General features: G+C 35.2%; 6 protein-coding genes, 1 long non-coding RNA gene and 2 pseudogenes across 8 annotated transcripts; 4 read left to right on the top strand and 5 right to left on the bottom strand.

Moving 5' to 3' along the window:
- The first annotated feature begins 14635 nt into the window (after positions 1 to 14635).
- Positions 14636 to 17911, top strand: LOC117928440 (annotated as a pseudogene).
- A 4587-nt stretch (positions 17912 to 22498) lies between these two features.
- LOC117928731 lies at positions 22499 to 23237 on the top strand (annotated as a pseudogene).
- Positions 23238 to 26690: 3453 nt separating this feature from the next.
- On the top strand, positions 26691 to 32897 carry LOC117928730 (probable ubiquitin-conjugating enzyme E2 C). The gene is made up of 6 exons (XM_034848725.1): positions 26691 to 27286; positions 28196 to 28223; positions 31443 to 31673; positions 32042 to 32105; positions 32200 to 32259; positions 32501 to 32897. Exons 1-6 carry the CDS (start codon positions 27153 to 27155, stop codon positions 32554 to 32556), a joined length of 573 nt encoding a protein of 190 aa, XP_034704616.1. The 5' UTR covers positions 26691 to 27152; the 3' UTR covers positions 32557 to 32897.
- Positions 32898 to 36209: 3312 nt separating this feature from the next.
- LOC117929350 lies at positions 36210 to 79923 on the bottom strand. Its single transcript, XM_034849641.1, has 7 exons — positions 79807 to 79923; positions 48155 to 48294; positions 46483 to 47223; positions 46000 to 46406; positions 37425 to 37523; positions 37203 to 37340; positions 36210 to 36601 (listed from the first exon to the last, which is right to left on the bottom strand). The coding sequence occupies exons 2-7, from the start codon at positions 48252 to 48254 to the stop codon at positions 36464 to 36466; spliced, it is 1623 nt and encodes a 540-aa protein (XP_034705532.1). The 5' UTR covers positions 48255 to 48294; positions 79807 to 79923; the 3' UTR covers positions 36210 to 36463.
- On the bottom strand, positions 74301 to 79800 carry LOC117929351. Of its 2 annotated transcripts, XR_004653742.1 has the most exons (3): positions 75039 to 79800; positions 74706 to 74768; positions 74301 to 74536 (listed from the first exon to the last, which is right to left on the bottom strand). It is a non-coding gene; the product is annotated as an uncharacterized LOC117929351 (long non-coding RNA). The 2 variants fall into 2 exon arrangements; XR_004653741.1 differs by lacking the exon at positions 74706 to 74768 and having other exon boundaries at positions 75039 to 79458.
- Positions 79924 to 80792: 869 nt separating the features above from the next.
- Positions 80793 to 85850, bottom strand: LOC117929319 (rhomboid-like protein 19). The gene is made up of 8 exons (XM_034849604.1): positions 85697 to 85850; positions 85059 to 85183; positions 83418 to 83478; positions 83136 to 83302; positions 82201 to 82315; positions 81867 to 82069; positions 81633 to 81770; positions 80793 to 81201 (listed from the first exon to the last, which is right to left on the bottom strand). The coding sequence occupies exons 1-8, from the start codon at positions 85718 to 85720 to the stop codon at positions 81099 to 81101; spliced, it is 936 nt and encodes a 311-aa protein (XP_034705495.1). The 5' UTR covers positions 85721 to 85850; the 3' UTR covers positions 80793 to 81098.
- Positions 85851 to 87185: 1335 nt separating this feature from the next.
- Positions 87186 to 100225, bottom strand: LOC117928710 (uncharacterized protein slr1919). The gene is made up of 16 exons (XM_034848700.1): positions 99799 to 100225; positions 95575 to 95750; positions 93932 to 94097; positions 93689 to 93741; positions 93176 to 93319; positions 92931 to 93035; positions 92723 to 92848; positions 91856 to 92056; positions 91207 to 91313; positions 90909 to 91071; positions 90623 to 90688; positions 90329 to 90422; positions 89797 to 89909; positions 89444 to 89514; positions 88558 to 88711; positions 87186 to 88005 (listed from the first exon to the last, which is right to left on the bottom strand). Exons 1-16 carry the CDS (start codon positions 100091 to 100093, stop codon positions 87565 to 87567), a joined length of 2475 nt encoding a protein of 824 aa, XP_034704591.1. The 5' UTR covers positions 100094 to 100225; the 3' UTR covers positions 87186 to 87564.
- A 9062-nt stretch (positions 100226 to 109287) lies between these two features.
- LOC117927537 (chlorophyll a-b binding protein 6, chloroplastic) lies at positions 109288 to 110823 on the top strand. Its single transcript, XM_034847083.1, has 4 exons — positions 109288 to 109534; positions 109634 to 109736; positions 109927 to 110215; positions 110318 to 110823. Exons 1-4 carry the CDS (start codon positions 109344 to 109346, stop codon positions 110467 to 110469), a joined length of 735 nt encoding a protein of 244 aa, XP_034702974.1. The 5' UTR covers positions 109288 to 109343; the 3' UTR covers positions 110470 to 110823.
- Positions 110824 to 112479: 1656 nt separating this feature from the next.
- Positions 112480 to 115087, bottom strand: LOC117927951 (serine/threonine-protein kinase-like protein CCR2). The gene has a single exon (XM_034847686.1). It carries the CDS (start codon positions 114915 to 114917, stop codon positions 112620 to 112622), a length of 2298 nt encoding a protein of 765 aa, XP_034703577.1. The 5' UTR covers positions 114918 to 115087; the 3' UTR covers positions 112480 to 112619.
- Positions 115088 to 132962: the final 17875 nt, after the last annotated feature.

Raw genomic sequence — 132962 nt, 5'->3', positions numbered from 1 at the left:
ATATCAAATCAACCATGGAACTTGTTAAACTATTTTTCTTTTATGGTATAATATTGTGATATTTGATTAAAATGGACGAAATAATTTTTAAATTGTAAATCTAACATTGGAATTCTTTTAATTTAAAAAATAACCCATTCTTGATGAAAATATTCTTCTACCCATTTCTAACCCTTTAGCCCATTGTAGATAAACGGTTTTTCATTTCAAAGGTTGTGAAAAAGAGCACGAAACCAACATTAGAGAAAACACAGAGCAAGGTTTCATGGTATCCTTCATTTTAGATAACTTTTATGAGCTTTAGCCTATTTCTTTTTGTTCTATAAAGGTTTCAAAATAGAGCGAAAAGAACCTTAAGCCATGTTTTAGTTTCATATTTTTTATAATCAAACCCTACTTTTCCATTTTACTAATATTGTGAGTTGGCTCGGTTTATGAAAATGGGGCAAGAATGAGATTCTTTGATGAAGATCAAAGCGGTATAAAACACAAGCAAGAAAACCAAGTGAGAGGAAACAAGGCTTAATTTGAAAACCTTTTATCATCATCAAAAGATGATAACAAATCAATTGGAACAATCAACATTAATTTTCTATTTGAAAATTTGAAATTTGAAATTTCTTTTTTATGAATTTATTTATTATGAATTAATAATATAATTGAATAAAAAATTTATGGATTTATTTTATCTAAATTTTTGGAATTTTGATTTAAAAACATTAAATACTCGATGTTTGATTAAGGCTAAGTTTCCTACTTGACATGCAAAAAGTTTTAGAATTAGAGATTTTTTATTTAGTAAGATTATCTAATTTATTTGGATTGGTATATCGTTAGAACTTTGAAGATTTACTTGAATTAAAATTTTGTTGGAGTACTTTAATATTGTTAGGTTTACTAATTGCTTTTGATTTAAATATGTAAAGAATTTAGGGATTAAAATATGTTGACTTATATATAATTATATTTTATTAAATTAAATGATAAACAATATTAGTTATGATAATTTATATAAATTTTTTATGCTTATAAAATTATAATAAGTGACAAATAATTTATATATGAAGGTACAATTTAGGAATATAAAATCATGGGTTATAATTGCTAATTTCTAACATGAGATAATGGATTCAACATAGTTGGACAAGTTTGTTAATATACTATTACACAATTCATATTGATATTTTTATGAATTTCGATTCTCTTGCATATTAACATTCATCCTCCCATCACCATCTTTTTCTACTATAAATATAATACAAAAGAGGAGTACTTTCTGGGAAAAATGCGTACTTATCCCACTTAGTACTAGTTGAGAGGAAGTGGATGGACCAAGATAGACATGAGAGGGTGGAGATGGAGATGAAGTAGAAGAAAGGGTGGAAGAAGGAAAGGAAGTTGGATATATAAGGAAGAAAGGAGTATGGAAGGGAAAATATAAAGGGAGCAGTAGAATCAGAAAATAGAAGTAGTTTTAAATGGCAAAGTAGATTTATTGAAAACCACATTCCTATGTACAGGTGACCAGTAAGTGGATGGACATGAGAGGGTGGAGGTGGAGACGAAGTAGAAGAAAGGGTGGAGGAAGGAACGGCAGTTGGATAAGGAAAAAAAAAAGTATGGAAGAGAATATATATATATATATAGAAGTAGATCTAGGGAGCAGTAGAATTAGAAATAGAAGTTTTAAATGGCAAAGCAAATTCATTGAAAATCACATGCCCTGATATATATATCAAGGCATTATTACTTAGAAAGGGAAAATAGGTACAACAAGATACTCATAGAGATCGAGGAATATGAAGGAGGCCTTTGATAGAGGGTTAAGATCATTTATGATCAAGGACAAAAGTAGGAAGATTGTTTATAATGTAAGTGGTGATATAAATGGCATATGGCTAATAAGAAAATGACATAGCACCATGTGTGAACATGGTCCACCTAACATCAACCACATAGCGATTTTTACGCCATTTTGTTGTGGTGTGTAAGGACATAAGAATTTGTGATGAATACCATGAGAAGAGAGAAAAGTAGAAAAAATATGAAACTCACCACGCCACTTTGTTTGAAGGGATTTGGTTTTAGTTTTAAATTAAGTATCAACAATACTTCTAAACTTTAAGAAGGTCAGATAAATCTCATTTTTAGTCTTGAGAAGATAGAGCTAAGTAAAGCAAGGAAAATCATTAATAAATGACAAGAAATAACACATTCTATTCACAACGGGAATAGGTGTTGGACCCCATAAATCAAAGTGAACTAATTCAAAAGGTTTCATTAATTTAGATTCTAAAAGAACAAAAGGTGATCTAAGACTTTGGATATTTGGCATGAAGAACAAAATTTTGAAACTGATTATAGTGCTTTTAACACATCAAAATAAGTTAAGACACCATTCGCTATGTGGGAGGCTAGATAACCAAGGTGATTGTGCCAAAAATTATTCTTATTAGAGGAGATAAAAGAGTTGAGGTTAGAGTTGATGCAATAGTAAGAGATTAAGGTGTTGTTGAGATAAGAGAGAATGAAATAGGTTGAACGCAATTGAGGCCATGATCAAGTTGACCTTGAAGAGGGACTTTCTTTATGACTTCTTTAACAAGGAAATAATTAGGATAAAATTCAACAAATACTCTATTATCATAATGGAGTTTGGTAGCACAAAGTAAGTTGTTAGAGAGAGTTAGAGTAAAGTTGACTTAACTTCCAATTACAAAGAGTCAATTGCACTTCAATGTTCTATAATATTAAATCGAGATACAAAGCTCAAGTCTGTGACTTACTAACGACTACATTTAAGCTTTCCATGAACTAGTATTTGTAATCTAACAAGATAGATGTTATCAACCTCTCAAGATTATTTTTATGATCCTTGAGTCTCAGATCCTTCTATTATATAATCAATTGACATACTCTAACTTTAAAAAAGTATGCCAAATCCTAATTAAGGAATTATTACAACCATAGTTTTTATGATCATATTCTTAGAATAACCCAAGGGGATACATTATCTCAAACCCACGAGATATCAGTGTCTATTTTGAGAATACATGTTACCCATCTTTCTTAAGTAATAGTGGCCCAATACAAAGGAAATGTGTGACCATCTTAGGGTCTTATTCGGAGGTCAAAGTCATTGAAAACCTTAACATTAGCTCAATATCCTCTTAGGTTAAGAGCCTTTATAATATAGTAGCTTGGTGAGATTATGACTACTTGATAGCTAATGTTATGTCTCACTATAGGTCATGCCCAATGTGTAATCATATACACTAATACACTAACTATGAGAATCTTATCGTAATGACTAAGATAAGTCATCCTTTCAATTAGAAGGTAGTGCACTACAATATTAAATAGATTGTCTAAGTTTATGAACCAATTGTGAACAACTCTTCTATTTTCAAGGAACCCATAACATGAATTTTCCGTACAACTCCAAAATGCACTTAAGTCATGTCCAATTTAAGTGATGCAAGGCCTAAATGCTCAATATAAATAATGCATGAAAATGATAGTAAATGGAAAATTGAAATCATAATATAAAATTAATTAAAATTATTTATTGTTACATTATATTATACTTTTAAGGGCTCTATCCTAACAATCTCTCACTAGCCCTTAAAGCATCCTTGGAATACATCTAACACCTATATTATCCCTATGACCATCAAAGACTTTGCTCGATAAAGTCTTGATGAAAGGATCCATCAAATTCTTCACATAAAGTATCTTCTCTATAGCTATATCAACTTTTTGCACTATCTCACAAATAAGGTGGTACTTTCTCTCAATATACTTACCTTTCCAGTGGTTCTTTAGTTTTTAAAAATATGTCACTACCCCATTATTATCACAAAATAATGTCATAAATTGTACAATTAAGGGAACTATCTAAGTCCCATGAGAACTTCTTAAGCCTAATGACTTTCTTTGTAGTTTTAAAAGCCATAACATAGTTGCCTTCCATAGTGGAGTTAGCAATGCAAAATTACTTCACATTTTTCCAACTAATAGTTGCACCACCTAGAATGAACACAAAAACAGAAATAGATCTAATTGAAATCTAAATTTGTGTACTCGATGGGTACCAACTCATCGCTATGGAACACAAACATAAAATCTCTCATTCTCCTAAGATACTTAAGTACATGTTTGATTGTTGTCCAATGCTCTAGTTCTAGATTATAAAGCACATGTAATTAATTATTGTAAAACATAAGTCTAATATTTATTTGGATGCCCTAATATCAAGAACAAAAATATGGGGATGTATTGTTGATATATCGTCAATCAAGGATTGAAATTTTAGATTTTATCGGTGATATTTCGGATATCAGATCATTTTGAAATGATTTTGAGTACCAATTATCGAACAAGAGAAATTTCGGGAAAATATTGAAAATATTACCAAAATATCGGCGATATATCGGTTTGGAATCAATAAATTGGTGATTAAATTGGTCGTGGAGCGACGTGCGGAACAACAGGGATAAATGGAAAAAATCGACGATTTTTCAAGTTTTTTTTGAAAAATTTGAAAATTCATCCGACGATCAGATGTGAATTTTTAATGATCCAATGACTCAGATTTCACCCATGTTTTTATATCATCATTTCATTTTATATTATCTTTTTATTTTTTAACACTTTTCATATTTATCTCATTAATCCTATTTTTAAAAATTATTATCACTTCACTCTTACATTTTTTTTTATATTTATCATTTCAATTTTATTTAATTTTAAATGTTTTTATTTTAAAATATTAAAAATATAATTTACCCAAAAAATTGCTATAATATAAAGAATTAAGAAAGTTCTAATATTTTATAAATTAAAATTAATTTGATAAGATAAATTATTAATAATTTTAATTATTTAAATAAATTAATGTTAATGGAAAAAGTTGTTACCACATATTTTAAATAAAATTTTAGAAATTAAATATCAAATAAAATATTTTATATAAATTAATTTAATTTTTCATTTAAAATGTAATAAATATTTTAAATAAATATTGTTTTCAACAAGATGGACTCCATTTATTTAATAATATGATGGAACCACATCGATCTTCATTTTGGTACTAAAGACTATTACAATATCATATGTATTATGTTTATGTATAAATTGTTTTTATTCAATAAAATCAAATATTTCTTAACTCAATTATAACTTTATACACTTCCAAAATTCATATTTATTATTCTTAAAATCCAAGAATTGAATCTACTGATATATCTTTGCCTACCAATGTTTTTTTTTCTTGACCATATCTACGTCAATTACACTTACAAAATAACTTTAAAATGTGTATTCTGACTTGTTTTATCATTTTTTTTTGGAGTTTTTCGAAGTATTCCTATGAATTTTGAATAATTTTCGCTCCACTGATATTTGTGAAAAAATATCCACCTCCGATATTTCCGATATATCCGTAAAATCAAAATATCGATATATTTATGATTACTGATATTTTCATCCTTATTGTCAATATATCGTGTATTGAAGAAGATGAAAATGATATATTGGTAAGATATATCGATTGACGAAAATATCATAATTTATCGTGAAAAATCAATGACATAAGCGAAAAATTGGCACTAGATGCAAAAAATCGCCAAATTTTTTATGATATTTTGACAAAAAATCGTTGATTAATTCATGGATATTTCTACTGCAATACGCTTGATCTGATGGCCCAGATCACGCATGTGTTGATCCAACGACCTAGATCATGCCCGTGTTGATCTAATAACCCAAATCCTGCTTGTGTTTTTTAAACCTAATGCAATAGTCAAATGGGTGATCCAAGGGCCAAGATTAAATTTGAGAGATGATCCAATTGTTGGGAAGTGATCCCAACGAATATTTGATGATCAAACAGTCAGATTTTGCCTAAATTTTGATCCAACAACCATAAATGATTTCTAATGTTAAAATCACTTTCCAATAATTATTTTGACCAAATTTTTTTCTATAAATAGCTTATTCTCAACCCATTTCATCCACAATTCATTCCAAAGTGTATTGATATCTTTTTACTCATTTTTTTTTGTGATTATTCTCACAATCTTATAAATTTGGGAATTTAGTGCTCAAGTTTGTGGATTAACTTCAAACCAAGGTTGCTTAATTATTGTAAGGTATGTTTGTTTAAATTTAAATTATTTTTACGTTAAATTTAAATTATTTAATCAATAGAATTTAAGTTATTTATTTAATTTTAATAATAGTTTAATGTTATTTTTTTAATACATTAGTACATCTTCAATAGATATATGTAAATTAACTTAGGATAGTTATACATAAGTTAGTTTTAAATTTATGATTTAATTTTATTTTGATATTCAAATGTAATAATAGCCCATCAATAATAAATTAACTTAGTACATTTTTAAATTAGTATAACATTGAATTAAAATTAGTACATTTTTACAATTAATTAGTATATTTTCAATAAATTTAAGTAAATTAACTTAGCATAGTCATACATTTGAATCACATAATTATTACATTTGCAATAAGTTAGTTTTAAATTAATGATTTAATTTTATTTTGATATTCAAGTGTAATAAACTTTGTACATTTTTAAATTAGTATAGCATTGAATTTAAATTAGTACATTTTTACAATTAATTATTATATTTTCAATAGATTTATATAAATTAACTTAATATATATAGTGATACATTTGAATCACATAATTAGTACATTTGCAATAATTTAGTTTTAAATTAATGATTTAATTTTATTTTGATATTCAAGTGTAATAAACTTTGTACATTTTTAAATTAGTATAGCATTGAATTTAAATTAGTACATTTTTACAATTAATTATTATATTTTCAATAGATTTATATAAATTAACTTAATATATATAGTGATACATTTGAATCACATAATTAGTACATTTGTAATAATTTAGTTTTAAATTAATGATTTAATTTTATTTTGATATTCAAGTGTAATAATAACCATTGTTTTAAAAATCGGACCTTCCGACTGGTCGAACCGTCGACTGGTGAACTTTCCGATTTGGTTTATCTCAATGAACCGTTTCATAGTCAAACCGACATTGAACCATTCAAACCGATTATTGAACCGTTGAACCGGACAAATCATTCGGTTTTTTACAAACCGACCAAACCTTAATTGTTACAAATATTTGTTTACTATTAAGAGGCCTATTATCCCTCAAACCCATTTCATGCCCAATGCTTTTAAAACCGAAACTAATTATAAGCCTATACTTGGTCTAAGCCATTAGGCCCAATCCAATAACAAAAAGGCTTATAAAACTTATATTTGGGTCATGCCTCTAGGCCCAATTTGCTAGCATGTTTGGCTTACAAGGGATGTTGAAGGTATTTATAGAGCACATAGAATTCATGTGCTTCCGATGTGGAACTGGGACTGAGACTAATTAGAGGTAAAACATTGCTTCTTGGAGGGCTGGACGGATCTCTTAAAAATTAAAGTTCGAAGTCTTTGAACCATTGAGCATTGCACCATATTTATTAAATGATGTTGTTAAAAAATATATATAATAAGAATCTAATATTAATGTTTTTATTTAAATTTTTTATCATATAAAATCTTTAAAGAAATGTAAATATTTAAATTCTTGTTTATTTTTATAATAATAATATAATAATTATTATAAAAAATAATATAAATTAATTAATAGAATAATTTTAAAAAAATAAAATACAAAGACAAAAAGATAAAATTAAATATTATAACTTTTTCATCTTAAATATATCTTCATTCTTAAATATTACATATTTCTATTTAATAAAATTTAAAATATTAAACTTTATCATTTAATTTAATATACCAAATATAAAAATCAAACATCATTAAAAATTGTAATTTTATATATTTTTAATTTTTTTATAATTATTTTTAATTTATATAATATATAAATAATATATTTATTACAGCACTGGTTCAACCGTGGTTCAACTGCTTGTCCTACTAGTGAACCGTGAACTGGTAATTTTTTTGGTTCGATGACCGGTTTAGTTCTAAAAACATGGATAATAACCTACTGAAAATAAATTAACTTAATACATTTTTAAATTAGTAGAACATTAAATTTAAATTAGTATATTTTTACAATTAATTATTGTATTTTTAATAGATTTAAGTAAATTAACTTAGCATAGTTATATATTTGAATCACATAATTAGTACATTTGTAATAATTTAGTTTTAAATTTATGATTTAATTTTATTTTGATATTTAAGTGTAATAATAGCCTATTGAGAATAAATTAACTTAGTACTTTTTTAAATTAGTATATCATTGAATTTAAATTAGTACATTTTTATAATCAATTAGTATATTTTCAATAGATTTAAGTAAATTAACTTAACATAGTTCTAAGTTTGAATCACATAATTAGTAAATTTCCAATAAGTGGATGAAATTAATGATTTAATTTTAGTATTTTGTATTATTAATAGCATTAAACTTAAATTACTTCAATTTGATGTTATGGATAGTTCACTTTCAATTGCAATTGAATTTAATATTAGTTTTATATTCAAGTTAAATTATAGTCAATTGTATACTCAATTTCTTTTATTTTTAAATCACATAATTAGTTCATTTAAGTTCATTAAATTAATGGTATAATGTTTCAAGTTGAAGAGAATGACTAGCGAAAGTGGAAATGTAGGTGAGGTGGCATAGCAGGATGAGATCTAGCTTGGAAGCATTGTACATCGGTGGAAGGAAACATAAATGAGACAATTTGTAACTACTATGAACTGTTGATGAAGAGTGGAGGCATTACTCAATTCAAGTTCCATTTATCACATACAAGCCCATATTCGAACACCAAAAAGTGTCTTAGAGTGCCCCCCAAAGTGAAAAAAGAGGTATGAGATCTTTTGCATAAAAAAACCAAAGCAAAGAAATCTATAGATATAAAAACATTCGTGCTCAATTATGTAACACAATGAGGGGTAGCCATAAACATGTCATAGACAAGGATGATGATAATGATGGTGATGAAGATGTGTAAATGTATTTGACAGTATACACCCTGATGAACGAGATGCTTATTGAGTTGCAATTCATGCCTTGAAAGCGACAAAATGAGATCGATAACAACATGAAATGTTTGTGGGAAGCAAACGTAAAATAAGGGAATCATCACATCCTAGTGATGCACCAAGGCCGATGTGGAAATCACATAGTATGTGACATTCGAAACCATCACCACCTATTACCCCCTCGCTATATGAGTCTTCTACAACAAGACAAAGAAATATCAAAGATTTATTTAAATGTGGTTTCATTAAAGAGATGATGGGATACTTAATAAGCAAATTCTTCATTTATGAGAGCATCACACCCTACAAAGCAAACTCTCACCACTTTAAGAATATGATTATCGATGTACAACAAGCAGGTAATTGTTAATTACTCTATTTTTATATCATTTAAGTAAGTGTACTATTTTGTGACATGTTTTAAATATTTCTTACATATGAATTGCAAGAATATGAATCAAACCTCCATTTCCATATGAAATAAAGAACAAGTACTTCAAAATGGAGTATAGCGAAATGGAAGCTTATGTGAACCAACAAAGAGAAAAATGGAAAACTTATGGGTGCACAATAATGTTTGATAGATGGGCAGAGTCAACAAAATTAAGTATAATTAATTTCATGACTTATTCAAAAGGGACTAAAGTCTTTTTTAAATTAGTCGATGCATCCAACAATATCAAAGACCACAAATATATATATATATATATATATATATATATGAGTTGTTGAAGAGTGTTATCAAATATGTTGGGGAAGAAAACATAGTCCAACTTGTCACAGATAATGGGTTGATGTTCGTGAAAGCAGGGAAGCTATTTATAAAAAAGTTTTACATATACTAAACTTCATATGCAACACACTGCATTGACTTAATGTTTGAAGACATCGACAAAAGACCAAATGTTGTAAAAGTGATAGGCAATGCCTGTAAGATAACCAACTTCATTTACAATTATGATTGGTTACTTGCATAAATGAGAAAGTTTTGTGGTAGAAGCATTTTTCGACCTGGAGCTATGAGGTTTGCCACCAATTATATTGCTCTTGACAACCTTCTGAAAAAAAAGGTTAATTTGAAAAAATTGTTTATGAGTGATGAATAAACACAACACAAGCTTAGTCAGAAAAAAAATCAGACAAGAAATGAAGAAATTAATGTTCGACCATCCATATTGGGACAAAATGGCAAAAGTAGTTTCATTATATGAGCCATTGTATGTTGTACTTTGACTCATAGATTTAAAAGTTGTTTCCACCATGCCTTTTATGTATGAGCTGATGCAAGTGATGAAATAGAATCTCATTTGTCTACATGTTAGAGAATGGATGTTCTAAATAATCAAAGGTCGTTGGAAAAAACACTCAAACATCCACTTTATGTAGCAAGTAATTAAGTACTATTTATCTTCATAAGTTATTAGTTTTGATTTATATAATTTTCTCTTACAAAATACTAACTCTACTAATTTTGTTGTAGTATTCTTCTTAAATTCAAGGTTTTAATACAGGAGTGGAGTTGGTAGCGATCCCAAGCTACTTTAAGCGGTCCATGAAGTTTTTGCTAAATTAGTCCCAATAGCTGAAACGTTTGGTCAATTTGGAAATGAGGTAAACTAAAAACTGTTATATTACCTAATTTAATTAAACAATAATTTTATTCATCAATCCATTTCAATATTTACTAAAAATATGATATTGATATATTGAATATTGAATACATAACTTGTATTTTTTCGAGATGCAAAGAGAGGATTCAATGATTGAGCGACGATTGCAGCAAAGTCAACTATAGTCCCCGGTGAGTACTATTTCTTAACAGAAAACTAAATTGATTATCATTATCGTAAATTTACAACATAAGTATTTATATAATTATGGATTTGGTTATAGCCGAATGGTGGTTTATATATGGAAACAATACGCCTATATTGAGGAAGTTAGTCATCAAAGTTCTTTTCACAAACTACATCATCTTCTGCCTGGAGAGAAATTGGAGCATATTTGCTCTCATCCACATGATTGCAACAATTAGTTTTTTTTTATTATTATAACATAAAACTAAAGCTACGCGATATGGAGATAGAAAATGATAAAGTTGTTAAGAAAGATTACCTTGAACTTCTTCACATTTCAGTCAAGGTAAGTGAAGAAGAGGATAATAAACTATTCCAATGAGTCAAATCTCTATACTTAGATTATGACGACGAAAATCCCGATCCCCGAATTGCCACTTATGCTCGAGAATTTGGTGTTAATGTTGAATGAGTGTTTTTTTGAAGAAGTTTATAGTGAGAGTTTAGTAAAGACATTAAGGATTCATTTGAGGCAACATTGAATTCCCAACATTCGATTGACTCCATAAGTGTTGGGGAAAGTAGTAGACTTAGCGTTGTTGGTATTTATGCTTTTGACTACAATGGTTCAAGAGGTGAAACTGATGATGAAAGTGATAATGTGAGAAATGATGGAGGAGATTTTGTGAAACAACAACAAAGTCAATATCCAATGAGCCAATTCACTTGTTAAAATGATTTCATGTACTACACACAAGATGAAGACCATGACTCTAGAAGAATTGGACTAGACATATAAGCTATTAGGAAGTTGTACATAGGAAGAGAATGAATGATGACACCATTTAACAAGGAGTTATTTTCAGCCAATTTTGAGTCTATGAGTATAGAGACTCAATTTAGTGACTCATCAAATGAAGCTAACATTTACCTTCCTAATGTGAAGGGTTATGGTCAATCTTCTCAAAATTATGTGATGGGCTCAAGTTCAACCGATGAAAAGTATGGTATGTTTAGCTATTCTCCTTCTACACAAATGTCATACCACGTTCCATATCAGATACAAGAACAATTTGACACGAGCACATGGATGAACCTTGAATATCCTATCCATGTAGAGGCAATGGGTAGGACTCAAGATATCTATGCGTGGTATGTTTGGATTTTTAATCAATAATATTGAGGTTCAGTGAGTTAGTACAATATTGTCTCCAATAACAAGATGAGATTCCTTCATCTACCAATTCCATTGAACCACATCGATTATCATTGGGGTACTAAAAGGGTCATTACAATGTAATATGTACAAATTATCGATATTTAATGAAATCAAATCTTTCATGTAGCTTCATAACGAGTGTATACTTACAAAATTCACATTTCTTATTGATTGATACGATATAATTAAATTTAATATAGCAAATCATATCATACATATATTAATTTCTCCAACAAAACAACTTTAAAATGTCAATTATACTTCTAATTTCATTTCTATAAGTTTTTTTTTTTACATTACCATGAGTTTTGATCAATTTTTAGCCCACCAATATTTTGTTTCAAAATATCCATCGATATATCCCGATATGACTCCATTAAGCTTGGGGCCAAACCTGTAATTTGGGCAACCTCATATTGACATCAAGAACAAGTGATTGAGCACTATGGTAGGCCATTGGTTCTGTTTTATTTGAAAGGTCACAAACTATTGGATGAAGGAAGTTTTTTCCTTGCATCCAAAAGATGCTAATTAAGTCTCTCAAGTCTTAATAGTTAGGTATGGCCATAGACCTTATTATATGAAACTTCTACAATGATTGATTAGTTCTCACATGAATAAACTTTTAAGGTATCAAATCAGTATTTACCAAACATTTAATTTGGATCATTTAAAGTGTATAGGTGAAGCTTTGGATTCATATAGAGAGGATAGGTGAAAGCATAACAGCGTGTCAACTTTGATCATGATTATGATGGGAAATGTGGGGTTAAAGTGATACGTAGAAACGTCCAATAATTCAGCTTATGCATACTCCAGCCTCCGGGGACCACAACAAGATGGTTGGATGTGTACATGTGACGAGTTCACTCCCCTACAAAATTAAAATCTCATTCAATTTTTCCTTCCACTACCCAAGTCGTTTTCTGCCCTACTTTACTAAACTTTTAAGGTATCAAATCAGTATTTACCAAAAATATTATAAATGATTTTTTAATTTTTAAAAGTATTTTTAAAATTTTTTTAAATACATAATTTATAATTTTTTTTTTAAAAAAATTAAAAAGTCTTTCTAAAATTACTTTGAAACGAGATATAATTCACATATAAACTACCTTTTTCCTTCTATGCGTGCAACTAGCCTAATCCTCCTTCAAAATTGGTGGTCTTTCGTGACTACGTTGAGAAAATTCTCTCTTCCGCTGTAGTCAAGATGGTACCCCCCCAACACGCGTCGATTTTGCCTTTTCTGATAGGCTACACAGTCCCACCAGAAAGCTGTGTAGTGGCATTGAAGAGGTCAACTTGCTTGATATTCGTCTCCTTCCTATATTCTACCTTCCCCTTGGGGAAATAAAGAAGCCTCTCTCTATTTCCCTTTCTCTTTTGTCGACATTTTGTATAAGTCGAGGCAGTGGTGAGAGGTTTCTGCAGACACTCTGTGGTGAATTTGCGGTGAGTTGTGTTCATTGATCATCACTCAGCATCCCTCAACTGGACGCTAGTGTTGTAATTCGGAGTTTTTTGGAGGTATTTTGAGAGCTGAGCACCAGCAGAAAAGGGACTTCGATCCATGGCTGAAGAACTTAAAGATCGTAGTTTGACGGAAACGCCTATTTGGGCTGTTGCAGTGGTCTGTTTTGTGTTGCTTGCTGTTTCGATCTTCATCGAACATATTATTCATCATATTGGATCGGTAAGGCTGCTTAATTAGTAGTTTGCTTTGTTGGAGAACTCCATGGATGCTGCTCATCATTCATCAAATACTTTTCTTGGTGATGATATCCATGGAAGCATTGTCTCTTTCATGGTTTTAAAAACTGGACCGGACTGGCCGGTCTGACCGGTTGAACCGTCGACCGGTGACCTTTCCGATTTGATCCGCTTCAATGAACCGTTTATGGTCAAATCGGCATTGAACCGTTCAAACCGACGGTTGAACCGGACAAACCGTCCGGTTTTTTGCAAACCGGTTACACCTTAAAAACAATTTTTTGTTTACCATGTAAAAGGCCCAACCTAAGGTTTTCTTTTTTCCCGGTCCCTAGGCCTAGTCCAAAGATAAAATTAACACTTTTATACATGGTTTTAAAAATCGGACCGAACTGGCCACCGGTTGAACCGTCAATCGGTAACCTCCTTTCCGGTTTGGTCTGCTTCAATGAACCGTTTGTGGACAAACCGGCATTGAACCGTTCAAACCGACAGTTGAACCGTCGAAATATGCATTAAAAAAACTCAAAAAATAAGCACTTAATTTTCAAAAAAATTAGTAGAGATAAAAGAGTAGGTGGATAGAGTAAGAGAAATTAAATTTTCATATTCATGAGTGGATTTGATTCTGATCAGTTCTTACTTCAATTGCAGTGGTTAGCAAGAAGAAACAAGCGAGCCCTTTGTGAAGCTCTGGAAAAGATCAAAGCAGGTGACTCTTTTGGCTTCTTCTCATTGAGATAGTTCTTCCATAATATCACTGTATATATATATATTATTCAAGGTCTAACATTTTCTATCTTGGTTGTGGTGTGAGAGTTATGCTGTGGGATTCATGTCTTGCTGTTACAGTATTACAAAATCCCATTTAAAGATTGCATTTCTGAGAGTGTTGATCCACTTGGTACCCTTGTGATGTTGATAAGAAAAATTTAAAAAACATGCCGCACTGAAGTAAATTCATAAAATTCTATCTACATATATGAATCTTCTGAATTCCAGAATATTGACTGAAAGGTGTTTCCCACCCTCTTTTTCAGTTAGGAAAGTCCATTTGTGTCTTACTATGGGATCCATCAGCTCCATATATTTATTTTGTGCTGCTCTCTTTCATGTGATCTACTGCGTGGCCACCTTGGCTTTGGGAAATACAAGGTATACAACAATATATACACACATATCAGCATATTAGTTTGTCAATTTCTCAGTTTGTTTGTGTATATGGTTATTGGATGCTTGTTTTTGGATTGCAGATGAGAACATGGAAGACTTGGGAGGATGAAACTAGGACAGCTGAATATCAATACTCTCATGGTAATTAAGTCTCCAGCTGTCCTGGGACCCTTATCTTATCTATGGTTAGCCAACTCGTATGGTTCCACTTGGTCTGAAGTCATCATCAATTCCACATCCTTAATATAACATATTTTAGAGACACTTGGAAGTCTTTTATTGAAAAAATGGACTGACTTTTGTGCTAACGTACACATTTTGAAGAGGTTATATAGAAATTATTATGTTTTCAAATAAGAAAACATCACATACTTTTTTTTGTACTTTATTTTATGGCCCATGTGACACTTTGATTACGTTGTGTTGTTGCAGATCCAGAGAGGTTTAGTATGCAAGGGAAACATCCTTTGGGCGCAGGCATTTGAATTTCTGGAGCAGATCTCCTGTTCTCTATGGATTGTAAGATTTTTCTCCATTTCTCGGGAAATGAAATTCAATTGGCAATTGTTATTGAAAATATAACACCTTCTATATACTTCTTTTTTTCTTTTCTTTTCCATTCCATCAGGTGTGCTTCTTTAGACATTCTACGGATCGGTTCACAGAGATGACTATCTTGCTTTAAGACATGGATTATCGTGGTAAGTTGAACATCTGAATATATAAACCAAGTTGAGCACACTCAAGAAAGAATCCAACCCAAATTGATCTACCAATTGATTCTCAGGCACATTTGCCACCGAAGCGAAAGAAAATTTGATTTCCGGAAGTACATCCACAGATCACTTGAAGAGGACTTCAAGCTGTAGTGGGCATCAGGTTGGTCCTCTCTATATACACTTGGAATTTTAAGTCCCGTTTGCTAACTATTTTTTAAAACACTCCTTATTTCTTTAGGAGAAAAAAAAAAATTGAAAAACCACATTCCAACTAGAAACAAAAGAAGATTTTTGTTCTTAAAAAAAAAGAAAAAAAAAAGAGTATTTAGAAAAAACATTTTTTTTTTATAGTTATTTTCATTTGTTTTGTAAGCATTATTAAAAATTATTTTTAAAATATAGAAAATAAGTTAGAAATATTTTAGGCTTTCAAAAGTTCTTGTCTAATAAAACATAAAATAGCTTTCAAAAAATATTTTTTAGAACCATTTTTCAGAACACTTTTCAAAGAGAGCCTTGTTTCCTTGTTTAGATCTCTTATCTTACCACCATGGGGCATATGCCCTTTATCTTTTGTGCAGCCCAGTAATATGGTTCTGTGCAATATTGTTCCTACTCACCAACACACATGGTAAGCTTAATCCTCGTACCATTCTTTGGTAGCTAGTTACAGTTGGTCGTGACTTTGAGGCCATGAGACTGAGAAATTTTCTGTTGTTTTTGGGCAGGGTGGTATTCTTACTTTTGGCTTCCATTCATCCCCTTAATTGTAAGCACAATTTCATTACAATACTTCATTTCTCCAGAATTGGTTTTCAGTTTTCACATATATGATTTTGGGTTGAGGGCAATAAGGATGACAAGTTTGGTTGAATCAATGTGAATGTTGCAGATACTGCTCTTGGTGGGAACAAAGCTACAAGTGATAATAACCGAATTGGGATTGAGGATTGCAGACAGAGGTGTTGTGGTGAAGGGTACACCAATAGTTGAGCCAGGCGACCACCTCTTTTGGTTCAATCGCCCCAGCCTCATGCTCTTTCTGATCAACTTCGTTCTCTTTCTGGTATTTCTCAGTTACATCCACTCTATTTACCTTTCTTTGATCCCATGGTGGCTCACATAATACTATGGTACATTCTAACTATTTCTATGCTACTTGTGTCTTGTTTCTTAAATCACAGAATGCATTTCAGCTGGCTTTCTTTGCATGGAGCATGGTGAGCAAAGCAATCGACTCAAACCTCTCTTTTCTTCCCCCTCCTCTTTGCAGTGTCTCATGGCTTTTGTTTTTCTTTTCTGATCTTTCAGTATGGGTTGAAATCTTGCTATCATGACACTACTGAAGATTATGTCATCAGAATCACAATGGGGTGAGTTTCATCAGAACGATACAACCTGCATATACTAAGGAGCAATTTCTGATTCTGTGTGTTGTTGATTTGTTCAGGGTCATGACACAGGTACTGTGCAGTTATGTGACACTCCCACTCTATGCCTTAGTGACACAGGTAAGAAATGATCCAAATGAAAATTCTGGCTTAATCACATATAGTTTTTGAAGATTAAATAAGAAATAATGAGATTTTTCTTGATATATACAGATGGGCACCACCATGAGATCGACTGTTTTTAATGAAAAAGTAGCCGTGGCTCTAAGAGACTGGCACGAGACGGCCAGAAAGCACACAAGACACGGGCACTCGGATGGTGTGTCCCCACAGTCAAGTAGGCCATCGACCCCATCATATGGGATGTCCCCAGTTCATCTGTTGCAAAGCTACGACAACAACACTCCTGCTATGTCTCCAGTGGCATCAAACTACGACAACGAACGGTGGTATGGAGAAGGATCAGGGTCTCTAGGGAAGAAGGATGATGATGAGCAAAGGCCAGAGAATTTTGAATCGAGAGAGCCGGGACGAGGGACTCAAGACTCAAGCTCAGCCCAATTGGCCCTGGGACCCCTCCCCATTCAAACTCAACATGAGATCAACATCACTTCATCAGAGTCCTCATTTCGTAGGAGCCCAAGGAGCCCAAGGCCATGACTTCGATGATGCGAAGGATGATTAATTGAGGACAAAACTCCGCGAATTGATTTGGTATTTTGTTTTTCCTTTCTGCAGTTTGTATTTTGCATGTACGTTTGTTACACTTGTAATTCAATTTATGCTTCTTCAATTCAGCATTTGTCTAAGGTGGTGTTTGTTTTCTTACTTAATTCTAAATAGAACCTTAATACTTAATAGTGTTAAATATTAAGTTGTTCGTTTTTGTAGTATTAAGTATTAAAAAGTAAAGAAAAACTAATATGTTATTTTTACTATTTAGAAAAAGTTATATATTTTGGTTTTTCTATTTAGTAAAAAATTTATAATAAATCATAAAAAAAATAGAAAAACAAATAACCTAAATTTTAAAAACAAATTACTTTCAGCAAAAAGCAAAAAAAAAAACAAACACCACCTAAAAAGATGGATATCCATTAAAAGCAAGGTTTTGCTTAAAAACCTAGTCCTTCAAACGCTTGAAGTTGTATAATAAGCACTCTTTAAATAAAACTTTAGGATGCCTAACTTATAAATTTGATGTAATTGAGTTCAAATATACAACTTCGTTGTAAATTTAAGACATCAAATCAACCAGGGAACTTGTTAAACTATTTTTCTTTTACGGTATAATATTGGGATATTTGATTAAAATGAACGAAATAATTTTTAAATTGTAAATCTAACACTGGAATTCTTTTAATTTAAAAAATAACCCATTCCTGACAAAAATATTCTTCTACCCATTTCTAACCCTTTAGCCCATTGTAGATAAAAGGTTTTTCATTTCAAAGGTTGTGAAAGAGAGCACAAAACCAACATTAGAGAAAACACAAAGCAAGGTTTCATGGTATCCTTCATTTTAGATAACTTTCATGAGCTTTAGCCTATTTCTTTTTGTTCTATAAAGGTTTCAAAATAGAGCGAAAAGAACCTTAAGCCATGTTTTAGTTTCATATTTTTTATAATCAAACCCTACTTTTCCATTTTACTAATATTGTGAATTGGCTCGGTTTATGAAAATGGGGCAAGAATGAGATTCTTTGATGAAGATCAAAGCGGTATAAAACACAAGCAAGAAAACCAAGTGAGAAGAAACAAGGCTTAATTTGAAAACCTTTTATCATCATCAAAAGATGATAACAAATCAATTGGAACAATCAACATTAATTTTCTATTTGAAATTTTGAAAATTTAAATTTCTTTTTTATGAATTTATTTATTATGAATTAATAATATAATTGAATAAAAAAATTTATGGATTTATTTTATCTAAATTTTTGGAATTTTGATTTAAATACATTAAATACTCTATATTTGATTAGGGCTAAGTTTCCTACTTGACATGCAAAAAGTTTTAGAATTAGAGATTTTTTATGTACTAAGATTATCTAATTTATTTGGATTGGTATATCGTTAGAACTTTGAAGATTTACTTGAATTAAATTTTGTTGGAGTACTTTAATATTGTTAGGTTTACTAATTGCTTTTTATTTAAATATGTAAAGAATTTAGGGATTAAAATATGTTGACTTATATATAATTATATTTTATTAAATTAAATGATAAACAATATTATTTATGATAATTTGTCTAAATTTTTTATGCTTATAAAATTATAATAAGTAACAAATAATTTATATATGAAGGTACAATTTAGGAATATAAAATCATGGGTTATAATTGCTAATTTCTAACATGAGATAATGGATTCAACATAGTTGGACAAGTTTGTTAATATACTATTACACAATTCATATTGATATTTTTATGAATTTCGATTCTCTTGCATATTAACATTCATCCTCCCATCACCATCTTTGTCTACTATAATACAAAAGAGGAGTACTTTCTGGGAAAAATGTGTACTTATCCCACTTAGTAGTAGTTGAGAGGAAGTGGATGGACCAAGATAGACATGAGAGGGTGGAGATGGAGATGAAGTAGAAGAAAGGGTGGAAGAAGGAAAGGAAGTTGGATATGTAAGGAAGAAAGGAGTATGGAAGGGAAAATGTAGAGGGAGCAGTAGAATCAGAAAATAGAAGTAGTTATTATTGGCAAAGTAGATTTATTGAAAACCACATGCCTATGTACAGGTGACCAGTAAGTGGATGGACATGAGAGGGTGGAGGTGGAGACGAAGTAGAAGAAAGGGTGGAGGAAGGAACGACAGTTGGATAAGGAAAAAAAAAAGTATGGAAGAGAATATATATATATATATATATATATAGAAGTAGATCTAGGGAGCAGTAGAATTAGAAATAGAAGTTTTAAATGGCAAAGCAAATTCAATGAAAATCACATGCCTTGATATATATATCAAGGCATTATTACTTAGAAAGGGAAAATAGGCACAACAAGATACTCATAGAGAGGAATATGAAGGAGGCCTTTGATAGAGGGTTAAGATCATTTATGATCAAGGACAAAAGTAGGAAGATTGTTTATAATGTAAGTGGTGATATAAATGGCATATGGCTAATAAGAAAATGACATAGCACCATGTGTGAACATGGTCCACCTAACATCAACCACATCGCGATTTTTATGCCATTTTGTTGTGGTGTGTAAGGACATAAGAATTTGTGATGAATACCATGAGAAGAGAGAAAAGTAGAAAAATGACGAAACTCACCACGCCACTTTGTTTGAAGGGATTTAGTTTTAGTTTCAAATTAAGTATCAACAACATTTTTAAATTTTAAGAAGGTTAAGTAAATCTCATTTTTAGTCTTGAGAAGATAGAGCCAAGTAAAGTAAGGAAATTCATTAATAAACGACAAGAAATAACACATTCTATTCACGACAAGAATAGGTGTTGGACCCCACAAATCAAAATGAACTAATTTAAAAGGTTTCATTAATTTATATTCTAAAAGAATGAAAGGTGATCTATGACTTTGGCTATTTGGCATGAAGAACAAAATTTTGAAATTGATTATAGTGCTTTTAACACATCAAAATAAGTTAAGACACCATTCGCTATATGGGAAGCTAGATAACCAAGGTGATTGTGCCAAAAATTATTCTTGTTAGAGGAGATAAAAAGAGTTGAGGTTAGAGTTGATGCAATAGTAAGAGATTAAGGTGTTGTTGAGACAATAGAGAATGAAACAGGTTGAACGCGATTGAGGCCATGATCAAGTTGACCTTGAAGACGGACTTTCTTTATGACTTCTTTAACAAGGAAATAATTAAGATAAAATTCAACAAATACTCTATTATCATAATATAGTTTTGTAACACTAAGTAAGTTGTTAGAGAGAGTAAGAGTATGAAAAATGTATTTCAATGTGAATGGGGAACTAAAGAAAGGCAATAGGACATTACCAACATGAGATATGAAAACTTTCTCACCAATACCAACCATCACTTGGTCTTTGCCTTGGAACAATATTGGATTCTATAGCATAGTAAGATTAGGAGTGAAATGGTGGGTTACTCCTGAGTTCATGTACCAAGGACCAATTCCAGCATAATCTGTCGAATGTTGAACAGATGCCACAATGTTGAGGTCTTGTTGAGATGGTTGGGTCATGGTAAGGGGTGTTATCATGGTATTAAGGTTTTTAGGTAGCATGTGAGGTTGATAATTGAGGTTGGCACTATGGTAGCACACTAGGGTGGTATGTCCAATCTTCCTACAAATTAGGGATTATAGTTTGGTGCCATTGCCTTGGAAATTTTCTTTTGGATTTTGTTGACCATGAAATGGAGGTACTTGAGGCTTACCTAGAATGTCATGTTGTGAGTTTATGTGGACTAAAGGAAGAATGAGGTTGGTTGTTGTGCAAAAATGGAGACTAAGGAAAAGACTTATTATGGTAAGATTGAAGGATGGGAGGCTTATGAAATTCCTATTATGATTAAATGTTACAACATTAGCCTATAAGGGAATGTGTTGAGTTGTAGAACGTGGTTACTCCAAACGAAACTCATAGTTCAAGAACAAACTATGCACTTCTTCTATGGTGGCTAGGCAAGTATGATGATCTATTGTTGATGGATGTAACAAAAGCATAATATTCTTAGACCGCCAACCATATGGATCAATCAAATGATCATTTTGTGAAACAAGCTCACCAATGGCTGCCAAACTATTGCATACTCCTAATTTAAGGTTTAGGATATAATCCAACTAGACATCCCATTTTTAAGTGTTTGAAATTGAGTTTTTAGTTCTATCAATCTTGTCATCAAAATAGTCGAGTAGACCTAGCCCAATGCACATCAGATCTCAAGTGTAGTAGTATATCCTATAATTTGGGATATAATTCGCTTCGTCAATAAAGTATAGAACTAGTTCATAATCAAATGTTTATATTTATGCCACATAGTGTATTTTGGATTGAGAGTGAGTTGTTAAAAATTTAGACTTTTTTGTGGTGAATGATGCGCTAATTTTAAACCGAGAACATTAAAGTGAAATTTCTTAAATGACTTTGAAATATGATTCCAACTAGTTTTGAATTTTTATTTTAAAAAGATAAAAATAAATTAAGTTTGAATATATTTTATTTTTTATTATTGCAAAGTCACATATAAAAATGAATTATTAAATTTAAATTCATTTTAAGTTTTTAAAATTTTTTTATTTCTTTTTAAGTTTTTCGTAACCACACTCAGCCTTGCAAAATATTGAGATGGTTGAAAATGAAATTTGGAAGTAAAGAGGATCATTCAATTCCATTCCAGAAATAGGGTGAAAGCCGGTGAAAGAGCCGTTATAAAACCTTCACGGTAGCCTGAAATTCCGTTAGTGTGACGTGGCGCTCCCACGTAGCCTGTCAGAACTATAATATCATCGCTTCTTGTCGGCCGGCCGCTTTAAATCACAGTAGGGGACACAAACTCCCTGTGCAAACCCAAATCATCCTCTCTGTCTCTACAATGGTGAGAGGTTCGTCGCAGTCTCAGGCCTCATCGTCCGTTACCTCCCGTCCGTCCACCGTCGGCATGGCCCGCGCGGCTCTGCTGCAGCTACCGCGGGCATGCGTCGCCGCCGCCTCGGAACGGGGAGCGCTGGTGGTGGCTCCGGCGGGTTTGGCAGTGGCAGCAGCGGAAGCAACATGCTCCGGTTCTACACCGATGACGCTCCGGGCTTGAAGATTACTCCGACGGTGGTTCTCGTGATGAGCCTTTGCTTTATCGGCTTCGTCACCGCTCTTCATGTCTTCGGTAAGATCTATCGCCATAGATCTGGTGGAGTGGCTTGATCAAGGATCTCTTCAATATCTTCTCTAACACTGTGACACGTCTTAGTGTTTTGATTCTGTTCTCCTACCGTGGTCTATAGGCTTGTATTGATTTTTGCGCCTCTAGTGTTTCTCATTTCTCCAAATCGCATTGTATGGAAAATTTTGGAAGGTTTTATGATCGATTACGTTTCAGATGTCAAAGCGGAAAATTGCTCCAATTTCGAGTTCTGCATTCTACAGTACTTGGATATATCATTCTTGAATCAGAAACTCATGACTGGTTTTTTGGTTTTGCACACATGGCCTCCGTCAGATGGATAGCTAGAGTACAATTTAGGAATAACATGCACCTCCCTGCTAAATTGTTGGGAGATTTGTTCAATAAACTCATTAGAAATCTAAGATAAAGCTTTTCTTCAGCCAGTTATGTAGTGGAATCTCGTTAATAGCTTAAACCATAGCAATTAATTTGCGATAAACATATATGAAATTTGGCGGACACATATGTACACAACATAGAAGCACTTTAATAAACATATGCAGCGGCACACATATATATATATATGCTTCGTTGTTTGATTTTTGAATTGCCAAGGCTCTGCCATAGTTTTTGCCTACAAATGTAACTTTTTTTTCCCCTGTTGCTGACATTGTTTGAAAACTAAAATTCTCCTGCAAGCGATCATCTTGGTTTTTTGGGTGCCAATCTATCTTTGGTGTTTTTGGGTGGGGAGGAGTCATCATGCTGTTAGTACTTGAGACCACAAGTGAGAGTGTTCTCTCCTTATTCTTCCTCTTCATTAGCTCATGGAGCTGCCATAACTTAGAAAACAAAGCAACAAAGCTTTAGGAGGAAACAAAATGACATAAGCATGAAGTTAAAGATTTGTAATCCTTACACTTTATATTGCTATTTGTTTCCCCCTTCCCCACCACACCCCCCCCCACCCCCCCCCCCCCCCCCCCCCCCCATCTTTTCTTATTGAGTGTTCGCTGAGGTACTTTTCAAGTAATGGGCTCCATCCTGTTGGACCTTTGCGCACAGGTCGGTGGACTATACAAACCCTCTTTCTCATGATTGTTCTTTGGATTTACCCGAGCCGTTCCTTTCGTTATGAATTTTAACCCACTTAACTATTGTGAATAGCATATACACTTCTACTCTTTTTTTTTTATTTTTTATTTCCCACATCATTTATCATAGAATAAAAATATGAGAAAAATCGTGGTGTGAAATGTGGGCATAGCAATGGGTTTTGCAGTCTACATTGATTCAAAGTAGTTTTAGTGGCAACAAGATGAAATGTTAAATTTTGGAAGCATATGTGGTGTAAAGATGTCCTATTTTCATTAGATTTTTCCCCTTGCAGTTAATTTGGATGCTGGATAGATAGTTGAAATTTGCTTAGGGTATCCTTTATGAATACATGTGTGGCATTTGTTTCTCATGGATACTGAGCAATAAATTGAAGTTTTGACAGATGAGCAGTGGTTCTGCTGGCAGCTCAGTTGTTGGAACAGGTCTTGAATGCTATGGGGTATCTTCTAAGTCATTTCTAAGTTATTTGGTATCATGAATAACCATGCATCTTACACGGATTATATTAATTGAATGAACTTGAGATACGAATTGACAACTTGAAAAAGAGATCTACGGGATATTTTGAAAAGATTTGTTGCTCTTCAGAGTGGTTGATTTCTGGGACCAGAGCAATCTCATACAGGTGCACATCATCTCTGCATTCATTATTAGACCCCCCACCCCCTTCCTCCCTCTCTAATATGTCTTTAGAAATATCATAAATGTGTCTTTAGAAAGATGATAAATGTTGGACATCATATACTGTGTAGAAAGATAATGAGGCTCTTTCCCTCAGACCAATGTCCTCAAACATTCCTGTTATTCCTGTTCTAGCACCTTTGACTATCATCATCTGGCATTTTACATCCCACTGTTGCCATTAATTGCATTTCCCTGTTTCCCCAAGTTGGGTTGCTAGATTTCCTAATTCTCTTAGTCTTTGACATTTGCCTTCCTTACTCATCTATGATTATTTCATCTCAATTTTCATGACCATGTTTCTTGGTTGTCCAACATCCCACCTTGAAAACAGTGCTACTTTCATCTCCCCAGTTAAATTTTCTAGTGCCTTATCTATCTGGAAAGCACACATTCTTTTGCCACTAAGCGTTAAACTATGGTCAATTTTTTCTCTAGTGTCTCTCAGGCATCAATCTTTCCCATCTTCCCACCTTGATGTTGGGTCTTGCTTTCAAAAAAGTTACTGCTGTTCTGTTACTTGAGGCAAGACTATGACTACTGTAATTTTTTTTCTTTAGTTTTAATTTAATGCAGGGTGGTCTCAAGCTAGTATGCTTTATTCTCTGCCTTTTCTATTCCTGATAATGATAATCCTTCTGTGTATATCTTTTTCTGGCTGTGCTCCACTTTCTTGTAGCTTTCATTCCACACTGAGTAATAATTCATTTTTTAAACGTTAATCAAGCTGCTGAGCTTGCTTAGGGGCTTGGGCCACAAAGTTTGATGAAGAAATGATTTGATGTGTGGTTTTCCTTCAAGATTCCATAATTATCTTTTTGATATTTATTGTGATGGAAATATTTTCATAAGATTTAATGTGACATCTTACATCGGGTAGATGGAAAGTTTCTAACACTATATAAGTATGGACTTCTCTTAGCTTTATAGATGCGTTTTAAAGCTATGAGGGTTTCTTTGAGTTCAAAGTGGATAATATTTACACGGTTGGGAGCAGGTCATTTATAAATGGTATCAAAGCCGATCTCCGAATTCTATAGGGGTTTGTTTAGTCCCGTAAGGATGTTTGTCTGTTTGGTCTTGCAATTCCGTGGGACTGCATGGGGGTGTTTGTGACATCCTACATTGGATAGAGAGATCTCTTAACTTTGTAGATGACTTTTAAAGTCGTGAAGATCCTTTTGGATTTAAAGTGGACAAAATCTACACGATTGGAAGAAGGGTCGTTACATTTACAGTTTTTTATTGAAGGTATTCCTTGATGCCAGTGAGGGCAATAAAGAAGTGGCCTCAAAGTGGATACCCCACACGGATTTGTATTATTGTATAGACTAAGATAATGAATATTTATTTACATAATATTTAGATATTCAATGAATAAAATCTGGAAAACAAGGGAATTTTGTTGACTAGGCACTTCATTCATCCACCATAGTAGTGGACTCGTTACTTTAATTTTGATTATTGCAGGGGCCCAGTTTGAACTGCGATGCAGAGAGCCTGATAGGGTTCTTATCACTTATCGGTTATCACCCACCCACCGTCAATCTTGATTAAGAAACCTTACCTGCAAGAGCTTTCCAAACTCCAATCAAGTAAGGAAAGGTTTTTGCCCATCATCGCCACCTTACCCATGGGACAGTATCATTGGGAATGAGTGGAAACACGCATTATAGAGGCTTTGGATTGGCAATTGACATGGAGGGAATCTGGTGGCGGTTATAACAAACCATGGTGGGGTTTAGTTTCAGACCTTTAATTTACTCCTACCTGTTGTTGAATCATGATTAAAATCTTGTGTTATACGTGTGCTTAGGAAACATTTGACACAAATACAGATGGTTGCTTATTCCACCTCTTGTACTAAAAGAAATTAAAGAAACATTAAGAAGGTGATGAAAATTTCAAATTATTTTATAATATTTTTTTATTATTTTTTTAATCATTTAAAATTTTTATTTTGGTAAAAAATAAATTAAATTATTTTAATTATAGGTGTAGGAAACGGGCAACTGGATATTGGGTGATGATCATTAAAACTTGCTTAGATAACATTATCTCAAATTCATTCGCTGTCGACAGTGACTCCTCAGAATCACTTTATTATTTATTTATTATATGTTAGGAGGATAGTTTGGTAATTAAAACCGATGCCCATCTACGAAGTCTCTCGTTCAACAAACCTCCGCTGTCGAGAGTCGAGAGAGAATAAAAATAAAGAATAAGCAGAGAGAGGAGAAACAGATAGGAGTTACAGGATTTGTGAATTTGCTTTTCAAAAACACTTTATAAAAACGTTTCCTACTTTTCGCTTCTCTGATTTTGTTTCGTTTCCGCAAAATCACGCTGAGATCAGTTCATCGCTTAATCCATTTTGATTGCTTGATCGTTCTTTTGATCCAACGGATTCAATCTTCATCTTGTGAAAACCATGGAGGTCCGGCCCAATCCGGTGGATGACAACTCCTCAATTCCGCAGCAGCATCAGCACCATGCGCACGCAGCTCCATCCAAGCAGCTCAAAGCTGCGCCCAACCCCGTCGACACCAGTTCCGTTTCTCAGAGGTCAATTTCGTATTCATTCTCCCCTTTTCTTCTACTTTCTGTTTGGTTGTCGAGAAAGTTAAGGGAAGTCCAAGATTTTGAATCTGATGCTTTATATTTTGGTTTTACCACTTTCTTTTTCTTGAATTTTCTATTCGGTTGTGGAGAAAACTGGGGGTCAATAGAAGAAAGAGGAAAAGGACGGAAAATTTGAATATGATGTTTTGTATTCCTTTCTCGGATTTTTCTTTTTCTTTCCTTTTCTTTTTCTTTTTATTTCACTTGCGGAAAAGGTAGAGAAGAAAATTTTGGATGAGCGCGTTTTACTTTATGTCAATTTTCGGGAAAGTGAACGACTATCTAAGTTTATTAGCTGGGCCAAATAGTTGGATTAGGGTTAGGGTGGTTTTTAGTTTTCTTGGGATCAAAAATGAGAAATCTGGGACTGGTATTTGAGTTTTTTGTCTTTTCTTTCGTCCACTTTCTGAGCGCCCAAACAGAAAGTTTAGTACCTGTTTGGAACCAAATCTTTGAGAAAAAGGAATTGACTTAATGATTATGAAGACAAGGAAAGGAATTTCCATCGCAAAAAATTGGAACATGAACGCATGTTTTATCGGACACTTTTGGCCCTTACTATTGAAAAGCTAAGTGCTAAAATCAACCTCCAAATTCCACCATCTCTGGGTGGAATTAAAAAATGTATACAGTGGTGGAATTTAAAAATGTATGCAAAATTCATCTTAATCCCCTTCTAATTAATTTCCATTCAAAAAGCATTGGTTCCAGAATTAAAATTTTTTTAAGCCAATTCTTTACCTTCTCCTCAAGTCCCACACTCCAAGGTTTGCTCGGTTAATTCTATGTTATCTGGTCATGTTTTATGTCCTTTTCATGGCCTGTTCTTATGTTATCTATTTTTAATTTCAGGCTTCAAAAAGAGTTGATGGCCCTCATGGTATATTCATCTTTTCCTTTTTTCTTTCTCCTTTACCATATTTGATTTCTTATATAGTATTCTATTTCTTATTTGAATCTGGGTTTTGTTGATTTCTGGTATTGCATTGATCTTGATATCAAGGATCTTTCTTTTCAAATTTCTTGTCCTTGAGTTCTTTGATGTTTAAGCTAGTGATGTTGGTTTAGGTAATTCTATATATTTTGGTGTCATAGGCTAGTCATTTTTGTTGTACCGTCTTTTCTGGGTGTCAAAGTAGTGAATTGGTTGAGATAAAGATAGAAAAGATGATAAAAAAATGGCTCCTAAGTAATGTTTCCCCAACTGTAGATGATTTCACCTTTTTTTCCTCTCAAAAAAAGCGGTGTTCATTTATGCAATTGGCTATTTCATTGTATTTGGTGAATAGTGTAACTTATTGGAAACTCTTAAAATAAAAGTAGATAGCTAAAAAAAAAACTTAATCCTTCTGGTTATGTGATTTTTTTAGGTCTTAGATCCTTACTTTCATACATATATACATATATATATATATATATATATATATATATATATATATATTGGGGAAATACTTTTCATTCAAGTGATGTCTTCCCTGCTTAGTAGCCTTCTTCTGTATGTGCTTTTGTTCTCTTTGTCTTTTGTTGTAGTCAGGTTTTAGTGATGGTCACACTTCAAATATAGGCAGGCAAATCTTAATGAGCAAAACATTTTAAAAATCTTTGTGGAACTAAGTGGAGTTTTGAACTAACTGATGTTGAATATTTAGTTGATAAGCTGTGGTTAGGTGCAAAATGTCACTGGAACCTGTGGTTTTCTTTTTCTCCTCAAAATACATTGAGAGTGGTTGACAGGACATTTAGGGGTGAAGCATTGTGTGGGTTGTGAAAGCTGCATTGGACTCAGGCTAACCATGAATACTAGTTTTAGCCTGAAATTAATTGGGTTAAATGATTGTCTGGCCATGTGTTGAGGTTGTTGGCCATGGGTAGGACTAGGGAGGACTAGGGAGAATGGGAGTGGAAGAAAACTTCAAAGGAACTTTTCTAAAATATTCAATAATTTATTGTCAAAATATATTTAGTGTCAGAAGTTTTCGTCGAGGAGACAAAAACTTGAGAGCCTGATTGGCTGTGTTTTCAATAATAGTTATCAAAAAACAGTTTTAAGAACAGTTCATAAAAACAATTCTCAATTGTTTTCATGAACAAAATTTTGTTGGGGAACACAAATATGAAAAACCATTTTCTTAGCTTATTCGCCTTCAAGGTACTGCGTATTTATGCACAATTTTAAGAGTTCTAAATTATTCTCCATATTTTCAATTATTTCTCAGACAACTCTATAAAAAACACTTGAAAACACCTTAACTTTGTTTAAAGAACATATTTTTCAGAACAAATTGTAAAGCAAATCTCAAACAATTTTTTAAAAATATGTGTCTCTTCTTTCTTTTGTATCTTTTCTTCTATTAATATATTTTTCTTAGTTTCTGATCAAAAAAAAAAAAACAATTGTTTTAATAAAAAGTTTGCTAAATGGTTTTTTAAGTTGGAGAACTTTTTTTGTTCTAAAGACCATGAAACTGTTTTACAGAGTTCCTAAACAAGCCCTAAAATGTTCAACTTGTGTTCAAATTTTTTGTTATGCTCAATGATGCTCATGCATTTACTCGATTTCATTTACCAGTTTTGACTGATCCCTCACCAATAGCTGAGCTGATGAGGCCAGATGGGGCATGACCTGTGACAGAAATTTCATTTTGAGGTAGGGGTGGGGTGTGGGTGTTATTCTTGAGTAAGAGCCAATTAGGTGCAGCAAAACTGCCTACCCTTGCCTTTAAAGAAGGGTGGATTGTGGAGTTTAGAGGTCAGGCTCGTATTACCATTCAGAGTTCAATAATTTGGTAAATGCATAATTCCCAACTTTTAGAGCCGTCTCTGCTTATGGAACAACTATACTAGAAAACTTTGTAATGAAGAGGACAATATTTACCCAAATGCTATGGAGGTTAAGTTTGGGAGAGGGAAATGGATCCAAACGGAGTTATTTGTTGATGATGTGAACCTCTTGGAACTTGAAAGATTGTTCTTCTCATCCTTCTCATGATTTTTTTACAGTAATTAATAAATCTTCTGTTTCTGATATATATATATATATAAAACACCAGGCTGTGCAAGAGGGTATACATTTTTGAGCCTTTTTTCGTGATGATAACTTATACCAATAATGAGAAAAGGCTCTTTTCCATGAAGATGTATCATGATTTGAAATTCTTCTCATTGTCAAAACTCAAATTTAAGTAAATGATACATGGGGGACCTCATACAGGGTAGAGTCTGGACTGTGACTTTAATAAACATTTCAATGAATAGGTTCAATTTTCTAGAGTGACAGTATAAAATTCTAGGAAGAAGCTGTGATGCTGTGAACCCTCCATAACTAGAACTGGAGGTGACATTGAAGAAGTGCTCTATTGTTGCACGTGCCATTTATAAACTTCAATAGCTGCAACTTAAGTGAAAGGTTCATAGGAGCTTCTAAAAGAAACATCAATGCTATGATGTTATTCATTCCATGTTCTCTTGTTCTTTTCTTCCTCCCCTCCCCTTCCCCCAACCCTGTCTCTCTCTCTCCCCCCTTTATTTATTTATTTACATTTTCTTAAATGAAACTAGTAATAAAATCTTTTGTTTAGGGTAGTATTGCAAACATTGGTATGGGAATTGTAATTGTGGGGAGGACTCCTCATCCTTGTTATGTTTTCTTTAACATTAATATATACATCTCTTGTTTCTGATAAAAATAAAATAAAAAACACTAGTATGGAATGGCTTTAATTATTTTGTTTAGAAACATGTGTCATGTTCAGTGTCAAGTTAAACATCACAATTGTTAAAAGGAAGTTTTGTGAGGATGTTTGAAGTAGCTATAAGAGTCTAGGGACTAGATCTTCTATTTTGGCTGTAGCTCTGGCCTGTAAAAATACTTGGATTCATGGTGCATTGAGAGTCTTGCTTTGATCCCAGCTATTAAATAAGAGTCTTGTTGTCACCTATTCAATAAGAAACTGAGAAATTGTTTGTAGAATTTTCTTTCTTCCTAAAAATCGTTAAATTCTTTACAATTTTCTGTGCCTATCAATAAAAGTGAACAAAAAAACACGTAACAATTTTCTTCATTTGTTTATTAAGATCTAATATTTGTCTGTTTGCACAGATGAGTGGAGGAGATCTTGGGGTATCTGCTTTCCCTGAAAGCGAGAGCATTTTTACCTGGATTGGCACAATCATGGGTGGAAATGGAACTGTGTATGAGGGTTTATCTTATAAACTTTCATTACGTTTCCCCCTTGACTACCCTTTCAAGCCACCCCAAGTTAAGTTTGAAACAATGTGCTTCCATCCAAATATTGATCAGTTTGGCAACATTTGTCTTGACATCCTTCAGGTATAACTCAACTTGCTAGAAGTTTTTGAATTGCAAATTTCTGGTGACTAACAATCTAATGGTCCTATATTTATGATAACCTCTGCTTTGAAAATTGAACTAATTGGATGAGTCATGAAAGTAGCTATTCAGCTGCAGATCACTGGGATATAATAGTTGGGAGTAAAGATGGATCCTTTTAATCCTTTTTCCTTTGACATTGAAGTCAGTCCTTATCCAAGTTTGATGTTTAAAATCTTTAAATTCGAAATGACCCTTGAATTCTAGAATTTTATTGAAGTTTAAAACCTTTGGAGTGATGATTTTCTTTATTTTCATGTCGAAAATTTTCTCACGGAACTGATGCAACCCTCTATATTTTGGTATAGGACAAGTGGTCTTCTGCCTATGATTGCAAAACCGTTCTTTTATCCATTCAAAGTCTATTGGGAGGTATGCCAACTTTCCCATACATGTTTTAGCTTTTTGTCCTTTTTTTCTTGTTTGTTGTCATCACTGTGCCTTGCTGTCTGTTTCTGACATACAGAGCCCAACATAGAGAGTCCTCTCAACAGCTATGCTGCATCATTATGGAACAATCAAGAAGGTTGGGTTCATTTTTTTCATCTTCATCTTTCTCCCATCCATTTTGTCTTTCTTCTTTGTATAATTTTAATGAATGTTAAACCTCGGGCTTCTATATTAGAATTATTTGTGCTAGGTTTTGTTGAAGCTTGAACAATATCATTGAATGCAGGGCTCCGAGCTAGATGATTTGTATATACTATTGTTTTATTCCAGTCAACTGAAAAGAGCCATTTGGGCATTTCTGTTTTCCTGTTTTGCAGATTACAGAAAGATGGTCCACAAGCAATATTTTGCAGGAGAAGCATTTGAGAGCTAAGTGCTGAACCTCAAATTAAAAGAACCATTTGAGGGCTGATGTAGATTTCTCATCAAAGATGCCAAAATGGAATTTATGTTATCACACGGTTTCGTATATCTGTAAAGCTCTTTCAAAAGTGTTGGGAACTTTAAAATATAGTTTTGTTCCTCCATGAATATGGGAACAGACTTTTTCAATCTGATCGCCCAAAAACCTGGGGAAGTTACATCTCTCTTTCTTTCTCTCTCTCTCTCTCTCTCTCATAAAATAATTTGACCATCATCTGTTGTAAATTTGTTTCAATTGAAGTTGACTTCTCATATGTGACTTGCACTGATGATAAATATTGGCATTCTGTATATTTCCTCCCGATTTTGGATGTTTTTCCTGTAAATTATTAAAATATGTTTGATTGCACTGCCGTTCCATGAATATGAGCAAGTTCAGGTGACCCCACACCCCCACTCCCTCCCTCTCCAAATAAATAATTGATTGGCATCGAAAGTATATACCACAAAGTGGCATTGTGATATTTCGAAGTTAATTTGGGGATGAAAGTTAGTCAAAATAAGTAGTGAGACCTTAGTGGCGTAGTACGACCAGATAGAAGCGGAATTCAGGAGTTTTGGGTCAAAATGGCCCATTTTTGAAATTTAATGTTGAAAATGGGCACATTTTGAAACTATTGTTCAAAATGGCCTCTTTGATGCCACGTAGGCGTCACATCATTCAAAAATATTTTTTTTCGTCATTATAGTGAAAGCCGCAATTGGGAAACGCGGCTTCATTTTTGCACTAAAGCCGCAGTTGGGAAATGCGGTTTCATTTTTGCACTAAAGCCGCAGTTGGCAAACGCGGTTTCATTTTTGTACTAAAGCCGCATTTGCCAAACGCGGCTTCATTTTTTAACTAAAGCAACCGCGGCTTTAGTTCATTTTTATTTAAATTTAAAATTTAATTAAAAAATTATTAAATTACAATTTATTAATGAAATTTAAAAATATACTTAAATAATAAATTATTTATATTTAAATTTAAAATTCTAGTATTATTTCAACAAACATAAATTGATAATAGAAGATATTATAAATGAATGTTTTATTTATTAATAAATTAATAATCTTAAAATAATAAATTTATATAACATATAATAATATATAAAATTGTATAATTTATTAATTTAAGATATTTAATTTGTTAATTTTTAAGATATTAATTTATTTATATTATGATAAATTTATCTTTATTGAAATAATAGTATAGTAGTTAATAACTGAGATTTCAATTATAATATTTTTTTTTTACTTTCCAATTTAATTAAAAACTATTAAATCACAATTTATGATTGAAATTTAAAAAATATACTTAATTAAAAATTATTTATTTATACTATTATTTCGATAAAGATAAATTTATCATAATATAAATAAATTAATATCTTAAAAATTAACAAATTAAATATCTTAAATTAATAAATTATACAATTTTATATATTATTTATATGTTATATAAATTTATTATTTTAAGATTATTAATTTATTAATAAATCAAATATTCATTTATAATATTTTCTATTTATCAATTTATGTTTGTTGAAATAATACTAGATTTTTAAGTTTAATATAAATAATTTTTTATTTAAGTATATTTTTAAAATTTCAATCATAAATTGTAATTTAATAGTTTTTAATTAAATTTAAAAGTAAAAAAATATTATAATTGAAATCTCAGTTATTAACTACTATATTATTATTTCGATAAAGATAAATTTATCATAATATAAATAAATTAATATCTTAAAAATTAACAAATTAAATATCTTAAATTAATCAATTATACAATTTTATATATTATTTATATGTTATATAAATTTATTATTTTAAGATTATTAATTTATTAATAAGTAAAACATTCATTTATAATATCTTCTATTTATTAATTTATGTTTGTTGAAATAATACTAGATTTTTAAGTTTAAATATAAATAATTTTTTATTTAAGTATATTTTTTAAATTTCAATCATAAATTGTGATTTAATAGTTTTTAATTAAATTGGAAAGTAAAAAAAAAATATTATAATTGAAATCTCAGTTATTAACTACTATACTATTATTTCGATAAAGATAAATTTATCATAATATAAATAAATTAATATCTTAAAAATTAACAAATTAAATATCTTAAATTAATAAATTATACAATTTTATATATTATTTATATGTTATATAAATTTATTATTTTAAGATTATTAATTTATTAATAAATAAAACATTCATTTATAATATCTTCTATTTATCAATTTATGTTTGTTGAAGTAATACTAGAATTTTAAATTTAAATATAAATAATTTATTATTTAAGTATATTTTTAAATTTCATTAATAAATTGTAATTTAATAATTTTTAATTAAATTTTAAATTTAAATAAAAATGAACTAAAGCCGCGGTTGGTAACCGCGGCTTTAGTTAAAAAATAAAGCCGCGTTTGGCAAATGCGGCTTTAGTACAAAAATGAAATCGCGTTTGCCAACTGCGGCTTTAGTGTAAAAATGAAGCCGTATTTCCCAACTGCGGCTTTAGTACAAAAATGAAGCCGCGTTTCCCAACTGAAGCCGCGTTTCCCAACTGCGGTTTTAGTGCAAAAATAAAGCCGCGTTTCCCAACTGCGGCTTTCACTATAATGACGAAAAAAAAATATTTTTTAATGATGTGGCATCAAATAGGTCATTTTGAACAATAGTTTCAAAATGTGCTCATTTTCAACATTAAGTTTCAAAAATGGTCCATTTTGACCCAAAACTCGGAATTCAGAGTGTTCCTACAGGGATTGGTCATTCGTGAACCTTCCTTTCTTTATGAGATGAGGCCAAAACAATAAAGGCAGGCTTCCCCAGTCAACATAGAGAAGGACAGTCGACAGAAGCAATCATTCATCTGAGGAACCTTCCTTCACTGTTGGTGTCCCATATTCAAACAAATTAATAGCTATATGCTTTTCACGCGTAAGTCGTGGATTTGATCCCTTCGGTTTTTTAACCTTTGAAAGAGGACCCTCACTGTGGGTACACTGCTTTTTCAACTCTTCAAGCTAATTCCTAATTGGTCCTACGACTGACTCTTGAATCCATATGTATTTTTGTCGGCTGCATTTCCTTTGCAGCAGACGAGAGGATATCACTTGTCTCAGCCGTGGACTCTCCATGCTCTTACCTAGATTTGCTATTTTTATATTTTATTTCGTCGTTTGGCTTGGTGGTGGGTTAGAAGAACGGAGGCTTTTTTTTTTTTTTTTTAATTTTAGAAGTGTTTTGTAATAGCAAACTGAACCAAAGGGATCTTTGACTAAAACTGGGCTTCCTTTATTTTGTCTGGATACTTGAGTGATTTGCAGAAAAGAGCTTAGGTAACCTCGTTATATTCTCCCTCTTGAGAACCTTTTTGCCACAAAAATAACAAAGAATAAGAATAAGCCACAACCATACTTGGATCTACTTTGTTTTTCCGTTGCCGTAAAGAATCATTTCATCTCTGCACAGATTGGAAATTTAGGTGAGTGGAGATGCAATAACTAAATGATAACAATGAAGGAATTTCCAGCTATGCAATAACCATCCTACTAGGGGAGAAAGCAAGCATAGGAAATGCATTCAAGATCGTTCGTGACATTTCCTTCAAGAAGCAGGGTATTAAATTTTGGATCCCTGATATTTATATTCCCTTTTTTCAGACTATTATCCACAACTGTTCAAAAGCCTAATATGTATTGAATAGAAACAATGAAAGAAAAAATGGATTGAGATCATCAAACCATGTTTTTCCTAAGATATGTCCAGTATTTTCCTAATTGAGAAACAAGTCTCCCATATGTACATTAACAATTGAGTTAAGAAATCCCATGGAGATTAAATATGAATCATTCCTCCTTCAAACCATCTGCAAGAGCTGGTGCTTTGCAATGGCGCAGGAATTCTTCAGTGACAACCATTTCCTGATGCAGCCCACATGGTAATCATGACCACAGTTCTTCATTCTCCCTACTTCTTCCTTGCTTTTGTATTCCTCCTGTCATTGCAAAGCAACAGTTATGAGACAGGCTTCCTAAAAGCTTAAAAGAAATAATGCAACATTCTTGAGAGCATGATCCAACACCTCCCAAGTTCTATTTGCCTCTTGAGTTCCACTGTTCAAGTTCATGCCCTACAGGTTATCATATGGAACTCCCAAACAGGTCCATAAAATCTAAATGTTTTTTAGTTGTGAAAATTTTGAACCCAAATAAACAGCCTTCTGTTGGTTCAACAAATATTTTAAATGAGGCGGCTCTTAAGTATGAAATTAGGACCCAATATCTTACTGAACCCACCTAAGACTAAAACTGCTTATCCAATCCAACCAGCAAAAGGACATCGGATCTACGAGTTTCTTAAGCAAACCTTTCTCAAATCAAAGCTGTTATGTAATGTTTAAGAGCACTGGAGGAAATATTCAGATTGGGACATTCAAAATCATGGACCATGATGATTTTAATCATAATCTTCTATATGAAGCTATCAAGACGTGGGTGTTTCACCATCTAACTTGTATGGTTGCTACCAATGTTTTGGGTCTAAAATGAAAGTCAATCCCTGTCTAATTGAAATAGGTAAGGTGCAACAGTTCTTACAAGGCATATTGTGCACATTGCTTCCTCCTGGTTTTGATCTGATGAATGGTATGTTGTTTTTGTCAAACACTTTGAGACCATATCTTCAGACAAGCCTGTGCTGACATTTCCAATGCTTTCTCCTAGAGCAAGAAGTTCCTGCCCCAAATGCAATACTTTAAAATTAAAGGGAGCTAGAAACAATAAGAATGGAAGTAAAGGGATCAATGTGAACATAGTAACCTCATAACTCATGTCATCAATGTCCATCCTCATGTCCCCATACTGATCAAACAAATTTCTGGAACCATACAAGGATGAGCTGTCCACCATTATGACAGCCTGCATGGAAATAACAGATATATGCGACATATAATTAACAAAATGAAAACTGCAATACATCCACTTTACAGTAGTACTATAATCAAGGAGAATCCAGAATCTAAATTGCATACACTGGGGTGCTTCACCAAGTGTTCTGTATGTCTAGAGGAAGACATCAGATACAACTGGCTAAGGCTCAACCCCACAAGTTACTGCCAATGAGAAGGGTCAGAAGACATAAAAAATGGAGTGCATAAATGAGTTCAGGGAATTCAGAGGACCATGATGTGCTTGGATCAAATATATGGTGAAAGCCCAGGCTCCATTTTGATGTCAGAAACTAGGAAGAAAAGGATACAGAAAAGAAAAAGAGTGAAGAAAGAAAAAATGAAGGAAAATGAAGAGTAAGTTTGAATTCAATAAAATTTTTCTTCATTCTTTGTCCTACTTTATTCACTTTTTGAATAGAGATTAAGAGTAAAAATGTATAAGCTTTCAAATAATTTATAATATATTTCATTTTCCTTAATAATTTTCAATTTTCATAGCAACCAGATAAGAGAAACCGAGATTCCTCCTGTCTTTTCCTTCCCATCCTAGTTGTGTTGAAGGTCCAGACTAAGCATAGAGTTTAGGAATGAATATAACCAACTCATTATTCTAGTTTCTAAGAAAAAAATCTGAGTTCTTTTCATTAATATAACCAACTTATTCACGATCTGAAAATAAAGAGATCTATCATATCCCCCTAAAGTGTATATTGTATATGATTTTATGGTTTCCATCACTGCAAATACAATCACCTAAATTTAAGATCATAAGCAACTCCCCATTGGCAAAGGGTATTCATCAAGTGGGGAAAATCAGCAGAAATATTAAGCTCCCACTCTTGCAAGAATGGACTAAACAGGGCCCGCTACCTAGCTAACATTCATAATTAAATACTGTTACTATATAGGTAGAGCTCATTGTAAAATACCTATTATTCTATAATTCATGGGTAGAGCCAAAGAGTTCATTACAAGCTGTAAATAACATTATAAATGAAGAAAGGAGCTCCAGCGTGTAGAAAGAACCTCACTGTTTAAGGAGTAATCATAGAAACGATCCACATTCAGAATAGAGCATATTTAATCCAATTAAATTAAAGAGTAATTTGTTGAATTGTTAAGTGATTACTACTCAAAATGTGTTATTTTATAACTTGTAATTAACTTTTTTAGACACTTTTGAGTAGTAGTTATTACCTTTTAACTCAATTGGCATGTTAAGGACCCTTGCAATCGTTTCTAATCAAATTGTGTTAAGTTTTGGTGTTATTCATAGCTTTTTGATCGCCAAAGCAATCCAAGAATGAGGGAGATCTTTGTATAGTTCATGGCAAAGCAAGTTGAAGCTCAAATTCATGAAGAAACTAAGCTTTGGAGCTTCATAACCCTTTGCCAAAGTCAAACGAGGATGCAAGGAAGAAAATCATAGAAGAAATCAACCATCCAGCAATTTCGCAAGTTGTGGAATCCAACTTGCGAAATAGGAAGAGGAAAGGAATCGCTGCAGGACAGAGAGCTGATTAGTTGCAGGACAATTTCGCAACTTGCGAAATGGACAATTTCAACTTGCGAAATTTTCGCAAGTTGCGTTTGAACTTGCGAAATCTACCTGTAATCTGAGATATTTGCGCACCGACTCCGTTTGATATTTATCTTCAGATATTTGTGTGTAAATCCCTATTTTCTCCTTGTAACCCACCAATGACAAGTTTTTTTGGTTGGGAAGTTAGCAGGAGGGGTGAATAGCCTCTCTATATAATATCTATTGTAATTTTCTTTTAAAAAAAGATCGCTGGGGAGTTTTTCTCAGAGACGAACTTTTGTATAGTTTTTCAGAAAGTAATACACAGAGCTCTGCTCTGCCTTATCTTCTCATTTTGTTTTCTCATTTATTTTTATTTCTAGCAAATCAAACTCTGAGGATGTTTTCCCAGAGGATGAGTGACTAGGCTTTTTGTTTCTCGGAGTGAAGGAAGCTAGGTAAGGTTCCAGATACAAAAGTGGAAGTTTCGTTGTTTCAATTTTTAATGAAGAGAAAGTGTGACCCGTTAATGGTTTTTATCTTTTTAATTAACTTAAAATCCCTTAAAATTAGCTGGGCCAACACTTGGTAAGGCAAGTGGACTCCGTCCATTGAGATCCACTAGTTTATCTCTTGCGAGCCTCTGGGAGGTGGTTTAAAGGTAGGTCTATCTAGAATAGCCAACACTTGGTAAGCTTTTGGACTCCCAAGAGACATCCATTAGTTATCTCTTGCGAGCTTTTGACGGGTAATCCAAGGTTAAGGATCACCTTGAATGACCAATACCAGGTGAGAGGTATGAACCATTGCAAGATGATCCAGTTACAGGGATTTAGTGTTTGAAACCATTAAGGGGAAGCATTTGTACCACACTGGTTCGGGAAATAACTATATGTTAAATCCCTAAAGCGAGGAAAAGATCCAAGTGACCGGAATCTTCCTTTTTGTATAAGGAACCTGAGCCTAGTGATCTAAAACTCCAAGAAGCACTTTTCTTTGTAAGTAATTTCAGTTACTTTATTTTTTGTTTCACTTAAAACCAACCTTTCACACATACTTATGTTTTCTTTTAAAGCTAACCTTGAAAAGAAAAAACACCAATTCAGTTTTTGAACTAATATCAGTTGTAATTTGAAAACCCATCCTTGTGGACGATCCTAGAGCCACTATGCTATACTAACTAATGCTACCCTAGTATATGGTGAAATAAGTTTATAAATTTTGTTGATTACTCCCATCTGAGGACTGAAATCAAAGCACACCAGTTGATTGAACACCAATCAACAGGTAATACACCAGCTAGGCATGAATCATTAAGCACACCAAAAAGGCAATCCAAGGGTCTCATGCGAATCCATGTCCCAATATAGATCCAATATAGGAAATTACAGATCTGGGAGATATAAAATCTAATAGATAGGTCTTGCTGATTTATTACATAGACTTTATTTCAGTTCTGAACTAGGACATGTATATTATATTCTTTCTTCTGCCTCATTGACAAATGTCAGCAAGTGCGCAAATCAAACACTTCTTAACATGATCATATTATCACATAACAGTTAACATTGAGTTAACTATCTCATACTGTTGAAAGAGAGAGAGAGAAAACCTTAATTCTCATTCATATGATTAACTTCTTACAATAGAGAAATATATATACAAGGCTAGGTTGAACTAACTACGATATATGTGACCTATATAGAAAGGAAAGAAAGATTGTACACTACAAATACATTATATTCAACACTCCCCCTCAAGCTGAAGCATATATGTCATATGCACCAAGCTTGTTACAAATGTATTTAATCCTAGGATCTCTGAGAGATTTAGTGAAGATGTCCGCTAGTTGATCATTTGAATTAACAAAACTTGTAGCAACACACCCTGATGCGATCTTCTCTCTAATGAAGTGACAGTCAACTTCAATATGATTGGTCCTATCATGAAAGACTGGATTTGATGCAATATGTAATACGGCCTGATTGTCACAGACTAGCTTTATCTGTTCATATTTTCCAAATCTCAATTCCTGAAGGAGTGCCTCAACCATATGAATTCACATGTTGCCAAAGTCATAGCTCGATACTCAGCTTCGGCACTTGATCTGGCCACTATATCTTGTTTCTTACTCTTCCAGGATATTAAGTTACCTCCAATAAGATCACAATACCCTAAGGTGGAACGCCTATCTGAGGGTGAACCAGCCCAGTTTGCATCTGTGTAACCAACAATTTGGGTATGGCCCCTATCTTCATACAACATACCTTAGCCTGGTGTTCCTTTAATATATCGAAGAATGCAGATCACAGCATCCCAATGGTTGTCACATGGTGACTGTAGAAATTGACTAACCACACTCATAGGAAAAGAGATGTCTGTCGAGTAATGGTGAGGTAGTTCAGTTTGCCTACAAGTCGTCGATATCTCCCAGGATCTCTTAGAGGCTCCCCCTGTCCTGGTACAAGTTTGACATTTGGATCCATAGGAGTGTCAACAGGTTTACATTCTAACATACCTATTACTTCCAAGATGTTTAAGGCATACTTCCTTTGTGACATAACCACACCTGAACTGGATTGAGCTATTTCAAGTCCCAAAAAGTACTTGAGTTTGCCCAAGTCTTTGGTTTGAAAGTGGTTGAAAAGGTGTTGCTTTAGTCCTTGGATACCCTCCTGATCATTGCCTGTAATGACAATGCCATCCACATAAACTACCAAATAGATGTACTGGCTCGAAGAGTTATGATGATAGAAAACTGAATGATCTACTTCACTCCGAAGCATTCCAAACTCTTGAACAACTGAACTAAAACGCTCAAACCATGCTCGAAGAGACTGTTTCAAGTCATATAGAGAGTGGCGTAACTTGCACACTAAACCAGACTCCCCCTGAGCAACAAAACCAGGTGGTTGCTCCATATACACTTCCTCAAGAAGTTCACCATGAAGGAAAACATTCTTAATATCTAACTGATAAAGAGGCCAATGACATATAGCTGCCATGGAGAGAAATAAGCGAACAGAAGCAATCTTGGCAACAGGAGAGAAGGTGTCACCATAGTCACAACCATAAATCTGAGTATAACCTTTAGCAACCAAGCGGGCCTTAAGGCGATCAACCTGACCATCAGGACCAACTTTAACAGTGTAAACCCAACGACATCCAACTGTAGATTTATCAGGAGGTAAAGAAACAAGTTCCCATGTGCCATTGGAGTGCAGAGCAGCTATTTCATCAACCATGCCTGTCGCCACCCAGGATGAGAAAGTGTCGCACTAGTGCTCTTAGGAAGAGAAACAGAGGATAAAGTAGAGACAAAGGCAGAATAGGATGAAGACAATCGATGGTGGCTCAAAAAATTATAAATAGGATGAGGATTACGAGTAGATCGATTACCTTTCCGAAGAGTAATAGGCAAATGGTCAGTAGATGACAGGGTCGAGGTAGGACAAATCGGTGGACAAGAGGTGAGTCATTAGGTACTTCAGCTGAAGAGAGAGGAGGAGCAACAGCACGATGTCGACGATGATAAACCTGAAGAAGACGAGAGAGCGCATCTGAAGGGGGGGATATATAGGGAAGTGGTAATACTTTAGAAATGGGAAGAGATTTAGAGGATGAGAAGAATGGAGAGTCCTCAAAGAAGGTGACATCAGCGGATAGAAAATAACGATGAGTGTCAGGGGAATAACAACGATAGTCCTTCTGAAGTCGAGAGTATCCCAAGAAGATGCATTTCGTAGCCTTGGCAGAGAGCTTGTCCTGTCCAGGTGTGAGAGTATGAACAAAACAAATACAACCAAAGACACAAGGAGGAACGAAATAAAGAGGTTGGGTAGGAAAAATGAGGGAATGAGGGATTTGGTTATGTAATATAGATGAGGACATATGATTAATCAAGTAATTGGTTGTAAGAACAGCATTCCCCCAAAAACGAAAAGGAACATGACTATGGAGGAGGGTACGAGCTGTCTCAACAAGATGTCGATTTTTACGTTTAGCAACCCCATTTGTTGAGGAGTATGAGCACAAGATGACTGATGGAGGATCCCATGTTGGGACATAAAAGAAGTAAAGGGTGTAGAAAAATATTCCCGAGCATTGTCACTGCGTAACACTTGAATATAAACATTGAATTGTGTTTGGATTTCAGCATAAATTTCTGGAAAATAGATAATAACTCAGCTCGATTTTTCATTAAAAATAACCAAGTACAACTTGAATAGTCATCAATGAAAGTGACAAAATACTGAAATCCTAAAGTAGACGCGGTCTGACACGGACCCCAAACATCAGTGTGGACAAGTTCAAAATGAGACTTTGCCCGATTATTCAAATGCTTTGGAAATGAGATACGAGTATGTTTCCCAAGCTGACACGACTCACATGCAAGCAACGACAAAGTGGAAAAACGAGGGACCATCTTTTGGAATATGGAGAGACTAGGATGACCTAGACGACTGTGAATGAGAAGAGGAGCATCAGTGGAAATGCAAGCTGCAGGAGATGAAGGTGATGTGAGGTGATAGAGGCCGTAAGACTCACGCCCTATGCCAATCGTCTTCCCCGTACTCCGGTCCTGCAAGATCACAAATTTATCAGAAAAAGTGATAGAACAGTTAAGAGTGCGAGTTATTTTGCTGATGGAAATAAGATTAAAAGGACACTCAGGGGCATAAAAGACAGAATGATGAGGTACGGAAGGGAGAGGATGAGCCAAACCAATACCTTTAGCCATAGTTTGGGAACCATTAGCTAAAGTAACAGTAGGTAAGGCAGAGGAAGTAGTAATAAAGGAGGAAATGTGTTTATTACCAGAGATATGATCAGATACTCCAGAATCTAGAATCCATGGGCCAAGAGAAGGAGACTGAGTAAAGCAGATAGAGACATTACCGGTCTGGGCAACAGAAGCAACAGAAGTTGATGTGGCTGCCTAATATCGGAGATAGGCATCATAATCGCTACCAGCAAGGGTGATACTCTGAGATGTGGAGCTCGCAGCGGAGTCAGGTCGAGATAGCAAAGGATCAGATGATTGAGCAATGTGGGCAGTGCGAGGAGGCCGTCCATGCAACCAATAGCAACGATCTCGAGTGTGACCAAGCTTATTACAATAGGTGCACTGAGGACGTTGTCCTTGACCCCGATTGTCACTACGTCCTCCTCGAGAGTTAGTCTGAGAGGCTAACACAGATGAATCTGAAGGGCCATCAATCGACAAGGTCTAAGTAGAGGAGAGGCGTAAGAGACGAGCGAACACATCATCCAATGATGGTACTGATGGACTAGCAAGAATCTGATCTCGGACAAACTCAAGATCTGGACGGAGGCCAATGAGTGTTAACACCATAAAGAACTTGTCAATCTGTATTTGTTGAGCTTCAACACCATTAGTGAAGGGCATCAAAGTTAAGAACTCCTCCTTAAGAGACGCAATCCGACCAATATAAGTAGACAGATTCATGTCCTGCTGTCTCACATGAACAATATCAGAAACCACCTTATAAAATCGTTGAATATCATTCGTTTATAATCCTTTAGCCTGAGTCCAAAATTTAAAGCAGGTTTTCTAGACACGAAGATGATGTAAAATTTTGGGATCAACAGATTGTCATAATACGCTGCATAATTGTGCATCGATTTTCTTCCATTGCACTTTGTTAACATCAGGTATAACATCCTCAGGTGTAGCAAGAAGATCCTCATAACCTTGTCCCATAAACCAAAGTTCCACGGACGCTGACCAGGAGAGATAATTCTCACTACCAATCAATTTTTCCAATGTGATAGTAGGAGATCCAGAGATGACGGATGTAAAAATAGGATTTTTAGTCGCCATATCCACTTCACCTGAGATTGAATCACGTTTGGATCGAAGAGAGCCCTAAAGGGAGATCGGATGACAGCTGTGGAGAAGAACCTGGTATGTCGCGACCCAAACAAAGGAGAAAAGTGACTGGAGATGAAGAAGAGGCCTTCCCAAGGCACACACAGGTCTCGGCCAAGGAAAGGAGCTGCCGTCGGAGGCCAGAGGAGGCTGAAAGAAGACCCGCAGAGGCCGAAATGCCAAAAAAATGGAGAAGTAGGGTTCGGAGAGGACTGTCGGAGGCTTAAAAGTGCAAGATGGCGCTAGACGAGCCTGTTGGTAGAAGCTTGGCACCAGAAAGTGGGTCACACGCCCTCGCACGCCGGCGCGTGGGATTCAGGCCGCAGGAGAAAAACGGCGCGTGGGAGGCCCGTGAATCAGTTTTTGGCTTCGGTGCTTTCAGAAAAGTTGCAGATCTCCTCTTTGCGCTCTTGATGATGTGGTCGGTGTCGAAAAATATCGTCGGAAAAATGTTGACGGTGATAAGGGTTTTCTGACCACGATATGGCTGACCGGAAAGCTTTGAGAGATGGAAAAGGTGACCGGAATGAAACACGGTCACTGGACGGATTCCCGGAATTAATTACACGGGTAAACCAGAAATAATAAAGTTTTCTCCCTTGGCTCTGATACCATGTTGAAAGAGAGAGAAAACCTTAATTCTCATTCATATGATTAACTTCTTACAATAGAGAAATATATATATAAGGCTAGGTTGAACTAACTACCATATATGTGACCTATATTAAGAAAGGAAAGAAAGATTGTACACTATAAATACATTATATTCAACACATACATTTTGTATCTACTCTGGATGCCTACCTATAAGAAGTTGTGAATTAGGTTTTGACTCAATAGCATCTTATCCGATAATCAAGAGTTATAAAGATATAAAATGGTGAAACGTCTTGCCCTTGTGATCCAATTATATCAGTTCTAGGTTTGTAAGTATCCAAACTAGGACTCATGAATCTAGTTACTTCAACCCTGCAGCCATGAGTAACAAATGGGTTAACTAAATTTTGCCTCACAATAATAAGTTGGTACCTCAGACTCCATTTGAGCATGGGTGTCTGCTGCATTAGAAAGTGATTGGTATCTCTCACTAGCAATCCTTGATCTTTCATTCCTGTAACTGTTACGCCATCCACTGGCAGCTGATGGCCTTGGATATCTGGAAGAAAAAGTTTCTGAGGGGAACTGCAAACCATTTTCAGAGTGAGCTGCTTCATGTCCCAAGTGGGGATAGCTAAGACCACTCCTGTATGAAGGTATAAATCTTTGAGAATAGCTACTGTGGCCTTCCCTCACAGACTGACCAGACAGACCGTGAAGATATTGTGGAAGGGAAATGGGGAATCTGCTTGAAACAGAGCCATGATGGTACCCACTGATATCCACAGTACTTCTTCCCACAACAAACCTATCTGTCTCATGGCTCAAGCCATTTGTTTCTGCAAGATTTTACCAAACATTCTTTTAGAGACAATGGAAGAGTTAAACAGGAAAGGTAATATATGGAAAACAAACCTGAATTTAAAAATCTTCCATAACCAGCTGGAGGCACAGCAGTATGGCTCCTTTCATAAGTGGTGGAATTGGCTGTTAAATTTGCAAGGTCTACTCTACTAGAATGGTTTATCAGATTGGTTGTTGGACAGTAATAATGAGAAGAATAGCTTGATAAATGACCAGTTGTTCTGTTGGGTTCCCACTCAAATCTAGATCGTCTTCTCACATTCCTTAGAGATGCTTCACCAGAAATTGAGAGACTACTGGCCCCATAATGAGATAACCCAGGACCATAAAAGTAGTTTTGATAATCTAAAGTTGGTTTGTCCAGATGAAATTCAGAAAAACCAGAGGAACTTCCTGCATCATAAAATCTGCTTGGAATGCCCCTCTCATAGGCTATAGAAATGCTGGGGCTTTTTCTTTTGAATGGCCCTCTGCTGTTTTGCACTGAAGGATCTTGTGAACCACCTTCAACTTCATGAATAGTGCTTCTGTTGTAGTAAGTAGAACGAGCATGGCTAGCATTATTCTCCTGAGTCTGATAAAAGGTTCCAGAAGCTGACAAGTGTGAGAATGGATCATGAGATGGACCTGGAACAGCTGCTTGAAAACACGGCCTTTGCATGCTGAAACTTGATAAAGAATGTTCATTGGTTCCGCAATCCAGATTCCGCGGAAAGGCACTGCTTACCCCACTTGTGAGCGCATTCTCCATTTGATGAACATAAGATCCATACACAGGATCAGCAGCCCTTCCTGTATACAAATATCAGAATCAGCAATTACCTGTGGTAAAAGTTAGCAATCTAAGGGTTGGATCTTTTAGGCTAAACAATGGTGTTCAACCTTGCCTTAGTTGTCTCCAGAAATTTTAGAATCAAGGATATAAAATTTCCATTAAAAATTTTTGAAGGCTGAAAATGAAGCAGAAAATGTTGAAAATTTCAAAGTAGACCAAAATTGAAATGCTGTCACAAATACTTTTCATAATCATGTCTTCACCCTGAATATGTGCAACATATTTAGAATAATTTGTTGGTCTTCATCATCGGTAGAGGTGGAGGCACATGGGACATGTGTACACATTATCAAAAAAAAGAAAAAAAAAAAGTTCAGAACTATTGAGGAGTATTAGATGCATACTTGAGAAGTGAGACAGAGTGAGGAACAATGAAAAAATTAGAAACATGGTTAAGAAACATGGAGATAGGAGAAACTTTTAGGACCTTCATGTGCCTATTTCAAATCAATTTACACAATCAACCTTATCGCAAAACTTATTTATAATTAAACTGTTATAAGCTTAGAGACGTTATGGTATTTGTTTTTTGGATGAATAGAAAAGGCCAAAATATTTTACTTTTTCTATGAAGTTAAAAGTAATTTATTGATATCAACTAACACAATTAAAGTGAACTTGTTATCTATAGGTTCAATTTAGTTTTTTTTTTTTTTTTTTGTTGATATCAATAGGTTGCTTTTAGCTAAATAGAAAAAGTCAAATATTGTCTTTTTCTATTTAGCCAAAAAACAAACACCACCAAATTTCTAGAAGATCAAAGCTCTTCACTACATGCTAGGATACAACCCAAAGTCCATGGGGATTAAAAGAACGCCATGGAAAAAAAGAAAAGAAAAAATCATCCAGGAAGTGAATGGACATGCAAAAAGGTTTCCAGCTGTGCACCTGAATGAATATAAGGCTGATATGCATCCATATGATATTGGTTCTGATCTTGGTCTGCCACAGACATTTGGAATGAGTTTGTAAAGTATCGATGCCCCATGGCTTCAAAAGTTAGAAGAAAAGGAAGGTGAAACACCAACCTGCACATCAGAAAAAAATGTATTTTGGAACCTCAGAACCTGCGGGAAGTTCCCAATGGAACAATACAAGAAATAATTTGAGTGCATATGTAAAGTTCTAGAAAATAAATATACAAGCATGACAAGATTAGCTAAGGCTTAATATAGAAGTATATATATTTATAAATTTTTCAGGCCTACCTCATCTGGAGAGGACCAATCATCTAACTGTTGCCTCATGCCTTAAATACATTAGTGTGGAGCCTAAGTTTGAGACAACCGTGTAATTTCTTGAAATCAGGAAACAACCTTTTTTTTATTGTTGTTGTTGTTGGGGGACCAATTGATGGTTGGGGGTTTAAATTTTGAACTAAAAAGCGTCTGGGGAATATCCATTTGAGTGTCATCTTTCTCTGTTCAGCATAGCTTCTCAGCGGATGTCTAGGTTGTGGTTTTGTGAGTAGTAGGGCGTCGGAGGGTTAGAGCCCCATATTTCTAAGAACCTTCCATTATTGGGAGTTGGAGACAATGAAGTTGTTTCCCAGGTGCATTTAGGAGGTGGTATCAGCTATGGCTATGGCAATAGCTCGGGAGAGGCATACTAAGATGATATGCTTCATTGTAAAATTTTCTCAAGGCATTATCTCCAGATGGACCAAGGTCCTTTCCTACAATAGAAGTGTGAGTTCAAGGGCACTTTTCAAGGTTGAATCAATTTACAAAAGGAGTGAGAGTTGTTTGGGTAAGCACATGGAGAAGTCATGCAATCATATTCCCATCCACTGTAGAAAGGGCCCTTCACTGTATGGTCTCTATTGTTTTTTAACTGGGATTGCATGGGTGCAACCAACGTCATTCTTGTGGGCAAGAGACGCTTAGAGGTATGCAGAATGCCCTCTTTGCATTTGTTTTGGGTAAGCAAATGATTAATACTCTTAATCATGTGGCAGCAGCATGATTAAGAGTATAAATCGCTTTGACCTGGGATTGAACAAGTCTTTCCTAAATTCTTTGTTGGTATGGACTATGCATTTCCTTTGAGGTGATGAACATTTCTTTTCTTTAGTAGTTGATTGTTTAGGGAGAACACACACCATGCGGGGATCTTGGTAGTTGTTTTCTTTTGATTTCCTGTTTGGAAATCTTTGTATAATTCTTTCGTATTAAAGTTGCATCCCATTTTGTTATGCCTTTTAACAACCCTTATTTGCTCTGATTTGAACTAAGGCTTGCAAGTGTGGGAAATGGTTGTATCTTAACTGACATTGATTCAATAATACAGCTGAGGCTAAGGGACTCAAAAATGGGGAAAGACAGTTTTAATACAAAGAATTATGTCAGATAAAAGTGGTGGTGGTTATATAGCCCTCTTTGTTTGTTTTAATGTTTGTGCAAACTAGAAAGAAAAGGGCTTTGAGGCTGTGGAGCATATAAACTTTTTCCCAAAATCTTTATTTGTTTCGTCTCATGACCTTAATGAGCTTCATGACACATCTTTATTAGATTTTGTTGATAGCTTGGGCATGGGCTAGGCTTGCTAGTAAGCACTTTTTGTGCACTTTTCTTTACTATTGTTCTTTTTTCGCTTCAATGGTGCTCTTGGTATAGATTTTGTATGTGAGAATCATTCCCTCTTGTGGTAAGGGTCTTTTAGTATATTAATTTAATTTGCATAGAACCTAAACCTCCATCCCAACAAACAAAAAAAGGACAATAATAATGTATTCAAAGATGTGTTGGCCTTGAGGCCTGGCTTAAGTGGTAAAGGATTGGAAAGCATTTGTAGGAGGTTCCAAGCTCAAGTCCCAATGGGGACAAAAATTTACCTATCAAAAAATATATTCAAAGATACGTTAATTTATAGCATTAACTTTATAAATCATGCTTCAAAGCTTAGGGAAGGAATAGAGCTTGTAGGTGAAAATTTTGTGCCTCTCCTCTCTCTTAGTAGAAGGAGATTTTGTAATCATGAGCTTGTAGGTCAATAGGTGGTTGCAACAAATTATCGATATTTCTTCAAAATTGGGATGTTCCTTTTTTCGAGTTCCTCACTTAATTAATCATGCAATAGATACATTAGTAAAAGTGTGAAGCAAGCCATTTGGTTTCTTTTGTAGGAGATTTTTTACCACTCTGACTTGTAGTAATCATTGTCCTAACCATTGTGGCCTTGGTAGATAAATTTGCCTATTTGGACTAGTACACTACCATTAGTCTTTTTGACATGTGTACATATTAGAAGGATTTCTCTTCCTTCTTAGTAATTACTATTTCAATGGAATGAAATAGTTGTTTTTTATTTTTTTATTTTTAAATTATAGAAAAGAATGATTTCATTCATTGCATTTATGATAAAATGATATAGTATTCATAGTGTAATTATACAAAATTGGGAAACTAAATCACACAAAGAAAGTGACTAATTCCTAGAAATCCTCTTCATTACAAGTAAATTATACAATTATACAATCCCATAAATCAATGAATTAATTTTCTAGTATTATCAATCAAATCTCTTAAATTAGGGAGTAATTCCTTGGTATCTTCAATCAGATTTGTTAACACTCCCCCTTAAGCTGGTGAGTAGATACCATTCATTCCCAACTTACTAGTTATCTTTTGAAGCAAGGGACTTCGTAGACCCTTTGTTAAGATTGAAACATATGGAGTACAAATCAATCCACTATTTAGCTTCTCTTTGATGAAGTGTCAATCCACATCAATATGTTTTATACAATCATGTTGAATGGGGTTGTGCGTAATATTGCTCATTGATTTATTGTTTCAGTATAGCTTCATAGTCCCTTTTCACTTCACTTCTAGATCACTAGGAATTATTTTCAGCCAAAGTTGTCCACAAATTCCTTGTGTCATGACTTTGAACTCTACTTCTATACTAGACTTGACAATAACAGCTTGTTTCTTACTTCTCCATGTCGGTAAATTTTCTTCAAGAATAGTGCAATACCCTAAGGTTGATTTGTGGTCTACTACTGATCTAGTTCAGTTTGCATCATTGAGGCTTCCAAACTTAATTCTTCATTTTTCTTCAAGAGTATTCCCTTATATGGAGTGAATTTTGGGTATCACAGAATTTTGTACATAGCTTGTAAGTGAGCCTCTTTAGGGGAGTGCATGAATGGACTGATTATACTCATTGCGTAAGCTATATTAGGTCTTGTGGGAGACAAATAAACAAGTTGCCCAACTAGCTTCTAGTAACTCCCCTTGTCTATGACTACATCTTCTAATGCTTCTCCAAACTTTTGATTTTGTTCAATAGCTGTGTAGCAAGTTTCATGCAAGCATCCTGGTTTCTTTGAGAAGGTCAAGAATATACTTTTGTTAGGAAATAAAATGACCATTTCTTGAATGAGTCACCTCAATTCCCAAGAAATACTTAATTTTTCCCAAGTCTCTTATCTAAAATTCTCTGGCCAACCATTTCTCAAGTTCGTCTATTTCTTCAATATCATCTCTTGTAATAATTACATCATTTACATAAACAATTAAGGCTGTGATTTTACTAGTTGTTGACCACTTGCCAAAGAGAGCAGATTCTCCTAACTTTATATGAACTTCTAGTTTCCCATAACTTTAGCAAAAATCTTTTAAACCATGCTCTAGGAGATTGTTTTAGGCCATATAATGCCTTTCACAATGTGCAAACTTCGTCAGCCTTGAATCCATCATTGAACCTTGGAGGTGCTTCCATGTAGACCTCTTCTTCTAGGTCGCCATGCAACAAGGTGTTCTTAATGTCAAACTGTTGCAAAGACCAACCAAGATTAGCTGCTAAGGACAATAATACTAGTGTAATATTCATCTTTACTACCGAAGCAAAAGTTTCGTTATAGCCCACTCCACATGTTTGAGTGTAGCCTTTGTTTACAAGTGTAGCTCTATATTTCTCCAAAGTTCCATTTAGCTTATAGTTTACGTTGAACACCCATTTACACTCCATTGATTTCTTCTCTTTAGGTAATTTAGCAATCTCCAATGTCTTATTTCTTCAAGAGCACTCATCTCCTCGCCAATAACTTTCCTCCAATTCTTGTTCCTAAGTGCCTCTTGGACAATTGGTGGAGTTTCGATCAGATTTAATTAGTAATGAAGGCTCAATGTTGTAAGCATAATCAACCAAAATAATGAAGTTTGGGTGCATTGCCTAACTCTTTTCTAGAGAGCTATTAGCAAATTTAGTTCTTGTGGAAAAGAATGATTTTATTCATTGCATTTCTAACAAAATGATACAGTAATGATAAGTATAATCCTAAAAAAATAGAAAACTAAATTACATAGAAAGTTGACTAATTCCTAGAAATCCTCTTGTTTATCAAATCTAAAAAATATAAAATAGGAAATATATAACAATACAATCTCAAAAATCTAAAAATGGTCCTAGAAATTAGGGAATTAATTTCCTGGTACTTCCAATCAAATCTAAATCATTAGAGAGTTAATTCCTTGGTATCTTCAATTAGATTAGTCAACATAAATGTTTAAAAAGGAGTTTTTAAACTTGATTCCATGCTAAGTAGGTCAAGGACATAAATTATCTTTATTCTCATGCAATTGATAAAAAGGCCTTCACATACTTTTCAAGAAAAAGTAAGAAAGAAGCCTAGATGGCCATTTTTATCTTAAAAAATGAACAAGGTAAGGTTCCTGTACAAACAATGAAATGTACTTTTACAAAAGAAGGTATCAAATATGTTATAAAGTTAGGACTCCTATAATAGCTGAAGGTATAGGTGTCAAAATGTAACTTCAGAAAAAAAAAAAAAAAAAAAAGAGAACATAAAGATACTAGTGAGCACTGCTCCTTGTGTAGTCAGTTTTTCTCTCATTCTTCTGAATTCTCACTACGTAAGTATGGCCTTACAGCACATTTAATCTGATTTGAACTCTCTTTTTCTTCTCATTTTTCCACTTTTCTTTCCATTTTCACCTTTTTTTCTTTGTTACTTTCTCTTATCCTATCACTTTTCTCAAGATCATCTAGATTTTTTAGACAAACCTAGAAGTGTTACACATATAGGTAGTAAATCTCATTTATCTTCTACTTCACATGAAGTTGCTCTTATCACCTTTTATTATTCTTGCACAGTAATGGTTTAGTAACTAGTTCCTGGAGAACATCCCAAATTATCTTTCCAATTGTTTATATTTATTATGTTCCAAGTTTTCTATTTAATCTCTTATCTATGGGTCAATTAACTAAACCCCTGAATTGTATAGTGACCTGCTTTTCTTGTGTTTTTTGGGACCTTGCAATGAAGAGGACAATTGCAAAGGTCATGAACTTATGATTTCTATTACCTTCGACTAACTTTTAGTTTTGAAGGTATTTTCTTCAATCTTTTTGCTTGCCTATGACACTATAGGCTTGATTGTCCTCCATTGCAGGTATTTTCTTCATCATTAATTTTTTCTTTCTGGAGTTGTTCATGACGGTATTTGACATCAAACTAGCACAAATTTTTGTTATAATTTTCTTACTTTGAGCCATTTGTTGATGATTATTCATAAATCACATGGTAAGTTTTGTTGAAAGGTTCTATAATTTATTTTTTCTACATTTCAATTATTTTACAAAGAAACTAACGTTCAACCTGGTTCTGGTGTCCATATTGCAATCAATAATGCTTTAGAGTATCATACAAATGTTTTGTAGGCTTATTGTGATTCTCAATGCATCACTCATCATACTTCATGTGATTATACCCCTAAATAAAACATGGTTGCAGAATGGAAAAGAGTAGAAATCTAATGAAAGCTAGCAGAACTTTAATGTCACATATGAATATTCCTAAATAGTTTAGGAGTGATGCAATCCTAAAAGCATGTTATGTTATCAATTGTAAGCACTCATCAGTTTTAAAAGGCTAAATATGTGTGTGTGTGTGTGTGAACCTTCCCAAAATTACAGTTCTGCAAAAGAATAGAAATCTAACGAAAGCTAGCAGAACTTTAATGTCACATTAGAACGTCCTAAATAGTTTAGGAGTAATGCAATCCTAAAGGCATGTTATGTTATCAATTGTATGCCCTCATCAGTTTTAAAAGGCTATATATATATGAGTGAACCTTCTCCAAAATACTAAGGAGACCAGTACATCTATATAGTACCACATGAGATAATACAATATAAAGTGACTCCTCACTTCATGGGGTTAAATTATGTTCATAAAAAAGAAACCAAATCAATGCTCATGTCTTTGCTATCCAAAGTCTTTTGAACCACACCCCGAATACTAATTGAGCTGAATAATGAGAGACGTGTCATTTAATATTATAGTAGTAGAGGCCCAGATCTTTTACCTATCAAAAAAAAAAAAAAAAAGTAGTAGAGGCCTAGAAAGAAGAATATAAATAAATTAAACCTCATAACGTCTCTGAAGTCTTCCACTTGTCCAAAAAAATTCTTACATTTCTTTCCTACCACGCAATCTAAAATAGCATGAAACAAGTGATTTGACATGGAACTTTGATTTTGAAGGTATTCACCAAACCCTTGAAGGAGATGGTTATCATGTCAAATACACTCCTAGTAGGAAACCAATCTAACATGGCTAGTTCGAATAGTCTATGTCATAAGCCTATAGTCAATGGACAGTGTAAAAAAAGATGGTCAATCAATTCTCCACTCCATATACATAGTACAACGATAAGGACTAAAGGCTTTATAAGGTCTTCTCATTTGTAGTATGTCAGTGGTGTTAACCTTCTTGTTGGCCACTAACTAAGCAAAGGCATTCACCTTAGCTGAGAGAAAAGAATAAGGCTAATAGATTGACACGCTTACAAGGAAAGACTTTATGGTAAATAAGCCAGAAGAAGATAATGAACAAGCTCTCTCGTTTGGAATAAATGGTGACAAGTACACATGAGCGAGAGCAAACATGAGTCTTTCAAGGTCTTATATCTCCAAGTCGGTGAGATTAGAACAAAAGTGAAGGCTCCAAGAAAAATGGAAGGATATACTAAAAAGATAAATGAGATTGGAGAATTTCTAATTGTAACATCTCTAACAAGGTTAGGAAATTGAGAATTGTTTCCCCAACCACAAATTTCCCCAAAAACAAATCCTTACCCCATCACCCACCATCAAGTATGTCAAGAGAAAACCTAAAAAACCCATGCAATGGCCTTCCATCAACAATGTCACAACTTGACTAGTATATTGGCATCCCAAAGATGCCCTATATGACCTTATGCCAAAGAGCAACACTTTCCCTAGGAAACCTTCAGATCTACTTCCCTAAGAGGGCTTTACTCCTCAAAGAAATTTTCCTAAACACCAAACCCTTTTGCACTTCAAGCTAGCACACTATGTCCCAACTAATGAGATTATATCTCTTAGCCTCTCTAACCCTAACCATAGAAAATCTCTTACATTTCCTTAATCTTAGTCCCCAATGATGATGGAATCTTGAAAGAGTTATATTTCCATCGAATGAAAAAAAAAAAGTTTTTTCTAACCATCTAATCTACGCAAAATTATATCAAAAATTGGATCCTCAAAGACACTAGTCTTTGGGTTCTATCCTAATGGGAGACCCAAAGAAGATAAAGGGTAATAAAGACTTTACATTCAAACATCAAAACCAATCTAGTAATCCAACTCATGTTGATAATAAACAGAGCGTTCTTGTCTAAGTTGATCTTAAATCCTAATATGCACCCAAAAACCAATAAGATTGGCTTAAGATTTTGCAAATCTTCCATTCAAGCTTTAGAAGAAAAGCCGGTGTCATCCAAAAATTGAAAATATGACATTGTAGTTCTACTCCTCATTAGATAGCTTTCTAAAATACCACTCTCTGCCACTCTTAACAGTATCCTACTTAAAACATCAATTGTAATGAATAAGGAAAAAGGATCCGTTTGTCTAAACCTCTGGTCGTTGGAGGGCTTTGAAAGTGAGATCTTGAAACTCCTCAACAGAATAAGGAAAAGAAGGGATTGTTCTGAGAGGGTCACCGGAAAAAAGAGAAAAGGTCAGAGACCTTCGAGATTTGATCATGAGTTAAAGAAACTTGAGTGGTCGGTGAATTATGGTGGAATTGAAGGGGATCGGGGCCATCAAGAATCTGTTAGATGAAGCTAAGAATTCTGTCGTGGAATGTACGGGGGGCAAACGACAGGGAAAAGAGAAAATTGATGAAGGATGTGATTAAATCATAGGAAGTCGACTTAGTGTGTCTACAAGAAACAAAAATCCAAGAGATGTCAAATGGTTTGGTCAAAAGCCTCGGGGTTGGAAGATGCTTGGAGTGGGGGGCTTTAAATTCCTGGGGGGCGACTAAGGGGGTTTTGGTGTTTTGGGATAACAGGGTATTGCAATTAGAGGAAATGGGAGTGGGCAAATTTACAATTTCTTGTCGATTTAAGAACTGTAAGGATGGTTTCTGTTGGTGTTTCTCAGGAGTTTATGGGCCCACAGTGAAAGTGGAGAGAGAAGAATTTTGGAGTGAGCTAGGGGCAATTAGAGGGTTATGGAATGAACCTTGGTACGTAGCAGGAGATTTCAACATGATTAGATTCCCCTCTGAGAAAAGCAGAGGTGGCCGTTTGTCCTAGGTGATGAGGAGATTTTCAGAGGTGGTTGAGGAGTTAGATTTAAGGGACTTGCCTCTTCAAGGGGGGGTGTTCACGTGGTGTGGAGGTCTCAATAATCGATTAAAGTCAAGAATTGATCGATTCCTTATTTATGAGGATTAGGAAGCTCATTTTTAAGGGGCCATCCAAACTGTTCTGGCTAGGCCAGTTTCTGATCATGCCCCGATTCTTCTAGATGGGGGAGGAATGAGGAGAGGGCCCACACCTTTTAGATTTGAGAACATGTGGTTGAAAAGTGAGGGCTTTAAAGAGGTGCTCAGACAATGGTGGGAGAGGATTCAAGTGAGCGGATCGGCTAGTTTCATCTTGATTGAAAAATTGAAGGCTTTATGTTTTTAAGAAGTTGGAATAAAGAGGTTTTTGGACAGATTGACTTCGAGAAGCAGAATGCGTGGAATTCAATAGATTACTAGGATAAGGAAGAGAGGGTTCGTTCTCTGTCAATAGAAAAACAAGAGGCTAGCAAGGAGGCAAGCCTTATTGGAAGTGGGCCTTATTGGAAGAAGTGTCATGGAGGCAAAAGTCTAGGGAAATCTGGCTGAAAGAGGGGGACAGAAATACCAAGTTTTTTCATAAAATGGCAAATGCTCACAGAAGGAGGAATCAACTTAATAGAATAAAGGTGAATGGAAGGTGTTTAACTGAGGAAAGGGAAATCAAAGAGGAGGTTGGCAAAAATTTCCAAGAGCTGTTAACAGATCCTGGTGATTGGAAGCCTAGTATAGATGGGTTAAATTTTGAGAGGCTGGAAGAGGTGGATGTGGAGAGGCTGGAGAAGCCTTTTTCAGAGGAGGAGGTTTTTGAAGTGCTGGTAGGCTATAACGGAGAGAAAGCACCAGGGCCGGATGGCTTCTCAATGACCTTTTGGCAGTTTGCTTGGGATTTTGTGAAGGAGGAGGTTATGAATTCGTTCAGACAGTTTCATGAAACAGGGAGATTTTTCATAAGCCTGAACGCAACCTTCGTAGTTTTGATTCCTAAGAAAGGGGGGGCTGAGGACTTGAAGGACTTTAGGCCAATAAGTTTGGTGGAAAGGCTTTATAAATGGTTAGCTAAGGTGTTGGCTAACAGGTTAAAAGGAGTATTAGCTAAAGTGATATCTTTGTCTCAAAATGCTTTTGTGGAGGGACGGTAGATTATGGACGCAGTTTTGATCGCTAATGAGGCAATAGATTCCATTTTGAAAAGTACTAGAGGGGCAATATTGTGCAAATTAGATATTGAGAAAGCCTATGACCATGTGGATTGGTCATTCCTATTAGTGGTATTGGGGAAAATGGGATTTGGAAGAAGGTGGTGTAATTGGATAAAGTGGTGTTTATCCACTGGCAGATTTTCAGTCTTGGTGAATGGCAGTCCAACGGGTTTTTTCCAGAGCTCAAGGGGCTTAAGGCAAGGAAACCCCCTTTCGCCTTATTTATTCGTAATAGTGATGGAGGCTTTTAGCTGTTTGATAAAAAGAGCAGTTGCTGGAGGTTTTTTGACGCCTTGTATGGTTCGGGGAAGAAGGGGTCCAGATTATACATTTATTGTTTGCTGATGACACGTTGGTTTTTTGTGAAGCTAAAGAGGATCAGTTAACACACTTGTGCTTGCTGTTAATGTGGTTTGAGGTCTTGTCAGGGTTAAAAGTGAATATGGAAAAAAGTGAACTAATCCCAATTGGTAGAGTTGAAAATGTGGGAGAGTTGGCGGATGAATTTGGATATAAAGTGGGAAATTTTCCATCCACCTATCTAGGAATGCCTTTGGGTGCCCTTTTTAAATCTATTGGTGTATATGATGGAATAGATGTAAGATTCAGAAAGAGATTGGCTATGTGGAAGCGACGGTACATCTCAAAAGGAGGAAGGATTACCTTAATTCGAAGTACGCTGTCCAACCTACTGATCTATTTCATGTCCATCTTCCAATTACCAAGGGCGGTTAGGATGAGATTGGAAAAGATACAAAGGGATTTTCTGTGGGAAGGTGGCACTCTCGAGCAGAAACCTCACTTAGTAAGGTGGCCGATTGTGTGTGAAGACAAAAGTATAAGAGGTCTAAGGGCTAAGAGCCTTGGTTCATTTAATAAGGCTCTCCTAGGCAAATGGGCATGGTGTTTTGCAAACAAAAAGAAGGGCCTCTAGAATCAGGTGATCAGAAGAAAGTACGGGGAGGAAAAAGGAGGATGGAGATCTTGTGAGATTAGGGAGGCATATGGAGTTGGTTTGTGGAAAGCTATAAATAAGGTGGGACAGCTTGTAACCCCTTTTTTTGGCTATGAGGTGGGGGATGGTAAGAATGTGAGGTTTTGGAAAAATAAGTGGTGTGGTACCAGCCCTTTAAACGAGGCTTTCCCTTCATTATTTGCCATAGCATCGTCAAAAGAGGCTTGAGTAAATGAAGTTTGGACAGCTGAGGGGGAAAGGAGGGGAAGTTGGACCCCTACTTTCAATAAGTCGTTTAATGATTGGGAGATGGAAGAAGTGGGAAGGTTACTTTGTTGCTTGGAAGGGAAGATGGTGAGGGTGGATGAGGAGGACAGGGTAAGATGGGTGGAATCAAATGATGGGGTTTTTTTCGGTAAAATCCTTGCATAGGGCAATGCAGCTGGTGTCTTATGCTTTGTTCCCTTCAAAGATTATTTGGATGTCCTGTGTTCAGCCCAAGATAAGCTTCTTTGCGTGGGAAGCTTCGTGGGATAGAGTTTTAACTTTGGACCGTTCGCAAAACATGAATTAGGCTTTGGCAAATAGGTGTTTTCTTTGCCAAAAGTGTGGGGAGTCAATTGACCACCTCCTCCTTCATTGTGAAAGAACAAGGGAGGTATGGACTTTGCTCCTCTCTTTTTTTGGAGTTTCTTGCGTTTTTCCGCTTTCGGTTAAGGAAACTCTCATAGGTTGGAGAGGCTCCTTTGTGGGAAAGAAGAGGAAGGTGGCGTGGCTTTTGGGACCGTTATACTTGTTTTGGGTTATTTGGAAGGCTAGGAATTCTATTGCTTTTGAGGACGATGTGTTGTCCATCCAAAAGTTGAAAATTTCTTTTGTGTATTTACTATGGTCGGAAACCAAATTGTGGATAAAAGATGGTCCTTCGACCTTAATAGATTTTATAGAATGGGTGTGCATGCGTTAAGGGAAGGGGTTTTTTGTGCTTTTTTGTGGCTTGGGTTCTTTTGTAAGGGGGTGAGTTGTTCTATACTATAACTATTTGAGTCGCTTCTTTAGCGCCTCTTTTGAATACACATATTACTTACTGATCAAAAAAAAAAAAATCACTAAGATTGCAAAGTTTATTGAAAACAAGCATCCATCAAGACCTCCAGTTTGTACTAAACCTTTTCCTTTCTGCATGATCAAAGAGACCCAATCTATATGATCATATAGACCTTTTCAAAATCAATCTTGAAGAGAACACCTTCCCCCTTATCGTCTTTTCTCATCCACCATTTCATTGGCTATCAGTATTGCATACAAAATTTGTCTCTCCTTGACAAAAGTTCCTTAAGAGAAATGAATGGTTTCATGAAGGACTCCTCAGATGCGAGCCTAGTCTAAAATCTGAAATTTTACTAGTTTAACTCTTTTTTGACATAAGTGTGATAAAGGTAGAATTGGTGCTTTTGCTTATTACCCCCACCTATTGTGAGACTATAAGGATACCCTTAAAAATCCTCCTTAATCACATTCCAGCACTCCTCAAACACAACAATGGTGAAACCATCAAGCCTAGTGCCTTTTCCTAGTCTAACTAAAAATGACTTTGTGAACTTCTTCAATCCAACCAAATAGCACTTTTTCCTAAGATAGGAGACCAATCCAACCTTTTTAGCCTTCAAGAACCCCTAAGGGGCTTGGGATATAATTTTTCAAAAAAACTGCACCATTTCCTATAAAATGCTAGCAAGATTATCTAAAGTTGCCTTTCTTCATTCACGTAGGACTTGATAAACTTCGTGTTTCTCTTTACACTAACCACCCTATGGAAATACTTAAAGAGTTGCAATCCCATTCTTTTACCCATCACACCCTAGATTTTTGCCTCCAATGTCTCTCTTCCCTTAACAACATGTTCTTCAAATCCCCCTTCCTTAAGGCACTAAGAGCTACAAGCTCAGAAGACAAATTCTCATCCTATTCACAAGCATCAGTGCTAACAATGTGTTTAAGAGTATTCACATTCCTCTTCTTTAAATTTATGAAAGATATTACATTCTCTCATTTTTTATTTGGCAAATTGTAGCCTTTTCCTGAATCTATAACCTTCCCACCCTTCACCCTGAGATTTTCTCCATCATAAGCTAAATCTTTCCTTGAACTCTGAGGAGAGCAACCACATGTTCCCAAAACCTAAAAGGATTTAGTCCCCACTTGAATGGATTTGTGTCTAAAACGATTAGGCAATGGTGAAATGAAAAACACCTTATTCCATCCTATATCCTCCACAACCTTTTGGATGTGTGTGTTTTGCATATATACTTCATCTTAGAAATAAAAAATTGATTCCTCACACCATGAAATGGTTTTTCATAAGCTAAGTGTTGGGATCCTCAATCATGTTGCTAATTTACAAGTGTCGATATCACTTTCTTTGACATCATTCTTCTCTCTTAATAGTACTCAATGGAGTTTGGCATTATAGACATGAAAGATAACTCTATAATTATATCACTTTCATGAGAAGCAAAATTGCTTATGCTTCCTTCTTAAGTTCTATTTAAAGTCAAAAATATGTTTACTAAAATCATATACACAAGTAGAAGCTCATATTGGACTTAAAATGAGCTTTTAGCTTCCAAGAAGACAATCCAAATAGGGCCTAATGTTATCAACCCCAAGTTCGATAAGATGAACACATGAAATGGAAATTTGAGAAATGATAGATGTGTTAATTCAGGAAATCTTCCAAGAGAAAAGATATTTATAGGAGGGGCTTAAACAATTGCATGGCTGAAGGTTAAAAAACATTGTACAACCCAAAAATGGCTTCAGTAAACTCAGGTAAAGAATCCATTATGAATGAAACCATCTGTTTTGGTTCCTACTGGGCTAAACAATCTGCCACATGATCTAGCTAAGTGTTGACACCAGAAAAAGGAGCATCTAGACTGGCAATAGTATTAATTAAGCAAAGCCATCCATTAAACTTCACAAACCTTTTCCCTTGACAATAGCAGAATCTTCCTCCACTTAGAGAGAGGATAGAGCCAAGGCCTTGACCTGAAACAAGCTCTGCAAAAAGTACATCGCTAGCCTCAATGACCAAACCCTCTCCAGCAGGCCTAGAAAAAGGTTTAAGCACTTTTCTAAAATGATCTTTGAGTACCTTTTTCATACCCTAGTTGTACTGATTTCCAATGTGAATGTTGCAGATACTGCTCTTGGTGAGTACCTTAAAAGAGCACGATTTCTCAAGAAAGTCTTCCCGATCCCCATACCTCAAAACTCCTTTGACCTACACAGTACATCCCAACTAATAAGATGGTCTTTCTTTGCCCTCCCCTACCCTTGACCAAAGGAAGTTCCTTTGCAATTTCTCAATCTTTGAGGCTATTGATACTAGGATCTTAAAAAGATAGAGGAAATAGCTAGGGATGTGAGATATGCATGATTGAATCAAGGTAATCCCCCCCCAGGGGACAAAAAGCCCTTTTCCACCCATCTAGCCTCCTTGAAATTCTAGATCCCAAAACCCTATCGTCCTTGGGTTCCCTCCTAAGGGAAGACCCAAATAAGATAAAGGCCACTCTAATACTCCACAATCAAGGAATGAAGTCAACCTAGATGACAACTCTTGGCTTATGTTAATACTAGAAAGGGTGTTCTTTTCTAAATTGATTTTCAACCTTGATAATTGCCCAAAGATCAAGAAGATTAGCTTGAGGTTTTACAAATGTTCCAGAGAGCCTTCAAAGAAGAAAATGGTGTAATCTGCAAACTATAACATAGACACTCTTGTCATATCCCTTCCCACAATGAATCCCTCAGTTAACCCACTTTCCTCCGCTCTAATCATCATCTTACTTAGGACATCTACTACAATGGTAAAAAGGAAAAGAGAGAGAGGGTCTCCTTATCTTAAACCTCTAGTGGCCTTATCCCAACCCTTTGCATTTCCATTAACTAGGATTGTCAAACTTGTTGAAGATAGATAACCCCTTATCCAAGCTCTCCAATTTGAGTTGAATTTCTTTTTTAGCAAATGGTCCAAAAATCCCTAATCCACATGGTCATAGGCCATCTCAAAATCAATTATAAAGACCACCCCTTCCTCCCCTAACCTCCTTTTCTCATCCACCATTTCATTGGCTATCAACACAACATAAAAAATTTGTCTCCTTTCAACAAAGGATCATTGGGATATAAAGATTGTTTCATGGAGAACTTTGCATAGACGCCTTGATAAGACTTTAGCTATTGTCTTATATAAACTTGAAACCAAGCTAATAGGTTTGAAAACTAAGATTTTAAAGTTTTGGCTGTTTTTGGGAACCAAAGCAATGAAAGTGGCATTAGTACTTTGATTTATTATCCCATTGCTATGGAACTTTAGAAACACCCTCATGAGGTCCTCTTTAATCACATCCCAACACTCTTGATACACCACAATAGTAAACCCATCAAGGTCAGGGGCCTTTTCCTTGCTCAATTGGAAAACTGCAAGATGTACCTCATCCTCAGAAAATGAACAGTCTAGCCAAGCTGCACTATCTCTAGAAATTGGAGACCAATCTAACCCTTCAACCCTTCAAGAATCACCATCGGGCTTTGAGTAGAGCTTCCTAAAAATATTAACTATCTCCTCTGAAATAATTTCAATGTTGCTCAAAGTAACTCCCTCCTCAGATTCCAAGAACTTTATGAATTTCTTGTTTCGCTTCACATTAACCACCCTATGAAAGAACTTAAGAGTTGCAATATCCTTTTATCCAATTGACTCTAGATTTTTGCCTCCAGTGGACCTCTTCCTTTAACAATATTTCATCTAAGTCCCATTTCCTTAAAGTCCTCACAAATAAAAGATCATGATTCAAATTCCTCTCCTGTTCAATTAGATCAATCCTAAAAATGTCCGAAAGAATGGAATTTTTCCTTTTTTTAAAATCTCCAAAACACACTTTATTCCATTCTTTCAACTTTGATTTAGCGAGCTTTAGTTTCCTCATAAATCTATAACCTTCCCATCCACCAACTTGACACTCTTGCCACCAAGATCTAAAACTTTCCTTAAAAACAGGATGGAGTAGCCACATATTCTCAAACCTAAAAGGAGTCATGCCCCACTTAAAAGGATTAGTATCCAAGCAAATTAGGCTATGATCTGAGATCCATCTAGGGAGCGCTCCTTGGAGACTTGGAGAGAAAAAATAATCTCACTCATTTGAGAACAAAAATCTTTCCAAGTTTTTGCAAAAATAGGAGCTTTTTGCATATTTGACCAAGTAAAAGCCACATTTCCAAGAGAGGGATCTATCAACTCACTCTCTCTTATAAACCCATCAAAACACCTCATGTTCAAGGTTAGCCTAGAAACATCCAGTCTCTCAAGATCCTCCTTGTTACATTGAAGCCCCCTCCTACACACCACTTAGGGAAAGTTAGACCAAAGAGGTCTTGTAGCTCCATCCAAAAATCCATCCTCCAATTAGGCTTATTTAGACCATAAACTAAGGTTAGCCAAAACGATCGATCCTTTTTCATCAGAATTCAACTTAACAGTCACTGAAAAAGACCCTAAAACCTTCTTTGTACAGTTGAACTTGTTTGAGTTCCAAATTATCACAATTCCCCTGAAAGCCTCTCAAACTGGAAGAGCAAGCTAATCTTTATTTCTACCTTTCCAAACACCACCCCACAAACCTCATGTCCCAAGTTTCTCTCTTTGTTTCATGAAGCATCACAATATCTGGTTCTTGAGAACTTCAAAAACCTTGACAATGGCTCTTTTCTTCTTAGACCTCAACCCTCTTGTATTCCAACTTATGATCTTCATGTAAACTGAAAGGAGCCTAACAAAAACCTAAACAAACCTAAGTTGCCCCAAGGGCTCCACACATTGTCTTATTCTTCCTTCTGGGATAAACCTTGTCCATAGGATTAACCCTCCTACTATCCTCTAACAAACCTTTCTCACTTTCGTTGACAATTCTGATCCTTAAACTCTCCAATACCAAATGCACCTTGACCATTTTACTAGGAGTGAGGCCCTCCACATGAAAACTTTCCAACAAAAGGGGTTTTGGAACTTGGGACAGACCTCTACTTAAGCCACCGTGCCCATTTGGGCTACTAAGTGGTGTCTTGAGGAAAGAACAATCTTTTGGCTTTTGGTTATTAACAACTCTAAGGGACTCCATGCCTACTGAAATAGTAACGCCAACATGAAGGCTAGACTCTACACCAAGAACGTTCACTTGGGATACAACCTAAGTAGCTAGGCTTAACTTTAAAGGGTCCAACAACACATGTCGACATTGAACTAGGGGAAAAGTAGAAGCAAAAGAGATGGAGAGAGAATTCAGAACAAAAGCCAAAGCCAAAGGTTGGCCCTTAACAAAGGTTTTTAAGTTAGGAAAACACACCTGACTTGACAAACCATAGTTCGAGAGCCCTTTGCCTCCCTCGGCCCCTTCAATGACTACTTGGGAAATTTTTTAGAGTGGAACTTGTCCACCCTGAATGATGACTAAGAAGCCTCATCCCTTTACTGGAGTTGCTTCGACTGAAATGACCCTCTTCTTTTTGCTCTTTGACACATAAACATTGCTCAACATCAAAATGACTTCACCCACTGCATTTCTCTATTCCATTTAAGATAATGGGTAGAACGATGTAGATTTTCTTTTCGTAACCGACACCTTTAGGCGTGGAGACCAACTTTTCGCTCGATGCATCATGACGTCTAGGGTTGCCCTTCTCTTAGACAATTCTTGTGAGAGTACGCCATAATGGATATCCATAGAACATGAAACTATGCCTTGAAATTTTGAGGATGAAGGCTCTGATGGTCCACCCATTGAAAACACAAATGAATGCCCTTCTTTCTAATTGGCTTGTTTGACGATTGTAGTGTTGAGAAGCCTAAGACCATCTTCTACAAATGGGTTCACTCCACTTTAGGCCAAAATCTTAGTCTGGGACTTTAAAGCAATAACTAAAGGCTTTGTGGGCTTGGATGGGCTTCCCGCCTTTAGGCACCTTTGTTTCTTTCTTAGGTCGTTCTCCTTTTTTAGAAGGGTTTGAATTTGAAAATGAGATAAAGGATTGAGAAAGTGACCTCCAGTTGCATCTCACTTTTCCTTTTAAGTCGCCCCATGCCCATTTTCTGGAGAATGCTTGGAAAAGACGCCTTCTCTTGCTAAATCAAACTCGCCTCTACTACGAGTTCCAATCCTCACAGGACCAATTTATGCTTCTTCCCCAATGACTGTGACTACAACCGTGAATGTCTAAGCTTTGTCTATCACCTCCAGTAGCACAGGCAACACCACATTTGGGTGCATCTCCACCCACATATTAACTTTTGACAAATCTGCAAGCTTCAGAGAAGCACGATCCACCTACATCACCTTCCCCCAACTTTTCAGAATATAACACAACTGGTTTTCATTCCACAAATGAAATGGGAGACCCCTTAATTCTATCCAACCCCTCCTGAATTTTCTCAGTACTACTGCATTTTCTCTAAGTGACCATCTCCTTGGAGAGACAAAACCTCCATTCGCTATCAACCTCCCTTGCTTTTGGAGCCACTTGACATTTTCAACAAAATCCACAAAAAAAAAAAAAAAAACAACCCTTATGTTTTAACATAAGGTTTATAGAAACCATTCCCTTCAAGCCCATCAACCTCGCAATAGCCTTCCCAACAGAAACCCATCCTTGAAATTTTCTTTGACTTTCACAAATTACAGCTCTAGCCCATCTTCCAACTAGCAATAAGGCTCCTTTCCTTAGACCCTCCTCTACAACGACATCTGCATAGGATCGATTCCCTCTGTAATATTTGATACACACCTATTTCTTTGCAATCACCTCCTTCAAAACACTTACAATATGGAAAGTAGACTCCACCACTGAAGATATCACCTTCCTTAGGGTTTCCCACCCACCACTTTTAATACCCTCAAGAACTACAAAAATAAAGATTTTTCTATTTGTAACAAATTCCGATATTTTGATGAATCTCTCTCTACTGTTGAAGCATGTCTCCAACAAATGAGTCCTCACCTTATCCTTGAACTTCCAAATGAAACCCATGGAAACCACCAATTCCACAACCTTCTTCAATTGCATTGACAACCAATCCATCTCCTCCTTTTCAAGACCCACCAGGAAAACATGATCTCGAGACCTCTCTGTTATTGTGATCTAAGTTCCCCCGTGAGAGCCTACAAACTTTACCTCAAAGGCCTTCTTCTCCACTTCGAAACTTTTCACCATCACTCTGGATTCTTAAAAAGAGTGAGATTTTTTTAGGAAGAAATTAACTTTGATAGCCTACTTTCTTTGTTCTTATTTATAACTGAGTGTATATAATACTAAATGTGATTGCTGAAAATAATAAGACTATTCCCATTTTTACTCTCTTCAACATGGTATCTAAGCATTGATTTTTTTAGCCTTCATTGCTGAAACCTAAATTTGTCTAAGTTCTCATTGGTCTTCATCGGTAAGTCTTAGATCTTTTTCTTGTTTTTGCTCTTTGTTGATCCTTCTTCACTTGAAACAAAGTCAGAAGTGTCTCAGAATAGTCCATTAGCAAAGGCCATGGGCGGTCAATCATGAACCTTAGCTCATGGTAGTAATCCTACTCTTCAGATTACCACAGAGAACTCAATGGACAAAACTTCCTTGAGCATAGTGGAAAATTGGGTACTTGCTCGTTACTATGAAGGAACCAAAATCTATAGATCCAGATTTTGAATCATGAGATGTAGAAAACTCCATGATCATGCTTTGATTGTTGAATTCTATGCAATTAGAGATCAGTAAGACTGGTTTCTCTCAATAGCCATGGAGGTTTGGGATTCAAAGATATTCAAATGTGGGGAATATTGCCCAGATTTATGATTGCGAAGTAAGATCCATGACACAAAACAGAGGGAATCTTCAGTGACAGCATACAACAACAAACTTCAAACTCTAGGGCAGGAGCTTGTCTATTATCAACACTTTGAAATGGAATCTGCTGAAGACCCTTCAAAGCTAAGCAAGAAAGGATATTTGCACCTTATCTCAGAGTTGGACCAGGTTAGGGCCGAAATCCTTGATTTAGCTCCCCTTCTATCTCTAGGAGAAGTCTATGCATGTGTTCATAATGAAGAAAGTAGAAGGGCAATCATGTTAGGGCCTCCCTTACCATTCAAGAAAACTCGCTTGCTGGATCATGTAATTTTGGGTCAAGGAAGAACAAAGATAAAGACTGGTGTGTGATCATTGCAATAAGCCAGGACACACTAAGGAGACTTGCTACAACTTGCATGGAAACCACAATTTGGAGCAAATAGAAACAAACCAGCTAATAGCAATAGCAAAATCACCAAAGGAGTTGCCACAGAGGCTGCATTTGATGAAAAACCAGCTGCTGCCTCCACTTCTGTAAGGCCTATTTTCACCAAGGAACAACTAGACCTCTTGTACAAATGTATAAGGAAATTTGAGGTTCCTTTCTCCTCTTCTTGTACATATGCACAGTCAAGTAAAATCATACAGCCCTTAGTTTTTTTCTCTTCTTCAAGTTCCTGGATCATTGATTTAGGGGCCACTGATCACATGACAAATGAGTCAACTTTGTTCTCAACTTATGCCCCTTGTTCGCGAAAAGAAAGATCGCTAATGGGTCTCTAACACCTATTAGTGGTAAAGGTTTGACTGTTCTTCATGTGCCTAATTTCGCATGTAACTTGTTGTCCATCATTAAATTAACAAAGTCCAAGAATTGTTCAATATCATTCTTTCACAATTGTTATGCTTTTAGGACCTAATTATAGGAAGATGATTGCCATGGTGAAGAGAGAGAGGGATTTTACTACTTGGAGCCAAAGGTGAATGGTGATATGAAAGTTTGTCAAACAAGGAGTTGTGGGGATCAAGAGGAAGAGGTTTGGTTACTTCGTCAAAGACTTGGTCATCCCAATTTTTATGTCATTAAAGGCATTGTACCCCAAAATGTTCTCAAACCTAGACCCTTCTATGTTTAAATATGAGGTTTGTGAGTGGTTAAAATACCACCCAATGTCCTCTTCTCCATAAATAAGAGATTTGAAACTCCTTTCTCTATGGTGCACAGTGATGTTTAGGGTCCTTCAAGAGAAAAATGTCTTTCAAGATTCAAGTGGTTTATTAGTTCCATGGATGGTTCATGGTTGTACCCATGTTTCATGGATCTATTTCCTCAAGGATAAATCCGATGCAGCCACCACCTTCAGGCAATTCTATAACATTATTGAAAACCAATTTCATACAAAATTGCAAGTGTTGAGATCTAATAATTGGGTGGGGGAGGGAATATCTCAACAACACCTTGGGTTCATATTTTGCTAACAAATGGGATCGTGCATCAAACTTCTTATGCAGGTACACCCTAACAAAATGGATGGAAGAAAGAAAAAATAGGCACTTATTAGAGGAGCCAAAGTAATGATTTTTTCTAGAAATGTCCCTATGCAATTCTTTTTTTTTTTTATTGGAAACAACACAAAGATATATTGATAGAAAAAAGAAGTACAATAAGAAGGATGAGAAATCCTCCCGCTAAAGACAACTAAATTACAGGAAAATACACAGAAAACAAACGAACTCTCTATAAAGGACCATTCCTTATGGAGTACACACCGCTAACCAACCAAGTTGTAACACATTAAGGGGAGTCCCCTTAAACGCCTTGGAACAGAAAGCCCAAAGAGAAGCAAGGAAAACAATAGAGTCCCAAAGAAACTCTGAATTTCTTGCTTTATCCTCGAAAATCCTTGCGTTTCTTTCTGAATTCCTATGCAATTCTTACAGCTCCATACCTTATAAATCGAATGCCTTTAGAGATTCTGAATTCCCAAACCCCTATTAACACCTTGAAACATTATGTCTCCCATTCACATATCATTAGATCTCTTTCACCAAGAATATTTGGGTGTGTTGTTTTTTTTTCATATCCACAATATAAATAGGCTGAAACTTGATCTTAAAGCTCTAAAGTGCATTTTCTTGGAATTTTCTCCTATTCAAAAAGGATACAAGTGCTACCATCCTCCTACTAAAAGGAAGCATGTCTCTATGGATATTAATTTCTTCGAAGATTAAGCATATCCAACAGCTGATCTTTAGGGTGACCAGAGTTATAATAAAGATCAGTTATGGAAGACAACTAGCCCCCTTCCTCTTCCAATCCTAAATGATACCAACAAGTGTTTTGACCAAAGCAATAGCTAGGTTATGAACAGAAGTTTGCAGAAGGAAATGAGTCAGAAAATCAAGTTGAGGCTGAGGAAAATGGAGCTGCAAATATTCCAGCAGCTGGTAATAGACCAGATTTGTTGGTTTACTCAAGGAAGAAGCAGTAGAAGTAAAAGATGACATCTCTCTCACACACAAGTCATTAATCCCGAAATTAGGTAATTCTGACTCTCTTGCCTCTCCTTTATCCAATCCAATGTGTAATATAGACTTGAATATTCCTAAAACCATTAGAAAAGGAGTGAGAACCTACACTAAATATCCTTTCTCAAATTTCATGTCTTTCCATAGACTTAGTTCAAATTATAAAGCTTTTACAACTAAATTGTCCTCTGATTTTGTCCTAAAAAATGTATCATATGCCCCAAAAGACCCTAGGTGGAAAGAGGCTATAATAAGAGCTTTCCATAAGAATTATACATGGGAAAATGTGGATTTGTTTAGGGGAAAAAAACAATAGTATGTAAATGGCCACCATTAAGTGAGACAAAGCTAGATTAGTAACCGAAGGGTATACATAAACCTATGACATTGACTATCAAGAAATCTTAGCACCCATTGCAAAAATTAATTCCATTAGGGTTCTCTAATCTTGGACAGAAAATTTAGATTGTTGACCACAACAATTTGATGTTAAGAATGTTTTTTTGGTAAGGCACCTTTGAAGAGGAGGTTTATATTGATTTGCCACCCGGTTTTGAAGACAACTCAAATGATGGGAAGGTTTGTAAGCTGAAAAAAATCTTTGTATCGGTTGAAACAATATCCTAAAGCATGGTTTGATAGGTTCACTAAGTCTATTCTTAAATTTAAGTATTGCCAAAGCCAAGAGGATGACACCCTGTTCATTAAACACTCTTCACACAAGAAAGTAATTACATTTATGGTCTATGAAGATAATTTTTTTTTTTTATAAAAGAGCGCAAATATATTAAAGGGCGAAAAGCCACAAAGCATACAGGAAGTATACACAGCAGCCTAAAAACAAAAAACACTTGAGCAAACAACCTCACCAACTCTTAAGGACCCGCAAGCCATTCCATAAAGGCCTAAAAGTGAAGAGGACTCCTCTCCCATATACACCCTAGCCCAACTCCACATATTACATACAAAAGAATTTTTCAGTTTTTTAAGATGATATAATTGTAACATGCAATGATGTGGAAGAAATGAAGAATCTAAAAAATCTTTTGGCAAAGGAAATTGAAATTAAAGACTTGAGAGCCTTAAGATACTTTCTTGGAATGGAAGTGGCAAGGTACAACAAAGGAATATTTTGTTTCACAAAGGAAATATGTTCTGGATATGCTCAATGAGACCAAAATGATGAGTTGTAAACCCACAGATATTCCTATTGACCCAAATCATAAATTAAGAGCTATCATTGAGGGATTGCCATTGGAAATTGGGATATACCAAAGAGTGATTGGAAAGTTAATCAACCTTTATCACACAAGGCCTGATATAGCCTACGTTGTGAGCTTGGTAAATCAATTCATGCATTCACCCTTAGGGTGTCACATGGAGGTTTTTCAAAGCATTCTAAGATACCTTAAGTTTACACTAGGAAAGGGTTTATTGCAAATTGAGCAGGTCCATCACAAATGATAGGTCAATCTCAGGTTATTGCAAATTTGTGGGAGGAAATTTAGCACTTAAAGCTCGAAGAATACATTTGAGAAAACAAAAAAAAGCAAGCTATAACCACAAGCCCAATCTAACACTTAAAGCTCAATCACTCGATAAAATCTATCACAGATAATGGACTAGCTTGACCATCAACTATAAGATAGCCCTAAGACCACATGTATGGATTAGATATAAGGGAGTTCTTAAGAGATTGACTAGTGCATTGCACCCCTTCAAAAGTTAATGGGTTGCATTCCTTCCAGATTGTCTAGAAGAGGCAAAAAGGAGTTACTCTCCAAGCCTTTCTTCTCTTCTTGCCTACAAAGCTCCCATACCAACCCTATAACAAATTCCTCACCAAATATGGGAGAACGAAATGCCAACTAAGAAGAACAATAAGTGTCAAAGTCCTTTGCTTTCCCATAATGGATGAGTAAATGGTCTTCTCATTCTTTTGCATCTTTAAACATAACAATAACCTCCTAAAAACATCCTCTCCTTCTAAGCTGGTCTATGGTGAGAATCCTTCCCCAAGCCGCTTCCCATGGTGAGAATCCTTCCCTAAGCTGCTTCCCATGAAAAAAAATCCCACTTTGGAAGGAGCCCAAGAGCCCCAAACTAACTTTGAGGGGGCTAACACTTCATTCTCCAATTCCAAGGTGGAGTAAAAAGACTTCATCGAGAATTCCCCACTTTTGCTAGCCTTCCAAACCATCTTGTCCTCCTCTCCACTACTTCTTCCTAATACACATAGCTTCCCAAGAAACTCCTTGACATTATCCATCTCCCAATCTTTAAAATGTCTTAAGATGCACAAGTTCCACATGAATAAGGCAACAATAAGCATTGCACATAATCCACTACAACATAAAAAGACCAAGCACATTGAAGTTTTTTTTTTGATCAGAAACGAAGAAGATTATATACCAAGCACATTGAAGTTGACCAACATTTATTGAGGAAAAACATCTAGAGTGGACAAATTTGCACTCTTTATTCCAACAAAGAAGAAATCGGTTGATATCTTCACAAAGTGAGCAAGTTGGGAATGAAAATTATCTTCAAACCAGCTTGAGTGAGAGTCAGAATATTATTTTCAGCTTGAGTGATTTGTTTCCTTGCATATTGATTTATTTCATTGAATTCTTCTTTCCATTTATATATAGCAATTGTTGAATAATTTGTTTAGGAAGCATAGATTAGGAAGCATTCTTAGGAAGAGATTAACTTTGACAGTCTTGTTTCTTATTTCTTGTTTATAACTGAGTGTATATAATACCAAATATAATTGCTGAAAATAAAAGTATAAGTATTCCAATATTTACTCTCTCCAACACCCTTATCTCCTTCTATTCGCATCTAACATATACCCCAAAATCCCTAACAGGGATGATTATCAGAAAATTATCACCAGTAGAAAAAGGAATATTCTAGTGCTGTTTTGCCACAGTTCTGATGGAACCATTTGAGAATAGAACAATTCATAAAAACATCCAATGAAATGTTGAAAAAACTCTAAAAAGAATACATAAATTGGAGATCTTTATCAGAATACAGTGGATCTAAAGGCAAATGGCATTAAACCAGCCACAGAGAGAGAGAGAAAAAGCAAAGGAAGTTTTTAAAACCAATCAAAGAAGGCAAATGTCTCCTGTCAAAGAGAACATTAATTCATTGTATTCCTCCATCCACCTAACTCCTACCGTAAGCAGCAGGCTTTCAATAGGTGATTTAGATTCATTCTACTCATTTTACACCAGAATATTAGTAGGAATTTTTCATAACACAGGTTTAGGATCAATGACTTTGTCATAATTGCTTCATTGGATAAGAAATAGAGGTTTATTGCCATTGTTCAAGCAACTGATTTCAGTAATAAGAGCATAAGGTCACACCAAACGTCCACATAATAAGGAACATTCAAAGAGCGAACAATTGCAGAATCCTCTAGTCCCAATCAAATAGCATATAGAGATTCCGTCAGCATATTACTGTACCTCACTTCAGAATTTCCACAAGCTGCAACAATAATTTGAGGCCTTCTCAATTCCAAAAAATAAAGGACTCAAGCAATTGATTGCCTTGAATACATAGAAGCACACGAGATGCTTTTGGGAAAAAGATGTACAAGGCCTTAAATAAACTTTATTTGGAAGGAAAAAAATACCATCTAGGCCTTACCACTAGAACCATGATATGATTGTATCCTCATTGCATTCTCTCAATAGTGGAAGGCTAGAGTACTTGGTGTACTAGATAGTACGCATCTATTTACCTTGATTATTTCAGAGGATGTAACATCCTTGGAATAAAAGGCACCTTGCAAGATAAACACAATAGTTACAAAAAAAAAAATCTCCATTTTCATTATGAATTTCAATGTAAACAACAAATTCTATGACTTTTCTTCAGTTTCAATAAAGAAACTTCTAGGAGTCACTACAATTTTCTCTCTCAACACAAAGGCTGATTACTAAAATAGAATTGCATCTGTTTGTATACAATGAATCTTGATAATTACACAGGTTTTTGGAAATGGAAACCCTTTCTCCTGTCGCTCAGAGAGACCAAAGTGCCTGCAATGCAATATCATTTTGTAATTCAGATGAACACTGAAATGAAGGCATAGCTATCTGCCAAATCATGGGTGTCCTATAAATGGCTAGTGACTAACTCGTACCTTCTAGAAATAAACAAATGAATTCCTAAACAAAAAAAAAAAAAAAAGAATAAAAAGGAAAGAACCTGCTAAGGTTAAAAAAACAAGTAACTGCTTAAACCTCAATGATTCAGCCTGATTTGAAAGCTCTGTAGCAACTTCAGAGGAAGAAATTAGGATCTATGAAATAAATGAATTTTTTTTTTGATAGGTAAAGCTAATGAGAATTTTCTTTCGGTTGTGAAGTAAATGAAGAAAAATCTTATAGTAAGTCACTTGATAAGGATAACAAAAGGCAGTTAGAAAAAGGACAAAAAAAATTTTTGATAGGAAGAAAAAGGAGAAATGGAATTAGTAAATGAATCTCCAAGGAAACTTGTCAAAGGAACAAGATGATTGGCAAACAAATTCTCGCTCACCTTACTTGCTGGGGGAACTACAGGACTTTCAAACCAAATGATGTTTGAATATATCTCTCAAAGAGAAGATATTTGTAGGCCAGAAAATATATTCCATCAACATCCCTGAACCTGCATTAAGGAAACCAGCTAAACCTATACTAGCCACTCACCAGTAGTTTTTGAAAACTATAAATGAACCATATATGATGCTGGTAATAAATCTCAAGCAGAAATACATAGGCTGGAAAGACATACCATCAACCTGAGCCTGCATTTTGGAAACCAGCTAAATCTACAAGAGAACAAGGAAATCCATGTCTTTGTAGACATTGAAAAGATACTAGGCATGACATTGAGACACCATGATTTAAAGAAATCCGTGAACCATTAAATTAAAAAAGGTCTCAACCCCACAGAAAATATATTAAGTTTTTGGATACTTACATATGTCAACCAGATCACTTGACATGGAGACTTTAAGCAAGTTTTTTCTTTTCCAATGTTCTCTGGTGTGGTGCTTGTATACATTGTGTGTGCTTGGTTATGCCCCCTTTTGCTAGGCATTTTTAATTTATCTTTATTTGACCTATCCAAAAAAGGAAAAAAAAAATTGCTTTTCCAAAAGAAACTACATAAGACCCTGCTGGCTGTAAATGACCAGTTTCAATTACTAAACCAGTCCTGCAGAGTCATCAGTATGTAGGTTACTAGTTGTGAAAATTATTAATTGATTTTTTTTTTTTTTCTGATGTTAGTTCATCAAGAAATAATGTCCATCAAGCAACCAGCCATTTGCAGCTTCAGGAGGAATACACCAATAAGAGTAAAAAAATCTAAGGGCTGTTCAGTCCAGGTGAAAAACACGTAATCCACAGATGCTTTTCCTAGATTGCTATCCTCAAAATAACGTCTTGCTGCAAGGAAACAAGGAGAAACCCCAACAAACCATTCAGCCAACCTCAACTCCATGGAGTATAAAAGATAACGTGGACACAATAAATTGTATGTGAAAAGAATGAGACAAATAATTCAGTCAGAAAGAAGAGAAATACTTCACTATCTAAATTTTTTGCCTTCCAAGGCTGAGATGGTATAACCTGGTGATCTGAGGCAGTAAGCTTAAAGGGGATTCAGAATCCTGAAAGAAAAATCACATGTATTGTGGACCAGGAAGTTCAACATAGTGCCTGCAATACCATTAATACCTTACCTAAGGACTACAAAAAGGAAATCAGAAATTAGAGGGATTGATCAGTAATTAGAAAATCAAGATTTTCCCATGTAGATATCAAAATACTTGCTCAAAATGAAAAGGATGCTCTTACCAAGAAAAATGAATTTGAGCTGTGAATTGTCTAAGTGGTGCTATGAAAAAGCAATAAGGAGTCAAAACTATGAAACATATGGGGATAAACTGTGGGGAACTTAGTGAACAGGGACTGCCTGAGGCACTAAGCAAGCAGTCTAAACTGCATGTTATATGGATATAAAAAGTCTTTAAGAGAGAGGACTAAATGGGCTAAGGGAACCAGATATTCTACCAGCTTCTCTCACTTGAAAGAAAAAAGGGATCCTCCATTTTTTTTTTCAGTTACAACATGACAACAATAGTGAGGCCATAACACAGAGAAGAAACATCTTCACTGCTGAACCTGCATACTCACTAAAAGGAACAAAGCCTAATAACATCTAACTAGATCCTGTGAGTCTTAGTTACTTCAAGTGTCCAGCATGCTGTAGACAGTTTTTCTTTTTATAAGATTCAATATTCATACTGGAAAACAAAAAAGGTTAGGAGAAGGGGGGTGGGGTGGAAAGAAAGAAATAGGATAGCGTTCAACAATGAAGAGTTTTCAATGCATAGGTTGAAGTATTCTTTTGTGTGTAGTTTATGGTCTTGGACAAAGTCGTATATAGATGCTGGCCCTTTATCTTTAATCGACTTTTTTGATTGGTTGGGCTCTAGGTGAGGGCGGGTGAGGCTTTTGTTTTCCCTCCTGTTTTGCTCTTTTTAGCCTTTTTTGCACCTACTGTATACTTCTTGTATGCCTTGGGTTGCCCTCGCTTCCTTTTTCTAATTAATATATTCTCTTCTGTGTTTACCCATCAAAAAAAAAAGATGGAGGGGTGTTGTGGAGAGAGAGAGAGAGTACACAGAAATTATTAAACGGGTCAAAGTACAATATTTTGCAAGGAATTCGATCTCTGAATAAGAAACTTCAGATCCCCAAAAAAAAAAAAAAAAAGAAAAGCAAAAACTAAGGCTATTTAAGAGATCGATTACTTCATTCCAAAGATTGGAGAACTTCCAAGCACGAACTGTGCATTCTCTAACTTGCTTCCCCATTCTGTGACACTGCCTTAATAACAATTAAAAAAAGAGAAAAAATAAACAAGTAGAGAAATAAAGAAATCTGACCTTCCAGCTTTTCTCAAACCAATACAAGAGTTTAATCTTTACACGATCAGCTTGTCCCACACTAAGGCTTCGAAGGGGGTGAAACTGATCTTTCTTCCTGGATCTCTCAGGAAAACTCTTATGCCCAAATGCCTGAGTTCCCCCCATGAACCCAGCGCACACAACATAAAACCCTCCTATGAAGAATGATTGAGAAGGTCCTTAAGAGGAGGCAGCCAAGATCAAATAGAAGGACAATAATGAGGGTTAGGCAAAGCAGCAGCCTTTCAATCTCTTAAGATAAAGGACAACTTTATTTCAGGTAAGACTTATGAAATCAGATATCAAATGATGACAACAAAGTCAACTCTTTCTTTGTAGAACCAGCACTCTCATTCTCATCCTCAAAGATCCTTGTATGCCTATCTTGTTCCTATATCCCCCAATTCACCAAAGGGAGGCTAACCAAGTTCATTTTATAACAATCTTCCCTGCAAGGCTCTGTAATCTGATAGCGATAAGACCCCACATAAGAAAACCTCCAAAAGAAAAACTAGATAATACTTAGAAGAATTTGAAAAATGAACATGGAAAAAGACAACCCACAATAAGAAATAGGATGATGGACTCATTCACATTCCTCTGGTGAACATTACATAAGCATGAAAATATTGTCCATACATTTTCATTTTTTATACAAAACACTGTAACAGCTTCCAAGATTAAATTATTGTGTCAATAGATTGCTTCATAGAAAACGCCCACCAGCTATGATCATCTATAACGATCATCCCCTCCACTCTAGCTCAATAAAAAATAATTTATAGTAACAAACTGCTTTATTGAAAATTTATCCACATAAATTAATGTACAAGAAATATGTTTCACAAATAATAATATCAATCGATAACAATTTTAAAATATTCAAAGATATCCTGAAAAACAGCCTGTGTGGTCCATTAAATTAGTAAATTTGTCTAGAAAATGGATAGGAAGTGCAATTTGAGAACCCAAACTAGAACTCTCCACCAGAAGTTTAGTAACTTACTGTCAGAGTGCAAATTTCATTCAAGGAAAACCAAGCTTTCAGAGTGTAAAGTTTACTGAAGAAAAATTCCATCAAACTTCAATTAACTGCCCCTCCAAGGCCCCATTCCAGCGCTGGAAGCTCCAGTTTTAAGAGTCATCAAAACCGACAGGCCTAGGGAAAGCAAAAACAAGGGAACCCATTGCTTCTTTATACAGACCACCAAAACCAACATCCCCCAGGATTACCAAGGAAGCACCCAAAGAACAGAAAATAAGACAATAGCTTGACAGTAATTAAATAGGCCTCCTCATGCATGTTTAAGCATATTCTCCCATCTCTTTATCTAATACAAAGCTTCTTTCACAATACATATAGCTTTCAAATGTTAACAACAAAAAGAAAATCCAACCCTCTATCTCAAATTACTGAATAGTATCACTTGCTTTTGAATTGTTTCCTCAGGCTTCATCCTCATACCCTTTTTTTTTCTGCAATGGTTGAATCCCTTTATTTTTCATTAGAGTTCCAATAATAACTCAACCCAAAAAGATGTTACTTGCCAAATGCATTAGGAAAGGTGGAAATTAAAAATTGATCATGAGTCCATAACTTAGATTAAGTGCTGTAATCCGATAGCTATTGTGAATTTGAAAATTTTGGACTGATTTACAGGATAGTCAAGTTAGATAATACACAAAATAAAATAAATTTATAGAATGCTTTAAATTACAGAGCACAGCATCTTCTGTATCTTTTTTTTTTTTATCAGTTACATAAGATACATAAGAAAATGCATCAAAATTTCTTAATTAAACTCATTAAATTTAAAGAAAATGCAATCAAACTATGAGACAAGTAATATCACTCCTAAAAGCCACTATTTTGCTATCACAAACAAAAGGAAAATAAAAATAAAAATCATAACCACGCTAACAACAAAAATAATAATAATAATAATAATATTAAGAAGAAGGATCATAACAATAAGTTAAAACAAATAATAATTATAACAACAAGATCAACCAAAGTATTTCCAAATATACCTCTTCCAAAAAAAAAAGAACACTTTTTGTATCCAAATCAAATTATTGATAAATCCCTTGCCAACACAAATTTTAGAAGAATACAGACTGATAATGAAATTCAAACAGAAACGCAAATAATTAAAGATTAATCAGTAATAATAATTTAACAAAATTAAGAAAAATAAAAAAACTGAACCGATTAAATTAAGAAAAAGAGAAAAACTGGACCGATTAAATAAAGAAAAAAGAGAAAACTATGAAAGATCATGTGAATATAGTACATTGATTAACATATAATGATATGAGGAAGGCAGATTATAGCGGAAACCATACCTTGGCCGTGGCCGTCGAGGACACGTTGACTCCGGCCGGCCTGACGATCTACGGGGAGTAGAGAGCGATCGCAATTTCGCAAAGAGGATTGCAAATGCCTCATGTGGAGAAAGAACAAAGAATTACCCCAATTTATATAGGGATTCGTGAAACTAAAATTACATAAAATTGTGCACCTCAAGGCCGCTTTTACTATTCTACCCATACCATTGGGCCAATCAGGTCGATGCTAGTATGCCAAATGAAGGGTAATTTGGGTATTTTGGCTTATGCACTTTTGCCTGGAGACTGCCTGGTGTACCGTGACGTGGCTAAACTTTACACGGCATAGGCGAAAAAGGAACGCTATCGTTTTGGCGAACGCTGCTCCTCGGCTGGGAACGAGACGCCCAAAATTTTTTGATTTATCATAGCAGCCAATTCATTGTTCGTTGAATTGAATAAAGAAATCAATGGAGGAATCATTATAATGCAGCAACTTCTAGGGAAAAAAGATAAAAATCTTTATATACTGCCCAGGAAATCAAGGAAAAGAGAAAAAAAAAAAGTTTCAAACATTACTTCTTTTCCTTTTTCACTCTTCTCTGAGGAACCAAACCCTGTTGTTTTGTCAGTTTGATTAATGAATTCACATAGGGCACAACAAAAACAGCAGTTGAAATAAATTATGCAGTTTTGCCTTTGGAATAGGAAAGAGTAAGCCATAAGCCAATGCACCCCTCAACAATTCCATTTCGAAGAACCACTTCTTTTTTAGCTTACTTCAGGATGTGCCCATCTTGGTATTCGATTATGATGGTACTTGGCCGCGGCAAAGTAGCAACGCCTCCTTTTCATGGAATATGGCCTGGAAGTTTCACAACGAGGCAAATACCTACAGCCTGCCAGCCTGTTTGGGCACCTGGAAATTCATTTCAGTTTGGGATTGAGAGTTTCACTCATGAGTACCTGACTAGATAAGAATGGAAATGTGTCATTAAGTATGCTTTAAATCCCTTTAGGCTTTCTAGGGATATGTTCATCACATATATGTAAGACAAATGATCCCTTAACATTTGAGGAGAACAAGGTGCTGTTCTGACTGTTGACACATTTGTGGGGCACTTCCGGATGAGTTTCTATATTTTTTAACGGAAAAAAAGGCAATATGTTGTACCAAGAGGATCATAATAGCAGGCTAATTGCATGACAAAACCATATTCCGTAACCCAAAAAAGAAGCATCTCCAGCTATTACACAACCTCTCTGAGTAGCTAAGGCATACACTTTTGAAAGTAAAGTTTCCAAAGATTCTAAACATCCTCTACAGCATCTCTTCCTGATTCTTTTGCGCTCTCTCCAGCAGTCAACCTCTCAACTGCTAACCTTTCTTCCAGTGCTCGAGCACCTCTTTCTCTGCAATTCGACAAAATGTACCATATATTATACGCAGTTAATAACCTCATCACTACCACATGAAATATTGGTTTTTCATTTTTCCTCCTACTAAAACTAAGACCCATTGCATTCTTTTGCATGAAAGTTTAAATAAAAATTGTCTTACATGAATAGAAGCATTAGCACCACCATGTGAGAATGGTTAAAAAGCAGCTTTCATTTTCCCTTTTTCTTTTTATTTTTTTTTTCATACTACTTAAAGAATTCTATGTGGAAGAAAAAAGGTAGATGATCAAGCTTGTCTTCTACAGATTAAAAAAAATGTGTTCTAAGTTCTAACATGAAAATTTTGATGATATTTGCATCCTATATTAGAAAAAAAAAATTGCACTGCTTTTTACATGCAATATGACTTGTAAATATAGAAGTGGAAAACTACGAACTAATACCTTCTTCTAGATGCTTCAATGGGATCAGAGCCAGGCAATGGGGCACCTCCCAAGGTGTGACCCCTATCCTCATCAGAAATTTCAAATCTTCCACAACATAATCGTCCAAATACTGATCCAATGGGATCAATCACTGGTCTGCATGTCAACCATCAAGAAACAGCGTCAGAAGAAGAGAAAGCAACAGCAGCATCACTTTTCAAAATTATTATTTCACAAGAAACACTAGATTACCTTAGAAATTCAGGGAAAAATGTAGAGAATGCAAACTCATCACTTGGGTCACCCTTAAGTCTTGTTTCTGGTTTTCTCTGTAGGTATCTGAGGTAAATCCAGCCCATGTATGTCCCAAATATTAAGGCTGGAAGGTATGCTGCTGACTCTGTTGTAAAGAAACTTATTGCAATGGATAGCAATAGCATAAGAGACGGCAACCACTACATGGCATCAGAAATGGTGGAAGAGGGGGCATCAGAAATATATCCATACTTCACTGAAATTTATAACAGATGTTATTATCTGAAAGCATGATATACAATCAAGCAGATTATTTCTAATAGCTTCTTACCCTTGCTCTTATTTTCAAGAGGGAAAATAAGGAAAGCTCTTGATCAGGGATGATTTGCTTTATGCCAACTAGGAAACCTGAAAGGACTCCGTGGAAGCCAGAAAGAGGCATATAACTACCAAAAAGGAATGAATAAAGGTTAGGCATCCCAGTTGATGCTCATCTATTGCAGGGTCAAAAACTATTGAACAAGATACAAGAAGTAGACACAACATAAACATCCAAATAGGAAAATATGCAGATTGATGGGAGGGTCTGGCATCATGACAGTTCAATCTAAACTATAGGAAAATGCTAGCATTCATGACAAAATATTTCTAGATGCATAACTTGAATTACTTGATTATCTTGCCACATGGTGCACATGACCTGAAAATGGTCCATTAGGCCTAACCAGCTTTCAGACAATTACAAAGTGTATGTTCCCTCATTTGTGCACTTGAATCATCAAACACAATGGCTAAAATCTAAATGCATAAATGAAGGGGGCCCACACATTGAAATGGAATGAAACACAGCAAAATCCTAGTCAAGTGAGCTACATTTCAATCCAGTGCTACCATGGAGAGGTGATTACAGGATGGTTTGCCAACTAATTCAAATCATGTATCTTGAATTTTTTTCCTTTATCTAGATGCATAGAATTTCCCTTAAATGTTTTTCTTTTATTTCTACTTTTCTTTTATTTTAACAGACAATGTTTTTCTTTTATGCATCATTGGTTGCCAATAACTATGTAAAAGAAAAGAAAAGATACAAGACTCTCACTCTTCTCTTTTTTCCTCCTCAGCCACCAAATGGGACTCTAAACTATAGGAAAGTTGTTGGGGGAAAATTAATCACAAAAGTAGGAAACAATTGTAGCAAAATAGTATAAGCATTAAAAAAAACAAAGCAATTGTTTCCAGGATACATAAGCTACCAGGAATACTTACAGGTAATTTTCCTGCCTTGTTATATAGTACAAGGCGATAGCTGTGATGAAAACGCACACAGAAGTTAGAAAGTTAACTACAAAGATGAACTTCAAGAATTCTCTAGTGCCCCATATGGGTTCAAGCAGCTTTCCCAAAAAAAGAAGACCAACTGTGCTGACCACCGTCTGGAAAACAAGTTTGACCATCAGAACAACTTTATGAAGTAGAAGCAAAAGCATTTCAGGAAAAATAACAAGGGTAAAAATAGAGTTGCAAAGTTTACAGTAGAAGTTGTTGTACCCCATATATGGTTTGTTCGATGTAACCGGATGTTATTAGATTCCAAGCGAAAGGTATTGTCCTACAAACAAATTTAAGGGACATTTTAGGTCATTATATAAACCTTGCATATCCAAAGCATCGTGCATGACACTCAATTTGCCTTTCCTGAAAGAGATAGAAATAGATCAAATATTTTTGCATCCAAAAACCAATCCAGGTCTTTGACCATATATGGCAAATCATCTGGTAATGTCTCACTTTGCAGTTAGAGAGCTGTTTCTTCATTACATAATCAAGATACACACACAGTTGGGGTGAAGAAAGAAAGGAAAATGCCCAAGCCTGCCATGCAAGACAAGTAGTAAACAGCTGCATCACACATGAAAATGGAATGCTACCCATCACTTATGAGTTTCAGTTGACAAGTAAGCTTTTTTATTAAAAGGAAAAGAAATAAAAAATAACAAAACAGGGAGTAAAAAAACCTTGATCCTATATGTCAATTGATCTAAGGATTCACAAATCAATCTATTATTCTCTAGTGATATTTTCAAGAGAACTATAGAGAATCTATCATAAATCAAAGGTGATCATTTTCATTATACTATGAGAAGGAGACAAGGTACTTGCATCAGGAGAGGAACCAAACAAGCAAAATCACTGATCAGCCCCAAGAAATATGAGAGAATCTTCCCAGCCACGTGAAGACACGTGTGTTGTTGAAAAATTATCCTATTACCAATAAATATTGACAAATCTGCTTCATGTATGTTGTTGAAACATAACGATGTTAACAACAAACTGTGATAGGCCAGTTATAATGGCCTTGCAAGTTGTGTGATCAAGTCCAAAATCATCAATAAACAAACCAAAGATCTAAGAGGGGAGTCCAACTGTATTCTGTGATTTCTGAGGACAGCATAGTTCTATCAGTCAGGAGCCATGCCGAGGATCTCCCTGATTGCCTGTGTGCTAGATCAGTTCCTTTATTTGCACCGGATGTCTCATCTAGCCAATTTGAATCCAAAACCCCTTTTTTCTCTTTTTCCAGAAGGAGATTTATATTACAGCGCCAAGATATCATTTTCATGGTCACCAATTAAAGTACTAAAGGTTATTCCACAACCATACAGTAACTCTTTCCTCAGATCTCAGTTTCAGTCGAACGACGGACTCTTTTCCCTTCACAACTTCTTCTTAAAGGACTTATCTTATTCATAAAGTAATATCTTCCCAGATTTTCTTTGTGGATTTGAGGCCTAGGGCATGTATATACAATTCCAAAATCCAATGGTACACTGAACAGCCAAACTGTCCAACCCTTGCATTTAAATAGGAATAGATAATTTAACATAACAAAGGAAACAAGTTTCACTGAGATATAGAACAACCCAACACAGCCAATATAGTCTGCATTAATTGTCAATATAAGATAATTACAAAACTGTTCTACACTTGAAGCTTGTGAAAGCAAAGCCATTGACACATTGGGTAGGGACTGCATAGTTATTCACATTAAGACACATTCAAGCTTTTCTTTCTATATAATGCCAACACAATCAGCGCAAGAAATTTAAATTGCACAAGCTATATCTGATGAAAAGAGCTATAATTAATTGAGAGAGTACGATTTATAATGTGATTTGAAGATAAAAATACCTAGCAGGAATAAGGGCTAGATAAGCAACGGCTGAAGGGAAAAATTGCACCACAACATGGCCACCAACAATTACCACAGCAAGGCCCTTGCACAGCCGCGTAAATCCGGAAAAATTGCCTGTGCCCTACCAATTACAAGCTTCAAATCAAGCTAAATCCAAATCATTCAAGTTACATATCTACAGAAAGAGATCGGAAAAAGAGATCTAAACTAATTTATCCAAATCAAGCTAAATTTCAACCAATATGATCTGAGATATCTTAACCACACCCCTAAGCATCCATCAATCCTTTCGAGCACCCTCTCGCTGATAGATCAAATAAAATTTGTTCTCTTTGCCAAGACAGATTCATCGATCTGCTTTGCCCTCTCTTCGTTGCAAATTTCACTTAAAATGTATAAAAAATTGTTCGCGAATTAAACAGATAAAAATAAAACCAAAAACAGAAGAACAACTAGACATTGTTTCGGAATCGAAAAGCCTGAGCTAAATTAATCCAAAAATCAGTACAATTAGAATTCAGAATTGCTGATTTCCATTTCTTTTTCCCATGCTTTCAAGGAAAACAAACGGAGAAGTGAGAATTAGATATGTGTGCGTGTGAGAGAGAGAGAGGAAGAGAGAGAGAAGACTCACTCCTGAAAGCGCCGAAGAACTCATGACGGAAAATTTGAAATGGTGGCCGTGGATTTGGCTTGGAAAGATCTGATTCCGAGGCTGGATTCTGATTTTCACCGAGTCTTGCCAATGAACGAGTGATTCGGTACCTCGCGAGCCACTGCGTTATATTGTAGACCATGTGGGATTTCACGCCAGTCGCCTAGGGAAAATATTATTATCTATTTATCATTATTACCGTTTTTGGTGGCACCGTCGAATTCTTGGGCAAGCGAATGAAAACTGATTGAAGGAAAATCAAACTTCTTTTTCAATTTCGTCATTTTCAGTACCGGATTTTGCTATGGTGAGGAAAATTGACTTCATTTTCGTTTTATTTGTGTATTTATGTCATTTTCAGCACACTGAATGGGGGGGTAGAGGTTTAATCAATTTTTACCTTCAAATGTCATGTCATTTGCTTGCATGATTCCATTCACGTTTTGTCTTGTATTTGGGAATTTTCAAATGTCATAAATAATCACTAAATTATAGATATATAAAAGTAAGTCCTATTAATAATTTTAAGAAGTGTTAATGTTTCTTATAATATTTAAAAGATAAAAATTTTTAAATATTATAAAATTTAGAAACGTTTTTTAAAATTATAATAAAACGAATTCTAAAATTCAATATAAATAATGAAATAAAAATATAAGAGAATGAGATAAAAATATCAGATAATGAAACTAGACTTAACACACAGTAAAATAAGCTAAACATATATGTCACGTAATATGATTGATCACGTTTTTTTTTAACCTATTAACATTATACTTGAAAAGGGTGGAAAGAGTAGAACAATTAGAGTTTGCCTTGGGAGGAAGGGTTTTTTTTTTCTTTTTCTTTTTTATCTAAAAGGATGACAATTTAAAGTGGGTGTGTAAATGTCATTTACATTTTAATTTTTTTAAAAAAAAATTATTTAAAAATAAACTTAACTTAAAAACCAATCTATAGACATGACAAAAAACAACAAAGGGTCCAAGTGTCTGTTTTATCGATATAAGGAGCCTATACGGAAAGGTCACTTATCCATTCTTTGATTTCATTGATGGGTTTGAGTGGGGTCTTTACCTATTTTGCTTTATTTAGAGGGTGTAGTGGGGTTGTCTTGGTGCTGTTGGTTTGGCCTGATAGTTTGCTTCTTACCCTTTTCCATTTCCTTTTCCTTTTCCTTCCTGGCATTAGGGATGATCTGTGTATGCCAATCGAGCAGTAGGATTGATTCCTTTGACGTCTTCCGCATTCCCTATTTGCTTATGAAGAGAGGAGAATGACAGATTCTCCTAGTATAGTTTCTCTTCTTTTAAGCCTTGTTGAGGAAAATGCAAGCAACGCTAATTTGGTCGAGGGCGTTTGGACTTGGTTTCTTTCCCAGTGAATTGTGGGATGGGCTGTTATACAAATAAACCATTCTTACCTGCAAAGCAATGCCAAAACGTGCTAAATACTTGGTTAATTCGGATGATCAACACAAAGGAATCCAGTCATAAACAACTGGACAAATATATTACTAACATGACGTATTGGAGTATAACAACAGCTATTTCTATAACCGTAACTTTGTACAGATCTCAATATTTATGTCTTTTTTATGGTTATCCCTCACAATTCGCAATATCACAGTTAACATGGCCTAAATTTTGCAGCCTTGAAAGGATGTAGACAAGCAAAGGATCAACAGTGACCTTGGATCCGGGCCATCATGGAAGTACCAAGGTGGATATTACCAGCCATGAGACCTAATAATCCAACTGAACTCTGGATTGTCATTTCTCATGTCAGTCTTCTCTTCCAAGGTTAGCTCTAAAACAAGGGATTATTGGGAGGGTGTCGATAAAACATCAAGCATTAACTGCAACTCGCTTGGAAGGAAGTGATACTGGGCCCAAGTAGATTTCAGACAGTGAGACTAAAATCCGATGGCATGCCAAAGCAGAAGCTGTCATGAACATGATAAAAGAAGCCCAGCAGAACCTCAGGGTCAACACAGGGTCTCTCCTTACTGAGTCGATTATCTTGAAGAAAATCACTTTGAGCCGTCGATCTCTGAGGACAGACTGATAATCATAAGTAAGTGCAGATGATCTGGAGAGTGAACTTAGATCTCTGTTGTTGGGTCCACTTCTCAATCTCCATTGGGAACTATGTTGTGTTATGGCAATGCCTTGTCCAATAACTTCAAGCATCCGTTGGTATAGTACATCAGCAATAGCTTTGCAAAGTTGTTGGCGGAAGAAAATTGCCTCCTTGGAAATCATCATTCGGATCAACGAAGCCCCATCCTGTTCATTTGAATGCATAATCAGTTTCAAGTTCCAAAATTTACAAAATATCACACAGGTTCTTTCTTTTATTAATGCTCATTCACTTGCCATTTATAATCCCTTGGTTATCATGGAGTTGCATACCGTTTGCACACTAGGCCAAAATCATCATAGCCTGAACTAAGCCCCAAAATGAAGTTATTTCTATAAAAGGAAAACACTCCACAGCTGATAGACTGGTTGATTTTCCTCAGGACCTAATCCATGGTGACACATGTAACAAGAACACAGGCTACCTCAAAGTCCAATCAATCATTTATATGCAAATGAAATGGAATACAAACTACTGCCTACTCACTAATTAGAATACCCTCTTAAATCAGCACTTTGTTTTTTAATTGATCTCTCACAGCTTCACTGAACATTAATAAGACCAACCATCTTGTCATGGGCAGACTTGAGCATGATATATCATCATACAGTGCAGTAGAACTTCTAATACCCAAAAGGGACTACGGCTAATAACAGCAATAAATTTGAGGAAAGAAGGTCCATCTCAGAGGCACTTACTGCAGTCATTAAGAGTCTTCTCAGCACAACACCATCCTTGGATGGTAAAAGCCTCAAGACCAAGTTTGCAACATCAACTGTACCATTGACCCCACCCGGTGAATAATTGAGTGGAGCTTCACCATTGGGTGCTACCAGCTGTTGCAAGCCTTTCCTGAAGATAAATATCAGAAGTAATAAATATGAATACAGACAAATGCAAAATTTACAAGCCATCAGAAAGAATAGCTGAGGCTACTAAAAGGACCAGCCAAACCATGCGTCAATGAAAAGAGAATTGATGCTAGCTCAACAAGCAATTGTATTTAGCAGATTAAATACTTCTGGTCTCTGGAGCTTATGCATAAGACAATATTTATATTTAGCCAAACTATGGTCCTCATAATTTACAAAAAAATCTTTAAGTGTTCTTGTGCATGTCCTATGTAAGTGGGGCTACCATCCCTCCAAGAATACTTATCTTCTACTATCTCCTTTAGCACAACAATTCTCATTGAAACCCTATATCACAGAAAAATCTGAAAAGATTGCCTAGAAAAATGAAAAGAGCTTCTATGAGATCAAATAAAGGAAAACACAAGGTTTACACAGGAAATGAGTTTTCTAGGGGTCTCTTTATTCGTCTAAAGACTTGGTAACTGGCACATCGTGAAAAATGAGAAGCCAGGTATGTTAAGAGTTGACCGAGAAACATTATGTACGTCACAAAAAAACAGTCAATTAAAGTGCAGATTAATTCAAAACATGTATCACTTATTATTTTTTATAAAAAAAACCACCTTCAGCCTTCAGGGCATAATAACTAATAAGTATGGATATCTAAATCAGTTAAAAAATAAAAAAAATAAAAAATTGCAAGTATTTTGCAAAACACAATTTAGCATACCTAGTTGCACCCACTCTTAAGAAGAGAGAAAGCTTCTGCCACTGGAATTCTTTCCTTCTGTTTAGAACCACCTGTATGGGTGCAAATGAAGTGAATAAACAACAAAGAACTGCTAATAAATAAATTCAAGAATGTTCCTGAAATATTTTTAGAAATATAGAGTATTAAAGTATGGCACTGTAGCAGTATTAGCTGACAAACAAGCACAAAGAAGATCAAGAATGTTACTTCTCTTTTCCCCACGTATAATTATCAGTAAGTCATGTTAACAGAGATCAAAAGCAAATACATCATAACATGATACAACCCAGTAAAAATCACCAAAAGAACCTACAATTCTTAAACATTGATACCGAATGTAAAATTCTCCTTGTGGCAGGTGAATTATCAGTGAGAAGCTTCTGAACAACATAAGGATATGCAGCTTCAAATGTCTTAAAATTTTTGTCTGCAGCTATTGCCAATCCTGAGAATAAATGACAAAACATTGAATGTAAATTGAAGTACATAGAAAATCATTAGGTCAATTGAACATGAAAGAAAAATGAGTGTATACACATATATACACAAACATACACATGTATGAGATGGCAAGGTTGGAGTGCATAAACCAAAAGAAACATGTGGGCTAGCCTACAGACGCTGATTAGACAATCCATTGGCCAAAGATTATGTGATTGCTCAGTTGTCTTTGGCAATCCCACATTTTTCATTGCTGATGATTTTATCTATCATCCAATGGTATGGGTTAGCTAGACAAATCCATCAGGCAATTCAGAGAAGATAAAAAAAATTATCATTCTCAATTACAGCTTTGCAATTTCAGATTTTCAAAATTTAAAATAAATAGAACTGTGAGGATTTGAAGACTGTAGCATATTATACCTTCCAAGGAAGCAAGAGAACGCAGGACTAGAGTATAATATGGTGGCATCCGAAAATGATATTTAAGGGCTATGGACCAGATTTTACCCAGTACCTTCAGAAAAAATTATTATAATAATCAGCAACACACCAAGCTGAAAGCAGTCAGATGCATCAGACTAGAAAAGACAATAGCTAAAGGAAGTTCACACAAATAACCGTGGAGTGTCCATATACAATATTGGTTCAAGCCTCACGTCACATGACAAGAAATAAGAATAAAAACTAGTAGCCTCATCTAGATAAGATTCTTACCTTACTGAACTTGACATCAGGAATTCCATCTTTAAATTCTACCTCTCCCAAGGCATCCTCCAGATCCTGAAATTTTAACTCAACTTTTAGCTTCAAACAATGTGAGTTCTAACAATTGCAGTCCGTGAGGAGACAATGGTCTCTACCCTATAAATCTAACAAAACATATAATAGTATACCATAAGTAGTGCATAAATTCATACCCTTCTGCTAAAAATCCAATGCTCAGTAACAGAAAAATACTAATGTAACATATATATCAAAAACTAGAGAGCCGATACAGTACCATGGTAACACGCTGAATATTGGTTCCAGCTCTTATAACGTCCATTTCGGTCAGCGCATGAACAAGGGACGGCCAATCCCCATTTACAATATGCACTATGGATGCAAGCATGGCAAATTGATGCTTCTTTTCCATCCGACAAAGCAAACCAAAATCCAAAAACCTAGGACAAAATCACTAGCAAAGGTGAGAGTGTCATAAACAGATTTTCCAATATATTTTGACAACAAACTATAACCACATTTAGCATAGAGAAACATAGTTTTGTACAATAAAGAAAAAGAATCAAATGATTTACCCGATTTGCCCTGAAGGCATGTAACGCAAATTTCCAGGATGCGGATCAGCATGCAATAAGCCTGTATCAAGGAGTTGAACTAGGGATGCCTCCACTCCTTTGTTCACCTAGAATAATTAAGCACAAGCATATGCAAGTATGTCAGGCACGTCTAATATTTGGCTAGATCACAGATTCACAATTACACAGCACTGAATCACAGAATTCTTCAGGAAAAAATAACGTAAAAGCAAATTTTATAGAACCATTAAACAATATAGCCTCCTTGTATGCTTTGGGTTGCCTTTTAGGCGCCTTTTTCTCTTAATATATTTTTTCTGTGTGTTTATCTATCAATATATATATATATATAGCCTCGTCCTAAATATTTGGGTTGACTCTTGAACTCCTGTTTCACTGTCCCATTCTACCTAGGCCCATCTTCTGTTAGACATCATTCATTAGGTCTTTTCTCACTACAAAACTGCCATCTCTTTTTGACCATCTCTCTCCCTTTGTAGAGCCTTCAGCTTGCTATATTTTTTGCCAATCCAAGGATCTCAAATTCATTAACCTGTCAAATCTAAATTTCAGTTTAAGCAACCTGAGCACTTCTTAGTAGGATTCACATCAGGACTAACAAGAAAATTTTAGATTCATTATTGCTCACCAAATCAAGAAGCCGTCGTTTGGCATCAGTTTGCTGCCTCTCTGAATATCCAGAGACATGAGCAACTGAGTTTCCAGCAGATGCAGAAATTAAATCACTTGGATTCTCACCCACCATCCACTCCATAGTTAGCACTCTCTTTCGACTTAGATGTTGAAGAACTTTTGGAACACGAATAAATGAAAAGGAGGAATGAGTTTCCTGTACAGAAACAAATAGTTAAGGAGGAGCAGGAACATTTAATCTTGGAAATTGACTATGCAGTAAGAATAAACAGGTATCAGCCTGTCTCTTTGCATATGAAGAGAGCCCCAGATTCCACTTCATTAACTGAAAACCAATATCACCTCCGCTACTCACTTTTGTAGAAAATTTTACATCAACTAAAACAATCAATTTATATTAGCCGATATTGAGCTAAAGTAAATAAAAATAGATAATATTTACATCTTAATTCTTAAAATTACTTCAAGATGTTTATGCTATTTACAAAAATAATTTAAGGTGAAACTGTCACAAAATATTGAATGGTAATGGGAAGGCCTATCCATGATCTCTTCATCAGTAGTCAATGTTCATGGAAAAGATAATATTCTAAGCTTTCATGATCTTCCATGTATTGTTTGCAATCAGAATAACCAAAGTTTAAAAGAAAATGAAGCTCAAAAGTTAAATCTTGCATGACTTTAGTTTCTAACTCCATAAACTTCTGCAATTTAATCCAACCTCCAGAGTGACGGAAATGTTATCTGAAGTGGAAGTTTGAGCCCTCAGGAAAAGTTTCTAGTAGCTCTTCATGAGGCCTTTTCAGTTATCCACTTAACATTAAAAAGGCAATGGAACTCAAATGGAAAACATAACAAGTACCAGGAACTCAGAGGCATTCGCAGCCTCTAAAGTGTAATCCAACTCTCCGGACAAGCCCTTCCCAAGTTCATCGGCATAAAGACGAGGATCACTTTTTCTCTTTGCAATCTTTTGCACTAGCCCCAGCTGAAACAGTTAATTACCAAGTTAAAAGAAAGCAAACAACTAATTATGGAGAGACAAAGAATAGGTTGAGACCAGTACAAACCCCAATGCGAAGAATATGTATATCCCGCACTACCACATGATGCAAATTGGGACGTTGAACTTTCACAGCAACATTAGAACCATCAAGAGTAATCCCCCGGTAGACCTAAAATGTGAGGCATACAAAACACCAGGAACAGCCTCCAAATCAGTAAAAGCATGTAATAAATATATATATAGATGCATGGATAGATATCAACAAATCCTACTTTTTAGTCATAACTTAATTGTAAAGAAAAGATCCACCTGACCAAATGACGCTGCGGCCACAGGTTCCTCAGAGATGTAGCGAAAGAATGCTTCTACAGGAGAACCTAACTCTTCTTCAATGATCTTCATAGCCACATCCCTGGGAAAAGGAGGGATTTGATCATGCAGCCCAGACAACGCCTGCAATCATAACTCAAAATAAAATAAAATAGGCAAACTTATCATAGCATTTCATTATGTGATAATCTTTAGAGAGTGCAACAATTAGATTCTCCATAATTCAAGTCTAGGAGGATATACAATACATTTTGTATCTAAGAGGAACTCATTAACATAATTGTATTTTTAGTGTCCATGCCATTTAAACAAAAATACACACATGCATAACCAAAAGCAAAAGTACTTGAGCATGTTAAAGTTCCATTCATGCCCAGTTGAAAATCATCTTGTAGTTGCAAAGTTGTACCTGCTTAGAAGGAAGAAATTTTAACATAGCTGACAATAAATGCATTAATGCAAAATAGAATAGAAAAATATCCACCATCTAACCTTGGAAATTTCTGGACCAATGATGTCTGGTCTTGTGGATATGGACTGACCAACTGCATCAGCAAGCAAAGGCATGTAACTAGCATATTTGTAATCTTGTGACTGCAGAAAAGGGTAAACGGCCCAGACAGATAATTCAAAGAATAATATTGGATGCAAGAAAAATAAAAAGCTCCAACTACAAAAGCAAAAGCCAAAAATTGAATGTTTGAACGCAAATTTCAACTACATCATATTGCTAACCTTTGATAAAAGTGGGACCAAGGTTAAGCATAGTTTCTTTTAGCACCATTCCAAAATTGTATGGAGAAATGTTGCCATTGATATCCCTATCCATATTTGATCTGTAGAACATTGTAATCCCAGAGGTTCGAATTCTGATCGCAGCAAAAGCAAAGGAGGAAAACACCTTCCAACACATAATATTATTAAATTAATAAGAATGTACTTCTACAAAAGAAGCCTAGACAACAACTTCATATTAATAATATGGCATCGAAAGACCATAAGAACAGGGAAAGTCCATTGTAAAACATGCACAAAGCAGGCAGGTCTGTCCCCATCAAATAGACTGTCTCTCAGTCTAAAATCAGTTCATACAATTTAACATACTCCATTATCATTTATCTCAAATTGGCTCAACAACCCAAGAGAATGTTTTAAACAGAAGAACAGTCTTCCATTTAGTTAAAAGAAAGCATAAGATACCTCCCAAGTGTGGCTATCAAGAGTTGATGCTATCAACCAGAAGAATGCCTTGTGTATCCTATGTGCACATACATGCCATGACATTAAAATTACAAACACTCAAGGAAGGCAACTTTCTTGAAAGGGTAACTAATGTGGCCTTTAGTTAGGTTATCCAGACTCCAAATCAAAGTTAAAGAACATAAAATACTGCCATTTGAGCTAAGGTATAACGTTCCTAACATTACCAGGTTTTGGAATTAAAATTATCTGGAAAAGAAAATTTCCATACAATCTTTATTACCAGGTAGTGATACGTTTTGTCAAAAAGCTTCCTACAAGGTTCATATGATCTCTTTTTTTTTAGTGCTCATCTTGTATGAGTTTCTACCTTAATGTTTCTATTCAGCAGAGATGATTATCGGCAAGAGATTATTAACCCATCCTTTGGGATCACAACAAATTGTAAGTTGCTCCTGCAAGGTTGCTAGTTATGCTAGCTACGTTGTATATGGCAGTGCTGTAGGACTAACCTGTACCTTCCAGATGGAATTGTGATAAGGTAAGAAGTCATTTTAGTTGGAATTATTACAAGAATAATGGCTACAAGGTTATGAAAGGCATTCTGGCACTTAAGATTTCCTAGGTTTAGCTCAAGACCCCACTACTCATCGTTAGTTTTAGAGCAAATATATTCAAATAACATTTATTCCAAGAAAAAATAAATTTATGGCATAAAGAAATTCTTTTCCCAAACCTCACTAAAGAAACATGGTAACCTTTTCCTGAGCTACAGCATAAATTATCCATCAAAAACAAATGGAGCTTTAAAGGAACTTTTTTCCCAGAAAATTTTGGAAAAAATCCTAGGGACTATTACCCAAGAAAAAATAAATTTATGGCATAAGGAAATTCTTTTCCCAAACCTCACTAGAGAAACATGGTAACCTTTTCCTGAGCTACAGCATAAATTATCCATAAAAAACAAATGGAGCTTTAAAGAAATTTTTTTCCCAGAAAATTTTGGAAAAATTCCTAAGGACTATTACCTAAAGTAAGGGATTGTATATTTGACAGAAGATGGATCCTCACTCAAAACAAGGAGAAATGAGATTGGATCTTTGGAACTCACAGATTTTACTAGGGACAAGCAAACAAATACACCATTATGTTCATGCCCATTATTGAATTTTTACTACCTCAAGAAGCCGAAGGGCCACTATGTGAGGCCTGCGATTGAAGTAGTCAGCAACTTCTTGTGGATCATAGACTTCAGGAAGTGGCTTAGACCATAGCTTAGACAGATGATAGAAATAACTAGCGTATGTCTCCAAGGCTTTGAGATCAGCCATGAACAAGTCAACACCAGACAGTCCTGTCAGAAATGAAATATTGCAATATCAGTACAAGAAAAAGGAAGATGACTGAAACAAGTCAAGATGATTTGGTCTGCATTCCCCAACCTTAGAAAAAGATATATGTGTGAGCTTGTGTGGCACCATAAGTTTATTTGGGCATGGTCCTAAATGGTAAATTGGTATTATATATTCCATCACAGGCCTAAAATGCCTAAAGAGGCAATTTAACTTGGCCCAGACATAATTTTCACTCAAATCCTGTCCTAGGTTCATTATCTCTAGTCATAATGCTCTCAGTATTTTTAATCACATCCAAATCAAATGTCATTAACTGCAAGTTCACATTAATGACGAATGCTTTCTCCACTAATTTAGTATTAAGATTTTCTTAATTGTTGAAGATAATCATGGTCCACGCCTCCAGGGCTGGAGAGTATTCCACATAGTCAAAGAACACATTTGGGATTGACCAACCTTACACCTTTCTGTTCTCACATATTTACCACATTCATATTTTTCACAAGTTTAGCTAGAAGGTTTATAAGTGTGTTTGCAAACCTTCATACTTCAAATCTTACACTTTATTGAAGTTGTGGTTTACATAAAACATTCATTCACTGTCTGCAAGAGCACATACAGATCTCTCTCTCTCCCCCCCCCCCCCGCCCCCCACCAACACGTCCAGGGAACCAATTTCCCACTCGTTGCAAGAAATGGAACCTTCATTTACTATTTTCAAGAGCACACACAAAGAGCTAACTTTCTAAGTGTAAACTTCTCTATCTCCCTCCCTCCCTCCCCATCCATCCAGGGAGCCAATTTCCTTCCATCCCTCCCTCCCTGCTCCCCTCCCCATCCATCCAAGGAGCCAATTTCCCTCTAGTTGTGAGAAATGAAACCTTCATTCACTATTCACAAAAGCATACGACCATATTAATTAGGGTTTCCTAATAACAGTTCTTGACAAAAGAGGTTTTGGCTAGAAGTAGCTTGGCTTGATCAATTAGTGGATCTTCACTACAAGGTTCTTTGGAATTTTTAGAGCTCAAAGGATATTAAGGTAGGAGATCAATGTAAAATTTTTGTAGAGGATAAATTTTGAATGTGATGCTTATTGCAAATAAAGCCATAGATTCAAGGTTGAAGAGCCTTAATAGCATTTTGATTTACAAACTAGACATTGAGAAGGTGTATGACCATGTTAATTAGGGGTTTCCTCTTAGTATTTCCTCACAAGAGAGGTTTTGATTAAAAGTAGATTGGTTGGATCTATTGGGATTGAGCCCTAAAAAGCATGACATGATGTAACACATTGAGATTCATTTATAAATTTATTTATCTATGTTTCTTAGTTTTCCTTTTCCTGTCTCATATGCATTAATTGATTATTTGAGCATATATGCTTACATCACTTGCATTGTACATAACTTGGGTGCATTGGTTATTTAAGCAGTTAAAAGCATGCAAAACAGGAAAAATAGTTTGGATGACATCTACCAAGAGGATGTTCAAGCACTACCCTAGAGGGTATATAAGTGCCTTAAGCATTTTCTCTAGAAAATTGAAAAAAAAAAAAATTGTTAAAAATTTTCTAATTTTCCAAAATATTTTTTTCCTAATTAGATACAACTAAAGACTTAGGGTTTACATATAAGAAGGCTTTAAAAAGAAGTATTTGTGCCAAAGGGATATAATAATCTGAATATTTGGAAAAATAAACTCAATTTATTGAAAATTGTAAGTATAACTTCAATTTGACATTTTTACCCCCACATTTTTCTTCTTCAAAGAAGTGCTTAGATGTGAGATAGGGATAAAAAATTTGATAAAGGTTATTTTTCATGTTTTTAAAAGATAAAGGTCATTCTTCCAAATACATGATTATGTTATCTCTTTTAATCAATAGCCCTTTTAAAAACTCTTTTTGAGCGTGTGAAATAGAAAACCCTTAAAATCAAAAGACACCATTGTTCTGCCCTACTTTTGAAAACCCTCAAAACTATAGATCGTGTTTGAAGAATCTTGAAAGCCCTTTTAGAAAGGAAAAGCAAAGATCATGGATCCTAGTTGTCGAGCATCAATACGATTTTAAGGTAATCAACTAAAGAACACAAGGGTGTGTAGTGTCGCAAATGTGAAGAATTCATGTAGATAATATTCGATATAAAACTTGTAGGTAGAAGCATCTGGACCAATAAAATGTGTACGATTATCTCCGATTTAGTAGATTTTTTCTATAATCGATGAACTCATGGTTTCTACGTCTACAAAGATTGTGACAATCTCTATAGGTGATTTTCCACGTATATATGATGTTCATGTGTGATTGGATATTTCTTGGATTATTAGGACAAGTATCAATTCTCACTAGGTTAATCTAAAAGGCATAATTGATTTTCCACGTATATATGATGTTAATGGGTCATTGGATATTTCTTGGATTATTAGGACAATTATCAATTCTCACTAGGTTAATCTAAAAGGCATAATTGATTTTCCACATATATATGATGTTAATGGGTCATTGGATATTTCTTGGATTATTAGGACAATTATCAATTCTCACTAGGTTAATCTAAAAGGCATAATTGAAACTCATTAATCAATTTCAGATAAACCTAAAAGTTATTTATTTAAAATATTCCATTTGGGCATCAAATTTTCACCATTCACAAGAGCATACACAAAGAAGCACAAGGCAACACCCACATAAAGATGCATAAAGGTAGCTCCCTCTCTCTCACTCCCAAGTTCCCACTTCCATTGGCATATGCTAATTTCCTACTTCTATTAGTATATGACTCACTTAGGGAACCACCAAAAATTTATTTCCTACCAAAGTTTGTTTCAATACTTTAAGCTCTACACTCTGTTTAGGAGGTGGTTTATATATGTATGAATGCACACACACTCTTGAAACACACAAAGGTATCTTTTTTGCACTAACTTTCCAAATCCATGAAGCCAATTTCCCAGTTCTGCTGGCATATCATTCCCTTAGGCAACCACCAAAATTTGCCTCAATTGCTCAATCATTTTTTAAAAATAACACAAGAGTCATATCTATGTGTGCATAAAATACAATTGAAGAAAGGACTACTAGTGAACAATGATAAGCTTTAAAGTATTGTCACTATATCTTTCTTTGCTGTAGGGAGGTCACATGGATTCCCCTCCCCTAAATAAATATTGTGATTCTATTTGGTCCTTGGAAATAAGGGGGAAAGGAAAATAAAAATGATTAAATAAAAGAAACCACCTATAAATGTTTTCTCCAAATTAAAATCCAATAAATGAGAAATGAAACTAAAAGTCTGATAGAGTTCGTCCATACTTGGCTACTCATAGTTAAAACTATATGGCAATTTCAACTATGCAAGTTACAGGTCTATTGAAGAGGTGATGCCCATTCCACCTTTAAAATTGTTCTAAGGGGTAAGAAATAATGTCTCTGAAATAATGTCTCTGAGTGCTTTTCAGATAAATTCAATCTTTACTTACTACTTCAAATTTTAGGATTTGTCGAGTAGGTTATTTTCTATTTGGACCCTTAAGTTATGGGGAAAAAAATTGTGTATTTGCATTCAGCTCATCTCATTCCAAGTTTTACTTTCTTGCATTGCAAATAAAGCCGAACCCCAATATTTCTTGCTTTTCCACACTTTCCCTCCAACCAAAGGAATACCAACCAACACCATGATAATTTTCACAAATTCTCACGCGAGCTTCTCTGATATTGCATAATCGCCCTCAAAAGCAACAAATGGAACATAAACTAGGTAAATGATTGAATCCCCCCTTCTGATGCTGGAAAATAAAAGACTACATACAAGAAAACAAAACCTCCATTTAATTAACCTGAAATTCCTACAATTCGCTCAGTTGAAATTAGCATTTCCCTTTCCGGAAAGCAATCAACACCAGACACAAAGATTTTCAAAAATCATTTCTTTCTGTTTCCCTAGTTCTCGACCATTAAACCCGCCAAGAACCCTCAAGCAATCCATCTCCAAAACAAGCAAATAACACATACAAAAAGAGAGATGAAGAGAATCCAGCACAGACCTGGATAAGAAGGTTGGGGCCAAGAAGGAGGAGGCAAGGAAGCGGCAAGAGGATCTTCGGTCATTCGTAGCCAGAGAAGACGGTCTAGGGATTTGGAAAGCTGAGGAATGCGAAGAGCTCCGTTGGCCCACTGAACACCTCTGCCAATTCGCTTCTTGAGGAACTCCATGTCCTTGCCGACCACCTCGCCGAAGCTGGCCACAACGCGCGGCGGTTTTGGCTTACTTGAGGAGCCTCGAGCGGAGTAGAGTACGGACAAGGGCATCGACGAAGACGATGCTGATAGCGTCGCCATTGAAGGATAGCGAAGAAAGAAGCCCCCGGAACGCAATGGCGTGTATGGTGTGTGGCTCTTCTTTGGGCACTTCACTCTTTTGATGCGTTATCAAGGTCGGTCACTCTCCTTGTAGCTTAGAGATGGAGACGGCCTTACAAGGGTGGCGGTTGGGCATTAATATAGCAATATAATGCTTCCTTTTGATGATTTGGGAATGGAAAATGGTCTGTTTTATAATCCAAAACCACCTTCGGTGATTTTTTTTTTAAATAAAATTTAAAAAGCAGGAATAAAATTATGTTTGAGTGCTCTTATGATCATATTTAGATTTGCAATATATTTCTTTATAACCTTCTTATCTTATATCGAAGACTTTAATGTTTAACATTATCTTATATCAAAGACTTTTTTAATGTTTACTTTTTGGCACAAGGTTGGATAGGTGTTTATAATTAAGTGGTTGATGGTTTTTCCCCTTTGGTACATTAAAGTCCGTTTTACAATAATTTTAGGGAGTCTTTTCAAACTTTTTAATATTTTAAAATTTGTATCATTTACGTATTAGAAATAGTAAAAACGTTTTTTAAAATCACTTTTAAACGCACTCATAGTTTAGTTTCCACATTATGAGTATTAAAATATAGGTCATATTTGGTAACTATTTTTAAAATAGTTTTGAGAAAGGTTTTCAACTTTTTTCAAATTGTTCTTTAATATTTTATAAAACAAAAGTTTGTTTGAAAACTTGAAATATTTTAACTTATTTTTAATATTTTAAAATATGTTTTAAAAATAATTTTTATATCCAGTATTTTATTTTTAATCATTTTATATGCTTATATATTTATTTTTTAAAATAACTAAAAGATGTTCCTAGAAAACACTATATTTTTTGTTCTTAAAAACACTATATTTTTTGTTCTTAAAAACAAAAAACAAAAAACAGGTTTTGGTTACCAAACATGTTTTTTTGTTTTAAGAGAACAAAAAATTATTTTTGAAAACCGTTGTCATAAATGACCATACTTTTTTTATGCTTAGAAAACAAGTTATATTTCATATATTGTCACTTGGATATTTCAAGTTTTATTATTTTGTACTTTAATTTAAACTCATTGTACATTAGAGTTTGTTTGGCAATGAAGTGTATTTTTTTTTCAAGCATTTTTAAGAGAATTATAAATCTAGTGGTTCTTCGAAAAGTAATATAAGTTATTTTTCAAAATTTTAAAAGTATTTTCTAAATTTGGTCAAATATTTAATTTTTCTTCAAAAATACTTTCTAAATTAGAAGTAATTTTTAGAAACATTGCGAAAAATAATAATAATAATCTTAATCTTATATATTTGTATGTTAGTTTTATTCATTAAATTTATTTTTTATACATTTGTATCTTTATCAAATAACTCAAATATCATCCTTTACCTATCATAGTCAAAATTCGAAGTTTGATAATTTTCCTTGATTTTTATCTTCACTATTACAAGAAAGGGACAATAATAATAGTTAATATGGCTTTTAATCTTTAAAAGCTCCTCTAAACAAAACTTTAATGATAGTTAAAATTAATACTTAAACACTATGTTTAGTTCTCGGAAAATTTGAAGGAAAATGTAAGAGAAAAAAAAATAGAGAGGAAAAGTAAAAGAAAAGAAAAAGTGAAAGAAAAAAAAAAGTGTTAAATTCGATAAATTATTTTTATTTACTGCTTCAAACTTATTTTATTTATTTTAATTCATCAATATAAAGATTAAATAATTAAAAAATACATAAGTTTCTAACTAATTTTAATTATATTTAATTTTCTTTGAATTTTTTTATAGGACAATCAAACATAAGAAAATCGAATTTTAAAAGAATATGTATTTTCAAAAAGATAAAAGATTTTATACAAATTTAAAAAAAAAAATAGGCAATTTTATGCATTATATATATAGAATTACTTTTAAGAAGGGATATGCATTTATATAATGCACTGGTGTGTCAACTTGTGACGTCTGTTATGAGTGATCCAATGGATGATGGAGATTGCTTTGAAACTTTGGTAGAAATATTATGAAAAGAAAAGTATAAAAAAAAAATTAAAAATAGGTTTAAAGTTAATAAATTATTTTTATATATTTTTTTTGAACTCATTCTATTTATTTTTGTTGATTATATAAAAATTAAATAATTTTAAAATACATAATTTTTAACTAATTTTAATTATATTTAATTTTCCTTCATTATTTTTTACAATGAAAATGAACATGAGAAAACTATTTTTTTAATATTTTTTATTTTTTAGTACTTTTCGTGAATCTAATATAGTTTAAGTGTTTGTTAAATTTTAGGATAAATGGGAGGTTCATGTGAGAAAAGAGAGACAAATTATTGCACATTAAAGAGTAAATTGAGAAAAGAAAGGCCTCCATTGAAGCAATCCTTATATTTAGGTTGAGCTCAAGAGTAAAACTCCAAATTGAAATTAAAAATCACATTTTTTTTTTAAATAATGATATAGTAAAGTTTCATTAGTTATAAAATTTTCTTGTTTTTTTAATATTAAATTATTTTTTCAAAGGTTAGTTTGGTTTCAATAAAATTACTTTTGGGGAAATTAAAATATTTGATAAATTACAATAATTAAAGTACTATGAGTTTGTTGTGTAATGAGAGTGTTGAGGTGGTTTTTTAGTTAATTTAATTTTTTTTGTAATCACGTTTTTTTTAATGGATTTAAGAAACACTCATGCTGGAAGTGTGATTGTGGGTATATAAAATGTCTATACAACAAAGTAGCAACAAAAAAACAGAATAAAAAATTGGTAATCGAAGATTTCTCTTCAACTATTTTTTTTCTCTTCATAGTATTAGAGCATTTTTTTCGTCAATGGTAAACCTTTATGCTATTGATTCCACTCCAATATCATTGTAGTGGCCCCATTGGAGCAGTACAAAAGAAGTTTTTACTCGTTGCAACCGACTACTTCAACAAGTGGGTGGAAGCAAAAGCCTATGCTAGTATAAAAAAAGAAGATATCTCCAAGTACGTCTGGAAAAATATCGTATATCGGAATTCCACAAGCAATTGTTACGGATAATGAGCCTTAGTTTGACGTCGTCTTTTGAACATTATGCTCAGAGCTAAACATCAAGAATTTGTACTCAACACCCTACTATCCACAAAGCAACGAACAAGCAGATGCGACAAATAAAACCCTGTTGAATGCATTGAAGAAAATGTTGGAAGAAGCAAAAGGAAAATTGGTAGACGAGTTGTCCGGAGTCTTATGGGTCTATCGGACAACATCCAAATGGTCAATGGGAGCCACTCCCTTTGCCCTTGCTTATGGGATGAAAGCTATCATACCAACCAAAATTGACATGCCTACTATCAAAACAACCGTGCAAGATCAAAGGGACAACGATAAAAAACTCATAAGGCAATTGGATTGGGCTGATAAAAAGTGAGAAGATGCAGCTATCCGGATAGCTTCCTACCATCAGAGGGCAATCGCTCAATACAACAAAAAGGCACGACCATGGTTTTCTGGCCAGGATCTTTGGTCCTCAGAAGAGTTTTCGAAAACACAGTTGAAGTGAGAGTCGGAAAGCTACAAGCTAATTGGGAAAGACCTTATGTTGTAATTAAGACAAGAGACTCAGGGGCATACCATCTCTAGACACTAGACAACGTGCCCCTACTCCACCCATGGAATGTAATCAACTTAAGCAATATTATCAATAAAAGTTGCTTATGAAAATAGTGTAGCAAGAACAAAATAGTTAAAGAAAGCATACTTGAAGAAAAATTAATAAGTGTAGTCATATTGAAGAAAAAAACTCAAAAGAGCATGCATTGTATGTCCAAATATGAAAGTCTAGGCCACAAACGACCAAAGTAAAGAAATGAAAGAGAAGTCAAGTTTGCTCGCCATGGGAGCTGTCTTCAGTGGAAAGACTGCCTCTTGGAGCATGTCCATCTTCTGGCACAGGCTTGTCTCTTTGGGCAAGGCCACCAAAAAATTCATTTTCCTCATCATCAGAAGGGAAACCGAGAGTATCATTGGCAATGTCATGCTTCTTCATATAACACCGATAGCCATAGAAGAACATGTCATTCGTCTGCTTCTGGTAGTTCGCTTCCAGATCCTCTTTTTGAGAGGCAAACCTTGCCCGGAGGTCTTGTAACTCCCACCTTAATCGGGCAGTTTCTTATTCAACCTTCTCTTTCTCGACCACCATAGTTGCCTTCTTCTCAACTAGCCGACGAGCCTCAACCTGAGACGTTTCCTTCTTCTCATCGACCTTCCTCAACAGACAAGCACCTTTCTTAGCCAGCTTTCCGACAGCAGCAACCTTGCTCTTTGTCGTCTCCAAGTTGGCTAGGAGCTCCTCGTTTCCATCCATGTTGTGGGCAATGTATGCCCTCATAGTTTCGGCTACTTCCAATCATTGAAAGAGGTGTGCTAGTTGCCACATGAGGTTACGAACTCTGACTATCACTTGAGGGCAGTAAAGATCATTATGAAACAAGAGACTAAATGGAAAACGAGAAAAGTCACAAGTGAAAAAGAGGGAAATGGCTTACCATTTCCGCTGTCTCAAAAGTAGTGTATTCCTTCATATGAATTGTGCGGGTAATGGCAGTGTCCGAAGTACCATAAGGAAGTCGTGTCATGAAAGACTGGTTAGGGTCTTCATCCACCTCGATCGAAATTCATTGCATAGCCGGAAATAGCACCCTCATATTCTGTACTAGAGGCTCATTTTCGGTGAAATAGGGGATAAGACTCAGAAGCTTTGACACTTCCTCCCTACTGGGGACATAGGTTGGCTTCAGGTGGAGAAGAGAAGAATTTGAATACTCGAATAAGTCCTCACTGATGTTCCCCAATAAGATGAAGGGTTTCCTTGTCACGTGATAGGAAATGTCGTCAATAGAGAAAGATTTTTCATCTGGGCCTGAAGCGACGTTTATAGCATAAGTCAGCGGTGTTAGCTTGGACAGAGAGTTTGAACTGGGTGTCGGACGGGCTTTCTTTGAAGAAGAGGGGTCGATAACAAATTAACAATAGATTTAGACAGGTGCTTACATTGCCTCTCACGGAATCTGACTCTCAAGTTGGAGGTCATCTACTATTCTTCTTCCTTCTCACAAATAATAGAGGGCACCAGCCGGTTCACCCCTATTTCTACTTCTTTGTTGGAAGACAAAGAAGACGGAGAAAATGAAGACAATGAAATAGATGATGAAGACAAGGTGGCAAGAGGTGGAATTCTTGCCTTCTGGACGGGACGAGTCGCAGACTTCTTATTCTTCTAGGCAGGACAACAGAGCTAGAAGTTAGATGGCTAGCAGTTGGAGTTTACCTAAATGCTTCTTCTTGGCACTTCTTCTCCTGTTCTTCTAGACGATCGTGACGTGCTTTAGAATATGCCAAACAAGCAATCTTGTAGAAAGACAAATCCTTCAGCACAAAATGTTTGTTGGGTACCAAAGATAAAGGAGCTAGTCGGGGACACACCAGAATGATAAACGGCTTGAGATTTTCAATCAGCGTCTGTAGGTTCTTGTCCGATAGGAAAAAGTTGTGAGCTAGTTCAGTAGTGCCTATTTCGAACAACTTGTTAAGATGGGCGAATGAAGCCTTCTCCACCTACTTTACAAAGTGTCCTCATTTCTCCTTACATGTATTAGGCAAGCATAAAGATCGTGAGAAGATTAGCAACAAGGAGGAAATAATAGTAAAACGAAATGAAAGTGATAAAAGAATGGTCTACTTGGAACCTCCAATGAGTGTTGCGGAGAAAAAACTCTGTCTGGACCCTCAGACGAACCACTCCAAGGGTCGGACACCAAAACATGCCCCATGGCCCAACCTTTGCTCGAGTCTAGAAAATTGGTTACCAACTAGAGAGAAGGAATGTAGGCATACAAGCTTAACCTCTCATTATGGCTCATCTTGATAGTATAGATGAACAAGACTTCCAGTAAGGAAAAATCTAATTGGAAAAACATGTCCAACACATTGCACCCCATTAGTATTCGAACGATGTTCGAATGAAAAAAGACTGGAGGGATTTGTGTGAAGTGAAAAAGTTGTTTAAAGATGGAAGGAAAGGGGAGACGAAGCCCTATAACAAACTGTTTCTTAGTCAAATATATCATGTTATTCGGAAAGTAGACGGAGAATAGAGCCTCGTCGTTTGTTAATTGAATTAGGATGGTGTTCGGAATAGAAAATGAGCCCAGAATTCCTGCTTGGACAAGACACCAATTGGACGGTCTGATCTAAGACGCCCGACTCTAGTATTTTTTTCGTCCACCTCACTGAGGTCTTCCACTGGTAGAAGTAACTTTTCTTATGTCCATTAAACTAAATGGATCTAGGCCGTGTGGAAACCTGCGAGGATCAACGCAATTGTTAGAATCAATCACCTAGTCCATCAGTCATTTGACGTTGTCTTAGCGACAGATAAATAAACCTAGATAGACTATAGTCCGAGTCTAGACAGATTTGGCTGCTCCAACTTGCAAAACAAGCTTGTTTGCTGACGATAGGGAAAAACATGAGACGACGACACAAATACAAGGACGGCATAGGAATGAGTAGGGAGACCGAAAAGCCCTAAATCTGGACATCAATACGTCCATTTCCTCCCTAAACAAACAACATGAGTGAGCAGGGAGACTGAAAAGGCCAAAATATGGACATTGACGTGTCCATTTTCTTTCCAAACAAACAAAACCAACACAATCCGATAAACAATAACAAACACAACAAAGGAATGAATGGGCGGTAGAAAACTTACCAAAGTTAAGACTGAAACACTCTCTAGCGGAGAAAAGATCATCTGGTAGCAAACCAATTATCGACGACGATAAAGGCAAAGGGGAGCAACTGGTGGTAAGCATAGTGACGGCGAAAGAACAACGTAGGCGAGGGAACACTAAGCGGGAGAACCAAATGGGTGGAACCTCGCTATTTATAAGAAACAAAAACTTGAGCAACCCAAGAGACACATTGCCTGACAACCAGCCTCGATTGATGTGACCCATCATTAAAGCACCAAATGACACACATCCCTTGGCATCCAAAAACGTGAAAAAACAGATAATCCATCATTCATCAACCCGTCAACTACCTGATCAGACAGAGACAAACGAATTAGGGGGCATTGTGGGAAGCTTCCTACCACATGTCATTCCCAAGCTCAAGACCCTTTGATCGTCCAAGCTAAGTAGATAATCTGTCTAGGATCAATCCATTTGGATTAAGATAAGTTCCATCTGGCACAAGAGGAAAGATAGATTTCCTTCTTCCCCAATGTCAGACGAAATGGACAGACCAAGTCGACTAAGACTTCCAGACAGACAAACCAACTCAATAAAAAATTCCAAACATTGAATAGATGATTAATCACACTCAATGCCTGAGCGATAATCTAGATGACATTTACACCCAAAAATTAATGTCAATCAATCGTTATACATAATCAACGACATTAACAAACATAAATGCACAGTCAACGATATGGTTTGAGATTCTTGCACGACTGCCAACAAATGGTACCAATCAACAGCTCTTATTTGGTATGATTACCTAGTTTGCTTTGAGATGATTACGTTGACTACCTTATTAAGGCTTAGTATTCGCCACAAAGGCGATCATCAACGCAAGAAAGGCATGAATGCACAATCAATGTTGTGACGATGACGCCATATATTCTATAAAAACCCCTCGAGAAGCATGAAAAAGGTACGAGTGCATATAACCATTCAAAAAGTTGGACTCACTTTTGCTAGATTCTGACTTAAGTTTCGGAGGGGTGTGTCTGGACCACCTATTCGGATATCCTTTTGTGCAAGGAAGAAATCTATCTAACTCTAGTGAAGCTAGACGAACCTGTATCTAGTTGGCACAACACCAACAATTCCCATTAGGGATGGATGGATACTTTGATTATCATTCTTTGTAGGTCCTCATGTAAGATGAATAAACACTTTACCTATGCCTTATTTCATAAGGGTGCGCATGCAAATTAAGATGTTGTCAACTTATGAGGATCATAAGCAAATATCTGGTTATGGCTTCCATACCTCAAGGAATGTGAACCCATATGTTAATGGCTTATGGGTTTCTTCAATATCATATAAAGGTAATTAGCTTGAAGTAACACAATATACAAAGTATTCTTTTTTCTTCTTCATCTTTCCTCTCCATATTTCTTTACAACAAGCTTGCTAACTCAATCATCAAAGACTGATCTACTGCACCCACCACATCTAATACTTCATTTTGTTTTAACTTGCAAGAAGTATATACTTCGTTGGTGGACAAAATTGCTATACCGGACAATAGAGTTGTGGAGAGATATTTTAAGAGAAAGCTAGTTGAAAAATTGTTGCTCCAACATCTTTAAGGGTTTGCGGGACTTCTAGAAAGAGCTTAGGCATTTTGCAATAGATTTGAACTCAGACTTTTCAACAAAAAATTCACTTTTCAAAGCCTTGGTAGATTTTGCTCATCTGCTTACAACAATGACCCTATGATTCAATTCAAGGCTAAGGTGGTGTTTGTTTTAATGACTTTTTGCTGAAAACAATTTATTTTTAGAATTTAGATTGTTTATTTTTTTATTTTTTCATAACTTATTATAAATATTCTACTAAATAGAAAAAACCAAAATATGTGGCTTTTTCTAAATAGAAAAAATATCATATTGATTTTTCTTTACTTTTTAATACTTAATAGAAATAAAATATTAATAAATAAAAAATGTAATATTTAACACTATTAAACATTAATATTCTACTTAGAATTAAATAAAAAAACAAACACCGCCTCAGACTATACCTCTTTTGTCCCGTGGTTTCTAAAAATGTGAAAATGTTGAAATTGAAGTTAATAAATGCACATTTGTATACAATTTTAACTCAATGACTGCGTGCTCTATATTATACAATTTTCTGATAAATTTGCAACAACTTGGCTGATTTTTTCTGTCCTATAGTGAACCACCACCATACAAAACAACAGATAGATAACTTATCCACGTATCCACATGATATTCCATGTGGACTGCTAACCAGATTGAGAGAAGCCACTTGGCCCAATAACAAGCAAGTAAGCATCCACCTTTAGCCAATGAGAATCTACATTTGGATTTTCCCATATCTCTCCTCCTCATACTTCTGCTACTTATCTTCCCTCTGCTTCCATCACTGCCAATTCTTCTCTCTCACTCGCTCATCAAACACATCTCTCCATTTTCTTGAAGATGGCATCCACTGTGCTGAGAAGCTGCGGCGTCGCCGCTGTTGCCCCATCGCTGCTATCTTCTTCCAAGTCTAAATTCGCCACCTCGCTGCCACTCCCCAATGCTGCCGCCGGCTCTGCCCGGGTCACCATGTCTGCCGACTGGATGCCCGGCCAGCCCCGCCCACCCTACCTTGATGGCTCCGCCCCTGGGTAAGAATAATGGATCAAGTGTTTGATATTTATCTTTGAAGCCGTAGATCATGTTTGATGAAAATTTTGGTGGATGTGTGTGGTGTTTATGTGTTTCAGTGACTTTGGATTTGACCCACTTCGGCTTGGTGAAGTCCCAGAGAATCTGGAGAGATATAAGGAATCCGAACTCATCCACTGCAGATGGGCTATGCTCGCTGTTGTAAGTTTCATGCGAAAACCCAAACTTGAGTTCTTGCTACACTTTTTACGTAATAACTTCAATTACTTCCTGCTTGGTTGTTGAGAAAACGGACGCAAGAAAAAAAAAATTGAATTTCAGCTCTTCTTATTCTTGTTTTTCATAAAGCTTAAACCTCAACTGAAATGAGATGGTTTCTGTAATTTTGCAGCCGGGAGTCCTAGTGCCAGAAGCCTTGGGCTTAGGCAACTGGGTACAGGCTCAAGAGTGGGCAGCAATTCCAGGAGGCCAAGCCACCTACTTGGGCAACCCAGTCCCATGGGGCAACCTCCCGACCATTTTGGCGATCGAATTCCTGGCCATTGCCTTTGTTGAGCACCAACGCAGCATGGAGAAGGACACCGAGAAGAAGAAGTACCCTGGTGGCGCTTTCGACCCATTAGGCTACTCCAAGGACCCTGTCAAGTTCGAGGAATACAAAGTGAAAGAGATCAAAAATGGTGAACACTCATTCTCCTTACACTCTAACTCCCATGTCAGTTCCCCTAAATGCCTATACGATTAGCTCATCTCATTCACCTTGCTTTTTCCTCAATGTGCAGGCCGCCTTGCAATTTTGGCGTTCGTCGGGTTCTGCGTCCAACAGTCGGCTTATCCCGGAACAGGACCATTGGAGAATCTGGCTTCTCACTTGGCAGACCCATGGCACAACAACATTGGCGATGTCATCATCCCCAGATCACTTATGCCTTGAGTATGGAATTTTAATTTGATCCATACCCCACCGTAAAACTCCATTTTATCATCTGTAATGAATCTGAGTTGCATATCTTTGCTCTATGTATGATAATTCCTATTACTCATCTTCATCCTAGTGACTAGCACTCATCTTAGATCCAAAAACTATTGTGAAAACTGTGAATCTCAGTATATCAGTTGCTGCAATACCAGTGTGACTTCATCTCAATATATTGGGAAAGAATGCTAGTGGCAGTAGTTCAACCAGGATCAAGAGGAATGTATGCTAGAGAAAACAGTATACACCATGTCTGTATATGTACATTCGGCAAGGACTTCTGCGTTTGATTGAACTATGGTTGATCATCAACTGGGTATTAAACACTACATTCCCGATCATGATCATAATCATAATCTAAACTATATTATAGTTTAAGTTTCATTAATAGAGAATTTGAATAAAGTTAATATTTCATTTATAGAAGATACTTTATTATAGTAACTTAAACTTGATTGTGATTAAGTTTCATTTTAGAAAAACTTAACTGATATTAAGTTTTTGTTTATTTATGTTGATCCTAAGACTTTTTTAAGATTTGAGATTTAAGTATGTCACAATTGCAAAAAACCCAACTACAAAAAAGCCCTAATAAAGAACCTCAAGAAAGTTCAACCAAAAAAATAAAAGAACTCTAACTAAAAAACAACTATAAAAAATTGAAATTAACCCTAAGGGGTAGCTTAATTGGTCTGACCTTGAGTTTGCTATCCAATAGTCCCCGATTCGAGTCCCCTCAAGATCACTAAAGGCTTACCTGATTGTCAACTTCAAAACCCCGTGGGATTAATCGAGGTGCACGTAAGCTGGCCCGAACATCCACGATTATTAAAAAAGAAAAAACTATACAAAGTTGACATTTAAAAAAACTACAAAAAATAATGCCAAAAAACATATAAAATAACCAAAAGCTGAAAATTGAAAAAAAAAAAGATAAATATAAAAAACCAAAAACTTAAGGAAAAAAAAAAAAAAAACAACAACAACAATTGCAAAAATCTCTAAAAAGAAAAAAACTCTAACAAAAAATATTAGAAATCCTAAAAAATAATAATAAATAAATAAATAAAAACACTTACAAACCCCTACAAAAAACAGGTACAAAAAATCTCAACTAAAAATAATTATGAAAAACCACCTTAGAAGGAAATCATAAAAATTGCAAAGAATCTTGAAAAAAAAAAAAGAAAAAAGAAAAAAGAAAAAAACTATTTGAAATTTAAAAGCAAATCACTTTAAAATGAAATTAAAAAAATAAACTGAGCATAACATATGAAAACAGAAATTGATGAAGTCAAAGTAATGTTTTTTTTTTTTTTTTTTAAGTATTCTGAAAAAGAGAAAGGGGTTATTATAATAATGAAATAAAAGTTATAAATTTAGTTTTAATTGTTTGGTTAAGAGACAAAACAATGTCGGCTAAGTAGATGCTTTGTGTCTCTACGGAGTCTAGCGCAAAGTAGATTCTTAATTCATTAATCACCATAACAGCTTTCTTCAAGATTCAGCCACATGACTCACATCTTGTCACGTGAGAGTTCCACACAATGTATGATGGATCCATCTCATTATTTTATTATTATTCTTTCTGTTGATGTCCAAAGATGATCGATGCATGGAATTTGATTGATTTTTTTGGATGATCATGAAAAAGGTCATTCACCGTATTTTGTGTGATCGGATGCTTATATTTTAATACTTGAAAATGTTTTTTTCGAATCTTTTCTTAATTTTAAAAACATATTTAAAAATTGTGAATCTTTTTGAGTTTAGAACGAATAATATCTACATGATTAGATACGTGTAGTTATAGATGTAATTTTTATTTAAAAATTATTTTTAAAAAAAGATTATTAAAAAATATATTTTTTTTTATCATTCATATTCAAATATTAAGTGATTTTCCTTAAATGGAAAAAAAAAAAAAAAAAAAAAGGAAAGAACACTTAGAACTCTCCCCAAGACAACTGCAAAAACATTTGCCGCAGCAATTACGCTCTCCTTCACTTTGTGAAGAGGAGAAAAAAAACCAGGAAAAAAAATAGTACAAAAGGACTTGAACTAATTTACATTACAGGAGGGAAGCAGCTACAAAAAGCAGTTCCCCATTAAAAGATCAATCCAGTCTTCAGAATCTGATCCAACCAGACCACCACCTCAGGCATGGTAGGACGTTCATTAGGATTTTCCTTCAATGCAAGCTCTGCTATGTCCGCAAGCTTCAGAAGGGGTTCTACATTTCTTGGCAGAGGAACATTGTGGTCTATAATGGCAGCTGCCTTGCCCTGCCTTATCAAAGGAACTGCCCATTCAACAATTCCTGGAGGTGTATAATCCCTGTCATAAGCTTTTCTTCCACTCAAAATCTCTAACAGAACAATTCCAAAATTGTAGACATCACTCTCCATACCTCCATTTAAGTACCTGTCATTAACACTCAAAAGCCCGAAGTCTGCTATTCTTGCTCCCCAGTCAGAGTCCAAAAGAATGTTTGAGGTCTTCACATCCCTGTGAACAATTGGAGGTGTGGCTTCCTTGTGGAGGTACTCGAGCCCTCTAGCCGCCTGCAATGAAATCTTCAACCTCAGGTTCCAATTCAGGGGAGAGAGCTCCTCGTGGAGATGGTCGTGCAGCGTTCCATGAGGCATGAATTCGTAGACTAATAGCCTCTCCCCCATTTCAGCGCAATAACCCAACAAGTTCACAATATTATTATGCCTAACATTGCATAGAATTTCCAGTTCTGCTTCGAAGTCTCGGCTGTTGGCATGAATTATGGTAGCAGCATTAGCCCTCTTGACTGCTACTTGCCTACCATCTGCAAGAACCGCTTTGTAAACAAAGCCGTAGCTTCCTCGACCAAGCTCATTGAACTCCTTGAAACCATTTGTAGCGTCTTTTAGCTCCGAGAGCCTGAACACCTGTGTTGTTCCAACACATGGGGTCACAGGGAGAGGGGTTTGTGGATCAGGGCTGGGGTCAGCCTCCACCCCTGGCTTGCTTACACAAGAGATGCACCAATTTTTCTCCTTCTCTTCATTCTTAGACTTAATCATCCTGGGAAGAAGACAACACAGAGACAAAACTAGTATGGAACCCAATGCAGATGATCCAATAATGAGGATTAGTTTCTTCATTTCATGCCGCTCCTGAGGTGAAATATCCGATGAAGGAGGAAGACCACAAACATCCCAACAAGAGCTGTTCTGGCAGAGAGAACAAGCAATGCACATCCTATCTGCATTCTCAGTACACACACTAGAAGGGAAAAAGCCTTCAGAACAATTTGAACCACAAGGCAAGCAGATTTTCAAATCCTTTCTAACGCACAAGCTCATCAAGTCCGGCTCATTGAGTATGCTTGCGTTAAAAGCAAATTTGCCATCGCCACATCCACCCGATGAACAAACTCCTGGACTGCATAACTGCAAAGGAGGATTATAATCCAGAGTAGACTGCAAATGAACACCCCAGCAATCAAGAATCAGATCAACTTCTCTAACACCACATATGGTGAAATCAGAGGATGCAATTGCAATAAACCCAGATCCCTTTGGGACCACTGCACCATCAATGTTCCCCCAACATTGGACTTCATGATCATCCTTTAGAACCCCGCAGAAGTGACTGGCGCCGGCTGATAAACCCACAAAATTAGTCCCCACCGGTGGAGCTCCAAATTCATCAGCATCACCCCAGCATTCTACTTCACCAGACACAGTAGAAATCCCACAAACTGAACCCCTCCCTGAAGCTAAGGTTTCAAAATCCTCAGAAACAGCTGACACGCCTAAAGTCCCAGATTTGGGACCCCAGCAAGCAACCCCACCATCACTAACTGCACCACAGCTAAATCCTTCACCAGACACAATCTTCTTAAACCCAAAGCTCTCAATGTGCGGATCATGAAACGAAGAATTATTAACAAAACCCGTAGTTTTGTTACCATTCATCAATGTTTGATCAAATTCCCAACAATCAACATTGCCGTGATCAGTATTCGAATAATAGGATCCTCTAATGGCACACACATGATTGGATCCAGCCGCAATTTGCATATAGGAAGTATATCGGAAACCCCGAGGAACGAGATCTCTACCTGAATTTGACAAGTCCCAGCAATAGGCCTGAGAAGTGTTCGATGTAATACCGCACATGAACCCCTCGCCACCCGAGAGAGACGCCATTGGAGGAAGAGAACTAATATACGGCGATGACAAAGACGAGGACTCGTTTTTGTTCCTTTGCCAACATATGACCTCTTGCTTGCCACCCGCATCAATGGCGCAAAAGAAACCATTGTCACCGAATGCAGCTGCAATTGGGGCCATAGATCCATACCCAGAAGCAGGAACGAAGAACAAAGAAAAAAGAAGAGAGAGACGTGTTAGAAATAGGATCAGCATTGTGGGTTTGAAGTGAGGAGCTTGTATTAGGCATTGGGAGGCATCTGGTGATGTTCTCTTGGTTGAAGTTGAAGCAGTGAATTGTGATGAATATGGAGTTTCAGAGGTCAAACCCAAGTCCCTTGTGGCCTCAGGAGCAGTTAATACAAGTTGGGGAGAGTGGAGTGATGGACAAGTTGAGATTCAGTTTCCATTTGTGGTTTTTTATTGACTAGCAAACTTGTTATATTATCAACCCACATGAATCTCACTCCAAGTTAAAGCAAATAAGTTCTTGATTTTGATCATCCAAATCAAGCATATTCGAGTTGAATGATTTTCTTATTTTCTTAAGCTGACATAAAGGGGAATTGAGAAGATCTCCAGATGATAAATGGCATGAACATGAATGGAGAAAGGAGGACAAGAAGCGTAAGGTGGAACAGAGTGTTGGCCAATTTGATTATGATCTTTGTGCCTTTTTGGCTCCCTAATCAAATTGCATTTTCAACTATAATTAAACTATTAGATGCTAAACTTATTGTTCTCTTTGTAAAATCTTCAATTTTTTTTTATCCATGTATGAGGAATGATTTCAAATATGATGTATTGTTTTTTTAATTTATATCTATAAGCAAATTACGCAAGATGAACAATATTACTCTAATGATTTTATGGGAAAACCCGATTCAGTTTTGAACCCTTATGTGGTGTTTGTTTTTTTTACTTAATGCTTAATAATCTTAAGTATTAAGTTATTTATTTATTTATTTTTTAATATTTTATTTATATTAAATATTAAAAAGTAAATAAAAATTAACATGTTACTTTTTTTATTTTAAAAAAATTAAATATTTTTATTTTTTCTATTCAATAAAAAATTTATAATAAATCATAAAAAAAAAAATCAATTTAACATTTAAAAGCAAATTTCTTTCGGTAAAAAGTTAAAAAAATAAACACCCACTATGTTTAGTTCCCAAAAAATTTAAGAAAAAATGTAAGAAAAAGAAAATAAAATGAAAAAGTAACAAAAAAAACTCAATAAATAATTTTTATATGATTTTTCAAACTAATTTTACTTATTTTTCTTTATTATATAAATATTAAATAGTTTTTAAATATATAAATTTTTTTGATAAATTTTAATTATATTTGATTTGATTTTATATTTTTTAGTGTGAAATAATAAAAAAAAACAATTTCTTTTAATTTTCTTATTTTCCTAATACTTTTCAGAAACTAAATATAGTTTTAATCTCTTTCATTAATAATATATATAAAAAAATCAAAATTATTAAACGAAAATAGAAGTATAAAAAAAAAAGATTAAGACATAAATAATAAGATTTAAATACACGCGATGGCATCTTTTAGCGTACGTTTCTATTAATGGCTACCTCTAAGACCCATTTTATCATTGCAAATGATGGAAATATTTCTTTTTTAGGAAGGAAAAAACATGTATGAATACTCTGAGATTTGAAGCAACCAAACGAGTCTTCTTAAATGTTAAGGGAAGCTTCTTTAACTTTTTGAGTGTAAAGGTGAAAATCTAATGACCAAAAATTGATAATTTATGGATGGAGATGGGGGTGAAGTACACAGAGCCGTACCCTCATGCCGAGATGTGGGTCATGTGAATGAATCCTGGAGAAAGTGGGTGTGGTGATTAATGAATTATTGATGACGCCTTCAATGAATTTTGGTCAATGGAGACAGCACCCACATGAATTTTAGATTTTAGCTAAATGCGTGGAGATTCCACTGTTTTTTCATCCCAATTGAATGGCCAGCCACGGCATACCAAATCTTAAACCATAAGTTAAGAATTTGTTTTGAAAAGCATGCTAAAAGACACTGTATTAGGAAGTCTTTGTAAAAAGGCAACTTGAATTTGAAAATGGATTTTTCTACTCTCTTTAACTATAGGCTATCTTTTTATTCATTATCTATGTTTGATAGAATAACTCTATTATTTGCTTTGCATGTGCTTAAAAAATGGGTCGTGTGGTTAGCTAATTTCATTTGACTTCGATTGAGCAATGAATACCCTTTCCTTGGTTGATGAATATCTACAAAACAAAGGATGCCTACAAAATAAAGGATGCCTAAGCAGATCACGAACCCGTCTCTGATGATTATGTCAAAGGAAGAAAAACTATTCTTTTTTAGGGATTTTAACACTTATTGGATTTGTTGATGGAATGACCTTTTATCATTGTTTTAAAAACTGGACTTGACCGATCGGTTCAACTGGTTTGATCGTTGGCCGGTTACCAATTTGGTCTTATTCGGCCATTTGAGCTAGGGAGCCTTTAAACCAGCGTCGGATCGCCAGAATCGTGGTTGGATAGGTGAACCAAATGACTCGATCGATTTCGAGTGAACCAAACAGTTCACCTCCCCCATCAAATCAAAATATTAAGAACGGAGATTTATAGATACAATAGAAGGTAAAAAAAAAAAAAAAAGAATAAAAACCAAACATATTATAGGTTTTAGGGTTTGTTGAAATTGTTATCGACGACAACACTGGGTAGAGAGGAGTCGAGATCGGCCATGTTGAAGTTCTCTTTGTTGTTGCTCATGGAGACTTTATAGAGATTGAGAGGAAGAAAGCCTAAAAACCAAAACCTTAGAAGAGAGCCTTGTTGTGGTTGGTAGGAAAGCTGATTTGGGAGGAGAGTTAGGGTTTGGAGACTCGCTTCAAATCTTCTCCCTCTCTTTATAAACGTCACACCTATTGCCTATTTATTGTGGTTGTGCCACTATAAGGCCGTGTTTGACACTTTCCCTTATTTCTAACATTCTTATTTTACTCTTACATTTCCTTTTTTTAAATGACATTTTTTTTATATTAAAATTAAAATTCTGATTTTAATTTTAATTTCTAATTTGAAACTAATTTTATGATTTTTCAAATAAAATTTTAATTTTAAAATAATATATAAATTATATATTTATGATGTCACCGGTTTGACTGTCGTGGTTCGAATGTTGGTCTGACCAGTGAATAATCAGTAACTTTTTCGGTTCAATGACTGGTCTAGTTATGAAAACATTGTCTTTTATAACCTATACTTTGGTTGCCTATTAGCAAGCCTAGCATGGCCCATTGGCAATTTGCCAATTGCCCTTCTACAACTAGCATTATGATTCTCAATTGAGAATGTGGCTAACAAGATCAAAGATGGCTAAGATGTCGAGGCTATTATTGGCATTTGATGACAACCATATTGCGATCTTATAATTGACCCCCTTATCCTATAATTATCCTCCATTTCTCGATTACGCTTGATGGGGCCAAGAGAGTGGGCTAGAAAAGAAATATTTTGTGTCGTTTTATCGTGCATCAAGAAAAAGCTTATGTAGTTTTATTACAAGTTAAATTATAATTAAAAAAAGAGTTACAAATCTTGTTTAATTAAGAGCAATTAGGTTTAAGTTCATCTCAAGTCTTTCTTCTAGTTGGGCTGAGGTAAATGCTAGTTCATTACTACCTATAAGGGTAAATGTGCCTTGTATGCCTATTGACATATACCCAAATCAGATTGCAAAAGCATTAACATTGTTGAATCAATTAATCCATTTAGGACAAGGCCCTCATCTTTTTTTGTCAGTTTACAATGGATTGATAGTTATCTATTTTTCCTTGGGAATTGGATATGCTTCAATTATTGATAGCTAATGCAATTAGTAATCCTTGGTGGTAATGGCAAACCTAGGAATGTGCTCCATGAGGGCCACAAATAGAGGAGTTATTTCTGAGAAGGCAACAAGAGGAGAGATAATGGTATATAGTGTAGTAGAAAACAATATTTTCCTTTAAGCATAAAGTAGAAGTTCAAAACCCTTATTGCATTGCATTTTTTTTTTTTTTTGAGAGGGGGCATGTGTCCCTCCTAGTACTTGGCTAGCTCTACCAGTGCTTGGTGGTATGCCATTACATTTAGCACCAATTTTTATCAATTGTGCAAATGAAAATGAAAGGCTAAAGTACTAATACATTTCACAACAAAATTATTAGTTTATCATCCTATCTTCCCCATTCCACAAATATATAAGAGTAAATAGAACATTTATCTTATTGAATTAAAGCCATTGAATTTTAGAAGAAAATTAATATTAGACAAGTGGCAATACATGATATAGAGGGTTGATTTGGAAAAAGGCCACACTCTTTGAACAAACCAATACAAAAGAGAGTGGGAATGTGAAAAAAAAAAAAAAGATAAGGTGCTAGTTTTTTTTTTTTTTTTTTTTGAAGTAATGCTTCTCTTTTTAGGGATTCAAAGTTTCAACCATGGTTTTGGATTACCAAATTCTTCATGCTTTTTCATGGCAACCCATTTTGGTCATTAATAATTTATCTTATCTTATGGATAAAAACCATATTGAATCCAGTTCTCATAGTAGTAATCTTAATTGATGTCATTAAACTTGGTAAGACCTCATAAGAAAATAGCTACACTTGGATTGGTCATCCATCTCTTGTTTGTCAAAAGCGCCTTCCAATACTAATAAGGAAAGAGCTCAATGTGAGCAATAATTTAAGATTCAAGGATTGTAAAGGTAATCTTGAGAGGTTGATAGTATTTATCTTATTAGATTACAAACACCAGTTTATGGGAAATCTACATATAGTGAATAATATGTCACAAACTAAATGAATTAATTAAATTGGAATTAATTAATTTTATATTAGTGTAATGATATGGGATACTAAAGTGCAGTTGATTCTCTATAGTGAAGGATTGAGTCAACTTCAAAATTGGATTATGGGGGAGTTAGTATTTTCCTATGGGTCCTTATGGTTTTTACTCAAGTTCATGGTCTTTATTGGCATAAAGGTTAGAGGGAAATTAAAGATTTAACTATATGTATGTATAAAGGCATTTTGGTAAAAATGCAAACTTTCATAAGAACTTATAATTATTTATTTTGAGGTGTTATGAAAAGTTAATCTTTAATGTGCATAAATGATTTGGTAAAAACGCAAGATTGCACAAGATTTATTAATTAATTATTATGAGTTTTTTTTTGTGAATTTGGCTAATTGATTAGTTACATCTTAATAAGACTAATTAATTAATTAGAACCTAGAGAGTTAGATTAAGTAATCCAAACCTAAGTTGAGGTTAAAGTCACTTAAGTTCATAAGAGAATCTACACAAACCCTATAAGTTTTAGGAGTAGACTCCAATCTTTCATAGAGTTGGTTTTTCAGATATCTAACCTTCATCTCTCTCCCTCAAGAAGTTTGTAGTCACTTTGCACAAGTGCTATGGATCAAAGAAAGAGCTATTACGTGGAACATAGCAATGTTCGAGACATCTTCCTGGAAAAAAAATTTAGGTTTGGAAACATTCAAACCTCAACTATAGTTTCTAACACACCATGTGAGGCCTGAGTTTTGATTTTTAATTGCTTTTGCTATGCCTAGGATCTTAAATGCATGCACCGTAAAACCCTAATAGATATCAGATTGCCCAACAAGAGTGTGTTTTACTCTTGGAATGTTATATATATATATATATATATATATATATATATATATGTAAAAAAGTACTGTTTTTCATGTATCTCATAAAAATTTAATGAAAAGATACTATTTTTTTAATAAATATTATAGTGATTTAAAACCTTGGTGTGAATCAAAAAGCTATTAATACACTAAAAAGCTATAAAGAGCCTTGTGCTACCCTTAAAAAGGCTATCAGGTATCCCAAGTAGCCCTTTATCGAACTTTGAAAAAAAAAGTTATCCAAAGGCCCACGTAGCCCTTAGTCAAACTCTTGAAGAAACTGTTAGGGGGCCCACACAGTCTTTCATCAAACTTCAAGAAGTTATTAGAGGCCCAAGCAATCCTTAGACAAATTGTTTTTTGAGGCTAAAGAGGGCCCATGTGGCTTCTAACTAAACTCTCACAAAGAATATAAGTAGCCCATTGACCCATAGTCATATGTTCTGAGATAGCATAAGATAACCAACACAAACAAGCCTGAACCATGTGGCTACTAAATTCCAAAAACAAACTACAACACAAGCCTGAATCATAGCCCATTTACTTTTTAATACTTAATAGAAATGAAATACTACAAAAACAAATAACTTAATATTTAACATTATTAAGCATTAAGGTTCTATTTAGAATTAAGTAAAAAACCAAACACCATCTTAGTGTGGGAAGGCATTGAAAACCCACCTAGTGCTATCCAATTAAAAGCCTTATCGTATGTTTGATATAATAAAAATATATTTGATAAAATAGTTTAATATTATATTTAAATTTAATAAGTTAAAATAAATAATTTTTTAAAATTAAAAAATATATATTTTACCTCAATTGTCATATATTTTTCAGATGGACAAATAAATTTGTAACTTAATATTAATGGAAATAAAAATTTTATGTTTATTTTAGGAAATATTCTTCACAATTAAAGTAAAAAATTGTAACATAAACTTAATTTAAATTAAATTTCCCTAATTAAATATCAGGCCTGTACAAGTTGTTGGTCTTGTATCTGCAAATGGGCCAAAAACGTCAGCGCAGTGTCATTGTTGGTTGGGCCTGGCTAGTCCATTGGGCCTTAAACAACATGTTGTATGCCAATTTCACAATTGCGAAGGTGCGGCCACTGAATCGTGAATCCAATCACTAATCTTGGGCCTAAGGGCCTGAAATGGAGCAGGTCTTATGGACTGAGTTCCGGATCCGTATTCCTATTATGGGTCCAGATCTGAATCCAAACCCAATTCACATTCTAAGCTTGATCATGACAGAGCTCCCATGGAGGAATGCTCAGACTTGATTGACTCATGTTCTTTTTTTTTGGCAATTGTTCAATCAAAGGAGACTCTTGGATCATAGACGATAGGGCTTGATGTTTATTTATCTTTTTTTTGGGGGAAGGGGAGGGAGCAATATTATTAGATGTAGTACATATAGAAAAGAGAGCAGGGAGAGGGGGCAAGAAGCAAAGGTGGGTGTAGCATCCACAATACAAGCTGGTTGGTAGGACAGATGTTGGAGACATCCTCAAGGGGCAGGGCCTATCCATCTAATCTATCCATCAATGGGTCCATTTTAAAGTTCAACAGTGGGGGACGAATCTTACTTCTTTTCCAGCCTGGGCCCGTCAAATCATTCAAAGGTTTACTGTTATGAGCTGGCATCTCTCAACCTCTTCTGGATTTTCCCCTTTCCTTTCTCCCTCTTCTTTTCTCAATCCAAATCCCAGACACCAAACATGCACCCAAGCACCGCTTCAATATTTTCCATAACTTGAACTTGGCTTTGATTTTAAATTTCCCTTTTAAACAAATAAAATGATACTTATCATGTGATTAATTACCTCGTAAAAATATGAATTTCTTCACACCCACATAAACATTAAATTCAAATCTCATCACTCCCAATTATTGGCCATTGTTCATCTGTAAATGATTTTAGGGTAAGAGATCCATGGCAGGCAGGTTGAGCTACCCTCCTAGAAGTTGTGTCAGAGAGAAGAGATGAAAGAAGCATTTGTTGGGTCAGTCAAGAGCCATATGGTCAAGCAGCCCTGCAAAATAGGCTTTTAGTATGAAAGAGTACTCATTCTATAGTTGAAGCTTGGCAAGTGATTATATATATAAATATATAAAGTGAGTGAGAGAGAGAGAGAGAGAGAGAGAGAGAGAGAGGCTAGCTATCAAATTTAAAGTTTAGAAGTTAGTCAAATGATATGAAAAGGAGTTCCATAGTGATCTGAGTGGGAAAGAACAGCAGGCGAAGTGGTGGGTGCAATTTTTTTTTTTTCTAGTTTGGGTAAATTTATGAATATACCATAATGCAATGCACAGAGGTTTGTCAAGTGCAGTTAACAAAATGAATAAGCCTGCAACTTTTACAAATAATATGGATGTCCCACTCTCTAAAGAAGGAAAACATTTGAATTACTGAATAAGCAGTACTCTCTTTACATTGTCTGCCAAATGACAACAAGTGTGTATAGTGTAATGATGTCCTCTCTGCCTATAAGTGACAGCTATATAGAGAGAGAGTACACTTTTCCTTCATATTCCTCTTGTTCCAATGTCTCCAGTCATCCATCCTCCCTTTGGTCTCATGGAAATATTTTCTTTCAACAGTGACCATCGACCATGAAGAGACAAACAAAATGTTTTTCTTTACTTTTGAAACTATCACAAGTTTCACGCTCAAATCAAAAAGCTTGTAAGCATGGAATATATATAAGAATCGTATTTTTTAAAAAAAAAGAAATTGTAGCTTGTCCCCACAATGAAAACTAGGGTTTTGGAATTGAAACCCTAAGAGGAGGAGGGTTTTACAAGTTGCAGGGGGGGGCATAAGGGGGAGCTGACTAAGAGAAGCGGCGGAATATTTATTTTCTTAAAAGGGGAGCAGCGTATGCATCTGGGGATGGTACAAATAACATGCGTGAAGGTTGGGTAAAAATTCGAGGACGAATTGAGTAAAAGTGGTGCTACAGTAGAGAGAGAGAAATTAACAAGACTAGTGGGTTTGTGTGGGCTTGTGTGTTGGTGTTGGTGTTTGTGAGTGTACTGAGCAACACGCACATGTGTTGCTGCATCAAGAACCCACCTTCTCATCATCATCATCATCAGCATCACCATCTCTCTCTCCTCTCTCTCTCAAACACATACTCTCTATAATCTATTACGTGCGTGAAAGTGTAGTAGTAGTGTGCAGTCCGAGGCATGGAGGGGGGAAGGGGTTAATTAGATGGATAGGAGTGGTGTGGGAGGTGGTGCAGTGATGAGAAGAGAAGGGTACTTGATGCGCAGGAGCAGAAGCGGAAGCAGAAGGTGAGGGAGGGAGGGAGGGTTGGAGTAGAATCTAACCGGGAGACGCTTGAAAACAAACAACATAAGGGCACAACCCCAACTCCAAAACACCCTTTCTGACACAAGGATTCCCACACTTGTTCCTTCCAACACTCTACACGATAAAACTTTTTCCCGTTTTTAATTACATCTTCCCCTTTCCTTATCCCCTCCATTTTTTCCATTTACCATTTTCTGCATCTATGGAAACCAATTAATTTTTCTTTTTTTATTTTTGCCACTTTGCAGCCTTTTCTAGACATGGAAGGTCGATTGGCTCCTATCATACCAACCCAACCCTCCTCAATCTCTCTCTCTTTCTCGTTCATTACATTATTTCCATAAATAATATTTGTTACTGTTCCAAGTGGCCAAATGGGTGATCTCCCCATTTCATTTGAATATTCATCTTCTCCCCACACATTGCTTTCTTTGTTTTTTTTTTTTCTTTATTTTTCCCAATGCAAGGTAGTTCACATCATCAACACCATATAGATATTAACCTTTGTGTTGGTTTTATGCACTCAAGAAGTATGTAGATGGACCATTTGTCCCACCATGACCCCATCACATTGTCTGGCTTATTTCTAACTCTTCAAATTTAAATATTTCAGGTAGCAGTAGTGGCAGTGGATGGGGTTGAGTTTGGGTTCACCAGAGCATCAGTCCAAAACGGGCGATAATTTCTGACCTTAGAATCCGGACCACAAAATCTTCTTCAATTCATGAAGACATTATACTGCAGCTATTGCACTCTGGGAAAATTTCTAACTTCATGCTTTATGGTTATACCCTTTAACAAATTTCAATCATTTCCTTCTTACCATACGAAGTGACCGCAAATATGTATACACCCAGTAATGATCCATGATCCCTTTTTTTCTCCTTTGTCAAGATATCAAGATGTGAATGGTACTACAACTTTCAATTACTATAATGATTTAGATGAAAAGAAAATTTCATATGAAGATTCATCTTTGGTAGTAATTACACCTACCCCTCACAGTAAGGATTTGACACTGCCATAGTTATCCAAGAAAACTACCTACCACTCTTGAAATCTTGCTTTATAATGAGTAAAACAAAATTTTCTTAAGTGAAAGATCAACTTTCATGTGATGCACATGATCAACGGAAAGGAAGTCAATTGGATTAGGGTTTCACCAAAAATTTCCATTGACTCCAGAGTGCATGAGCCTCCCTAGAAATGAATGGTGGAATTTTTTGAATCACTAATGTATGCCTTGTCATGATCAAATGATGTTGGGATGAGTCCACCAAGCAATATCTTTTCAACATACACACAGCCACCCATTAAAGATACATATAAAATTCGCATCTGCTTTGTATTAATTAAGAATCAATGAACAGGTTTGACAACACCATAACTGAAATTAAGCAAACTCTGAGACCTTGGTGTGAGAATAAGAGTTTGTTAATACATGATACTATTGATTGCATGGAAACCTTAGAGAAAAATTTAATCTAGCTATGTTGTATAAATGCATGGCAGACCATGAGTATGGGAATTGTGGGATCAGTCCCATAGTTTGAAAGCCAACTTTTAAAAAGTTGCATAATTTAGTCTTCCCCCATTATCAATGACATTCTCCCCACATCCACTCATACACAACCCCACCCCAAAAAGGAAAAAAATTACATTGAAATAGATCATAAATGCTTCTCTGAGAAAACAACACTCAATTGTGAAAGGACAAAAGAAAAAAAAAGAGTTTTTTGGACCACCACTAATTTTGTATTATTTTAGAAGTATGATAAAGCTAAAGAACATTAGATGGAATGTATGGCAGATTATGATTAAGACCTGTTTTGATCAGGTTAAGTTTGAATTTGTTAATCTTAGCCTTTTAATAAGTGGGTTACTTTTGGGATGATATAATTGAGGTAATATCTTTGAGTTGGAAACCCTAACTACCCCAACCCGTCACAATGCTTTTGACTATATGGAACAATTGAGCTGTTTGTATGCTTTTATTTGGTCAATACTCACTAGCACATTCCCTTGATCTTTTTCTTCATCCACTTGCCTAATGAAGGCAAGAGATTATCCCATGAAATGCCTTTTTTATCAATCAATTAGATTGTGAACCTAATTCATGATTGTTTTTGGCATTACTTTTAGGGTTAAAATAATATTGTCATTGAAAGGATGAGATGATCTTCCAATTTATCAGAAATTGTTCTCTCTTAGAGCCATATACTTTTAATTTCTATAGAATTTTTGTCACATTTCTTTCCTCAACAAACCCCAATTTGATATTAATGGTTCTTATCATGACAAATGGGAGTCTAGCTCAATCATCTTGTAAGAAAATACTAGCTGGTTTTACCAAATCTTTTATACATTTTTTTCTTAAATAAAGTTGCAATTGCCCATCAGCTCAATTTGATGTTGTGGGTTGTACTGAAAAAATCAGATATAAAGCTTATTATAGACACCAAGTGCCCTCAAGTTTCTAAGTAAACATCACCCTACAAGTGAAAGCTAAAATTGTTTCAACAGAAAGGCTATGCTATTGTTATTCCAAGGCCAAGGTGTCAAGGTCTCCAAAGTCTAAAGCCCCAAGCTCAATCAGTAAACTAGCCTTTTTTTTTTCTTTGCAATCGATTAGTGCTAGGGATTTGACAATTTACCATTCTTAAGGATGAATAATTAAGGTCATGAATCTATCTTCTCTCAATGTTTCTTTTGTTATCATGGTCTACAATTTCAATCTGATGTGATTATACTTCAACTTCAAATACCCCAATTGTCAAATATTTGCTATTCAGTTTGCCTTTTAATTATGTGGTTGCAGTGCATGTGCCTCAAGGAAACTATATTGGTAGCTTCCTTTTCATACTTCAAACCTAGTATCTTTCATAGTAACATAATTAATTAAATTTTCTTTTGCTTTTGCTTTCATGAAACACAGACTTCTAAAAATCCCATCAAGGTTATGAAAGCAACCGACAAAATGAAATGCTCTTTTCCTAGTCTCTCCATGCGTGTTTTAGGTTGAAATGATGTTCAAATAGGTTAGTTATAGTCATTTTTACTTCAACTTCCAAGTTTAACTAACCCGTGTTGGTTCAATAGTTCCTTGATCGTTTGATTTAGATGGTTGGAGTAGTATAGATATATGCCTTTGTCCTCACGCATCGCTTTATTCTTTGACTTTGATTATGTACTTTACTTTGAACTCATTTTGTTTTGTTTTCTTTTAAAGGTTAGTAGGTGATTTTGTCAAGTATATAAAAGATTTTTCAAGTCTTCAAAAGGAGCTTTATTGAAAATCAAATGGTTGGAATTGCATGTGATTTATTCAATCCATCAAAAGATGTGCTTTGACAGACTTAACCCTGATGGAGAAACATCTCATGCATGGAAGAGAATCATTGGCCATGGACATAATGAGATGGAAGGCAGCTTGAAAAATATTATACCATTAGGGCATGTAATGTTCAACTCGATGTACCATTTGGAGCACTGGGTCACCACCCCAACATAACAAGACCACTAAAATCCATCTTTATGGTATTTGAAGGGACAGATTCATCCAATAAAGTGAAATTAATAATTAAAGAAAAAGGAGGGAAAGAGAAAAAGCAGTGCATGTTGATCAAAATAATGATACACATTCAAAACCATGACCGCTTTTCAAAATGTATTGGATTCTTTCAAGGAAGAAACATCAATGTTAAGCAAGCATGAATTATGGATAGCAACTCAAGTGTTCTATGGCTTGAATTCAAAGAAATTAGCAAATCCCATGTTGACAAACAGCTGATCAGAATCATTACATTTCTTTTTTATTTTTTTTCTCCTTTTTTTCATGTGTTTTTGGTATGTAGTAATTGTAAATTGGAATTGCGAATAAAATATTTACAAAGGGGTGGAGAAAATACACATGACCAGCCTGACGACCTGTTGTATTGATGTCAACCCCAAAATTCTATTGGTGGCTTTATTGTGACAGCAAAAGATTCTCATGTAGATATTGACTATACGAAAGAAAATCACATAAGGATACAAGTATTATTGTAGCATTTGGGTTAGCTGCTCATGTACAAATGAGGCTATTCACTGTGCTGCTGAGGAGAGAGAGTGTGTGTGTGTGTGTGTGTGTGTGTGTGTTTTTTTTTCAAATGGGGTTATGGAGAAAAGCTGGGTGTTGCAGTTTGTTGTTGTTGATGAAGACGAAGATGAGGACTCAGTGGATGATCTGTGGCTAGAGATTGAAACATAACAAAGTTGTAGTGTGAATGGTTTACCATGCTAGTGTCTATGTATGGGGGAGAGAACTGTACTAGACAGCACAGATGATCGGATTAGGTGATAAAGTGGGATAGATTATTCTAAAGGTGTAAACAAAAAGGGGGTTGAATGGGAGAATCTCTGTAAGTTAAGCAAAATCAAAATGGTATTATAAAATGTAGTGTGGGAGAGAGAAAGAAAAGGTAAAGATAAACAAAGAGGTGAGGGAGGGAGTGAGTGAAAAGAAAGAGAAAGAGAAAAATTATGGCTTTGGTGTTTTCTTTACTTTCTTTCTTTATATTAATATATATGTATATTTATATATATGTATAATAAATATAAAAGGGAGTAGAGAGATGAGGAATCCATGTGTTCCAAGCACTTGCAGACAAATAGAGCTTCAGAAGAGAAAAGCAACCTTTGCTTTACGACCCAGAAAAGGAGATTTCAAACACCATAGGGGAGCTTAGGAAATTGCGTGGTTAGTAACCCAACCCCCAAGTCCAACCTCAACCCCAACCCCAACCCCAACCCCAACCCCAAAACCATTTCCATCTTCTCTTTCTCTCCTCTCCTTGGGTGTGTGTCTATATTTAGTGGGAAGCAGGGGGTGCAACTACAACCCCACATCCTCCTCCTTTCCCTCTCAAAACTACACACAAACCCCACCAAAATTAGCATACCTGCCCTAGGGTTACCCACTGGTTTTTTTCAACCCTGCTTCGTGGGGCTTCATTAGGCCCCCATCTTTGATTTGACCCACCGCCTTCCTCCTTCCATAAATACCAACCCTACCTCCTCCTCTCTCTTCTACTGCTCCTCTCCTCCTCCTCCTCCTCCTCCTCCTCTCCTCCTCCTCACTCACTCACTCACACCCTTCCCAGCTTGCCATCTCCCTCCTCATCTCTATCTCAAGATCCATCCTTTCACTACTGTTACATCTTCTTCTTCATCATGAATTCATTCATCAATTTAGACTAGGAAATTGAGCTTGCTAATTATTGTATTTCATCATCCATGCATGCATACATGCATAAACATATAAGCATATATGCCTGGCTCCCTGTATGCCATTTGCAGAGCCCACCGGCACATCGATGGCCTTCGTGGATGGCGTATGAGGAGCCATGCATATGCCCTATCTGTGTACTGTATACTGCATATACATCTGTTCATTACTCTTTCAGGTACCCAAGGGTATTTCCGCCATTTTCGAAGCCTAAGCTCTCAGGGACAGCATTGTAATTTCAGAAATCAGGTGATCTCTCCTCTATCATCATCCTCTTCAATCTTCTCCCCTTCCTCTCATGGTTTTTAGGGTTTTGGTGATGTGATGTTTCTCTTGGCTGCAGAGAGAATATAATATACAGTGGCTAATTTCTAGGAAACCGGTGTTGTATGAAAACCTATCTCATGTATTTTCCATCAAACCATAATCAAGTGACTACACGTGTGACGAGGCAGCTCAGCAATCATGCCCCAGACTCCAATGAATCAGACACCATAAAAATCACAACTCACACCTTGCCCAACCACCTTCCTAGATCCTGCACGCTACTCTCTTGGATAATTCATCTTACCTTTGGTCATTCTATCACTCTTCATTATTCTCCAATTACACCCTTCTCGCTGCTTTCTTTAATTTAATTATCCTCACTATACTATTATTATTTTCTATTTTCTTTTATGTGAGTATTGAATATATCTTCAATACTTTCCCAAGTGCTTCTAGCTTCCATCTTTTTCACCAAGTAGAGCAAAACCCATTTGATTTAAACCACTCAAACACCTGTGACTAAAGTCGATTTCTGACATGGGTTTGGGTTTAATCTTCAAACCCATCCAGCCTCTTTCTGATCATGTGTGTGTAATGGGTAGTAGTACACTTGATAAAATGCTTTCAGCTGTTTCAAAAAAATTTCTTTTATCATCAGATAGAACAAAAGGCATTAGGTTAAGATTATTGATCTCATGAATTCATGTGTGTTTTGATAAATCAAAGAGTAATATATGTCTTAATCCATGTTACAATCTCCCATCAGACAGTATATATCAATTTTTTTATAGCCTTGAGCAGCTTTTTTGTGTCTGATAAATACTTCAAATTGCTTTCAAAAACAAAACCCCATTTGACTAGAGGTCTTCTCGAATCAAAGAGGTACTAGAAATGTTATTTAAACCCACCAGATGTACTTCCCATTAATAAATAAAAATAAAAAAAGAAGCTAAAAACATGAGGTTAAGCATACGCTAGTGGCCATATGCAAGTAAATATGTAAGTCTCTCTTCTTCTTGTTCAGTATTTGTAGGGTTTTTTTCTTGAGTCATGTGAGTATGCAATGAAATGCTTTACGAATTAAATACATAAAGGGTTTTAATTAGTGAAGAACAAACTCCTTTTTCCTTTATTTATTTATTTTTTTAATCTTTCTGGTGGACGGGGGCTTCTTGAGAAGTATATGGATTGTGGAGAAAGTAATGTGAGTGCAGCAGAGGATTACGAGTATAGGTGGGTAGGGAATCTCATGCAAAATAGAGGACCACAGAGAGAGAAAGAGAGAGAGAGAGAGAGAGATACACACACTCTCTCCATCTCTATATCTCTATATCTCTCTATCTCTTCATCTCTCCATCTCTCCATCTCTGGTTCGTTAACAGAGAATATAAATACGGTCAAAGCAGGTCAAAAAAAAGGACAATGGGTCTGGTCAGGGGCAAAAGAGAAGGGACCACCCTAGCTTTGGAGATCTTCTGTGTCATCACAACAAATCAATTGGATCTTTTTCTTTTCTTTCTCTTTTTTCTAATTTCTTTTTGGGTTTGGTAATCATTTCAATTTCAGCCCTAATCTACAGAACATTCCCCTCTGCCTTCATCAGCCTCAGCCTGCTAAATATTAATACCAACCACCGCCCCCTTCCCCCAGTACGGTTCTATGGGGTCCCCATTCTCTCTCTCTCTCTCTCAATGTGTTTTGCATTTACAGACCGTACCTCCTGCTTGGAAACTAGATTCTACCCTATTCTCCATTTTTTCTGTAATGCAACTTTCTTTAATCTGAGTGCTTAATACGATCATTTTGTTAAACAGAAGCAAATGCATACAAATCAGTCTAGACTACATGCCAGAGTTAAAACAATACTATGCATTCACTATATATACTATGTGGTCACTAAAACCAATATGTTTTTCCTATGAACCATCAGGGTTTTCTGAACATTTTTAGTAGATCTGTTTTTCAAATGAACATCAGAATATGTGGGTTTTAGTCTTGGTGTTTAAAAAAAAAAAAAAAAAAAGGGAAAATACTTTTGAAAAACATTTTGAAAAATTAGTTGCTGTATAATAAAAGATGCATTACCCTACCTAGAGTCTGGAAACAGCTTAGATGAACATAACATCCTACAGGCTCCAGCATGTGATACCATTACTGTATGGTTCTTTCTTCTGTAAGGCACATTATATACACATCCTAAATATGCATGTTAATTAATTAAACTCATTGGCTCTCCATCATGGGTCAAAACCAGCCATGTAACTCAAGATGAAAGGTCTCAAAGTCTGGTGATTTTCATGCATGAACTTTCATGTTTGTTGGGTAATCCTTGATTTCAAAGAAGGAACAGTTGTCTTAAGATTTCTAGACTTGCAGTTACTTAAAATAGTCCAGAAAAGTGTATATGGTGGGTAAGTAATGGAAGGTATATGATGCATTTATCTTACAGAGGAATACTAATGGAAAGGACACTCCTGTGGAGGAGAAGAAAAGGAGGCATGAAATATTTGGTATATAGGCTGAATGCATTTTAGGCCAACCTGACACTGTCCCTTTGGGTCTGTCCAGCAGGATAGAGACCTTTCACAGATTAGGGCTTCAAGGGTACAAAGATAGAAAGATAGGTTTCCTTGGTGCCTATTGTGCCTTCCAGTTTACTACTTGCAGGTTTTCAGACTATTTACATGTTACATAATCTTTCCCAAAATTAAGACCAATACCGTTGATAAAGATAAAAATTTATTCTTAACTTTTATTAATTAATTATTATGTTAATTACTATATATATATATATATATATATATATATATATATATATATATATATATTAATTTAATGTCCATAGAAGAGATGTTTTATGGTTTTCAGGAATGAAAATGAAAAAAGAGGAATAAGAACATAAAGAAAGAGAATCAAAATCAAGAATTTTTTTACAGTGCTTACTTCACATGAATAAGAATAAAATTTCTCTTTTTGAAGTGTTTCTTTGCAATTCTTTTATTATTTTGTTTTAAAATTTACAATTGTGGAAAAAAAAAAAACATTCTTAAATCATACTACATGGATAGATGTTAAAATCGGAAAAACTAATAAATTCATTATTCCTTATAATGTTTAAGTATTAGATCGTTTATTTTTATAATATTTTATTTTTATTAAATATTAAAAAGCAAAAAAAAAATAATATAGTATTTTTTTTTCAATTAGAAAAGTTAAATATTTTTATTTTTTTATTTTGTAAAAAATTTATAATAAATCATAAAAAAAAGTAGAAAATCAAATAATATAAAATTTAAAAGTAAATTATTTTTAATAACGAGCTAAAAAAAATAAACATCCTCTTAAATTTCTACTTCAATTTTGAATAGAAATTAAAATTATTTTTATTTTTAATGAAATTGACAATAGTTAAAGTTTAAAAGACATTTATTGATGTAACATGTATAAAACATAAAAGTATTAATTTTTATGTTATGTTATTATAGATGTATTTTAATAAATTTAACTTCTCTCTCCAATAGTTTTTGAATGAGTTTAATTAAAATTATTAATGAATGAAAAATTAAGAAATAATATATCTTGTCAAATTAATGGGAAGGGTAGAAAAGGTTTAAATTTTGTTTTCCAAGTGAAAGGAGATTGATTCATTGTCCTTAGGAAAAGGAAAACCATTCCC

The sequence above is a fragment of the Vitis riparia genome, chromosome 13 (genome assembly GCF_004353265.1).
Source record: "Vitis riparia cultivar Riparia Gloire de Montpellier isolate 1030 chromosome 13, EGFV_Vit.rip_1.0, whole genome shotgun sequence".
NCBI classification, from domain to species: domain Eukaryota; kingdom Viridiplantae; phylum Streptophyta; class Magnoliopsida; order Vitales; family Vitaceae; genus Vitis; species Vitis riparia.
The sequence above is the reverse complement of the archived record's forward strand: the minus strand, read 5'-3'. Positions and strand labels throughout refer to the sequence as shown.

What these genes read in the sequence shown, in the direction of transcription:
- LOC117928730 (XM_034848725.1), top strand. Translation starts at nt 27,153, where the DNA reads ATGGAGGTCCGGCCCAATCCGGTGGATGACAACTCCTCAATTCCGCAG. An exon ending in AAGAGTTGATGGCCCTCATG is followed by an intron (nt 28,224 to 31,442) that starts GTATATTCATCT and finishes CTGTTTGCACAG; the next exon opens with ATGAGTGGAGGAGATCTTGG. An exon ending in ATTATGGAACAATCAAGAAG is followed by an intron (nt 32,260 to 32,500) that starts GTTGGGTTCATT and finishes CCTGTTTTGCAG; the next exon opens with ATTACAGAAAGATGGTCCAC.
- LOC117929350 (XM_034849641.1), bottom strand. Translation starts at nt 48,254, where the DNA reads ATGGGGCATCGATACTTTACAAACTCATTCCAAATGTCTGTGGCAGAC. An exon ending in ATGCTCAAATGGAGTCTGAG is followed by an intron (nt 37,524 to 45,999) that starts GTACCAACTTAT and finishes ATTTCCATGCAG; the next exon opens with GCTGTCATAATGGTGGACAG. An exon ending in CAATGTGCACAATATGCCTT is followed by an intron (nt 36,602 to 37,202) that starts GTAAGAACTGTT and finishes TTGCAATGACAG; the next exon opens with GAGGAATACAAAAGCAAGGA.
- LOC117929319 (XM_034849604.1), bottom strand. Translation starts at nt 85,720, where the DNA reads ATGAGTTCTTCGGCGCTTTCAGGA. An exon ending in TCGAACAAACCATATATGGG is followed by an intron (nt 83,303 to 83,417) that starts GTACAACAACTT and finishes CTTGTTTTCCAG; the next exon opens with ACGGTGGTCAGCACAGTTGG. An exon ending in TTTTTCCCTGAATTTCTAAG is followed by an intron (nt 81,771 to 81,866) that starts GTAATCTAGTGT and finishes GTTGACATGCAG; the next exon opens with ACCAGTGATTGATCCCATTG.
- LOC117928710 (XM_034848700.1), bottom strand. Translation starts at nt 100,093, where the DNA reads ATGGCGACGCTATCAGCATCGTCTTCGTCGATGCCCTTGTCCGTACTC. An exon ending in TTGGTCCAGAAATTTCCAAG is followed by an intron (nt 93,320 to 93,688) that starts GTTAGATGGTGG and finishes TTATGATTGCAG; the next exon opens with GCGTTGTCTGGGCTGCATGA. An exon ending in CAAGGAGAATTTTACATTCG is followed by an intron (nt 89,515 to 89,796) that starts GTATCAATGTTT and finishes GCACCCATACAG; the next exon opens with GTGGTTCTAAACAGAAGGAA.
- LOC117927537 (XM_034847083.1), top strand. Translation starts at nt 109,344, where the DNA reads ATGGCATCCACTGTGCTGAGAAGCTGCGGCGTCGCCGCTGTTGCCCCA. An exon ending in CTTGATGGCTCCGCCCCTGG is followed by an intron (nt 109,535 to 109,633) that starts GTAAGAATAATG and finishes TATGTGTTTCAG; the next exon opens with TGACTTTGGATTTGACCCAC. An exon ending in GATGGGCTATGCTCGCTGTT is followed by an intron (nt 109,737 to 109,926) that starts GTAAGTTTCATG and finishes GTAATTTTGCAG; the next exon opens with CCGGGAGTCCTAGTGCCAGA.
- LOC117927951 (XM_034847686.1), bottom strand. Translation starts at nt 114,917, where the DNA reads ATGCTGATCCTATTTCTAACACGTCTCTCTCTTCTTTTTTCTTTGTTC.